Source organism: Macaca mulatta, chromosome 11 (assembly GCF_049350105.2).
Source record: "Macaca mulatta isolate MMU2019108-1 chromosome 11, T2T-MMU8v2.0, whole genome shotgun sequence".
In the NCBI taxonomy this organism is placed as follows: Eukaryota; Metazoa; Chordata; class Mammalia; order Primates; family Cercopithecidae; genus Macaca; species Macaca mulatta.
This window is the reverse complement of record NC_133416.1, coordinates 10,332,001-10,447,804: the sequence shown is the minus strand read 5'-3', so window position 1 is coordinate 10,447,804 and position 115,804 is coordinate 10,332,001. Positions and strand designations below refer to the sequence as shown.

The following is a 115,804-nucleotide window of genomic DNA, read 5'->3' as shown; positions in this document are numbered from 1 at the left end:
TAAGCTGATAAGCAACTTCAGCAAGTCTCAGGAAACAAAATTAACGTTCAAAAATCACAAGCATTCCCATACACCAATAACAGACAAACAGAGAACCAAATCATGAGTGAACTCCCATTCACAATTGCTACAAAGAGAATAAAATACCTAGGAATACAACTTACAAGGGATGTGAGGACCTCTTCAAGGAAAACTACAAACCACTGCTCAACGAAATAAAAGAGGACACAAGCAAACGGAAGAACATGCCGTGTCCATGGATAGGAAGAATCAAAATCATGAAAATGGCCATGCTGCCCAAGGCAATTTATAGATTCAATGCCATCCCCATTAAGCTACCAATGACTTTCTCCACAGAATTGAAAAAACTGCTTTAAAGTTCATACAGAACCAAAAATGAGCCCGCATTGCCAAGACAATCCTAAGCAAAAAGAACAAAGCTGGAGGCATCATGCTACCTGACTTCAAACTATACTACAAGGCTACAGCAACCAAAATAGCATGGTACTGGTACCAAAACAGAGATATAGACCAACAGAACAGAACAGAGGCCTCAGAAATAATACCACACATCTACAACCATTTGATCTTTGACAAAGCTGACAAAAACAAGAAATGGGGAAAGGATTCCATATTTAATAAATGATGTTGGGAAAACTGGCTAGTCATACGTAGAAAGCTGAAACTGGATCCCTTCCTTACACCTCATACAAAAATTAATTCAAGATGGATTAAAGACTTAAATGTTAGCCCTAAAATCATAAAAACCCTAGAAGAAAACTAGGCAATACCATTCAGGACATAGGCCTGGGTAAGGACTTCATGACTAAAACACCAAAAGCAATAGCAACAAAAGCCAAAATAGACAAATGGGATAATTAAAGAGCTTTTACACAGCAAAAGAAACTACCATCACAGTGAGAAGTCAACCTACAGAATGGGAGAAAATTTTCACAATCTACCCATCTCATAAAGGGCTAATATCCAGAATCTACAAAGAACTTAAATTTACAAGAAAAAAAAACAAACAACCCCATCAAATAGTGGACAAAGGATATGAACAGACACTTCTCAAAAGAAGACATTTATGCAGCCAACAGACACATGAAAAAATGCTCATCATCACTGGTCATCAGAGAAATGCAAATCAAAACCACAATGAGATACCATCTCACACCAGTTAGAATGGAAATCATTAAAAAGTCAGGAAACAACAGATGCTGGAGAGAATATGGAGAAATAGGAACGCTTTTACACTGTTGGTGGGAATGTAAACTAGTTCAGCCATTGTGCAAGACAGTGTGGCGATTCCTCAAGGATCTAGAGCTAGAAATACCATTTGACCCAGCGATTTCATTACTAGGTATATACCCAAAGGATGATAAATCATGCTGCTATAAAGACACATGCACACGTATGTTTATTGCAGCACTATTCACAATAGCAAAGACTTGGAACCATTCCAAATGTCCATCAATGATAAACTGGATTAAGAAAATGTGGCACATATACACCATGGAATACTAGGCAGCCATAAGAAAGGATGAGTTCATGTCCTTTGCAGGGACATGGATTCAGCTGGAAACTATCATTCTGAGCAAACTATCATAAGGACAGAAAACCAAACACCACATGTTCTCACTCGTAGGTGGGAATTTAACAATGAGAACGCTTGGACACAGAGTGGGGAACATCACACACTGGGGCCTGTCATGGGGTGGGGGGCGGGAGGATTGGGAGAAATACCTAATGTAAATGATGGGTTGATGGATACAGTGGGCCAGCATGGCACACGTATATCTGTGTAATGAGCCTGCATGTTGTGCACATGTACCCTAGAACTTAAAGTATAATAATTAAAAAAAAGAGAGAATAATATGATCTATGGAAATAATGTTAACTGTTTTTTCTAGTTTTGTGTCTTTTGCAAATTTGACATTGTTGATATAGAAATATAGCTTCCCAAGCTGTTTATAAGGCAACCGTCATACATTTGTATCTGTCAAATTCTGAATTTCTAGGTTTTTGTTTGGTTTGGGTTTGATTGCTTTTTGAAGCAGTCAATATGTTATATAGTAACAAATAAAATATAAATAGTTTATCCTCCGGGGAAAAAAAAGAAATGAGAATGGAAACATTACAATAGATACCACAGAAATACACAAAATCATTTGAGACTACTATGAACACCTCTAAGTACACAAACTAGAAAACCTAGAGGAAATGGATAATTCATAGAAAATACAACCCTCCTAGATTAAATCAAGAAGAAATAGAAACCCTAAACAGACCAATAAAAAGCAGCAAAACTGAATCTGTAATAAAAAAAAAAAAAAAAGCCAACCAAAAAAAGCCTAGGACCAGATGAATTTACAGCTGAATTCTATCACTCATTCAAAGAACTGAAACTAATCCTACTGAAACTATTCAAAAACTGAAAAACAGGGAATCCTCCCTAAATGATTCTATGAAGCCAATATCACCCTGATACCCAAACCAGGAAAGAATATAATTTTTAAAAGACCAGTACTACAGACCAATATCCCTGATGAATATAGACATAAAAATCCTTAACAAAATACTAGTTAACTGAATCCAACAGCCAATCAAAAAGATAGTACAATGCTGGGCGCAGTGGCTCATGCCTGTAATCCCAGCACTTTGGGAGGCCGAGGCAGGCGGATCACTTGAGGTCAGGAGTTGGAGACCAGCCTAGTCTACATGGCAAAACCCCATCTCTACTAAAAATACAGTAATTAGCCAGGTGTGGTGGCACGTGCCTGTCATCCCAGCTACTCTGGAGGCTGAGGCAGGAGAATCGCTTGAACCCGGGAGGTGGAGGTTGTGGTGAGCTGAGATCATGTCACTGCACTCCAGCCTGGGTGACAGAATGAGACTCTGTCTCAAAAAGAAAAAAAAAAAGAAATATATAAAAAGATAATACATCATGATCAAGTGTGTTTCATCCCGGGGATGCAGGGATGGTTTAACATAAGCAAGCCAATAAATGTGAAACATCACATAATTAGAATTAAAAACAAAAACCGTACGATCATCTCAAAAGATGCAGAAAAAGCATTCAATAAAATCCTGCATTCCTTTATGATAAAAACCCTTAACAAACTAAGCATAGAAAAGGCTTAACCTCAAAATAATAAAAGCCACATAGGACAAAGCCACAGCCAACATCATACCGAAGGGGAAAAGCTGAAAGCATTCCTCTTGAGAACTATAACAAGACAAGGATACGCACTTTCATTATTTCTATTCAACATGGTACTAGAAGTCCTAGCCAGAGCAATCAGGCTAGAGAAAGAAATAAAAGGCCTCCAAATTGATAATGAGGATGTCAAACTATCACTGTTTGCCACCAATATGACTGTATACCTAGAAAACTCTGAAGACCCCTCTGAAAGACTCCTAGACTTGATAAACAAATTCAGTACTCTTAGATTACAAAATCAATGTACACAATTCAGTAGCACTGCTATACACTAATAACAACCAAGCTGACAGTCAAATCAGTAACTCAACCCTTTTACAACCGCTGCAAAAATAAATACCTAGGAATAAACTTAACCAAGGAGGTGAAAGAGCTCCACAAGGAGAACTACAAAACACTGCTGAAAGAAATCATAGATGACACAAACAAATTGAAACACATCCAATGCTCATGGATTGGAATAAACAATATTGTGAAAATGACCATGCTGCCCAAAGTGATCCACAGATTCAATGCAATTTCTATCAAAATACCATCATCATTTTTTCACAGAACTAGAAAAAACAATCCTAAAATTCATATGGAACCAAAAAAGAGCTTGGATAGAAAACACAATCCTAAGCACGAAGAGCAAATCTCGAGGCATCACATAATTAGACTTAAAATTTTACTCTAAGTCTATAGTTACCAAAACAGCATGGTACTGCTATAAAAGTAGACACATGAACCAGTGGAATAGAAAAAAGAGAACTCAGAAGTAAAGCCTAATTAATGTCCAGGCAACGTGCCTCACACTTGTAATCCCAACACTTTGAGAGGCCCAGGCGGGCGGACCACTTGAAGACAGGAGTTCGAGACCAGCAGAGCCAAGATGGTGAAACGCCTTCTCTACTAAGAATACAAAAATTAGCTGCATGTGGTGGCCAACACCGGTAATCCTAGCTACTCGGGAGGCTGAGGCAGAAGAATCACCTGAACCTGGGAGGCAGAGGCAGCAGTGAGCTGAGATTACGAGTCACTGCACTCCAGCCTGGGCAACACAGCGAGACCCCATCTCAAAAAACAAAAACAGAAAACAAAAAAGAGGCGGCGGCAAGGCGCCAGCGGGAACTGGTTTGTGGGTAAGTGGGTTCTCTGCGGAGGCAGCTGGGAAGGAGGGGTTGCAGTTGAAGCGGCTCAGTCAGCTGACGAGGCCAGACCTCAGCAGTCCGAGCTGGAGCACAGCAGAGCCCAAGGCGCTTTCCCCGGAGGGTGGGGACAAGTGGGTGAGTAGCCGCCACGACTCGGCCTATCATGTCCTCAGAGACGACTGGAGCCACCGAGAACCGAGGCCTCCCCGAAGGCAAGTCGTCGGTGCCGCCGCAGCGCCCTCGAGCGGGAATCAAAATCAAAACTCGCCGAGGACCGCGCCTGTAGTCCCAGCTACTCGGGAGGCTGAGGCAGGAGAATGGCGGGAACCCGGGAGGCGGAGCTTGCAGTGAGCCGAGCTCTTGCCACTGCACTCCAGCCTGGGCGACAGAACGAGACTCCGTCTCAAAAAAAATAAAAATAAAAAAATAAAAAAATATATCACTGAGGACGAACAGATCAACGCCAGCAAAAACGAGGAGGATGCAGGAAAAATACTCGTTGGTGGCCTGAGCTGGGATACCAGCAAAAAAGATTTAAAAGACCATTTTACCAAATTTGGAGAGGTCATTGACTGTACAAAAACAATGGATCCCAACATTGGATGGGCAAGAGGGTTTGGGTTTATCCTGTTCAAAGATGCAACCAATGTGCAGAAGGTCCTAGACCAGGAGTACAGGCTGGATGGCCGTGTCATTGACCCTGAAAAGGCCATGGCTATGAATGAGAGGTGACAACGTGCCAGCAGCCCTCGCTCGCTCTCGGCACCTCCTCGGCCTTGGCGTCCGCTCTGGCCGCACTTGAGGAGCCCTTCAGCCTGCCGCTGCACTGTGGGGGCCCCTCTTGGGGGCTGGCCAAGGCAGGAGCCAGGTCCTTCTGCTCGCCAGGAGGTGTGGAGGGAGAGGCGCGGGCAGGAACCGGGGCCGCCCGCGGCAGTCGCGGGCAGGCGCGGGTTCTCTGGTGGGCGTGGGCTCTGTGGCCCCGCATTCGGCGAGGCAGGTAGGCGCTTGCTGGGCTTAATCAGGGTCGAGATCCCTCTGGGCTGCGGGGGTGTCCTGGCAGGGTGCCACGGAGTCCCATGGCGACTGCCAGTGAGAGGTGAAGCCCGCTGGGCTTCTGGGAGGGTGGGGACTTGGAGAACTTTTCTGTCTAGCGAAAGGTTTGTAAATGCACCAATCAGTGCTCTATGTCTAGGTAATCAAGTGGGGACTTGGAGAACTTTTGTGTCCAGCTAAAGGATTGTAAACACACCAATCAGCACTCTGTGTCTAGCTAAAGGTTTGTAAACACACCAATCAGCCCTTTGTGTCTAGCTAATCTAGTGGGGACTTGGAGAACTTTTGGGTCTAGCTAAAGGACTGTAAACGCACCAATCAGCACCCTGTCAAAACAGACCAATCAGCTCTCTGTAAAACAGTCCAATCAGCTCTCTGTAAAATGAACCAATCAGCAGGATGTGGGTGGGGCCAGATAAGGGAATAAAAGCAGGGCACCAGTGGCAGCAGCTGCAACCCGCTAGAGTGCTTTTCCGAGGGGTGGGGACTTTGATTTTTTGTTCTTTGTAGTAAATCTTGCTGTTGGTTACCCTTTGGGTTGGCAGCCTTTGTGAGCTGTAACACTCCCTGTGAAGGTCTGCAGCTTTACTCCTGAAGCCAGCGAGACCCGGAACCCACCAGGAGGGACAAACAGTTCCGGACGCGCCAACTTTATGAACTGTAACCCTCACTGCAAAAGGTCTGCAGCTTCACTCCTGAAGCCAGTGAGACTACGAGCCCCACCGGCAGGAACGAACAACCCCAGATACATTTAAACATCCGAAGAAACGAACAACTCCGGACGTGCCACCTTTATGAATTGTAGTCCTCACTGCCAAGGTCTGCAGCTTCACTTCTGAGGGCAGCGAGACCATGATCCCACGGGGAAGAATTAACAACTCCAGACGCGCCACCTTTATGAGCTGTAACACTCACCGCGAAGGTCTACAGCTTTACTCCTGAAGCCAGCGAGACTATGAACCCACCTGCGGGAACAAACAACTCCAGACACATCTGAAGGAATGAACAACTGCAGACGCGCCACCTTTCTGAACTGTAACGCTCAGGGGTAAGGTCTGCAGTTTCACTTCTGAGGCCAGCGAGACCACGAACCCTCCGGAAGGCATGAACAACTCCAGACGTGCCGCCTTTAAGAGCTGTAACACTCACCGGGAAGGTCTGCAGCTTCACTCCTGAAATGAGGAAGACCACGGACCTACCAGAAGGAAGAAACTCCAGACACACCATGTTTAAGAACTGTAACACTCACCAGGAGGGTCTGCAGCTTCATTCTTAAAGTCAGTGAGACCAAGAACCCACCAATTCCGGAAACATGACTTCATGGAGGGTCTGAATCCTGAAGCCACTGAGGAAAAGATCAGGGAGTACTTTGGCGAGTTTGAGGAGACTGAGGCCATTGAAATTCATTGGATCCAAAGTTTAACAAAAGACAAGGTTTTGTGTTTATTACCTTAAAAAAAAAAAAATCTGTGAAGAAGGTTCTGGAGAAAAAGTTCCATACTATCACTGGAAGCAAGTGTAAGATCAAGGTGGCCCAGCCCAAAGAAATTTACTGGCAGCAACGGTATGGTTCTCGGGGCTGTGGAAACCACAACTGAGGTAACAAGGCAGCGGAGGTGGTGGTGGTGGTGGTGGTGGTGGTGGTGGTGGTGGTCAGGGTAGTACAAACTACAGCAACAGGCAGTGACATGGTGGCCCTCAGAATACCTGCAAGCTATACTGAGACAGCAGCAGGAGAGACCAACCAATCACACACATGCTGTGTTTGGATATGGAGTGAACACAATTATGTACCAAATTTAACTTGACAGACTTTCTAGGCTTGTCCCACGTGCATCTTATTTAAAATTTCCCACACGGAAATCACTCTTGTTTACTATTTCCAGAGCTCTAGTTATTTAGGCAGCGTGTGGTGTCTGAGAGGCCGGAGGGGCATTACTGGCTGATTTTTAGTACCAGGTCCTCCAGAACAAAATGGCAGTCTTTGCTTCCTGTTGCCGCATGCTGCAGCCTGGACCTGTGGGCCCTGGTTGTACAGAGTATATTGTATCTCAGGAAACCAGTGTCACCTTTTAATTTTATATTATTTATGTCATACACTTCCAGTAATGGAAGGGTTAATTTTACTGTACTTTTTAGTACCTTTGGGGAATCTAATGTAACATATTTTACACGTGTCCTGATTTTGCCACAACCTGGGTATTGAAGCTATCCAAGCATTTAAAATAAAACATTAACCCCCCGCCATAAAAAAGCCAAATACTTAACATCCAACTGATCTTTGTTGAAGCATGCAAAAACATAAACCTATTTAATAAATGATGCTGAAAAGACTGGCAAGCCACATGTAGAAGAATAAAACTGGATCCCAATCTCTCGCCTTACACAAAAATCAACTCTAGATGGGTCAAAGACTTAAATCTAAGAACTGAAACCATAAAAATCACAGAAGATTACATTAGAAGAACTCTTCTGGACATTAGCCTATGCAAAGAATTTATAACTAATACTCCAAAAGCAAATGCAACAAAAATGAAAATAAATAAATGGGACTTCATGAAACTAAAAAGCTTCTGCACAGCAAAATAAATAATCAGAGTAGACAACCCACAGAATGAGACAAAATATTTGCAAACTATGCATCCAACAAAGGACTAATATCCAGAATCTACTAGGATCTCAAATCAGTAAGAAAAAAAAAAAATCCCATCAAAATGTGAGCAAGGGACATACGTAGACATTTCTCAAAAGAAGATATACAAACATGAAACAATGCTCAACATTACTAATTATCAGGGAAGTGCAAATTAAAACTACAGTGAGATACCATCTTACTCCTACAATAATGGCTGTTATTAAAAAGTCAAAAAAAAAACGATAGATGTTGGCATGGATATGGTGAAAAGCAAATGCTTATACACTGCTGGTGGGAATGTAAATTAGTACAACCTCCATGGAAAACAGTACGAAGATTCCTTAAAGAACTAAAAGTAGATGCACCATTCAATCCAGCAATCCTGCTACTGGGTATCTACCCCAAAATAAGTTGTTGTATATGAAAAAGACACTTGCACATGTATGATTATAGTAACAGAATTCACAATTGCAAAGATATGGGACAAACCTAAGTGCCCATTAACCAATGAGTAGATAAAGAAAATGTGGTATATATACACCATGGAATACCACTCAGCCATAAAAAGTAATGAAATAATGTCTTTTGCAGTACCTTGGTTAGAGCTGGAGGCCATTATTCTAAGTAAGTCAGGAGTGGAAAACCAAAAACTGTATGTTCTGACTTACAAGTGGAAGCTAAGCTATAAGTAGGCAAATCCATACAGAGTGATGTAATGACTCAGAAGCAGGAGGTGAAAAGGGAGGGGGAGGGATTAAAAAAACTACATATTGGGTACAATGTACACTACTCAGGTGACTGACAGGTGCATTACAAACAGAATTCACAACTATATAATTCATCCATGTAACCAAAAACCTCTTGTACCCCAAAAGCTATTGAAATAATACATAAATAAAAATAAAAATACCTTCCTGTTGCACAGTGCCTTGTAAGAAGTAGGAAATCAAAAATTGTTTGTTTGCATTGGGTTGGATATCAGAGAGCCATATAAAAGAGAAGGTAGTCAAAATTGCGAAGATGAAGTTATGTAAAGCCCATATGTGAATAAAACAGAGATAGAGGGTTAAAAATTACAACAGCTGGGATCAGAAAGAAAGGCACTTAGGAGGTGCCTGTAATTATGATTCTCATAAAATAGCAATTAGAACTATTTACGGAGCTTCGGTTATTCAAGTATGTTACTAATAATTTTTGATAATCAACCTATAGTAACATTTATACTACTTTTCCTTAAAAGTTTTTTTTCAAAAATAAGAATATTTTTGACTATCAACTGTATGGCAAGTACTATTCTCAGACTCTTGGATACATCCATGTACAGCAAAGCTGTCAACCCTTTTAGAGACTATATTCTATGGGGAAAAACAGATGATACATAAGAAAGATAAGAAGTATCAGTCTGGTGTAAAAGTAATTGCGGTTCTTGCCATTACTTTCAATGGCAAAAACCGCAATTTTGCACCAACCTAATAAGTAAATAGTACAGTATATTAGACTATAATAAATGCTATGGTAAATAAACAGAGGTAAGGGAGATGAAGAATGTAGGGAGAAAGGGTTGGTAACTTTAGAGTTATCTGAGTAAGTATCATTAAGAAGCTCATGTTTGTGCAGAGATGGGAAATAGGTGAGAGACCAGGTCCTGCAGCTTTGTCAGGTAAGAATCATTCAGGTAAAGGAGATAAGAATCACCAGTACCTTGAGGTGGAAGCATGCCTGACATGGTTGAGAAACAACAGAGAAGCCAGCGTCCTGAGTGCAATGAGTAAAGATAAAGGAAGTAGGAGTTTAGCTCAAAGTTAAGAGGACCAGAATATGTAGCTTCTTACAGGTAATTACAAAGGTATTTCATTTTTGGGTGGTTTTGTTTTTACTCTGAGATACATGAGAAGTTGATGAGAATTTTCAGTAGAGAACCGACATGATTTTATTTAAATGTAATGGCCTCACTCTGATTTGTTTGAAAATAGACTGTAGAGGACAAGGGTGAAGGCTCAGACACTACTACAAAAATTATTGCTGTAATCCAGACATGTGAACATGGTGGCCCCTCAGCATGTCTCCTGGTGTGATCATTACTCATCTCGAATTTAACTTTTCAACTGAGGTTCAGCTAGCAGCTATTTCACTTTTTCTGTCTCTTGGAAAAGTGTGTATGTTTTCTGTTTATTCACATATATTTCCATATAAGCTGTGATATAAACGTATCTCAACACGTCAGGTACTCTTTGTCTTGCACAACCTAGAGCAATCTTACTTTACACCCTCACTTTCATGATAACTCACGTCATGGGTTAGGTTGCCTGGCCTGTCCTAGATTAGTACAGCTGGATCTTCAGCATCCAGTTATTTACCTTGATTACCATAATTTCTTGACTCATTCACTATATCCTGAGGACCTGGGAGGAATGAATCAAAACAAAACCAAAATTAAAATACTAGGTATCTCTTCCAAACTCCATCCTAAGCCTTAACTACTTAAAACAGTTAACCATACTCATGTTCTCAGCCTGATCTATCTCTTCCTTTTCTTTTATGTTTATTATACATTACATCATTTATTTATTTATGTATTTATTTTTAATTATACTTTAAGTTCTGGGATACATGTGCAGAATGTGCAGGTTTGTTACATAGGTATAATTGTGCCATGGTGGTTTGCTGCATCTATCTCTTCCCTTTCTACATTTTTTTAAATAATGAAAACACAAATTTGCATATTAAACAACAATAGTAAACCTCACAAAAATCTTTACCTTCTCTTAGGTGTTTTAAATTTTTTAGATCTCAAATTAATGCTTTAATATCAAAATATCTACTGTAAATATCCACTCCACCCATACCAAATTCATCATCATTTTTGGGGAGAGGGCAAATTGTGATAGGGATTGTGACACACAGGCACATAATTTAGGGGCCAGGGGTTTTTTAATAAGAGTTTTTTTTATTGAAATGAAATGCACATAACATAAAAACAGCCATTTTAAAGTGAGTAATTTAGTGACATTGGTACAATTTCTTTTCACATATTAATCAACATTAGAGGACTATAAATGCCTCACCAGTAATATAGAAATATCCATTGGAAATAAAAATAGCACCAGTGGGAAAGTATGAAAAAAAATAAGACAAATCAGCACATGAGGAAATATAGTTTCATTCCAATAATACCATTTTACAGTAATTAATGAAAAAAGTCAAAATTATAAAACAGTACATCACAAAACTAATAAAACATGTTTCATATTCCAAAATGTTAACACTTGTTCCAATGAGACTGGTTACTTTTTTATATTCATCATCAGATTTTATGTATTTCTATGTATTTTTGTATTTAAAAAGCAGAAAACTTTCCTATGAGAGCAGTTTCCCTACAATTACATATTATACAAGATTCTATTAGAGATACAGCAGACGTACTCTCTGGGTTATTTAACTGATAAAGAAAAAGCAGGAGTTCCTGCTTTTTAAAGATGATAATCATAATTATGATCAGATCGATGAAAATAATAAAATTGCTCTGATTGTGGTGAAGATTTTTTCCCATTTCTTCATTTAGCTATTCAGAAATATATTTCACCCTCAGTTCATATCTGATATACTGCTAGAAGTTGAGGGTCAAATCATGGCAACACACCATGCGCGTCAATGGCATTGTTGAGCACAAAAACAACTCGGATGGAGCCAGAAATTAAGACTTGCTTATGGTTTACCCCAGGTAAATGCCAAGTCAATGGCAGAATGAAAATTCAAGCTTGGTGCCAGGTGTGGTGGCTCATGTCTGTAATCCCAGCACTTTGGAAGGCCAAGGTGGGCAGATCACTTGAGCCCAGGAGTTCAAGACCAGCTTGGTCAACATGGCAAAATCCAGTCTCTACAAAAACACACCAAAAATTAGCCTGGTATGGTGACATGCACCTGTAGTCCCAGCTACTTGGGGGGGCTGAGGCAAGAGATGGCTGCAGTGAGCCGAGATTGTGCCACCGCACTCCAGCCTGGGTGACAAAGTGAGACCCTATCTCAAAAAAAAAAAAAATTCAAGCTTAGCTCCCCTGATTCCATGTCTAGGGATTTAGCACGTAGAACAATAACACTGGCCTACCTGTAGGTCGACAAATACAGAAATCACAGCCTCTCCCTTCAATTTCTTGGTTAAGATTACAGTTTGCCAAGCTCACTAAACATTTTCTGCATTTATTTTGACCTCAGCTGTTACTCTTCTCTGTTCCTTTTTCTGTCCACCTTACTAGCTCACATATTTCTCTTTCCTCCTCCACCCTTCCCCTTACATTGAAAACTTCTTCTCACAAATACTATATGAAGGCACACTACACAGCTGGTCATAAATGACTGACACATGAATCCATACACAATTTGGAGATGGGTTTTCTTGGGTAGCTGTGGTTCTGATCTGAAATCTGTTAAAATAGAATACAGTGAGGTAATTAGAACAAATGTTAAAGAATACTGTCTACAGGACGCTCAAATAAATTAGTAAGGATATCGGTGAAAAGATTTTTGAAGTGTTTCTATTATTGGAAAAGGAAGCTTAAATCTAAATTGTTGTGAATCTCAAGTGGTTAAATGAATAGTCTACATTATTAAGGCAGAAAAATAACTTAATTTTTTCAAGAAATACTACTAGCTGCATAAACTTAAAAAAAGTTCCTGACAAAGAAGGAAAATTAATATTCTATAAAAAGTTCTTTATATATCTTTCAGCCTATTACTTAAATGTTTCTTTATCAAACAACAGTTTAATAAATTATTACTGGATATACTTAATGAATAGACCAAGCAGAAGCATTAATGCTGAAAGGGATCTAGAACTGAAAAAGAATCAGAGATGCCCAGGCCATTTAAAGGCAGCGCAAACAACTCTGCATATTTTAATGTATCCTGGAAGGAGAATTACATTACAATACAATGCTTGATAGTTATGGAAATCAACACTGGTAAATAGAAGTATGGTCCTGTTCAATTTAGTCTTCAGTCTCCTGAAGCAGCAGTGTTAATTAGTCAAGCTCAAAGGGCATCACTGAGCCTCAGTGCAAAAGCTATGACTTGGCACTCTTCGTCCTGGGTATCTATCTCTCCTTCTTGACCCTGAGGTTGGAAGATTGAGAAAACTTTGCTTTAGAGATGACTAAGACTAAGATTAACTACTTAGATTCAGACCTCAGGGAGAACTCTGACCAGCATTATTCCTTCAAAATTTTCCTTGATCTCTAAGTGTTTTGGGGGCATAGACACAGCTAGATTAAATAAATGCCACCCAGAAAATCAAAGACTAGTAACATAAACATATCAAAATGTTAACTTGGGCCTGCTTGTGATTACAGAAAGAGTCCTCTAGCCATACATTTAAAATAGCAAAAGAAAATTCAAGACAAACAAGTGCTATAAAAAAGTAGAAAATACATTTGGCTGATTGTTAATAAATTCACTGTACATAGCCTAGTAGAAGTAAAACAGTTAAGTGATTATACTCAGCTGTTTGTACTGTTCACACTATTGGGTGAACAGACCTGGTGGTGAGAACAGAGGCAAATGAAAAAACACTTCAAATTAATTCTGCAAAGATTTTAAGATACAATGTTAACAACCCTATAAAAAGCAATCTGACATAAAAGAAAACTAATCAACACAAAACAAAAATAGGAAAAAAAAAACAGAAACAGATACATATAGGAAATTGGAATTATTAGACACAAGCTAAAACAACTATGGTTAGTGTATTCTGAAAGTTAAAAGATAATACTAAGAATGTTGGAAGAAAAAATAGAAGTATAAGTGTTGAAATAATAGATTTGAGAAAGAACCGAACTAAAATTATAAAACTGAAAATGTCACCAAACAAAATAAAAAACTTAATAGAGGCATTTAACAGTAGATTAGCCACAGATGAGAAAAAATAGATGAACTGGAAGATATGTGAAAGGTAATTACATAGATTGGAGCAAAAAGCTAAAACAGAATGAAAACACAGGAAAAAGCAAAAGAAACATATAGGATGGTGTCAACGGGTCTGTAATGAATGTAACTGAGATTCCAGGAGAAGGGAAAAAAGATGGGTCAAAGCAAAATATGAAGCAAGTATGGTTGAGAATTTTTCAGTAACATGTATTACCTTCAAACAGATGACCTCTCAAAAACAACAATAAAAAATAGAAAACAGTGGAATAATATATTTGAGTGGCTGAGAGAAGAAACAACCAACCTCTAATCCTATACTTATTGGAAATATCAGCCTTAAGAAAAAATACCTGAAATGTGCAGTTGGAAAGGAAGAAAGAAATAAATAAAATCATAAATATGTGGGCAAATTGAAATGAATACTAGTGCATAAATCTGCTGTGCACCACCATTTCTAATTTGTGTGTGTGTGTGTTTTTTTTTTTTTTTTTTTTTTTTTTTTTGTAGAGATGCTGTTTCACCATTTTGGTCAAGCTGGTATCGAACTCCTGACCTCAAGTGATCCGCCCACCTCGGCCTCCCAGAGTGCTGGGATTATAGGCGTGAATCACTGTGCCCGGCCCAAGGGCTATTTTTGTTTGTTTGTTTTAGACTGAGTCTGGCTCAGTCACCCAGGCTGGAGTGCAGTGGCGCGATCTCGGTTCACTGCAACCTCCCGGGTTGAAGCAATTCTGGTGCCTCAACCTCTGAGTAGCTGGGATTACACGCGCAGGCCACCACACCTAGCTGGAGGCGTAGCTGTAGTCCCAGCTACTCTGGAGGCTGAGGTGGGAGAATCACTTGAACCCAGGAGGCAGAGGTTGCAGAGAGCCAAGATTGCGCCACTGCACTCCAGCCTGGGAGATAAAATAAAAATAAATAAATAAAAATAAATACATTAATATAATAGCATATAAATGGAGGAGGGAGTCAACAGAGTAAAGGAATGCTCTATGATTTTTATATTGGTCAGGAAGTACATAAAAATGTCAGTTAATATTAGTCTTTGATGAGTGAAGTATACATGTGTAATTCCTAGGAAAACTACTAAAAGATTAGAAAAAGAGATGTAAAAGACACGAAAGAGCACATTACAAATGAAAAGAAAAAAAAATAAGAAAAAGTGTTAAATCAGTCCAAAAAGGAGGAAAGAAAGGGAAAAAAAGTAACAATTCTACATCTTTATGTGCCTGATAACACAGCTTCAACACATCGAATCAAATGTTTACAGAACTATAAGTAGAATCGCAGCGGAAGATTTCAACACAATTCTTTTCATATGGAAAGAGGAAGAAGCACATAAAAATCAGAGAACTGCAAGCACGTGGAGCATGTTCTCTGATCACAGTGGAACTAAGCCTGAAACCTAAAACAAAGAGATAACTAGAAACACATATGTTTGTAAATTAAGAAATACATTTCTAAATAACTCCGGGGTCAAAGAGCAACTCATAGTGGAAATCAGAAAGTATTTTGAACTGAATGACAATGAAAATACATTAAAATTATAGCCTTTAAATCTACATACTTGAGATAAAGGAAGGCTTAAATTCATGAGTCAAGCACCCAATACAAGAAGTTTGAGATGGAATAGCAAATTTAAAACAAATAAATTAGGTCAGGAGATTGACACCATCCTGGCTAACACGGTGAAACCCCGTCTCTACTAAAAATACAAAAAATTAGCCAGGCGTGGTGGTGGGAGCCTGTAGTCTCAGCTACTTGGGAGGCTGAGGCAGGAGAATGGCATGAATCCAGGAGGCAGAGCCGGCAGTTAGCTGAGATCGCCACTGCACTCCAGCCTGGGCAATAGAGCAAGACTCTGTCTCAAAAAAATAAAATAAAATAAAAATAAATTAGATGGAAGGAAGTAATACAGACTAGAATCAAAGTTAATGAAAGAAATAATAAAAAGAGGCAGAGTCAACAAAGTCAAAAGTTATTTTCTTTGAAAAACTAAATCAAACCATACTCCTACTGAGATGAAAAAACACACACAGGTGTGCACACACACATACTAATAATAAGAACTTAAAAGGGACATATTTCATATTCTGCAGATATTAAAAAGCAAATGAATGACAACTGCAGTGACAAAGACCAACACATAATAAGGAATAATGTATAATCGTGCGAATGTGAAATACGTTTAAAATATCTTTTTAAAATGCAAAATGTGAAAATGTGGTTGCTTTTTAACTTAATAATATCGCTCATTAACTATGTACAAGACACTGTGCTAAATTATTTTACTTTTATACCCATCTCACAATTCGAAGAGGAAAGTACTCTTTCTTTCTTTCTTTTTTTTTTTTGAGTTGGAGTCTCACTGGAGTCTCACTCTGTCATCCAGACTGGAGTGCAATGGTGCAATCTCAGCTCACTGCAACCTCCATCTCCCAGGTCAAAGCATTTCTCCTGCCTCGGCCTCCCGAGTAGCTGGGATTTCTGGCAAATGCCACCACACCTGGCTCATTTTTAGTGAAGATGGGGTTTCACCATGTTGGTCAGGCTGGTCTCAAACTCCTGACCTCAAGTGATCCACCCACCTGGGCCTCCCAAAGTGCTGGGATTACAGGTGTGAGCCACCGCACCTGGCCAAGAGTAACTTTCTATTCTTGTTTATGGAAAATGAAACTCATAGAGGAAAAGTGACTTATCCCCAATGTCACACGATCAGTGAGTGGGGTAATCATTAACCCAAACTGAGGTCTGGCTTCAAAGCCCATGTTCTTAACCAGGGGGTTACACTGACTGACAGTGACTGCTCCTTGCCTGGACAACTTCAAACATGTTGGATGCCTCCCTGGTAAGAAAACTAGAAAAACAGCTGTGTTGATGCTGCTAGATGGCCTCGCTCCTTTTCACTCTAAGGTTCTCCTCATCTTTCTCCTTTTGTTGTAGCTCACTCTTTCTCTTCTTGTATATCTTTCTCTCTCTCTTTCTCATATATGGTCAGCAAATCAGGTTCTTAGATGCTTGACAGAGGTTTTCATAGATGAGGTGGAAACTTCTCTGAGAAAGAGGATGAAGCATTGTCTCTCCAAACACTTACAGGTTAGAAGAGAATGTTGATCCATCCTCCCAGAGCCATGGTACCTCAGTCTGGGGCCGAGAAAGGCCTATCCAAAATGAATTATCAGGTTGGGAAGACACTTGTTTTACTATAAATCCCTGTAACAAAACATATACAAATATATAACAGAGAGAGAGAGAGAGAGACACCATTATCATGGACACTGAGAAAAAGACAACTGATCGAATCACTTTGGTAAAGAATGCATGCCTAACCTGGCATCAACCTGTCATTGAATGTCTCAAAAGGCCTACCTTATTTATTTAAAGTAATTATCATTTAATTTTCCGAAAGAATAGATTTATAATGTGAAGATTGTACTGCCTCCATTCAACCTATCTGACAAAATCCCAGATGACAGGCCCCCTAGGCAGTTTTCATGGGTGATTAGCCATTGTCTTCTCCAATTGAAGAAATAAATTGATGCTACTTTTGTTAAGAAATATTTCTCAGAGTTAGATAAAAACTTAAAAATGATTTAGTCCAACTGCATATTTTATTAATAAGTAATCTGAGATTCAGCGAAGATATCTGAATTGTTTACAAATCTATAACAATTTATTTTCAATTATAGGCTGGCCTAAAAGTCAGATAGACTTGTAACCCAATACTCTTTCTTTGCCATACATGTAGTTCCATTAACTTTAAAAAAATTATTACTACTGAGTAAGGCATTACAGAAACAAAAACAAAATTAGAATAGTGAGAGTAGATGTAGAAGTTAAAGACTGGTTTAGATTTATAATGTAGAATGTTTCCTATAAACCCCTTCTCGTACCTCATCTAAGCTCTACCCTTCATTCAAGTGCCACTTTTTCTGAAAACTTCTTAGGAACACGGGGATCTCTTTAAACTCCTATAGCATTTATTGCCAATGCCAGATATTTAACTTTTAATAGCTGCTGAGTTGCATTTTTTTTTACTTAGAAGATTATATGTGTCCTGTGATAGCAGGGTTATTTTTTAACCCTCTTTGCCTTTCCCAGTATCTTGCAAAGAGTAAATAATTTCTAAACATATATTATCATTGTTGCCATTTTCTTGATAATTATGATGACAAGGAGGAGAATTTTCTACTTTACTCCACCAAATTTAACAATTGAAATACAAACGCACAAAAACGGGTAATGGCCTGATTATTGCAGTCATGCATACATGGAGTGTGTTTGAAAGGATTTGTTTCAAGGTGAAATACAGTTTTTTTTTTAATTAGTTAAAAATAAATAAATAAAATTAGTTAAAAATAAAAGTATATATTATGCACTTTATGTGCTTAAGGCATGCTATGATTATAATTATAGAGATATTAAAAATGACTTTTGGCCAAGTGTGGTGGCCTCCACCTGTAATCCCAACACTTTGGGAGATCAAGATGGACAGATCGCTTGTGCCCAGGAGTTTGACACGAGCCTAGACAATATGGAGAAACTCCATCTCTACGAAAAATACCAAAAAAAAAAAAAAATTGGATGAGCATGGTGGTGCCCCCTCTAGTCCTAACTACTCAGGAGGCTGAGGTGGGAGGATCCCTTGAGCCTGGGATGTCGAGGCTTCATTGCACTCCAGCTTGGGCAACAGTGTGAGACTCTGCCTCAAAAAAAAAAAAAAAGACTTCATTTTAGGAAAAATTGTTATTACCTGGAATCTCCCTCTATTTTCCTTCTGGATACAGACCACAGATAATTACAACAGAAGTTTACACTTACCAATTCCTTTGAGCTGTCTATCTTTATGAGATTAGAGCCCAGTTGCGAGCATTGTCTTTTACTTCGATCCCAGGAATTTAGTGACGGGCTGAATAGGTAACAGCTCTTCTCATATATAATCCAATTAGGAGGACAAGGGCTGGAAAGAACCCCTGGAAATAAAAGATTAGTACCATGAGGTTCATAGCACACCAATTCACTCTTTTAGTATGAACAACATTCATCTTAAGGACACTTATGAAAAAACCAATGAGTTGCCATTATTATATTTCATTTTCAATTCAAACTACAGTGATATGATTTTACAGATGAGAATACATTCAAATCTTCCTATTCATTTAGAATTTAAAAATGAATTAGCTATAAATAGTATTTTAGGCAGCCAACTATCCTTTTTTTCTTGATTTGTCTTCTATTCCTTCTAATTTAGCTCAAAACTACCTTTCTCCTTAATAACTCCTTAAAATAATTCCACTCACAATCAATCATTGAGGTACACAGCAATTTCATTTGCTACTTAACTTATTTTATGATGTAAGATCTACTTCAGAATGTGACTTTCCAAATGAAAAAAGTATAGGTCAGTTATTCATATTACATACTCTCTCTCTTATATGTTATTAGCTACTTAATAAAAATAGTGAGGAGGTATGGGACCAGAGATGAAAAACTGAAGTGAAAACATTAAGTCATAGTCAATTATGATGCAATTAGAAGTAAAGGTCAAGTGTATATAGAATTGTAATTAAGTAAATGAAATTGTATGATTAAACAAATTTGATGAGTTTTCAGGAACATGTGTATTAGGTCTACCTCTTTTGTATATTTTTAATATAGCTTCTTTATTCTTGGCAACATTTTCCCTTCTTTCCTTTCTCCCTGTCATTCTTCCTTTCTAATGTCATATTTTCTATTCTAACTGTATCGCATTAAAAATCTCAATTCTGTAAGGGGAGAGAACACTTTTCTTTTATTTGTATCAAATTATATGATCTCCTGTAGATCTAAGCACATAGCCAGTGATAAATCGGTTACTGATTTTAAAAATTAATAAAGTCCAATTTAGAACCGTTCAGCCAAGTGCATAGAGTACTTATAATTTCACCTTATTGTATATATGACAGGGATATATTACACTAAGTTAATACTAATATGTGTGCTTGCCTTAAATGTACAATCATTGAATCTAAGCATATTTTCCTTATACCCCTGCCCCAGGCCTCAGCACCAACAATTAACCCTCTTGAATCAAGATTCCATCCTTTAACTATGCCCTTGCCTGTGGTTTTGACAGCTTTGGTAGGAGTCACACTCTCTTCTAAAGGTGATTGTGTGGGTTGACTGTGGTTCTCTTTATTTCTTGATGGAAAGTAGCCATTCTCCAATGAGTTTCTTCCTGAATTGGGTCTCCAAATAGCTTCATATCCCAACAATAACAGTGACAGAAAAAAAGTCATTCTTCTGTGTTTGAAAATGAAAATCCCGAAACCCATATGTTATTGGAATAAAAGAATACATTATTGATTAATGATAAATAGATGATATATTGCTGTGGAGAAGTAAAGATGATTGATAGGATAGATGAAAAGAAATAAATAACTTTCATAACGGAGGTATAGTTAAAAAGAAATAAGAATGTAGAGAAGAAGAAATAGAACGAGGGAGGCAGCAAGAGGCAAATGTCATAGAGTTAACTGGACCCATGGCAGATTTGAAATAGCAACATCTTTCACCTTTCTTCTATTACTTAAAAATGAGAGGTCCTTGAGAAACTGCCCAGTACCTATAACATAGAATGCACTTGACTAAGTGCATCTGACTAATTAAGGAATGTCATGAAGACTCTCTGAAGGTGTTTAACAACAGATTGCATGTGATATAAAATCTAAAAAACAATTCATCCATTACAAAATACCGACTTAAGACCAAGTGCCTCAGGAAATTTCTGGTCTATGCAAAGGTGTTTATATTAAAGATCAGAAATAAGTTCCCTAAATAGTATGACTCATAAAAACAGCTTAATGTCTATTTAGTGAATTTATTTCATTAGGAAGACAGCACCATATTGTACTTTCTTCTTCAGCTCCATGTGTTTCCTTCCATTAATTTATTATCCTTTGGATTCTACAGCTTTGAAACCAGCTATGCAAGGGAGGTAGGAGAGCAATGTAGTTAAGAGTATGAGTTTTTTAGACAGATCGCCTAAATTTCTAATCATGGTCCCACCACTAACTAGTTTATAACCCTGGAAAGGAAAAATAACCTCTCAGTCTCTCACACCCTTTATAAGTGAAATGGGCATTAACAGCTCCAACCCAATACAGACAAAACCAGATTACATACAAATTAAAGTAGATTATGCATGTCAAGCCCTTAAAAGAGTGCCTGGCACATAATAATTGCTTACTAAATTGTCTGTTGTTGTTATTGTTGTTGTTGATCTTCTCCACCAAATACTCACCCATGGTACCCAGGACCACAGCTATCACCAGTATCACCAAGCATAGGATTCCCAAAATCACAGCAATGAGGCGCCAAGGAGGAGATGCAACACAAGATCCTGAGGAGCCAGAGGGGGCAGAAATGGAATAAAGAAAGAGAATGACAGAAGGTGGGGCACTTCAGTTCTACAGTTCATCAAAAATCTGGCCTTGCACAGTGGCTCACACCTGTAATCCCAGAAGGGAGACAGAGGTAGGAGGATTGCTTGAGGCCAGAAGCTCAAGACCAGCCTGGGCAACACAGGGAGACTCTGTCCCCACCAAAGGAAAAAAAAGAAGAAAGAAAAAATTTAACTAGCTGGGCATGGTGGTGAGCTCCTGTAGTCCCAACTACTCTGGAGGCTGTGGCAGGAGGATCGCTTGAGCCCAGGAATTCCAGAGCAGCATGGGCAACAGAGTGATACCCTGTTAAAAAAAAAAAAACAGAACACAAAACAACAATAACAAAAAATACTGGCAAATTTTAAAGTGAATTATTAATCACTGCCTAGGTTACCTAGTCATCAAGGATTCGCTGTGTTTTTCTCCACTAGTAAGAATACCTCTTCTTCAATTATAATTTCAGCACATTGCCTTGATATCTGTATGCTCCTAATTTCAGCTCCACATTGATATCTACAGGTCACGACATTAGTAGGATCCCTGAAATCCCACTGATTCTTAGAGGAAATAGCTTAATGTTGGGAAGAGAGCAATGATTACTAAGGGTAATTTTCCCTTTTCATATGTTTGTTGCATGACCCAGGGCAAATTACTCCCTTTGTTGTTTTTTATTCCTCTTTATGAAACTGGGGTAATAATATCTCAAAGGATTATTGTGGGAATTAAATGAGCTAACACGTATAAAAGCACCTCGTTTAGCCACTGCTAGCACATTATAGGTGTGTTGTTACAGGATACCGTTTGCCTATACATATGCATAAACATGCACATGTCTCCCTACCTCTTGCCTCACCCACTTTTTCCACCCTTCCTCAATAGGTTGCCCAAGAAAAGAATTACATCAGTACTGAGAGGAAAATATTTGTGCAATGTGAAGAATCAGAAAGCAGAAGAAAGCAAACTCTGGTGTCAAAACCAACAAATGATCTATCTCTCTCTCAAAGAAAATAGGGAACTAATTTTGTATTAACATTGCCATAACCAGAATGTATTTCTGCTTTCCAGTGAGACTAAGCTGTCAGGACATTTCATAGAAGTGTCACATAGAGTAGGCGAAATCACCCACTCTGTGAATACAGAGATCCTCCAAAGCCCTTCTATTTCATTTCGTTTACTTTTTGTTTAAGACTCATGTCCTGCCAATGGGATGTTTTTATCCACCATATATTAATATATTTTCCTTCACTGGTATACCAATAATTGTTTTTTGTTTAAAAACAATTTAATCTCTTACCACAAAAAAACATGTTGTTCATATATATACTTCTTTAAGTTTCCTGGCCTCCATTCAATAATCTAGCCTTTCTATCAAACAAGCAACAAGTCACTCATATGGAAATCCTTTATCTTTGTGTATTATCCCACTTATTACCGATTCCTCACTGATGAAATGTCTATATCTATATAAAATAGAAATTGTATTTTCTGCCATCAGACATAATTAATTTAAATACTAATAATTAGTCACTGAATAATTTTCATGAAAAAAAGTTTAGGGTGCATTCAAATTATCTTCATTGACATCTGAAGCCCTTTAAAAGTATATCCATAAAAATGTACACATCACAAGCCTCTCAAATTTTCTCCCCTTATATCTTTTTGTTTTGTTTTGTTGTTTGTTTGTTTGTTTTTATTTTTTTCAGAGATGGAGTCTTGCTCTGTTACCCAGGCTGGAGTGCAGGGGCGTGATCTCGGCTCACTGCAACCTCCACCTCCTGAGTCCAGATGATTCTCCTGCCTCAACCTCCCAAGTAGCTGGGACTGCAGGCGTGTGCCACCATGCCTGGGTAATTTTTGTGTTTTCAGTAGAGACGGGGTTTCACCACATTAGCCAAGCTGGCCTCAAACTCCTGACCTCAGTCAATCCACCCGTCTTGGCCTCCCAAAGTGCTGGGATTATAGGCGTGAGCCACTGTGCCCAGCCTCCCCTTGGATCTTTTCAAATGGGAGCGCTAAAGGCATACATTAGAAAAAATATATATATATACCTTTCTCTGAAACAACAGCTATCCTGGTATTGCTTCGAGAGTCGAAGTGTAATTGAGTATATCCATCTTCATCCAAATTTTCTAAATCAGGATGATAGTCCATTGTTCTTGAGAGCCCATGAATAGACATAGCATTTGGGAGCTCTGTTCTTTCTGCTCCTGAGATGACTGCCTGTGGAGGAAAGAGAATCTCTGAGTCAAATCATGTGGGATAGGTACTTACTGGGGTTTAACAAATTAAGCTTAAGTAGTTCAGCCAGATATTCAAGAGCAGGAAATGAAACTATGCTGTGGTAATTTTCCATTTGTACCTTTAGATCCTGTTTCTGAGACTGCTGACTCAGGAAAACTGAAAGGTAGCATAGCAGATAAGTCTTTGTTTCAGACCAAATGTAAGAAAAAATGCATAAATTAATGTCTTATGCTGCCTTCATTACTCTCACAACTAAATCTGACATTAATTAATTTAACCTATGCAAACTATTACAGTTTTGGTGCTCTAAGTTTACCATAACTTTGTTGTAACTTTGTTCATGTATGTATTCATGTATTTTTTAAATTACATAAACAGGTACTGAATATCCACCTTTTCAATTGGCGGGAGCTTAGAATACAAGGAAAAATGATACCTAAGAAGAAAGACATCGCCTAATAGAGGAAATATATAGACAGGTAAATGAGGGATGGCATGAGGAGGTGCATTGTTGTAACAACAGACAGAGAGACAGAGAAAACAAATCTCTTTGAGAATTATCAGATATTAATAACACAAAATAACAATTATTTATTGAACAATTACTATGAGTTAGGAACCACATGTTGCATATGTTTTCTTGTTCAATCTCACTTTTCCAAGTCTGTATAGTAGGCATTATTATTTCTATTTTCAAACGAAAAAATGAGACAGAAAATTTAGTCTCTTTCTCAGGTTTAAGAAGCTAATTTTAAAAATTTAGAGCAAGGAATCAAATCAAAGCTGACTCTTGCTGCAAAACTCATGATCTTTTCTGTTATGCTACACTGCCTCTTTCATCATTCCATACACTTATATTGCAAGGAACAGCTTATGGAAGGTGTTGGGACTGAAATATTATGCCAGATATTTGATTATTTTTCCCTCTCTTCCAGTTTCCATAGTAATGATCAAATCAAAGAAATATAGAAAACACCTAACATTGCTGGAAACTGAAGAGGTGTTCAACTCATTTACCAGATCTTGAAGCCAGTAGAGTGCAGGAGACATCTGTGTGTTGTCAAAGATCAACAAATCTGGATACTAGTTAATGTGGTGAGGACAGGTTTTATTCGGTAATACTATTGCAATAGGCAACAGCTGCACTGTTTCCTGTTGAACTGAACTCAACTTCCCCAAAAGTAAAGCCGATGACATTTTAAAGTGGAGTGTGCTAAGGAAAAGATACCGAGTGATGTTAAGGAAGGTTAATGTGACTAGACCCTCTGGATTTGTTAATTGGCCCTTATCCAGAGGGAAGAGAAACTTCGCCTCTCTATATGACAGAAGGACATGGTGATATAGTTGAAGTGAAGCACCCAGCTCAGTTGGTCCTTATGCTCCATATGAAAGAAAGAGCAAGATTTATCTCCCTGAATGTTTGCATTTCAAAGAAACAGCTCCCAAGTCCTTGAAGAAAGAGTTCTGTGTGGTAGATTTGCTTCTCAAAGGGCAGAGAAAGAATTTAACGGTAAGATTTCTTTTTCTTTTTCTTTTTTAGATGAAGTTTTGCTGTTGTTGCCCAGGCTGGTGTGCAAATGGCATGATCTTGGCTCACCGCAACCTCCGCCTCCTGGGTTCAAGCGATTCTCCTGCCTCAGCCTCCTGAGTAGCTGGGATTACATGCACCAACACGTCTGGCTAATTTTGTATTTTTAGTAGAGATGGTATTTCTCCATGTTGATCAGGCTACTCTTGAACTCCCGACCTCAGGTGATCCTCCCGCCTTGGCCTCCCAAAGTGCTGGGATTACAGGCGTGAGCCACCGCACCTGGTCTAACTGTAAGATTTCTAAAGTAACTGCTCTAAAAGGAATTCGGGAGCCTATCTGTTACCAAGTTTTGACTGGAACAAAAAGTAAATTCTCCTAGCAGCATTGGGCTTCCTTAGCTGGCATTTTAAGTAGAGCTGAGTCATCGTATGGACCTTGCCGTAAGCTGCTAGAAGGCATGCTAGAGTTTGCCAAGTCTCTAGTGCAGAGATTTGGGAGGAGTTGTTATATGATGAGGGTTCTGCAGTTCTCACGGTCTAACACCTATCAAAATGGAAGAGAGCTCAAGGAGAGTACATAAATGAGCTTCCCGCCTTACTTAAGCTGCCACGAAAGTTTTACTAAGTTTTTGTAGACATGTTGCAAAGTGGTAATGTGGATCTTAACCTCAACATTCATCAGTCTTTCAGTTCTATAATGCAGTGGTTGGAAGGCAACGTAGGAGTTTCAGGACACGCAGCCCCAAAATATGGATTCTTGGCATTTGAGAAAACAGCAGGATCAGGAAGTTCACTCTCACACCTTTCTGCATCTTTCTGCCCTGAAGCAGATCATAAGACCCTTATTCTAGAAGTATCCTTTCCCAGAGGAAAGAAACATCCTTATCTTTGAAGACACAGAGATGCCAAGAAGAATCTGAACAAATTAGCCTTGCTAAGTTCCCTCCGGTTTATTACCATTAGATCACACTCCCCTTGTCCAATGTAGGGGAGAAAAAGTAATATCTTTTCCTTGCCCATCACCAGGTTCATGACTGAGACGCCTACAGCAAAAGACAGATGAACAAAACAAAAGCATATAAATGTTTTATGACAAGAAAACCTTCTGAAATGAAGACACAGGACAAACTGAATATTTCTATGGACAGTTATGCAGAAGTATGATTGGAGAACAAAAGGGTATAATCTAATGGTAATAAGCTGAGTAGAATTTAACAAGGTCTGTTTGTTCAGGTAACTTCTATTAAATAAATTTGGATGCTATTCTCTTGTTAATCTATGTTTTATTATAGGTGCCATGAACCTAGCAATAAGTGAGGAAAAGGAATCTTTCACCTCTACAAAGGGATACCATGGAATTTCTCAAACAGTGAATAAATTGTCTCCAGGAAGAAGGGTCAGCCTCCTAAATAGAAATAGAGAAATAGAGAAATGGAGAAATGGAGAACAATAACAAGGGGAGTACCTTGCAGTCAGTAATAAGAAGCTGTCTTGGCCGGGCGCGGTGGCTCAAGCCTGTAATCCCAGCACTTTGGGAGGCCGAGACGGGCGGATCACGAGGTCAGGAGATCGAGACCATCCTGGCTAACACAATGAAACCCCGTCTCTACTAAAAATACAAAAAAATTAGCCGGGCGAGGTGGCGGGCGCCTGTAGTCCCAGCTACTCGGGAGGCTGAGGCAGGAGAATGGTGTAAACCTGGGAGGCGGAGCTTGCAGTGAGCCGAGATAGCGCCACTGCACTCCAGCCTGGGCGACAGAGCGAGACTCCGTCTCAAAAAAAAAAAAAAAAAAAAAAAAAAAAAGAAGCTGTCTTTACTATCAAATCAGGCCTCCAATGGGAGTCTTTCCCTGTAGTGACTTTAACTGTCTCCCCCTATTTAATCACAATCCTATGAAAACAGTTAACTCTCTAAGTGGTCAAAGAAATTTTTCAATAACATAAACTTTAGTCTAATTCTCATTTTTCTCCTTTTTTGTCTCTTTGTCTAAAACAAAGCAATTAAACGTTAATTACACAAATCATTGACAAACTAGAAAAACGATGCCCTTCATATGTCAAGACAGTGGGAGAGATAGTCTGTGTATTCAGAGAAAAATACCCCTCATTAAATGTTAATGCAAGAAACAGGTAGAAGGCCGAGCATGGTGACTCAGGCCTGTAATTCCTGCACTCTGGGAGGCTGAGGTGGGTGGATGACCTGAGGTCAGGAGTTCGAAACCAGCCTGGCAAATATGATGGAACCCCATCCCTACTAAAAATACAAAAAATTAGCTCGGTGTGGTGGCGGGCGCCTGTAATCCCAGCTAGTCAGGAGGCTGATGCAGGAGAATTGCTTGAACCCGGGAGGTGGAGGTTGCAGTGAGCCGACATCACGCCACTGCACTCCAACCTGGGTAACAAGAGTGAAACTCTGTCTCAAAAAAAAAAAAGAAAAGAAAAGAAAGAAAGAAACAGGTGGAAACAAACCAACCTAATAACAACAACAAAAAAAGACAAACAAACAACGATTATCTAATTTACATTTTCAGGGAGATTTGTTGAAAACTTGCATCCGTAAAACAAGTGGGTCTTCCGAGAAAAAAGAGCAATAGGGCTGGGTGCGGTGGCTCACACCTGTAATCCTAATACTTTGAGAGGCTGAGGTGGGTGGATCACCTGAGGTCGAGAGTTTGAGAACAGCCTGAGCCACATGGAGAAACCTGATCTCTACTAAAAATACAAAATCAGCCGGAAATGGAGGCGCTTGACTGTAATCCGAGCTACTCAGGAGGCTGAGGCAGAAGAATCGCTTGAACCCGGGAGGCAGAGGTTACAGTGAGCCAAGATCATGCCACTGCATTCCAGCCTGGGCAACGAGAGCAAAAACTCTGTCAAAAAAAAAAAAAAAAAAGAAAGAAAGAAAAGAAAGAGGCCTGGCGCGGTAGCTCACGCCTGTAATCCCAGTACTTTGGAGGCCGAGGCGGGCGGATCACGAAGTCAGGAGATCGAGACTATCCTGGCTAACACGGTGAAACCCCGTCTCTACTAAAAATACAAAAAATTAGCCGGGCGAGGTGTGGGGCGCCTGTAGTCCCAGCTACTCGGGGGGCTGAGGCAGGAGAAGGGTGTAAACCCGGGAGGCGGAGCTTGTAGTGAGCTGAGATCGCACCACTGCACTCCAGCCTGGGCCACAGAGCAAGACTCCGTCTCAAAAAAAAAAAAAAAGAAAGAAAGAAAAAAGAAAAATGAGCAATCTGAGAAGAGTTATTAGAAGTGAAAAACACATTAAAATTATAATTAATGGAACCCAGAGGTAGATTGAATACTACATCAATAAAATAACTGAAAGAACCGAATTCATAATAGCTGAGTCTCAGGAATGGAAAACAAAACATTGTATGTTCTCACTTATAAGTGAGAGCCGGCCGGGCGCGGTGGCTCAAGCCTGTAATCCCAGCACTTTGGGAGGCTGAGACGGGCGGATCACGAGGTCAGGAGATCCAGACCATCCTGGCTAACACGGTGAAACCCCGTCTCTACTAAAAAATACAAAAAAACTAGCCGGGCGTGGTGTCGGGCGCCTGTAGTCCCAACTACTCGGGAGGCTGAGCAGGAGAATGGCGTAAACCCAGGAGGCGGAGCTTGCAGTGAGCTGAGATCCGGCCACTGCACTCCAGCCCGGGCGACAGAGCGAGACTCTGTCTCAAAAAAAAAAAAAAAAAAAAAAGTGAGAGCTAAGCTATGAAAACACAAAGGCATAAGAATGATACAGTGGATTTTGGGGACTTGGAGGGAAGGCGGGAGGCAGGTGAGAGATGAAAGATTACACATTGGGTACAGTGGACACTGCTCAGGTGATGGGTGCAACAAAAATCTAAGAAATCACCACTGAAAACCTTATCCATGTAACCAACCCCACCTGCTCCCCAAAACCTACTGAAATAAAAAATAAAAGAATAGCTGAGTCGGTCTGCTCATTCACTGCTAAATGCATTAAGTAGTAGTGTTTATTCTCAGAATTAAACCTCAAAAAGTAGCATTCTTTACAAACAAATATCTATTTTGTACATGTCTAATGTGCCTTTCTTGAAAACTCATACAAATAAATGAAGAGAAATAAGTAAACATGTAAATATATAGAAATAAATGGATACATGAATTAAATAGAAAAGATTATGGCTCACGATGGCTCATGACTGTAATCTCAGCATTTTGGGAGGCCAAGGCAGGTGGATGACTTGAGTCCAGGAGTTCGAGACCAGTCTGGCAACATGGCAAAACTACATCTCTACAAAAAAAATACAAAAAATTAGCCAGCTATGGTGGTATGTGCATGTGGTTCAAAGTATTTGGGAGACTGAGGTGAGAGGATTTCTTTGAGCCCCAGAGGCAGAGGTTGCAGTGAGCCAAGATGGTGCCACTGCACTCCAGCCTGGGTAACAGAGCAAGACTCTGTCTCAAAAAAATAATAAAAATAAAGAAAACAAGATTATTAAAACCAAGTTAAGCATTAAACTCAAGAACCACTGCAGAAAAATATGTTAAGTCCTCAGAAGATAGCAACATTTCAAAGTACCTTCCCAATTAAAAAAAAAAAATTAAACTTCTCTTCCAATTTGAATGCTAAATCAAACCGGGAGGCGGAGGTTGCAGTGAGCCGAGATTACGCCATTGCACTCCAGCCTGGGAGGCAAGAGCGAGACTTCGTCTCAAAAACAAAACAAAAACACAAAAATTAGCTGGGTGTAGTGGCAGGTGCCTGTAATCCCATTTGCACCCATAACAGGGACGGTCTATTTCGAGGGTAGATTGTGCCCCCATGCCATTGCTCAAGGGTCCCCTGAAACTGTCTCGGGCAGTCAAAATGAAAAATGGTCAGTTTGGAACTCAATGTCCTTGGTCAACTACCTTGTTCCTGCTTCTTCCAGTTTATCTCACTGAACCCCAGGACTCCTCTTCCTTGAAAAGGTGGACGTAGAAAACTCATAAATCGACTATTTATAAGTTTATAAGTAAATTTCATATACAATAAATAAACAGCCTATTTGTAAGTTTTCTGTGTCCACCTCTTTTTTTAAAAAGTGTTATTTCTTCTCCTCCCTCCTTTGCTTCTGACCATTTCAATAGTAGATATTACACTTACTTCTTTTTCAAGAGTACAATTAGAGAAAAATTCAATTAAATGAATTTTAGAATTAATCCTGAAACCAAGTTTGGGTACTTTTAAACTTATCATTTACTTGAATTTTGAATTGTCTTTTTTTCAGGGGGATGGAGTCTCACTCTTCTGCCCGGGCTGGAGTGCAGGGGTGCCATCTCGGCTCACCACAACCTCCGCTTCCCGGGTTCAAGCGATTCTCCTGCCTCAGCCTCCCGAGTAGCTGGGAAAAGGAGTCCTGGGGTCTAGTGAGAGAAACTGGAAGAAGCAGGAACAGGGCAGTTGACCAAGGACACTGAGTCCCAAACTGCCCGTTTTCATTTTGAATGCAGGAGGTAGTTTCAGAAGACTCTTAAGCAATGGCATGGGGGCAAAATCTACCCTCTAAATAGACCGTTCCTATGTGGGTACAAATGGAGAAACTTTGGAAGAAAAAAAAAAAAACCATCTCCAAATGTGGGAGTCAAGAAAAAAATGGCATAGGAAGCAAAATTCAGCTGTGTATGTTTATTTGTTTGCTTTAGGTTACCTGCGGGTCACCCTTCTTTATTTTACCCATAGCACCTTTGTGTTCCATTGCATTCACTTTTGTTACTTTATTGGCCATCCATGTTTCAGTGAAATATGTTAACTCTATTGTTTTTTTTCTCCTGTATCCTATAACGCAGCATTATCTTTAGTAGAAAAGCATGGCAGAATGTGATGCAAGACAGGCCAAACAGGAAGGTCTCTGGACTGTCCCAATATTGATTCAACCAGAGTATCTCTGATGTTGCTTTTTTGATAGGTGGAAATTTTATATACAATTTCATTTAGAAAAAAAGCAATTGAGCTATGAAAATATTGGGAAGCTATTCACCTGACAAATTCCATTCATTTTTAAAAAGAGAGACAACAGGCCAGGCACAGTGGCTCACACCTATAATCCCAGCACTTTGGGAGGCCGAGGCGGTGGGCAGATCACCTGAGGCCAAGAGTTCGAGACCAGCCTGGCCAACATGGCAAAACCCCATCTCTATTAAAAATACAAAAATTAGCAGGGCGTGGTGGTACAGGCCTGTAATCTCAGCTGCTTGGGAGGTTGAGGCATGAATCCTTTGAATCCAGTAGGTGGAGGAGGTTGCAGTGAGCTGAGATCCTGACACTGCACTCCAGCCTGGCACCAGAGTGAGACTCTGTCTTAAAAAAAAAAAAACACAACACAGGTGGGCGCAGTGGCTCACGCCTATAATCCGAGCACTTTGGGAGGTCTAGGTGGGTGGATCACCTGAGGTCAGGAGTTTGAGACCAGCCTCGCCAACATGGTGAGACCCCATCTCTACTGAAAATACAAAAATTAGCCAGGCATGGTAGCACACCCCCGTGATCCCAGCTACTCGGGAGGCTGAGGTGAGAGAATTGCTTGAACACGGGAGGCAGAGATTGCACCACTGTATTCCAGCCTGGGCAGCAGAGCGAGACCTCACCTCAAAACTAACCAAGGCTAAATAAATAAATAAATAAATAAATAATTTTTAAGAAAAGAAACAACTCAATATAGGTGAATTAAATTACATAAGAAAGAAAAAGCTTCAAGTCACTGGTAGAGCTTCGAATTTCAGAGTCTACATGCTATCCAATAAATGCCGCATGTGGCATTGCTGCTTCTGACTCTGTCACTGATGGACTGTGTGACTTTAGATATATTGTTTAATTTTCTGTGCTTGCTTCTTGACCAGTAAAATGATAATGGGTCTTAAATCTCTGTTGGGATCCTTGTGTGGCAAATAAGATAAGTACAGAAAAACTGATAAAAAAAGATTCCCTGTGGTGTTTGAGCTGAGCTAAGCCAGCATGAGTTAACCAAAATGATGTAGCAAAATCCGCAGGCGTGAATGACGTGATGGTGCCATCTGCTGCTTCGTTTTAGGAATTTCAAGGTAAGTTAGAGGAAGTTAATCTATTTTATTCATTTGCAAGTAAAACTGAAAATTTTCTGCAGGCTAGACCTGTCTCATAATAAAAATGGCACTTTCATTCTGCTAACAGGCATCTATGGTTCTTCATTTCTTCATTCCTAAGGAATTATCATCATTAGGAGTTAGCTTCTATTAAGATCACCTGTGAGAGTTCAATAATTACCATGTACATTTATTTTTAATTTTAAATTTCTGCCACCATCAGTTCCCAGAAAGAAGGGAACATTTCTTGCTCAGTACCAATTCCCAGTGCCTACAGTGATGCATTAACAACATTAAATGAATGAATACGATCATATACCTAGCTTTCTCTCTTTTTTTTTTTGAGACTGAGTCTCATTCTGTCGCCCAGGCTGAAGTGCAGAGGCTCGATCCTGACTCACTGCAAGCTCCGCTTCCTGGGTTCATGACATTCTCCTGCCTCAGCTTCCCGAGTAGCTGGCCCTACAGGCGCCCACCATCACACGCAGCTAATTTTTTGTATTTTTAGTAGAAACGGGGTTTAACCGCGTTAGCCAGGATGGTCTCGATCTCCTGACCTCGTCATCCACCCGCCTCGGCCTCCCAAAGTGTTGGGATTATAGGCATGAGCCACTGTGCCCGACTATAGCTATTTTTAATTTGTTTATTTTATTCCTCTATACCACACTGTAGGCACCACAAGAACAGGTTCTATGTATATTCATTACTGTCAACCCTATTAGCACTAAAGAAAGAAGGTATTCACTAGAGCGTTGATAAATAAATGAATTAATTAATGAATAAACCAAAAAATGAGAAAAAATATTTCTAATCCATATATCTTTGTCAAAATAAATTAAAGGGAAATCAAAATATCTGAAATTGTTATTTTTGTATCTAGCTTACTGAAGTATATGTTCAGCCTTTTAAAAATTACATAGTTGGCCAGGCGCAGTGCCTAACACCTCTAATCCCACCACTTTGGGTGGCCCATGTGGGTTGATTGCTTGAGGTCAGGAGTTCGAGACCAGCCTGGCCAACATGGTGAAACCCCATCTCTACTAAAAATACAGAAATTAGCTGGCATGGTGGTACATGCCTGTAGACCCAGCTACTCGGGAAGCTGAGGCACAAAAATTGCTGGAACCCAGGAGGCAGAGGTTGCAGTGAACCAAGATGGTGCCACTGCATTCCAGCCTGGGCAACAGAGCAAGACCTTGTCTCACAAAAAAAAAAAAAAAAAAAAAATTACATAGTAGATATCCTATATCATTTTCAAAATATAGCAAAATAATAAGACAGGCATAAGTAATTATTTTAATTTGTAAAAGGTTTGGCATTTGTTGTAAATAAATAAGACAATGTTGTGTAAGCTTAGCAAAGGCAGACAATTTGATGTTTAATGAATATACTGAGATAGATTTTTGCTATCAGTACTATAGGATGCTTTATTGAATTTGAATTATGTATAATATTACTATTGGATTGTATGTTATCTGAGAGTTGAGATACAGATTATCTACCAGCTGTGCTGTTAAAGGAGTAAAAGAACTAGGGAAGATCTGAGACATGTGACTGTTTGCTGGAGTGTAACATGGACCATTAAGTTTAACTGTGTTGTCACTGAAGGTCAGTTTAATAATTATGAAAGCCCTCAGATTTCCTTATGGTCCACACACAAGTCAGATGGATGATATTCCTACTTAACTCTGTGCTTCCCAACTGTGTCAATGCTTAGTACTCCTCACTTCTTATATATATATATATATATGAATAACAATTAAACTATATGCATATGTAAAGAATAATAATGAAAAATATGTCCATATATTTTTAATTTGCTTCCAGGAAACGAGTACTCCAACAGTTTTATGGTTTATGGCACCGTTTTACAGGTGTTATCCATCATGGGATGAGGGGGGTCATGGAAAAGTGGAGATTAAGAGGATCTGGGAGATAAACACAGATGCAAAGGAAGAACATTTGAAGATATTAATATAAAGATGGAATGTCTTAAATTTGCTAATTTTACTTGTTACATTTTAAAAATATGAACAGGCCTGGCACAGTGACTCACACCTGTAATCCTAGCACTTTGGGAGGCTGAGGCGGATGGATCACCTGAGGTCAGGAGTTCCAGACCAGCCTGGTCAACATGGTGAAACCCTGTCTCTACTAAAATACAAAAATTAGCCGTGCATGATGGCGGGTGCCTGTAATCCCAGCTACTCAGGAGGCTGAGACGGGAGAATTGCTTGAACCCAGGAGATGGTGGTTGCAGTGAGCCAAGATCATGCCACTGCACTCCAGCCTGGATGGCTGAGTGAGACTCTGTCTCAAAAAAAAAAAAAAAAAAAAAATCCAACTAAACAAAAAAACCTTAAACAATAAATTCAGGAAAGTTTACGCATTCTGCTAAACCAGTATAGCCTAAAGTTGACTGTATGAAATACTCTAAGGTAATTGGATATTTGAAATTATATTCACTTATATACCTTCTAGTCCCATACCAACTCGTTTTCTTTCAGAGTCCCAGTGAACCTCAGCAAAATCTCCACAATTAAAAAACAAACAAACAAACAAAAAAACAAAAAAAAACCCTGCAGAAATGCTGGACGCTACTTTTTATGGTTAGTAAAAGAAGCGCCAAGTCAGGATATGTTCCACAGCATGCTATTTTAACAGCAGCAACAAAGAATCCAAAGTAATGTTCACCAGTGCAATTAAACCTAATTAACAGGTCCTTTAGATCATTTCTTAGATTATGCTCTAAGAACTTAAGAATCGACAATCAAAACCAGAAATATTTATAGGGCCTTTAGAAGATAAAAAAAATTAAACAAATATATGAATAGCTAACATTTCTTGGACTCTTAACCAAATTCTGGGCACATTGCGAAGGACTTTATAAACATCATTCCATTAAATCCTCAAATATCTCTGAGGTAGCTATTAGCGGTATTCTTCTTTTAACTGAGAACTTTGAGGCATTAAGAGGGTACATAACTTGCCTTAGACAACAGAAATGTTCAGTAATTAACTGGGATTTGAACTCAGTTCAACTTCAGAGCCCTTGTGCTAAACTATCATATTTATTTCTCGTTAAAGAAATACATGCACGAACAACAGTTTATTTACATCAGGAGTCAGTAAATATCTTCTGAAAAGGGAGCGAGGGAACTGTTTTAGATTTTGTCTTTCAGTCTTTGCCGCATATATTTGTAATAACCCTTTTAAAATGTAAAAATTAGTCTTAGATCACAGCATGCACGTAACAGGCTTCAGGCCCAGAGCTGAAGTGTTAGCCCTGATTTAAATGATACAGTTGGGATCAGCAGTATATGAACTAATAGAAAGAGTTATCCCCAGGATAGATCAGATCATGGCAATTGCCTCTGAATCTAAGGTTTAAGAAAATAATGCACCAGTGTCTATAAAGATTGAAGACAGAAATAGTAAGGGCGAATGGACAATGACTCACAGGCACTGTCAGCTTGGCTAAAGAAGATAGCCCTGTCATCAACTTTAAAATAGAAACTACCAGACACAAAGTCAAGAATCCGTCTTTCAGTCTTGAACTACAATGTTTTCCCCAGGGATACTCTCAGTTCAACATATCTTTGTTCAGTGATATCAGTAGCTCTAACAGAAAGAGAAACTTAAGTACCTAATTACAAAACACTTATCTTGAACTTTTTCTTATAGCCAAATAGAGTAACAAGGACTCAGTTCACCTTCCAAATTAAAACAAACCAAAGGATATACATATATAAAGCAACAGTTTTTAAAACACTGGCTATCAAGTAATCAAGGACAGTGATTCCCGAAAGATGGAAAACAAGCAAGGTGAGCTCTATAGTTGCCCCAGCTTACCATGTTTAGAATGTTTCAGGCCACACACACGGAAGGGGAACTGAGGATGAGGCTGGTAAATTCCATGGATTAAAGAAATGTGAAGTTGAATGTCAGAGAAGAAAAAGGTAAACAGAGTTCAGAGGATAGCACAAGAGAACAGTAGGCTACATCAAGAAAGAACCTCAGAGATCTACAGAGGATCTTGCTTGAGGACTCAGCAGAGTCCAGATCAAAGCACAAGTATGAGGAGCTACCAGAGGGTCCAAGAAAAGAAACATCCAAAGTGATTAGAGGAAGCACTTCCCAGTGGTGCTTCCCACACACACAGCAAGGAACAGTGCCCTTTCCCAACATTAAGGCTGGAAAAGATCATAGTTCAGTGAGGCTTTGAGTAGGATACTCAGAAAATCTTGCCTTCACAGTGGGAAATAATTAAGCCCCAGAATGACAAATTCTTTAATATTGCCCATCATAAAAGCAATAACAGAAACATCACACTGTTTCTGTGAAACTTAAACATATCTCACAATAAAACTCAAAGGAACACAAACCTATCTAGTATTGACCAAGGTAAAATGAACAATGTCTGGCTTTCAATCAAAGATCAGCAGACATGCAAAGAGTTAGAAAAATATGACCCATAAAGGAGAGAATAATAACCAAAATGAGCTCAGTGGTTAGAATTAGAAGATGCAGACATTAAGATAATTAACATGTTCAGAACACATTTATGTATTTTAAAAGTTACATAGAGATGTAGAAGACTAAAAAAAAAAAAAAAACCAAAGTGCACTTTTAGAAATGTAAATTACAAAAGATAAAATTAAAAATACACTGTAAAGTATGGATGGCAGATTGGACACCCAGAAGGAAAGATTAGTGAACCTGGAGATATAACAAGAGACACTATTAAAAATGAAGCCCTGAGAGAATATAATTTTAAAAGGAAAGGAAAGAAAGGGAAGAAGAAAGAAAAGTAAAATAAAAGAAGAAGGCAAGCAAGAAAGAAGGAAAAGAGGCCAGGCGTGGTGGCTCACGCCTGTAATCCCAGCACTTTGGGAGGCCAAGGCGGGCAGATCACAAGGTCAGGAGATTGAGACCATCTTGGCTATCAAGGTGAAACTCATCTCTACTAAAAAACACAAAAATTTAGCCGGGCGTGGTGGCGGGGCCTGTAGTCCCAGGAGGCGCAGCTTGCAGTGAGCGGAGATCGCAGCACTGCACTCCAGCCTGGGCGACAGAGTGGGACTCCGTCTCAAAAAAAAAAAAAAAAGAAAGAAAGAAAGAGAAGGGGGAGAAAGAACAGAAAGGAATAGAAAGGAAAGAAGGCGGCTGAGGAAGGGAAGGGGAAAGCAAGAGAGGGGAGGGGAGGGGAGGGGAGGGAAAGGGCAGAGCAGAGAATTAGGTTACTGGGGGATAATTTTAGCACCTAATACATGTGTATTAAATCCCTTAATAGCGTGTGGGAGTCGGGTAGAGGTTGGAGCAGAAAAAATATTTGAAAAAATAATGCTTAAAATTTTCAAAGCTAATGAAAAATATTGAACAATAGATTCAAAAGCTAAAGAACACTGAATACAAGAAATAAACAAAAACAATTCACCAAGGCACTTCATAATAAAAAATGCATCAACTCTGTGACAAAACGAAAATAAAACATCTAACTAAAGCATAGATAATTATGTATAGAGAAAGAAAGAATGATAGAATATTTGTCATAAAAAATAATGTAAGTAAGAAGACTGTGGAGCAACATTTTTGAAGTATACAAAAAAAATCTGTCAGCCTAGGATTCTATACCCAGTGAAAACAGCATTTAAAAGTACAGATGAAATAATAATGTTTTCAGACATCTTAAATCAGAACTAATCACAAACAGACTTTCAGCACAGAAGACATTTTAAAAATTCTGCAGGAGGCTGGGCGCGGTGGCTCATGCCTGTAATCCCAGCACTTTGGGAGGCCGAGGCGGGCAGATCACAAGGTCAGGAGATCGAGACCATCCTGGCTAAAACGGTGAAACCCCGACTCTACTAAAAACACAAAAAAGTAGCGGGGCGTGGTGGCAGGCACCTGTAGTCCCAGCTACTCGGGAGGCTGAGGCAGGAGAATGGCGTGAACCCGGGAGGCGGAGCTTGTAGTGAGCAGAGATGACACCACTGCACTCCAGCTTGGGCGACAGAGACTCAGTCTCAAAAAAAAAAAAAAATTCTTCAGGAAAAATGACAACGTCAAATGATGATAAAGCAGGACTAGAAAAACAAATGATTATCTTTGGAAATAGTAACTACATAGGTAAATACATATGATTTTGTTCTTATTATTTAAATGCCTTTAAACAATTTACTACTTAAAAATAATAAAAAGAGTTTTGGTGTTTATAACACACATAAAAATAAATTATATAACAACATTAGCATGAAGACTGGAAGAAGAGAAATAGAAGTCTACCAATGTGAGATTCTTATCCTAAACATAAAGTTGTATGATAACACTTTAATGTAGAGTGCAGTAAGTTTGATATTTTATAAATCATAATGCAACGAAAAATAAAACAGAGTAATAGCTAGTAAGCCAACAGGGGATAAATAGGATAGTAAACAAAATTCAATTAATCTAAAAGAATGCGGGGGAAAAAAAAACAGGAAAAAGATCAAAGGAGAGTTGAGACAAATTGAAAACAAATATCAAGATGACAGACTTAAGTATAATTATATCAAAATTGCATTAAATGTAAATGTTTTACACACCCAAAAGAAATTGTTAAATGATGAAAATAACAAGCCCAAATGTATGTCAGCTAAAAGAAATATACTCTGTTTAAAGACAAAAAAATAGGTTAAAAGTAAAAGGATAAAAAAAATCATGCCAATATTAATCAAAGAAAAGCAGGAGTTGCTGTACTAATTTCAGACTAATAAATTTCAGAACAAACATTACTAACAGGAATAAAAAAGATTACTTGATTAGAGGTCAATTCATCAAGAGAGAATGAAAATCCATAGTATTTATGCCTTGATTATCAGAGCTTTAAAATATACAAAGCAAAAACTGATAGAACTACAGGAGAAGCAGACAAAATCATAATTATCATCAAAGGTTAGATACTCCTTTTTCAATCATTGATATGATAATAAACAAAAAATATCAGCAAGGATATAACAGACTTGAACCAGACCGGGGGTGGTGACTCACGTCTGTCATCCGAGCACTTTGGGAGGCGAGTCGGGTGGATCACCAGAGGTCTGGAGTTCATGGCCAGCTTGGCCAACTTGACGAAACCAAGAATACAAAAATTAGAGGGGTGTGGTGTTGCATGCCTGTACTGTAATCCCAGCTACTGGGGAGGCTGAGGCAGGAGAATCACTTGAACCCAGGAGGCGGAGGTTGCAGTGAACCAAGATCGTGCCATTGCACTCCAGCCTAGGGGACAAAAGCAAAACTCTGTCTCAAAAAACTATACACACACACATATACACACACACACACACACATATATATATACACATATATATATACACACACACACATATATGTAGCCAGGCATGGTGGCACACGCCTGTAATCCCAGCTTCGCAGGAGGCTGAGACAGGAGAATCGCTTGAACCCGGGAGGTGGAGGTTGCACCCCGGCCACTGTACTCCAGCCTGGCCGACAGACACCAAGACTCTTTCTCAAAAAAAAAAAAAAAAAGTAAAGAAAAGAAAAAAGACTTGGATCAAATTATTGTCTGCATTTATTTGATGTACATTTTAACAACATTCCATCCAACAACAACAGATTACATATTCTCCGTCAATGTACATGGAAAATTTGCCAAGATAGATCATATTTTTGGCCATAAAATGTCTCAATAAATTTAAGGATTTAAGTCATAAAAATATGTTTCTTCTCACATGGAAACTAATAGTATAATGATTTCTGGAAAATTGCCAAGTATTTGGAAATTAACACATTCTAAATAATCAATGAATCAAAGAGGAAATTTGAAGGGAAATTATAAAGTGTTTTGAAATGGATAAATATGAAAAATCACCATATCAGAATTTGTTGTATACCACCAAAGCAATATTTAAAGGAAAGTTTAAAGCACTGCATGACTATATGAAAAAGAAGAAATGCCTCAAATCAATGAACTCAGCTTCCATATTAAGAAACAAGAAAAAGAAGAGGAAATTAAAACCCAACTAAGTAGAAAAAAGAAACAATAGCAATCAAAGTAGAAATTAATGAAATAGGAAACAAAAATGTATAGACAAAGTCAATGAAACAAAGAGCTTTTTAAAAAAGCAATTTCAACTTTTATTCTAGATTCAGTGGGTACATGTGCAGGTTTGTTACATGGGTAAATTTCATGATGCTAAGGTTTGGAGTTCAGAGGATCCTGTCACCTAGGAAGTGAGCACAGTACCCAATAGGTAGTTTTTCAGCTGATGTTTCCCTTCCTCCCTCCTTCCCCCTTCTAGTAGTCCCCAGTATCTATTGTTCTCATTATTATGTCCATGCATACTCAATGCTTAGCTCCCACTTATAAGTGAATACATGCAGTATTTGGTTCACTGTTCCTATGATAATTCACTTGGGATAATGGCCACCAACTGCCTCCATGTTGTTACAAATGACATGATTTCATTCTTTTTTATGGCTGTGTAGTATTCCATTGTGTATATGTACCACATTTTCCTTATACAATCCACTGTCAATGGACACCTAGGTTGATTCCATGTCTTTGCTATTGTGAATAGTGGTGTGATGAGCATATGAGTGCATGTGCTTTTTGGTAGAATGATTTATTTTCCTTTGGATATATACCCAGTAATGAGATTGCTGGATTGAATCATAGTTCTAAGTTCTTTCAGAAATCTCCAAACTGCTTTTTATAGTGGCTGAACTAATTTACATTCCCACCAACAGGGTATAAGCATTCTCTTTTCTCTGCAGCCTTGCCACCATCTGTTGTTTTATGACTATTTAATAATACCCATTCTGACTGTTGAGAGATGGTGTCTCATTGTGGTTTTAATTTGCATTTCTCTAATGATTAGTGATGATGATCATTTTTTCATATGTTTAAAGGCCGCTTTGTATGCCCTCTTTCATGAAGTGTCTGTTCATGTCCTTTGCTTCTTTTTAATGGGATTATTTGTTTCTTGCTTGCTGATTTTTTTTTAACTTTTTTTTTTTTTTTTTTGAAATGGAGTTTCACTCTTGTTGCCCAGGCTGGAGTGCAATGGTGTATAATCTCGGCTCACTGCAGTCTCTACCTCCCAGGTTCAAGTGATTCTCCTGCCTCAGTCTCCTGAGTACTTGGGACTACAGGCACGTACCGCCACACCTGGCTAATTTTTGCATTTTTAGTAGAGATGGGGTGTCACCATGTTAGCCAGGTTGGTCTCGAACTCCTGACCTCAGGTGATCCATCCACCTTGGCCTCCCAAAGTGACGGGATTATAGGTGTGAGCCACCAAGCCCAGACTAAATTTCTTATAGATTCTGGATTATTACACCTTTGTCAGATGCATACTTTACTAACATTTTCTCCTATTCTGTAGATTGTCTAATTTCTCTGTTGATAGTTTCTTTTGCTATGCAAACCTTTTTAGTTTAATTAGGTACTAGTGTTGATTTTTGTTTTTGTTGCCATTGGTTTTAAGGATTTAGCCATAAATTATTTGCCATAGCTGATGTTGAGTAGGGTATTTTCTCGATTTATTTCTAGAATTTTATAGTTTGAGATCTTAAATCTTTAATCCATCTTGAATCAATTTTTATGTATGATGAAAGGTAGGGTTTCACCAGTTTCAGTCTTCTGCATATGGCTAGCCAGTATATTCCAGCAGCTTTTATTGAACAGAGAGTCCTTTCCTATTGGTCGTCTTTGTCAACTTTGTCCAAGATCAGATAACTGTAGATGTGCAACTTTATTTCTGGGTTCTCTATTCTGTTCCCTCAGTCTGTGTGTCTGTTTTTGTACTACTACCATGCTCTTTGGGTTATTGTAGCCTTATAATATAGTTTGAAGTTGGGTGACATGATGCCTCCAGTTTTGTTCTTTTTGCTTTGGATTGTTTTGACTATTCAGGCTCTTTTTTGGTTCTACATGAATCTTAGGATTTTTTTTTCTAATTCTGTGAAAAATGATGGTTGTAATTTGATGGTGATAGCATTGAATCTGTACATTGCTTTGGGCAGTGTGCCATTTTAACAATGTTGATTCTTCCAATCCATGGGCGTGGCATGTTTTTCCATTTATTTGTGTTGTCTCTGATTTCTTCCAGCAGTGTTTTATAGTTCTCCTTGCAGAGATCTTTCACCTCCTTGTTTAGTTGTACTCCCAAGTTGTACTCCCAATAATCATTTTATTTGTGGTTATTGTAAGCACGATTATGTTCTTAATTTGGCCATCAGCTAGAATGTTACTGGTGTTTAGAAATGCTACTAATTTGTGTACACTGATTTTGTATCCTGAAACTTTGCTAACATCATTTATCAGTTTTAGGAGCATGTTGGTGAAGTCTTTAGAGTTTTCTAGGTATAGAATCATGTTGTCAGTGAAGGGAGATAGTCTGACTTCTTTTCCTATTTGGATACCTTTTATGTCTTTCTCTTGCCTGATTGCTCTGGCTAGGATTTTTGGTACTACGCTGAATAGGAGTGGAGAAAGTGGACATCCTTGTCTTGTTCCAGTTTTCAAGGGAAATTTTTCCAGCTTTCGCCCATTCAATATAATGTTGTCTGTGGGTTTGTCATAGACGACGCTTATTATTTTGAGGTTATCTTTCTTTAATGTCTAGTTTTTTGAGGTTTTTCTTCTTTAACCATAAGAAGAGGTTGGATTTTATTGAAAGGTTTTTCCATGTCTATTGAGATGATCATATGATTTTTATTTTAAATTCTGTTTATGTGGTGAGTCACATATATTGATTTGCATATGTCAAACCAACCTTGAATCCTAGATATAGCCTACTTCATTGTGGTTAATTAACTTTTTTTTGGTATTATTAATTTTTATTCTTTTTAGAGACCTGTCTCGCTATGTTGCCCAGGCTGGTCTCGAGCTCCTGAGCTCAAGCAACACTCCTGCTTCAGACTCCCAGAGTGCTGGAATTACAGGCATGAGCCACTGCACCCAACTGATTGTGGTGAATTAACTTTTTGATGTGCCACTGGATTTGGTTTGCTGGTGTTTTGCTGAGAATTTTTGCATCTACGTTTATTGAGGATGTTGGCCTCAAGTTTTCTTTTTTTGTTGTGTCCAAATCTTCATAGAATGAGTTAGGGAGGAGCCCCTTCCTCAATTTTTTTGTAATAATTTCAGTAGAATTGGTACGACTTCTTCTTTGTCCATCTGCTATAATTCAGCTGTGAAGCCATCTGGTTCAGGAGTGTTATTGGTTGGTAGATTTTTTATTATTGTTTCAATTTTTGAATTTGTTAGTGGTCTGTTCAGGTTTTTGCTTTCTTTCTGGTTCAATCTTAGAAGGTACATGTTTCCAGGAATGTATCCATTTCCTCTAGATTTTTAATTTGCATGGAGGTTTTCATAATGGTCTCTTAGGATCCTTTGTATTTCTGAGGAATTGGTTGTAATGTCATCTTTGTAATTTCTGATTGTGCTTATTCAGATCTTCTCTTTTCTTTTTTTTTTTTATCAACCTACCTTATGGCCTATCAATCATGATTATTCGTTCAAAGACCAGCTCTTGGTTTCATTGATCTTTCATACGGTGTTTTGCAACTCAATTTCATTCAGTTCCTCTTTGATTATATTTTTATTTTTTATTTTATTTAATTTTTTGAGACAGAGTCCCACTGTGTCACCCAGGCTAGAGTGCAGTGGCACGATCTCAGCTTACTGCGAACTCCACCTCCTGGGTTCAAGAGATTCTAATGCCTCAGCCTCCCAAGTAGCTGGGATTACAGGCACGCATCACCAAACCAGAATAATTTTTTTTTTTTTTTTGAGACAGAGTCTAGTTCTGTTGCCCAGGCTGGAGTGCAGTGGCATGATCTCGGCTCACTGCAATCTCTACCTCCTGGGTTCAAGTGATTCTCCTGCCTCAGCCTCTTGTGTAGCTGGGACCACAGGCACACGCCACCACACTCAGCTAATTTTTGTATTTTTTAGTAGAGACAGGATTTCACCATGTTGGCTAGGCTGGTTGTAAACTCCTGACCTGAAGTGATCTGCCCACCTCGACCTCCCAAAGTGCCGTGATTGCAGGTGTAAGCCAGTGCGCCTGGCCTAGAGTTAGTATTGATATGTGACATTGATCCTGTCATCATGTTCTTAGCTGATGACTTTGTAGTTTCTATTGCATAGTTGCTTTATATTGTTGGTGGGCTATGTGGTTAAATGTATTTTTGTGATAGCAGGTGTCATTCTTTCATTTCCATCTTTAGCACTCCTATAAAGACGTCTTGTAAGGCTAGTCTAGTGGTAACAAATTCCCTTAACATTTACTTGTCTGAGAATTTTATTTCCCCTTCACCTGTCAAGCTTAGTTTATCAGGACATAAATTTTTTGGTTGGAATTCCTTTTCTTTAAGAGCACTGAAAATAGGCCCCAATCTCTCCTGGCTTGTAAGGTTTTTGCTTAGAGGTCTGCTACTAGCCTGATGGTTCTCCTTTCATAAGTGACCTGACCCTTCTCTCTAGATGCATTTACATTTTTTCTTTTGCATTGACCTTGATGAATCTGATAACTATGTGCCTTGGGAATGCCTGTTGCGTCTAGTATCTCATGGGGGTTATCTGCACTTCTTTTTTTTGAGATGGAGTTTCACTCTTGTTGCCTGGGCTGGAGTGCAATGGCGGGATCTTGGCTCACTGCAACCTCTGCTTCCCAGGTTCAAGCAATTCTCCTGCCTCAGCCTCCCAAGTAGCTGGGATTACAGGCATGCACCACCACGCCCAGCTAATTTTTGTATTTTTAGTAGAGACAGGGTTTGCCATGTTGGCCAGGCTGGTCTTGAGCTCCTAACCTCAAGTGATCCTCCCGCCTTGGCCTCCAAGGTGCTGGGATTCAGGCATGAGCCACCATGCCAGGCCCTGTGTTTCTTAAATGTTTGTGTTAACATCTCTAGTGAGAGTGGAGAAATTGTCATGGATCATATCCTCAAATACATTTTCCAGATAGCTTACTCTCTCTCCTCTCTTAAGAATACCAATGAGTTATAGGTTTGGTCTCTTTATATAATTCCATATTTCTATTGTCCATTTTAAAAAAATTCTTCTTTATTTTTGTCTGACTAAGTTAATTCAAAGAACTAGTCTTCGAATTTCTTCACGGCTTGGTCTATGCTGCTATTAATGCTTCCAAATGTATTATGAAATTCTTGTAGTAAATTTGTTAATTCCAGAAGTTCAGTATGGTTCTTTCTTAAAACTTTTTTTTTTTTTTTTCAGGCTGGGTGTAGTGGTTCACGCCTGTAATCCCAGCACTTTGGAAGGCCAAGGCAGGTGGATCACTTGAGGTCAGGAGTTCAAGACCAGCCTGGCCAACATGGCGAAACCCTGTCTCTGCCAAAAAATACAAACAATTAACCAGGCGTGGTGGCGTTCGCCTGTAATCCTAGCTACTTGGGAGGCTGAGGCAGGAGAATCTCTTTAACCTGGAAGGTGTAGGTCGCAGTGAGCTGAGATCGTGCCACTGTACTCTAGCCTGAGTGACAGAGCGAGATTCTAGCTCCAAAAAAAAAAAAAAAAAAAAATTTTTTTTTTTATCTTTCAGCTCTTGGATCGTTTTGCTGGATTCCTTGGATTGGGTTTCAACAGCTTCCTGAGTCTCAGTGAGCTTCCTTACCATCCAGATTCTAATTTCTGTGTCTGTGTCATTTCACTCTGGTTAAGAGCCATTGCTGGGGAGCTAATGTGCTCATTTGGAGGTAAGGGGACACTCTTACTTTTTAATTGGTAAAATTCTTTCTCATCTGAGAGGGCTGGTATTCCTTTAACTGTGGTGTAAGTTGAATCTAGTCCTTTACTTCATTTATGAGTGCTGTCAGAGGGCCAAGGCTCTGTACAAAATCTTTGTGGCTGGATTCTTGCCCTGGATTTCCCAGGCCAATATTTAATATATTGCCAGAATATTTTTGGTGTAATTTGGGCTATCATCCAGCAGATGGCGCATAAAGTAACGGCCAGCGTTGCGGGTCTTTTTTACGTTTCAGCGAGTTCGCAGCAATGTCCGGTGGTGTGGCCCAGCAAGGGGAGCTGACCCCACCAGGTCAGCTCTTAAGCCTTGGGAGAGTCCCCTCCAGTCACTATCGTCATGCCTGCATTTCCTTTGTTAGGTTGTCCGGGCTGGGCAGCTCCCTCAGGCAGAAACCCATGGCTGGCAGACCTTTCTTCCGCGCCTGTCCCTAACCTGGGCATGTCACTCCCTCGGTTTTCTGAGACTCGGGACTCCTCGCCCGCTGGAGTGCAGGCCATGAATCTGGGTTCTGCACTGCGGAGCTGCAGGCCGCAGCCCAGGGCTTTGGCCGCTGCCAGCACATCCGCCATCCTGCACCCCAGGTCCGAGCACGGGCTGCGACGGGGGATTAGAAGTGCTCCCAAGCGGCTGGGAAAGAACTCCGTTAGGCAGTCGGCCTGCAAAGCACCCAGGATGAGCAGTGGAGGCTGCACCATTAACACGCTCCTAGAGCGGCCAGGCAGAGGACTTGAGAGGGGCTGGAGGGCAGGAGGTCCTGGGGAACAGAAGTGCCCCACTCCCAAGGGAAAGTTGACCCTGCTTTTCTCTTTGGACAGCAGTCAGTGGGGTTAGAGTTATTCGGAAGAAGACCGGTAGCCTTGGGGGATGGGTGCGTATGGCCATGTTCCACTGGAACTGCCCCCAACGCAAAACAAACAACAAAAAACCGGGCTCTATGCAGGCTGGAGTTCTGCCTCTGCCTGCTTGTAGGGCATATCTCCACGCCAGTTCAAATGTTTACGGGGAGTTGTAGGATCTCCTGTGACTGGGATCCTAGAGGTCCACGGCGAGAGTGGGCTGCCTTGCCAAGGGTTGTTCAGGGCCAGGAACTGGTCCTGGTGTTCCAGAACCTGAACAGGGTTCCCAGTCTCCCTTTCTGTCAGCAGGAGTGGTGCTTCCTGGCTGCGTCTATTTGGCCATCTTGTCTCTGTTGACCAAATAGCTTTTTTGAGAAGAAAAATGAAACTGATAAATCTCTAGCATTAGTTGAAAACAAAAAACATACAATTAACACTGTCAGGAAGGAAGTGGCAATACTAAAGATTCTACAGCTATTAAAATAATTTTTTTAAAATGGTAACCCAATAAATTAAACAACTTAGATGAAGCTCATAAATTCCTTGAAAGTAATCACCAAAGCTCATCGAAGAAGGAATCCTTCGAACAGCTCAACATCTAAAGAAACTGAATCGGGCCGGGCGCGGTGGCTCAAGCCTGTAATCCCAGCACTTTGGGAGGCCGAGACGGGCAGATCACGAGGTCAGGAGATCGAGACCATCCTGGCTAACCCGGTGAAACCCCGTCTCTACTAAAAAATACAAAAAACTAGCCGGGCGCGGTGGCGGGCGCCTGTAGTCCCAACTACTCGGGAGGCTGAGGCAGGAGAATGGCGTGAACCCGGGAGGCGGAGCTTGCAGTGAGCTGAGATCCGGCCACTGCACTCCAGCCTTGGCGACAGAGCGAGACTCCGTCTCAAAAAAAAAAAAAAAAAAGAAAAAAGAAACTGAATCTGGCCAGGCGCAGTGGCTCACGCCTGTAATCCCTGCACTTCGGGAGGCTGAGGCGGGCGGATCACAAGGTCAGGAGTTCGAGACCAGCCTGGCCAGCATGGTGAAACCCCGTCTTTACTAAAATACAAAAATTAGACGGCCATGGTGGCTCACGCCTGTAATCCCAGCTAGTCCGGGGGCTGAGGCAGGAAAATCGCTTGAACTCAGGAGGCGGAGGTTGCAGTGAACTGAGATGGTGCCACTGCACTGCAGCCTGGGCGACAAAGCAAATCTTGGTCTCGAAAAAAAAAAGAAAAAAAGAAACTGAATCTGTAGTTAAAAACCTTACAACACAGAAAACCATATGCCCAGATGACTTCAGGGGTAAATTGTATCAAACATTTAATGAAGAAATAGTACTAACTGTAAACCAAATCTTCCAGAAAAATTGACATTGAGAAATATCTGATATTCAAACAAGGCAAAGCCATAAAAAGAAAAGAAAACTACGTTTAAAAATACTAGCCACAGCTGGGCACGGTGGCTCACACCTGTAATCCCAGCACTTTGGGGGCCTCAGCGGGCAGATCACCTGAGGTCAGGAGTTCGAGACCAGCCTGGCCAACATGGTGAAACCCCATCTCTACTAAAAATGCAAAAATGTGCTGGGTATAGTGGCAGGCACCTGTAATCCCAGCTACCCGGGAGGCGGAGGTAGGAGAATCGTCTGAACCTGGGAGGCAGAAGTTGCAATGAGCCAAGATTGTGCCATTGCACTCCAGCCTGGGCGACAGAGCAAGACTCCACCTCAAAAAAAAAAAAAAAAAAATTACTGGCCAGGCAAAGTGGGTCACACTTGTAATCCCAGCACTTTGAGAGGCTGAGGCAGGAGGATCACTTGAACCCAGGATTTCAAGGCCAGCCAGGGCAACATAGGAAGAGCCTGTCTCTCTCTCTGTGATTCAAATAATTAACTGGGGATGATGGTGCATGCCTGTGGTCACTGTTGTCCCAGCTACTTTGGAGGCTGAGGCAGGAGGATCACTTCAGCCTGGGAGGTCAAAGCTTCAGTAACCTGTGGTCATGCCACTGCAGTCCAGCCTGGGCAACAGAGTAAGACTCTACCTCTAAAAGACCAAAACAAAACGAACCAAACCAAAAAACCCATAAATATAGTTGCAAACATTCTAAGCCAAATTTTAAAAGAAATAACCGATAATATAATGCACATAACAGATATAATTCATTAATATAATGAAATCCTAAATTGTTTTAACCTTATATAATGAATGAGTGTAATTCACATTAAAAGACTAGAAATTTTTAACAAAAAAAACAAAAGACTAGAAATGTTTTTAATAAAAATGTATATATAATCCTCTCAATAGATGTAGAAAAATATTAGATAAAATTAACACCTATTCCTGATCAATCCTCTAAGAATGCGAGGAATAAAAGGGAACTTCCTAAAACTGATTAAGGACGTCTATGAAACATACAGTTTACACCATACTTAGTGGTGTAATACTGAATGATCTCTTCTCAGGATCAAGTTCCAAATAAGGATATGGTTCTCACTACTTTTATTTCGCATTGAACGGGAGGTTCAAGCAAGGAAAAGAAATAAAAGCATTGGAAGGGAAAAATAAAAGTGCTTCGGCTGGCACACAGCATGACTATTTACATAGAAAATCTGATGAAGTCTACAAAAAAAGTTACCAGAAGAAAGAAATAAGTTTATCAAGGTTTCGGAATATAAGGTTAATATATAAAAGTCTATTATATTTCTCCATACTAGCAATAAACATTTGGAAATTAAAATTACCAATGATAATTTCCATGTACAGTAGCATTGAAACTATGAAATATATATGGTAAACTAATAAAATATGTAAAAATATCTGTATGAGAAAACTGCAAAACATTGCTCAGAGAAATTTTAAAATACCTAAATAAATGGAGGGACATACTTTATTCAAGAGTCAGAAAAATCAGTATTTTTAAGGTTTCAATTCAGCCCAAATTGACTTGTAGATTCAATGTAATCACAATCAGAATTCCAAAAGAGTTTTTGTAGAAATTAATGAGCCAATTCAAAAATCAATACAGAAAAGATAGGGACATAGTTCAGCCAAAGTAACTTTGAAAAAGAAAATTAAATTTGAAGGACTGTCACTGCATGATTTTAAGATTTATTATAGGCCGGGCGCGGTGGCTCAAGCCTGTAATCCCAGCACTTTGGGAGGCCAAGACAGGCGGAACACCAGATCAAGAGATCGACACCATCCTGACTAACACGGTGAAACCCTGTCTCTACTAAAAAATACGAAAAATTAGCCGGGCGTGGTGGTGGGCGCCTGTAGTCCCAGCTACTCGTGAGGCTGAGGCAGGAGAATGGCGTGAACCCGGGAGGCGGAGCTTGCAGTGAGCCGAGATCGCACCACTGCACTCCAGCCTGGGTGACAGAGCGAGACTCAGTCTCAAAAAAAAAAAAAAAAAAATTATTATAAAACTACAGTGTTCAAAATAATGTGGTGGTGGTGTAAAAATACACAAATATAAAAATACAACAATCAATGGACTAAAATAGAGAGTTTAGAAATAATCCCACGCATATACAGACAACTGATTGGTGAGAAAGTGCAAAAGCAATTCAGTAAAGAAAAATAGTCTTTTCAACAAACGTAACTCACAATTAACCCCAAAGAAATCACAGACCTCAGTGTAAAACCTGAAACTATAAAATGTCTAGAAAAAAAAACACAGGAGAAAATTTTTGTGACCTTGAGTTGGGCAATGAGTTCTTACAAATGGCAGCAGAAATATAAAAATGGACTTCATTAAAATAAAAAAAAAACTTCTGTTTTATGAGTATATGGTTCAAAGAATGAAAAGACAGGTTGGGCAGTGGCTCACGCCTGTAATCCTAGCACTTTGGGAGGCCAAGGCGGGCAAATCACTTGAGGTCAGGAGTTCAAAACCAGCCTGGCCAACATGGTGAAACCCCATCTCTACTAAAAATACAAAAAAATTAGCCAGGCATGGTGGCGGGCACCTGTAATCCCAGCTATTTGGGAGGCTGAGGCAGGAGACTCACTTGAACCTGGGAGGCTGAGGATGCAGTGAGCTGGGATCGTGCCACTCCAGCCTGGGCAACAGTGAGACTCCATCTCAAAAAAAAAAAAAAAGAAAAGAAAAGACAGGAAAAACATTTCAAGATGCATGTCTGATAAAAAGGTTTTTATCCCGAATATATAGAGTTCTCAAACTCAACAGTAAGAAAAATGAACTAAGTAAAAATTCTCAAAAGATTTGTAGAATTACTTTACCGAAGTTACCTAATACAGATGGTAAATAAATATATAAAAATTTGCCTGGGGTGGTGGCTCACACCTGTAATCCCAGCACTTTGAGAGGCTGAGGTAGGCAGATCACTTGAGGTCAGGAGTTTGAAACCAGCATGGCCAACGTGGTGAAACTCCGTCTCTGCTAAAAATACAAAAATTAGCTGGGAGTGATAGTGGGCACCTGTAATCCCAGCTACTTGGGAGGCTGAGGCAGGAGAACTGCTTGAACCCAGGAGGCGGAGGTTGCAATGAGCTGAGATTGCGCTACTGCCAACTCCAGCCTGGGCAACAAGATCGAAACTCTGTCTCAAAAACAAACAAACAAACAGAAATTTGTAGGATATACAAATTAAAACTATGCGGATATACCATTAAATATCTATTGGAATCATTAAAACTATAAGACGAACCATATCAAATTCTAGCATGGATGAAGTGGAACTGGAGCACTCATACACTGCTGGTAGGAATGTAAAATGGTACAACTTTGGAAAACAGTTTGGCAGTTTCCTAAATAGTTAATCATACACCTACTGTGTGATCCAAACATTATACTCCTAAGTATTTACCCAAGGCAAAAGAAATCCTATGTTCATACAGACTTGTACACAAATGTTCACAGCAGCTTTATTTGTAATATCCCAAAACTAAAACAACCCAAATGTCATCAACAAGTAAATGGGTAAACGAATTGTGGTATATCCATACAAGGGAATATTCAACAAATATTTAAAAGAATGAATTCATACGAGCAGCAAGATGGAGACATATGAATCTCAAAATAATTATGCAAAGTGAAAGAAGCCAGACCAAAAAAAGCATACTATATGATTCCATTCACATAAAACTACAAAATGCAGAATGAAAGCCCATTGGTGGTTTTCTGGGGAGGAGTCAGCGGGAGGGTCATTGTGACACTTTGAGGGATGACGGATATGTTAACTGTGGTATGCATGTTCTCCACAAGGTGTGAAACTTATCAAATTGTACACTTTAAATATGTTCAGTTTATTTTACGTTAATTATATCTGAATAAAGCTTTTGACAAAAGCAAACATCTCGTACCTTCGTAAGGCTGATACAGCTCTTAAAAAAAAAAAGATTCCTGCTAGATTATGTGCACCAAAATAAAAAGGTTTCCTTTAAAGTAGAATAGGCTGTGAAGAGTGGGTGTAAAGGAAATAGAAGCCTAAAAATAGAAGATCTATTTCTAATTCTATCTGTTTCTATTCAGCAATATTGGCATACCTGGCTCAGTTTGTTCTAGATTGAGTGTCTTCATTTTTTTTGTCTTACATGCTTCGGAATTACAGCATAGCAAAACAGAGTTGAGAAGAGGTCATCTACAAAAGGTGTGTTCTTTAGTGAAAGAAATTCTATTCTTACCTCTGGGCCACACATCCTATGATTCTAACAAGAACTGTTGTGAAGGGTTAAAGCTGTTAGTCTGTTCTCTGGTAGAAAAAAAGAGGAAGAAATAATAACTGATTCAGGAAGTGGTAATAGGTTGTGGATTAGCTCACAGAAAACACCACTCATTTACTAAGTACTTTCTTGGACTCCCCACTTGTCCCAAAATATGTGTGTGTGTGTGTCTGTCTGTCTGTCTGTAAATGGTAAGAGTCTGGAGATGGACCACAGTTTAAAAACCAAGGAGTGATATCTTTTACAGTTAGGAACATGAGTTTCTTCATTTCAGGATGGCTTCTGTCCTTCTTTGTTTCTTCATGTGCACTTTTTCCCAGACGTGTTTCCCCTTTTTGGTCTCTGCCTGCACTTGAGTAAGTTCTCCATGTTCTGTCTTTTATGCAGTTTTAGGAGGGTGAGGGGAAGGTGATAATGAGGTAAAAAAGACTCAGTGCAGAGGATTTTCAAGCTTCAAGAGGAGTCAAATTTTAAGATAAAAAGGGGGAAATGGACGTCAGGCTGGCAGGGAAGCTTGGGACAAGCTAGGTCAAATAATACAGATAGCTAGAATCAAACATGTTGACATAAAGGTGCCGGGCACCTGTAGCCCCACTTTCTGCGAAGGAGCCAGCTAAATGACAGTTCTCTGGGCTCTCATGCTTTGCACCCAAATGACAAAGAATAGCTTAAATTCCAGGATAAAACTCAAAGTCTTTTTTCTTTTCTTCCAGAGCCTTCAAATTCACTGTGCTCTTAGGTTTGCCTTCTTCTGACATATACTGAAGGCAGCTAAAATGCAGTTTTCCGCATAAACAGCTCCTCGCTGTATATATGCACAGGTACCTGAAGGGTATGTCTGGGAAACAGCACCTCGGATTCTAAATCTGCAGGCAGGAAAACAAAACAAAACAAAACAAAAACAAAACAAAAAGAACAACAACAACAAAAAACTTAGGTTTATTGCCACCTTGTTTCAGAAACTTAGCTTTTGAAACTTTTTATCTTAAAGCCTCCAATCAGTAATAAACGTGGGAAGGAAAACTCAAGAAAAGGTCTGAATGGTTAATGAGTAAATCTTTTTGGGAAAGAGGTAAGGAAGGAGACTTTGAGAAATTTCCCCCAAGCTTCTCTCTGGCAACAAGAGAACATTGGTGGAATGCAGGCAGTGACTTCACTAGCAGGTTCAGCAAAGAATAGGTAACTGACAAGAAGAGAGGCATCAAGAAGAATGGGAAACTTACAAGTGGGGCATCAAAGGAGAACCGTCCTCCCAGAGCCATGGATAGCTGGGGTTTCTCCGAGACAGCCCCATCCAGAATGGGAAACTGGAATAGGAAATTGCTTGCTGGATGAAGTCCTGTGGGGAGTAATGGTTCTGAGTTTGTGGAATCCACGTGGTGGTTTTAGAATCTGAAAGTCAGTTAGTGTTAGATCCACAAAACTAAAGAACCAAAAGGGATTTCTGACATCCCCTTGATTGTTTTATGCAAACAGTTACCGAAGCCTAGAGATACTACAGAGCCTGTCAGTCCAAGGTCATGCACAAAATTGGTGATCAGATTAAGCTAAAAAAACAGACATTTTGGCTCTCAAACAAGAATTCCTGCAGTGACAGTCTAAACCAGATTCATTTCCCTGTCAACCAATACTTCAGCCCAACAAACATCCATAAACACTCACCAGATCAGCTGTACTATTAATTTTCAGCAACTTGGCATCCAAAGACAAGCATTTCTCTTGGCTCTTTTCCCAGTTAAATGAGCCCGTGGAAAATAGGTAACAGTTTTCTTCATGCCAGATCCAGTCTTGCGGACAAGGAGCTGGGAAGGGTAGTATATCTACTCAGTCAGTTATGTTTGTGTAAAAGCAGTTCTGCAGTTCTTAAATCAATTATCCCCTTAGTCCTCTCAGGTGCATACTGTTTATTTTTGTTTTTGTTTTTGTTTTGTATATTTAGTAGAGATGGGGTTTCACCACGTAGGCCAGGCCTCCCAAAGTACTGGAATTACAGTCGTGAGACACCACGCCCTGCCCACACTACTTCTTAAGTAAAATTTTACCCATGTTCTTCAAATACCTAAATAGCCCCAGAGTCCTTATTTCTCCATTTTTTGAAAAAAAAGAAAAGAAAAGAAAGAAAGAAAGCGTACTGATTTTAGCAACCTAAATGTACTTCCCATTTAGCATTTTCACTTCCCCTGATGAAAAGCAAGTTAGGCTAGCATATAATTTTAGAAACTGTGTTTGAAACAAAGCAAGTGAGGGTTGGGGAAATAGATATTTAATAGCCATTCTGCTGTTTTTAAAAAGTAATGCTATGGATTTTAAAACTTCATATCTTTGAATAATGAATTTAGGCTTAAATACTATGTGCCTTGCTTTTAGGCATGTATGCTCTAATACAGTAGCCATATGTGATTTTTGAGTACTAGAAATATAGCTAGTTTGCATTTCTTAAAAAAATATATATTTTAATTGAAACAGGGTCTTGCTATGTTGCCCAGGCTGGTCTTGAACTCCTGGCCTCAAGCAATCCTCCTGCCTCAGTTTCCCAAAATCTGCAATTACAGGCATGACCCACCACACCTGGCTAGTTTGCATTAAGATGTACTATAAGTGTAAAACACACAAATGATTTTGAAAACTTAGTTTGAAAAAAAAAAAAGAATGTAAAATAGCCCATTAAAATTTTTATACTGATTAGTATTGAAATAATATTTCAAATATCTTGGGTTAAACAAAATGTGTTTCTAAAATTAATTTTATCTGCTTCTTTTTCATTTTTATGTGGCTACTAGAAATTGTAATGATAGATATGTAGCACATACTATATTTCTTTTGTACAGAGTTGTTGCATAGTATATTAATATAAAAGTGATTTAAATTTAATCAATTTAAATAAGATTTTAGAAAATAAGGAGATTTTCAGTAGCAAAATTCACAGGGAGTCCACCAAACCAAAAACAGAACTTAGACAATAGGTAAAATATACCAATGTCTACATGTTTATGGATGCTTTCAGGAACCCCCAAATCATCACTATCATCACCATCATCATCATCTCTTCCATCTCCTCAAGGGGAAACAAAGTACTCTGGTCTACACTACAACCAAAAGGTGAAAAATTAAAATCTTTGAGAAAGGCAGCATTTTAATTTCATTCTCACTGTGGCATAAAACCACTAAATAAGAGTAGGCTTTATCAGAGAGGAGGAAGTAGGAGGAACTGAAAAACCAAAGAAAAAAGTGAATGAGAAAGAGCATACAAAACACTAAGTTGGTTTTTCACCAAACTGATGCTTATAAAAAGAAAAAGAGACCAAGTTGAAAGCAGTCAATGCAAGCTTCTTACTTCTTAGTTTGCCTAATCCCATCATATTATGTAAATATAAAAATATGTACATTTTTGGCTGGGGGTGGTGGCTCATGCCTATAATCCCACCATTTTGGGAGGCTGAGATGGGTGGATCGCTTGAGGCCAGGAGTTCCAGACTAGCCTGTGCAACATGGTGAAACCCCATTTCTACAAAAAACACAAAAATTCACCGGGCATGGTGGTGTGCGCCTGTCGTCTCAGCTACTCGGGAGACTGAGGTGGAAGGATCACTTGAACCTAGGAAGCAGAGGTTGCAGCGAGCTGAGATCATGCCACTGCACTCTAACCTGGGTGACAGAGCAAGACTGTCTCAAAAAAATATATTTAGATATATATATAAGTTTTTGTGGACTAAAAACCCAGTCTGGGCAAGTTTTCCAAGTTATGACAAAGTAAGAAGGACACGTCACAAAATGTAGTATTTAAACTAACTGCGTGTATGTGTGTGTGTGCACAAAAATAAACATAGTAAGTGATGTTTGTATTTGTTCTATAATTTAACAAGCACAAATATCGCTCAATATGTGCCAGAAACTATTGGAAGTACTGTACAGATATTAATTCATTTAATCCTCATAGTATCTCTTTGAGATAGGTTCCAGTCATTTTCTTCATTTGACACATAGAGGAGAATCTGGACCCAGACAATGTAACGCTAGAGTCTGGGTGTTTCACCACTTCTAACATACTACCTTTCAAACTTCTAAGTTAAAACCATTTGAGGAAATGTTTCTCAGTGACATTCTCGAGACATTCTGATACAGAATCTTGAGGTAAATCTGTAATCTGCCACTTTTAACAATCTATTTACATACAGTAAAGTTTGAGAATCACCACACATTCCATTGCTAAATGTAGTCTATTCCTGCAAAGGCCCTGCATCTCACTAGCTTGTTGGCCTAAAGCAAACATGTAATAACCTCTCAGTATCTCTCCTCCCTCATATATACATTGAAGACCACAGACTTTTTAGTAAAAAAGATAAAACTTGCCTCAAACTGGAAAAACCTGGCTTTTTTTTTTCTTAATGTGGGATTTTAGTATTACTTTTTAAAGACTTCTCAAAGCTCTTTGATGGGCCAGGCGCGGTGGCTCACACCTGTAATCCCAGCACTTTGGGAGGCTGAGGTGGGTGGATCACGAGGTCAGGGGTTCGAGACCAGCCTGACCAACATGGTGAAACCCCATCTCTACTAAAAATACAAAAATTAGCTTGGCGTGGTGGCGGGCGCCTGTAATCCCAGCTACTCAGGAGGCTGAGGCAGGAGAATTGCTTGAACCCAGGAGGCGGAGGTTGCAGTGAGCCGAGATCGCGCCACTGCACTCCAGCCTGGGCAACAAGAGCGAGACTCCATCTAAAAAAAAAAAAAGCCTTTTTGATGAAAGGCAGAAGTTTATTTGGTATCTCTACTAACTAGCCTTTATCTGACACTGTCAAGGAATGGAACACGTTACTTGGTATATCTGCCAGCATCAGACGTATCACTTATTGTTTTTCATTAGTTGTTCATCCAGGGCATCTCTGGGAGATAGTTCTGATGGTCCTGTTATAGGTTTAATCTCATACAACTGATAAAGACAAAATTCTCTGAGGCCTTGCCTGTTATCTAAATCATTGGTTAGTATGTGGTTATGTCCACTTTTATAAACATTCCTATCCTTAATAGATAAACCTTCTCCCTTTAAGCCTTCTTGAAGGTGGTAATATTCATTTCCTTGCAAGCTCCAACTTTAAAGAGATTAAATATGTTTGACACTTGCTAAAAATTAGTTTGTCTAAAAATTTCTGTTAATTTTGAAAACGTAAATGACCTCTAAATAGTGAAGGGATTAATAAACTGCAAAACATTACACAAAATTACTTTTTATTATCATTTCACTTTATCCGGGTCTCAATGTTTCACCTATCAAGGAAAAGCTTAGGTACCTGTGAACTGTTATTATATACTCTTTTTTAATTTTTTTTATTTTTTTTATTTTTTTATTTTTTTATTTTTATTTTTGAGACGGAGTCTCGCTCTGTCGCCCAGGCTGGAGTGCAGTGGCCAGATCTCCGCTCACTGCAAGCTCCGCCTCCCGGGTTCACGCCATTCTCCTGCCTCAGCCTCCCGAGCAGCTGGGACTACAGGCGCCCGCCACCTCGCCCGGCTAGTTTTTTTTTTGTATTTTTAGTAGAGACGGGGTTTCACCGTGTTAGCCAGGATGGTCTCGATCTCCTGACCTCGTGATCCGCCCGTCTCGGCCTCCCAAAGTGCTGGGATTACAGGCTTGAGCCACCGCGCCCGGCCTATATACTCTTTATTCAAAGAAATTATGTGGTTGAGATTAAGTAAATTGTGCAAACAAGAAGCTAGAGAGATCTCTGTTTATTAGAGGAAGTTGTTTACTAATCCTGACAGCAGGGTACTAATTTATGCACCTCCAAGGAAATAAAGTACCTGTGAATGACTCTATCTCACACCTTTTCACTCTCCCTATGCCTAAAACCATATGTCTGGTTTAATGACATACTGCGCAGAAAGACCAAATAACACAGTAGCTTCTGTAACAATATCAGAGTTCACATCATAGTCTTCTTATAGATGCTACTATTTCTGCCTGCCTCTGGATTCTGAGTCCCTTTAGACAACTAAAATTAACTCATTTGTTCTTATATAAATAGACTGCTTGGACTCCTCAGATTTTCGTCTAATCTGAAGTATCTGCGTAAGGCTTGCAAGCCAGTCTGCCTCCATTGGCTCTATTGAAATTGATGGGCCCGGCACAGTGGCTTACACCTGTAATCCCAGCACTTTGGGAGGCCGAGGCAGGCGGATCACCTGAGGTCAGGAGTTCAAAACCAGCCTGGCCAACATGGTGAAATACCATCTGTACTAAAAGTACAAAAATCAGCCAAGGGTGGTTGCGGGTGCCTGTAATCCCAACTACTTGGGAAGCTGAGACAGGAGAATCACTTGAACCCAGGAGGTGGAGGTTGCAGTGAGCCGAGATTGTGCCACCGCCCTCCAGCCTGGGGGACAGAGCGAGACTCCCTCTAAAAAAAGAGAAAAAAAAAGGCCAGGCATGGTGATGGGTGCCGGTAATCCCAGCTGCTTAGGAGTCTGAGACACGAGAATTGCTTGAACCCCTGGAGGCAGAGGTGTCAGTGAGCTGAGATCAGACCACTGCACTCCAGCCTGGGCGACAGAACAAGACTCCATCTCCATAAACTGAAATAAAATAAAATAAGTTGATGTAGTACACTTTAAGAAATAATGCCATAGAATGAGCTAATGTCGAGTTTGGGGTAGACAGTTACAAGGACAAAAAGATCCCAAAGAAAAAGAAACACAATGACTAAAACGCATTGGAATGGAAAGAGATAAGGATCTATGGAAAGGGGTCGGGGTGGCAGAATTCTTCAAGAAAAATCTCGGCCGGGCACGGTGGCTCAAGCCTGTAATCCCAGCACTTTGGGAGGCCGAGACGGGCGGATCGCAAGGTCAGGAGATCGAGACCATCCTGGCTAACATGGTGAAACCCCGTCTCTACTAAAAACTACCAATAAATAGCCGGGCGAGGTGGCGGGCGCCTGTAGTCCCAGCTACTCGGGAGGCTGAGGCAGGAGAATGGCGTAAACCCGGAAGGCGGAGCTTGCAGTGAGCTGAGATCCGGCCACTGCACTACAGCCTGGGCGACAGAGCGAGACTCCGTCTCAAAAAAAAAAAAAAAGAAAAGAAAAAAAAAAAAAGAAAAATCTCAAAACTGCTACTCAGGAGGCTGAGGCAAGAGAATCGCTTGAACCTGGGAGGTGGAGGTTGCATTGAGCTGAGATCACACCACTGCATTCCAGCCTGGGTGTGACGAAGCAAGCCTGTCTCAAAAAATAAAAAAATAAAAAAGAAAGACAAATCTCAAAACTAAAATTTTAAAAAGAAGAGGCTCTTATAAAGAAGGAAAACTTAAATCCACCAAAAGCTATGCTTAATTAAATCAGATTTCTCAAGGATTTCACAGAGCATAGGGTTGTTATGATAAAAATATTTAGAACTTCTTGCCAGACACAGTGGCTCACACCCATAATCCCAGCACTTTGGGAGGCTGAGGCAGGCGGATGACTTGAGGCCAGGAGTTAGAGACCAGCCTGTTCAATATGGTAAAACCCTGTCTCTACTAAAAGTACAAAAATTAGTTGGGCGTGGTGGTTCATGTTTGTAATCCCAGCACTTCAGGAGGCTGAGGCAGGAGAATCGCTTGAACCCAAGATACAGAGGCTTCAGTGAGCTGAGATCATACCACTGCTTTCCAGCCTGAATGACAGAGCAAGACCCCATTTAAAATAAAAAAATAAAATAAAATTTAAAAAATAAAAAATTGACCGAGTGCAGTGGCTCATACCTGTAATCCTAGCATTTTGGGAGGCTGAGGTGGGTGAATCACCTGAGGTCGGGAGTTCGAGTCCAGCCTAGCCAACATGGTGAAACCCCGTCTCTACTAAAAATACAAAAATTAGCTGGGCGTGGTGGCGGGCCCCTGTAGTCCCAACTCTTGGGAGGCTGAGGCAGGAGAATCGCTTGAACCCAGGGGGTGGAGGTTGCAGTGAGCAGAGATTGCACCATTGCACTCCAGCCTGGCCAAAAGAGCAAAACTCCATCTAAAAGAAAAAGAAAGAAAGAAAAAAGAAAAAGAAAAAGAAATTGAGAACTTCTTATATAGAACATTACGAATGAATAATGATACGCATAACAATAGACCAATTTTGAGCCCAGAATTGTTTCCAAAAAATAGTTACGATTGGACAGAAAGCTTCCACTATGTCTCCTCACCCACTCTTCTCCCAATACCTGAACAATTTGCTACTCTCTTCAGTGTTTCTTGGAGATTCAGATTCTGGTGGTGAAGTTCCATTTGCTCTTTGGATTTCTCATTCAGCTTCCAAGCAAGGGTTTCTATCATTTCCTTGAGTTCGTTTTGTGATTCCTGTGAAGCTTCTTCTGCTTGTTGCCGGGCTGAGATCTGTCCCTCCAGTTTATTTTTCTGGTGAGTTAGGTTTGTTTGCTGTTGCTTTAGGAGGTTAGACACCTGGGACACTGAATCACAGTTGCGTTAAGACTCTAGTTCTAGTCCAGATAAAAATCCCTCCAGGGACTTTTTGAGGAAATCAAAACAGAATTAAATCTATTTTGACAATAAATAAGCTGCTGAAAAATGACCCAAATTTACTCAGAAATTACAGATTGGGAGGTTCTTGAATATTCCTGCAGTATTTTGTTTAATGTCAGGAACATTGCAACCACTTGTAATTTTTTTAAAAATTACCAAGATTTTGGCCAGGCACGGTGGCTCAGGTCTGTAATCCCAGCACTTAGGGAAGTCAAGGCAGGCAGATCATGAGGTCAAGAGATCGAGACCATCCTGGCCAACGTGGTGAAACCCCATCTCTACTAAAAATACCAAAGAAATTAGCTGGGGGTGGTGGCACGCGCCGGTAGTCCCAGCTACTCAGGAGGCTGAGGCAGGGGAATCACAGTGCCGCTGTACTCCACCCTGGTGACAGAGGGAGACTCTGTCTTAAAAAAAAAAAAAACAAGATTTTTTTGTATTGAGTTACAAATTAAAAGCAATCACAAGATAACCAGTACAGTGTTAGAATAAATGAAATAAGGAAAACCTAAAATAGACACCCACCAGACTCAGCGACTATTAGTAGGAATTGTCATTAGTGATTTACTCTATTTATGTCTTAATTCCTCTGCTATATCTCCTCCCATTCTGTCTAGTCTTCCAGACTTCCTAATTTTAAGAACTGTGACATACACCCCTTTTTTGAGACAGCCACACACACTGTGTCACAAGAGTCCCCAAAGCATTTTTTCTTTTCTTTTTTTTCCCCCTTGGCCACAGTACATTTTAGGAAGGGTGAAGATAAAGTGAAGGTTGTGAAATCAAGCAGGCAATAACATGTTAAGGGTCAAATGTCTCAGTTCCTGGATTTTGATGGTGCAATACAAAGTAGACCGCTTGGTTTGAAGGCAGCTTTGATCCTGTTATAAGGTGATCAAAGGCTCAGAAGATTTTTCTGACCACCACCACTGAGTCAAGGGCACTTCTCCTAGTCACTAGGAAAGGCCCTAAGTATTCACAAATTTAAAATAAAATAGTTTGTGAACTTGAACAGCAGTTAAGAAGCAAATAGTACTTCAATGGCCATAATAACCTGGATCCTGGGTAGCCTAAACAACTCAGATCTACAACCTAAATTCACTGGCAGGTCAGGTGAATGTTGGGCACCATTTTCTTTCCTTCTTGGCCACTCCGGACCTTCTTTTCACTTCTTTTTTTTCCTCAATATCTTCTCTTTTCTAAATGCTCTTATTATAAATGTGAAACATTTTTTATTTTAAATGTTTTATTTATTAAGATTGTGTTTCTGGTTCTTAACATTAAAATGGTATTTAATTATCTCTATCAAAACTCCGCAAGCTAAATAAAATTTATTTTACTTTTGGGCCTCTCAGATGATCTCGGAGATTAGTAACTTTAAGTTATTATCTTATCCATCATTCTAGAATTTAAATAGGCTCTATCCATGAGGTTGTTTTTTTGCTGTTGTTTGTTTGTTTGTTTGTTTTGAAATGGAGTCTCGCTCTGTTGCCCAGGCTGGAGTACAATGGTGTGATCTCAGCTCACTGCAATTTCCACCTCCCCAGTTCAAGCGATTCTCCTGCTTCAGCCTCCTAAGTAGCTGGGATTACAGGCATGTGCCACCACACCCAGCTAATTTTTGTATTTTTAGTAGAGATGGGGTTTTGCCATGTTGGCCAGGCTGGTCTTGAACTCCTGACCTCTGGTGATCTACCCATCTTGGCCTCCCAAAGTGCTGGGATTACAGCCGTGAGCCATTGTACCCGGCCTTTCCATGAAGTTATGAAAACAAAACAAAACAAAACAAACAAACAAAAAAATGCCTGCCAGTTGTAATTTTTATTTCATGGCTCTATCCATTTGAAGGTGAACAATATACCCATTTATTTTCATGGTCACTCTAAAAACATTTTGCCTAAAATGAATCTATATCAAGGCTGTTTGTAGTTGTTATGAAAGGAACTTATAAACCATATTTATTAACCTCATTTCCAACACCCCGACCCCAATAAACATCAGTTCCTTATTTTAGCACTTACGTTGCATGCCCAGCACCATAATGGTCACTACTAATCCCAGGCAGAGGACTGCCAGAGTCACAGCAACCAGGCACCACCATGGAGAATAAAGAAACTGAAGGCCTAGAGTGACAGAGGATAGAATCAGAAAGACAAAAAAGAGGCAACAAGTAAGTGAACCATTCTCTGGAACCTGTCTGTACTTGGTGATTTACTGTTTATGTTTTAGTAAATAGACATAAATAGTTTGCATTCCATACCACTAGTCCTCCAAATGGCTCTGCAAATAATTCATCATACACATTTAGGAATGGAAAATAGGGAGAGTTAAGGAATTTAAGTGATTTATCCATGGTCACACAGCCAATAAATTCAGAGCCAGGATTCAATACTAGATATTTGAATCTAAATATATGATTCTAAAGCTTATACTTTATCTACTTTCCCCACAATTACACCTCAAGAAACTCACAGTCCAGCTTGGCTGAATCAACTTCATCCACAGTGCAGAGAGCCTGACGTTTTTAATATAGAACACGTGTACACATGTGCGCACACACACACACAGTGTGTTTTGTAAGTAACATAAACAAATGTCAGACATAAAGCAAACAAGCTTTCTTCAGTTAATCAACTGAGATTACCTCAAATAACTTTATGAATAATTTTATGCTATTTAATTATGAGTCCAGCAAAATTACAACTTGGAACTGGGGTTATTAATCAAAGAAAAGTAGGGATGAAACCTTGATATTAATTTAGCTTATATTAACAGCATATCCTACACTCACACCAAGTGTAGACTTGATTTTACAAGAGAAATATTCACCATTTTGAAAAAAACATATCACATAGCTCACAGGTGTATGAATATCCAATTATGTGTTCCACCACTAAAAAAAAAAACAACACAGATATTACTGGTTTTGTAGGAACACATCCCATACAATGTATTTGGTTTCCTCACCTTGTGAGATAAACAAATAAGGTACTTATATCGTTATCCTCTGTATGCAAATAAGGAGACTGAAAGGTTTATTGACTTGCTTAAGAACACAAATGCTAAAACCCAAAAATAAGTCTTTAGTCTAATTGTCAGTAGCTATGTGACTTGAAATATTATAATAATATAATTTCCAGTGTGAATGTATAATGATCCAAGTCAAGCAGTAGTCAGACATATTCAAAGTTCTCATATGTCAAAGGTACTGTGTTAAACTCCACAAATGATAAAAAGAAGATAGAAACTTGACAGGGATAAATATGGTTCATCCTCTGATTCAATACTTATTGGCTTCTAGAGTGTGTGTGGCAAGCTAGCAGAGAAGCTGTAGCTTGTCTGTGTCTTTTGCAAATAATTGCCTAGTTCTAGCCTCAGGGGCAAATACCTCTATGTAAATCTTTCAACCAGTCTTTCAACTCTCTGGTCACTGTTCATTCCACACTGTAGGGCATCAGATACTTTTATCACTTTCTTTTTTTGGGGGGGCGGGTGGAGCCCTGCTGTGTTGCCCAGGCTGGAGTGCCATGGCATGATCTCGGCTCACTGCAACCTCCGCCTCCCGGGTTCAAGCGATTCTCCTGCTTCAGCCTCCTGAGTAGCTGGGATTGCAGTTGTGCACCACCACGCCAGGTTAATTTTTGTATTTTTAGTAGAGACGAGGTTTCACCATGCTGGTCTCGAACTCCTGACTTCATGACCGGCCACCTCAGCCTCCCAAAGTGTTGGGATTATAGGCGTGAGCCACTGTGCCTGGCCTCATCACTCTTAAATAATGAAAAACTGAATTTTTAGAGGAAAAAGAAAATCACAGGACCCTGTGAAGGAAGGTACGTGTTCCGTTTTTCTATAGATTCCCTTTTGACCTGTGTCCTTGGTAGGCAGAGATCATTAATCCAACTGCTGCCCCTACTAGTGATTTTCTAATCAGAAACCAATCCGATTATTTGAAGAAGGTACCTGATCTAACCAAGATTCTGAAAGAAGAATCAATCTCATGATTATTGTAAATTCAGGCCCTCGATATTTACTACACAAATAATGAGTGAGTAAAGAAACAAATGACTATTGTTCACTTCTGGTTTTACCTATAAATGCCAGCACTATTTTTATAGCAATTTAGTTCGTTAGCTCAAATGTTAAATCACTCCGTGCTCACACTTACGTTCTCTATTGAGAGAAATTTCTGTTTTGTTTTTGGAAATATAATTTGGAATTTCTTTATTCAAATTTCTGACAATACGTTTCTGTCTTTCTCTCCTTATATTCTGTTCATTTCCCTCAGAATGGATATAGAATAAAAGGCAATTTACCCAGATTGTCTGTGGAACTGGGATTATGAATTAATTTATACCTATGCAATTTAATTTACTGTATGTGTCAAACAGAACTTATAGTTTTTCAAAGCAGTAGTACACACCAAAATGTAACTTAATGCTAAACTACACTGAATATCATTTACTTTGCCTGCATAATTCCTGAGGTACTTCAGGTTTTTGTAGTGCCTGAAAGACACTTACAGAAATTATCATTATATACACCAGATAAATTTGGTTCCCGAGCCCTCCGATGTATTGACTTCTGGATAAATGGGAGTTTGTGGTACAGTCCTAGCTCTACCACTTATTAGCTCCATAAAACTCATGTTGTCAGTCCTCCTGATGCCCAGCTAGCGCTCTGTAAAAGGGAGATAGTAATAGTGACAATCTCAAAATGTTGTGAAGATTCCGAGAAATAATACACTTAAAGTGAATAGCATATAGAACAACCTGTAGTAAATACTCAGTATAAATTGTTATAAATAAGTTGTCATCATCATCATCATTACAGCCTTCTTATTTCTCTTTTAAGTAAATGGTATTAATTCTCTTTTCCCATACTTGGGTGTTTAGCTTTCTAATCCCATATTTCGGTGAATTTACATTTTGGGGCTAACACTGGGATTCTTTCCCTGTACACATTTTCCCATCCCTAGTACCTTTAGCTTTTTTTCCATTTGACTTCTCATCAGGCTGGTCCTTCATAGTCTGGATCTTTAGGTCATCAAAAGTCATTTCCAAATTCAAGCTAAGAATGAGAGAGTGAAGCAGTCACGAACTTCAACAAACTAAAAATATGTGAGCTTCTGCTGAAGTGTTTAAATAGCTACTGTTATCTAATAGAAGAATGACTCAATCATTGGTAGGAGGAAGGAGAGGCTTTGCTTCATATTGGGAAGTTCGCTGACGCAAATTCTTGAGTTATGTGTATTGCAGGTGGAGAAAGTGGCGATTCTGAAGGTGTTTCAGGATATTTCGCTAAGCAATTTATGAAAGGGAGAACTATTTTTCATGAGCATTAGAGGAGAAATATTGTACCCACTCTTCAGATACAGAAACTGAAATTCAAAGAGAGTAAGTCCCACCACATTTGTGAAAAATGTGTTAGAATTTTGGGCCAAAATATTTGATTGCAATGTTTGTTTGCTAATTTCACTTAGCAGACTGTTTCTATATGGTGTCTTTTAGAAATCACATATATTCTCTTTTAATTTTCACTGTTTTATTTGGCGATAGATCTGAGAATTTTGGGGCGAATCACATATGGTTCCCATTTCCAGCAATGGTGTCCTGGGTAATTTTAGAATTTATCTGGGGCTACTATTTCATATAGTGCCAGTGTAACATAGCAGCAGAGAGCGCTTTGAAACCAGAAAGAGCTAGTTTCAGTACTTTCCTTTAGTCTGCAGTCCTGGAAAATCTTAATACTTTGAATATATGTCTTTGTCTGGAAATTAGGGATAATGTCTACCTGATAACGATGCTATAGGAATTCAAATGACATGCTGGGTAAGAATGATAAGCTTTTTCACACTACATTTGTGAAAAATGTCACATTGCTATAGGAATTCAAATGACGAGCTGGGTAAAAATGACAAACTTTGTACTTGGAGCATAATAAGAACCCAATAGATAATAGTTATTTGTATAGTACTAATAGCACAGTTGAATTACCCATCAAATAATATATTTCAGTAAAATCCGTGATTGACTTATGTCACAAAGACTCTCACATGAGAGACCCGTAAGTATGTCTGTATGTATTTACTGATAGAATACTTAATCTATTTTCCCTTGACAACCTCCTAACCGGATATATATCTATTGGAGATGTCTTCTGAAGTATTTATAAGCAAAATGATATGATATCCAGCATTTACTTTAAATTGCTCCAGGAAAAAAAAAAAAAAGTGAAAAGAAAAGGATAGACAAAGGAAGAATGGAAATAAAATAAATAAATAAAACATATAAGAAACTGTTAGGAAAAATTACCAATATTGACAGCCTAATGAGGATTCCATTTCCCTCCTCCTCCCTGTTTCCTGTATTCCTTTTATTATGTGCAGAGTATTTGAGAACAAATTGAAAACGCTGGCCAGGCACAGTGGCTCATGCCTGTAATCCCAGCACTTTAAGAGGCCGAGGAGGGTGGATCACTTGAGGTCAGGATTTTGAGACCAGCCTGGCCAACATGGTAAAACCGTGTCACCACTAAAAATACAAAAGTTAGCTGGGCCTGGTTGCAAGCCTGTAATCCCAGCTACTTGGGAGGTGGAGGTTGCAGTGAGCTGAGACTGTGCCACTGTACTCCAGCCTGGGCAACAGAGCGAGACTCCATTAAAAAAAAAAAGAATTAAAAAACACTGAAACGATATCACACTGAAAAGGGCATATTATCATTTCTCTACTGACTCAGTTATTTTGGATGCCATGAATATTATAGAACATAAAGTGTTTACCATTTTAACCATTTTTAGGTGTACTGTTCAGTGGCATTAAGTACATTTACATTGTTGTGCAGCCATCACCACCATCCATCTCCAGAACTTTCCATCTTCCCCAATTGTAACTCTGTACCCAACAAGCAATAACTCCTGTGACGGTGAATTGAATTTTATGTGTCTTTTTTTCTTTTTGAGATGGAGTTTCGCCCTTGTTACCCAGGCTGGATTGCAAAGGCGTGATCTCGGCTCACTGCAACCTCCGCCTCCTGGGTTCAAGCAATTCTCCTGCCTCAGCCTCCTGAGTAGCTGGGATTACAGGCATCCGCCACCACTCCCGGCTAATTGTTTCGTGTTTTCAGTAGAGATAGTATTTCAACATGTTGGCCAGGCTGGTCTTGAACTCCTGTCCTGAAGTGATCCGCCCGCCTCAGTCTCCCAAAGTGCTGGGATTACAAGCATGAGCCACCATGTTGCCCTTATGTGTCTTCTTGACTGGGCCATGGGGTTCCCAGACAGGATGCTTTTAAATAAGGTTAACATATTAATCAGCAGAGGAAAGCAGATTTCACTGCATAATGTGGGTGGGCCTCATCCAAAAGTTGAAGGCCTAAACGACAAAATAACTTCTAACCTTCCCCCAAATAAGAAAGAATTCTCCAGCCGTCTATGGACTGGTACTAAGCCATCAACTCTCCCAGTTCTCACTTGCCAGCCAAGTCTGGCAGCCCACACTCCAGATTTTAACTTACCAGACTCTATAATCATAAAAGTCAATTCCTTATAATAAATCTATTTCTACGTATGTACACATCCTATTGATCCTCTTTCTCTGCACAGACCTAATACAAATCCCAATTCCTTTCTCCTTTCTTGGAAACCACCATTCCATTTTTTTGTTTCTGTAAATTGGTTTATTTTAGGCACCTCCTACTGGTGGAATCATACAATATTTGTCCTTCTGTATCTAACTTATTTTATTTAGCACTGTGTCTTCAATTATCAATGTGGTAGCATGTGCCAGAATTTTGTTCATTTTTAAGTCTGTATAATATTCCTTTGTATATATAAACCACATTCTACATTTTATTTATCCATTGATGGATGTTTGGGTTTATCCTCTTTTTAAAGATCAGTGGGATAGTTTCTACAGTCCTTGTGTGGCAGATAACTGGACAGATTTGAAATTTTTTTTTTTTTTGAGACAGAGTCTCCTTCTGTCGCCCAGGCTGGAGTGCAGTGGCGCGATCTTGGCTCACTGCAAGCTCCTCCTCCCGGATTCACGCCATTCTCCTGCCTCAGCCTCCCGAGTAGCTGGGACTACAGGCGCCCGCCACCATGCCCGGCCAATTTTGTTTTGTATTTTTCAGTAGAGACAGGGTTTCACAGTGTTGGCCAGGATGGCCTCGATCTCCTGACCTTGTGATCCGCCCACCTCGGCCTCCAAAGTGCTGAGATTACAGGCTTGAGCCACCGCGCCCGGCCAGATTTGAAAAATTTTAGGGGGCTCTCATTATCCCTGCCTCCTGGTGTTCATGATCTTGTGTAATCCTTCGCCTTGAGTGTGAGTGAGACCTATGACTTGGAGTGTAGCAGAAGTGCGGGAATGTGTGTGATCATCTACATAAGCTTATGTAAGGTATAGTGACTATTATGCTAAAGTCACTCTCCCTCTCCTATTTCCATCTTTATCTCTCTGTCTAGATTTTTAAAAGCAAGCTTAAATGGATCCTGCAGCCATGGAGAAATAAATTCTGCCTGAGAGAGCTTACAAGTGAATCTTCCCAGGGTCACCTGGGAATGCCTGATGAGAGCACAGCCCAGCAGCCACCATGATTGCAGCCTTGTGAGACATCAAGCAGAGGACCCAACTAAGTTGTGCCCACACTTCTGACGCACAGATACTTTGAAATAATAAAAGTATGTTGTTTTACCTTGCGGCTCACATAATTTGTGGTGATGTGTTACACAGCATATAAACCTAAAACATTCTACGATAAACTGAATCCTTCCATCTTGTTTAACTTTTTTAACTCTAATCTTTTTACTGATTTCAGTGCCTTTGAGGCTGTCGCTCAGTCCCTGTGCTGTGATCATGGCTCATTAGATGGAAACACTTCCCAAGGGGTCTCCCAAGGGTTGCAAAGATGAAACAACTTCTGCTGTATTATTTATTTTTGAAGTCAGGGCTGCGGCCCTGCCCACTGACTTAGAGTTTGAGGTTGATGCCTCAGAGTAATAATAGTCCTGGCCTCTATTTTATTGAGGCACAGAGAGGAAAGAAATCCATAGTTGGCCACCTGACTTACGCAAAGTCAAAAGGAGAATGATCAACGGAACCAGAGTAAGCAATTTTTTTGGCTACACTTGTTACACCAGTTGTATAACTATTCCCTGAGGCATAGGTGTAAAAGTCTATGTACATGCACCGTCTGCTGGTTCCACTCCAAGTCCTTAACTACCTGGTTATAAGCTAATGATTCACAAGCTTAATGGAACTGCACAAGATCGTATAGGATTGTAATGAGACCATTTCCCTCTACCCCAGCTACCTGCCCTTCTGTACCTGTCCAATGTGTGCTTTGTTCAGTCTTGTTGCCTGAATTCTCTTTCTTCTTTCATCATTCCCTATATGGAGGCTTGGTTAGGGATCGGATTCAGAGTTAAAGCTGCCCCAAGGCATAGTCTCATTCATTAGAATAAAAACAAACTTTTGTTTTTCCAGGGACTAATCTGGTGAGAAAAAAAAAAAAAAAAGAAAACGGTAATAATAATTCTAAGAAAGGAAAGTCACAAGGTCATTAACAGAACCCATTTTGTTCAAACCTGTTTGGAAGCTGGAGGGCAAAAAGATGATGGCAATCATGTGTTAGAAAAGTGCAATACGAGCAGGGAGTCATGTTAACCAGGAAACCTGTTTAGGCAGGTGAAGGCTGGCATGGTTGGGAGAAGAAGTGGCCAGGCTAGCAAGGAAAAATACCCAAGAATTAGAATCTCAGGAAACTAAAATGTGGTCTGGAGAGGGAATGGTATAGAAATATACAAGAGAAGCATAAAGGACAGTAATTATGCAGAATCTTGAAAGTAAAGGTCATTGGTAAAATTCAGTGAAAATCAAAATAATCTTAGTGAACACAAAAAATATCAGTTAGGACTATTATATTAATTTTACGCACATTAACTTATTTAATCTGTATAAGCCTATCAAATAAATATTACTGTTATTATCCCCGTTTTATATAAAATGAAAGTGAACCAACAGAGATCTAATAACCTGCTCCAAGATCACACAGCTCCTAAGTGACAAAACCAAGTATTTAAACCCAGGTATCCTGGCTAGGCTTTAGGCCTTGGTGCTCTACTGTCTTTCTGCCAAGAAAAAGACAAGGAAAAGGTTCATGATGCGTTCCCCATGTACATGGCACTCATGATAGAAACATCCTATTCAAAATGCTTTCCTGTCTTTTATTTTCATTTGCTCTAGGAAATAACATCTAAAGCAGGTCAAGTGGGTATTCCGCTCCTGTTGTATGAATGGGAACACTAAGGACTGGAGAAATCACATAACAATTTAGTGGAAGGCCACCTAAAGCTCTGCTCTCCTTGTCCTATAAAATACCGTCCACCTTTGCCAAGTCTTCAACTGAAATCTGGAAACTACTCTTCATCCTAACCCCAGTTGCCTAATTTAAAAAAGTAAAAAACAAAAGACTGTCAGTGCTCATTTTGTTTTGAAACTGACAGATTTTAAATCACCAGGATTGTACCAGGCCATTCTCTCATTATTTGTTTTCCTTAGCTGACAACAAAAACAGGTTATATCCTCCATTCTCCTATCCCATCATCAAGCTGTGTGTGAGGACCCTTAGAGTATGATCACCCACTCAAGAGTCTCCCTTCCACAATCACTCAGTAGAATTAGATTTACTGAGCGAGAAAGGCCCTGAAAGGAGGTTTTATTCAATTCTTATGAGATTGAGATAGATATATCACTGTAAACTGACATCTACTTTTCTTATCCCAGCCTGGCCAACATGGTAAAACTTTGTCTCTATTAAAAATAGAAAAGTTAGCTGGGTGTTGTGGTGGGTGTCTGTAATCCCAGCTACTCAGGAGGCTGAGGCAGGAGAACTGCTTGAACCCAGGAGGCAGAGGTTGCAGTGAGCCGAGATCACACCATTGCACTCCAGCTTGGCGACAGAGAGACTCTGTCTCCAATAATAATAATAATAATATTTTTATTAAATATTTGGTATTAAGTAAAAGATCACCTACTTAAGTATAAATCATTCATACAGCATTCGTTTGTTACTTTTATTATTTTGATTTTTTGAGTCAGATTCTCGCTCTGTCGCCCAGGCTGGAGTATAGTGGTGTGATCTCCATGCACTGCAACCTCTGCCTTCCGGGTTCAAGCGACCTCCTGCCTTAACCTCCCAAGTAGCTGGGATTACAGGTGCCTGCCATGACACACAGCTAATTTTTGTATGTTTAGTAGAGACAGCGTTTCATCATGCTGTCCAGGCTGATCTCAAACTGCTGGCCTGAAGTTATCAGCACCCCTTGGCCTCCCAAAGTGCTGGGATTACAGGCGTGAGCCATGGCACCCGGCCGCATTTGTTTCTGTAGATTTGTTTCATTATAACTATTCTATGCTCTTGCGTGTGTGCTTGTTTTTATTCTGACCTTAGGTTTTATTTTCCTGAGTGGCAAGACTTATTTGTCAATCACATCACTACTTTACCAAAGAGATAGATAGATAGAGAGAGAGAGAGAGAGAGAGAGAGAGAGAGAGAGAGAGAGAAGGCACAAAGAAAAAGATAAGAAAGAAAGCAAGCTATACATTTGCTTTTTTAAAATTTGGTTTTAAATGACATTTTAAAAAATGTCTTTCTCAGTTATCCATTTCAATGGGAAGTGAAGTCAGGGTGGAGGAAGATGTCACTGATAACACATGAAAATTCTAATCTTCCAACTTGATTTCTCATCTTCGAGTCTGTTTTCTCCAAAGATGAGATGGCTTTCCTGTTCATTTCCTGTTCATTTGGCAACCTCTCAGTCTTACCCCAGCGGTTAGGGATAAATGACCCAGAACCAGGAGAGTTGATTATCAACATAGTGAAGGGGAGGGTTTCAAAGAGCAAGAAAGGGTTGTTAATCACATGGAGAGAGAAGAAAGGAGAGTAGCAGGGTGACTTTCACCCTGCAACAGTCACTCCAGAGTACTCTGGTGAAGGATCAAGAATATAACCAGTTTTCTGATGAAGAAAAGAATATATTTGATCACCAGTAATCTGCCTTTGACCATCTTCTACGCCAAGTTTTTCATCACTGTCTAGAAAAATACTTCAGAGGACACATATGTCCTCTTTGCATGTCTCCTTTTTGGGAGCAGTAGGAGAAAGAAACTTAAAGATGTAGAAAGAATTAATAGTATAACGGAAAGAAAGAAGGCAAAAGGAAGTAAATGTGGAGGCCAGAGAAATAGTAATAAGAATAAAGAAGAAAACCAGGAAAAAAGAGGAGGGAAAGGCCATAGAAAATAATAACCAGAGACAGACAGAGGAGGAGACAGAGAGAAAGAGAGAGAGAAAAGCTGATAAATTCCTGAGAAAAGTTTCTCTCCTTAAGAATTCTAGGTCAAGAAGTCAAATATGGCACAGAGCATTGAAAGGAGGCAATGGATGCCCAGTGCAAGATTCTGAAGAAACAGGAATTCAGCCCGATGGGAGTCCGAATTCATGTCGCGACGGCCTCTGCCCTGGTGCATTGCATCCTGGTGAGTTCAGTGGTGAAAAAGCAGCGAGACAATATTTTTCCCCAGATTAATCAACTCAGAAGAATCTGAGACGAAATGAACTGCGGGGTGGGGAGACATATACAGAACCCAGGGAGTCGTAGGGAAATGAATACACTACAAAGTTTCCTTAGTATTACGAGATTGCATAGATGTATGTGTGACTGACGGCAACGACAATGAAAAGGGGGACAGAAATTAGAGTGAGCATGGAAACACGCAGGATTGCCGTGGCACTTTAAAAGTGTCACTGAAGTATATTTCTCTCTTTTAGCATCTTATCACCCATCCCTCAAAATTCCAAACAGATTATGAAAACTAGGTATGTGATTCCCCTAAATGGAATTTCCCATCCAGGAATTTCTAACCATCTTCTAGCAGTTTAGGTGTGTCTAGTCTAGAAATAAGAGAGGGAGGGCTCTTTTAAAATATTTTGGGCCTACAATGAATCAGAAGTCTCTGAGTAATCCATTAGTGGAGAAAAGGGTCACTGGACTGAGGGATTCTAAGCAATCGCCATGGGGAAATGTATAGAGCTATGCCATCTAGCAAGAAGGAGAGCAAATGAAGAAAACTGGATAGTTTCAGATTCCAGTATGGCCCCTGTACAAAGTGGGCTGAGGTTTTTTTTTGTTTGTTTGTTTTTTTGTTTTTTTTTTTTGTTTTTTTTTTTTGCTAATAGACCAGCTAAAGTGGTATCTGAAAATCCGTTTTTTCTTATATTTTCTTTTTGCTTCCTCTTCACTTCCTTTGCCTTCTCTTTCCTTCATTTTTCCTCTCTTTTCTCTTTGCAACAAGCCTGAAAAGTGGCATTTTCTCTGCTGAGCACTTTAGGCTTCTCTTACTTTTAGTGAAGAAAGTGAAAGAAAGTACCATGGTTGGGTGGAAGAAACACACGCTTTGTCATCCTCAGTGGCCATTTCTTTCAAATGAAAACACAAGCAGGAGTTTCTCAAATGTTATCTGCAAAGCCTGGCTATTCATCCTTTTACAAATCTTTTCAACTGATAGGTTTTGAGTATGTGTGTCTCCTTACCCCTTCACTGCCCACCATAAACTCCCAATAGTTACAAATCTCTGTTTCTTTTCTAAGGGACTTTGTGGTTGCTTTCCTGAAATATCAGAGCACTCAAGTTATTAGAAGACAGAAGCAGCTTCTAGAATTAAATTAATGGTGGTGGTGGTGGTGGTGGTGGTGGTGGTGGTGGTGGTGGTGGTGTTAAACGGAGTTTTGCTCTTGTTCCCCAGGCTAGAGTGCAATAGCACCATCTTGGCTCACTGCAACCTCCGCCTCCAGGGTCCAAGTGATTTTCTTGCCTCAGCCTCCCAAGTAGCTGAGATTACAGGCATGCACCACCATGCCTGGCTCATTTTGTATTTTTTTAGTACAGACAGGGTTTCACCATGTTGGTCAGGCTGATCTCAAACTCCTGACCTCAAGTGATCCACCCACCTCGGCCTTCTGAAGTGGCGGGATTACAGGTGTGAGCCACTGCACCCAGCCTTGAATGGGTTTTTGAAAGAGGAAGTCAACTTAAAAAATCAGGTAGAAGAAAGAGTGGACAATTTTGTTTTTTTGTTTTTGTTTTTTGTTTTCTGTAGAAGGAATAGAAGGGACTTGATAGCAATATCGAGGAATTGTTAGAGCAAACTTGTCCCCAGTGTTATTGATTCTTTCAACACATATCTATGATAGGGTTTGATTTGAGTTCTGTCTACATCAATAGGTGTGTACATTTGGTCACATTTCTTTCTTGCTTTTTTTTTTCCCCAAGACGGAGTCTTGCTCTCCCAGGCTGGAGTGCAGTGGCATGATCTTGGCTCACTGCAACCTCCACTTGCCAGGTTTAAGCAATTCTCCTGCCTCATCCTCCAGAGTAGCTGGGATTACAGGTGCACACCACCACACCTGGCTAATTTTTGTATTTTTAGTAGAGACGGGATTTCACCATGTTGGCCAGACTGGTCTCGAACTCCTGACCTTGTGATCCGCCCACTTTGGCCTCCCAAAGTGCTGGGATTATAGGCGTGAGCCACCATGCCTGGCCTGGTCACATTACTTAAAACCCTGTGCCTTAGTCCCTTAACCTTTCAAGATAAGGTTAAATATACCCACCAAGAGAGTTATTGTGATTAAATGCTATGAAATATTAAGAGTTCATGGCCGGTCATGGTGGCTCATGCCTGTAATCCCAGCAGCACTTTGGGAGGCAGAGGCGGGTGGATCACTTGAGGTCAGGCGTTCGAGACTAGCATGGCCAACATGGTGAAACCCCATCTCTACTAAAAATACAAAAATTAACCAGGCGTGGTGGCACGTGCCTGTAGTCCCAGCTACTCAGGAGGCTGAGGCAGGAGAATTGCTTGAACCCGGGAGGTGGAGGTTGCAGTGAGCCAAGATCATGCCACTGCACTCCAGCCTGGGTGACAGAGCAAGACTCAAAAAACAAACAAACAACAACAAACAAACAAACAAACAAAATAACAGAGTTGTTAGCAGTCTGACTGGTATCTAGTAGCTATTCAATAAAGAAGACCATCTGTCCCACTGGTCCCCTTGCTTTTCCCCTTCTTCCTTTGTATAGTCATTGTCACACTAAGAGGATGAAAATGAGCAGTGGTGTAGAATTCAACTGGGCAGGAGTTAGGAGGACAATAGCAATATCCCAAGGGACAGAGAGATCAGGAATTTTCTACTGCAGACAATTTAATGTAAATGGCTACCTCTCATTCACAAAGGGTGATGCTCACCCACCACCAAAACAACAGACAAGATATTCGTTCTTCACGGTTCCCTTACCTCAAGTACAAAAGCCAGCAAGTATGGGAGAGATGAAAATGGCAGTCCTAAATAGACTGCCCCTAAGACTGTGACTTTCTTACTGGTTGATCTAACACAGCACAACCATGAGAGATGATTGGTAGGCAGCTGAACACAGCAGACAAGACAATTTCCCTGTATAAGACAATTTCTCTTTCTACAGCTTTCTGGGACGAGATGCGAGGAAAACTGTGGTAATCCTGAACAGTAAGTATAGAGTTCAAGCTGGGAGGAAGGAGCAACAGACAAAAACATCACTACCCTAAAGACAGTCAAGATGTCATTAGACATCTATGACTTCCTTTTATTTATTTTTACTTACGTAATAGATCTCATAGATGAGTTATCACAAAATAAAGACAGTGTTTGTATCATCTTAAAGCACTCAAAAATAACACTGCTGACAGCATGTTTTTACCCCAAGCCTATCTTCCCATCAAAGCAGCACGATTAATCTCAACTTATACAGTCATAGAGACTTGCAAAAGGCTTCCTTAGCCCTGCTTCTCAGTGACTCACCAGGACAGACTGGGTTTGGTATCTAGTCACTGGCGTACATATTTGGGTGATTTCCAAAGTAACATTATCACTTTAAGTTTGAAAGTATTTTCTAGTTTTTAGGGCATGTTAACATTTATTGCAGACTTCATTTAGCTATCACTTTGACGTAGTTGTCAACTAATCCAAACTTGCCACACTTAGGTCTTATGTAGACACAGAGGATGTGAAGATAAATATGCAAGAGTCATTCCACTTAAAGAAACTACAAAATAAAAATTTTAAAAAGTAGGGGCACTTTGAATAAAAACTTGTTTAGGATGAAGAAAAATACATATTTAGCCATGGGAAGAGTTTCCCGATAGCCAGGTCTGTTAAACCCAGGGAAATGGTGATGGCCTTGATTACCTTCACATGCACATTGTGTGTTGACTACTTGATAACTGCTTTTTGAGGTTTTACACCTCTGCCACCATAGGAAGAGTCCTTTCCTATAAACCAGAATCTAATTAGAACCAGAGGAATTTTCAACAAGTAAGAAATGTGGGAAAACTAAGAGGAGTCATTGTTCAGTGAAAAAACCAAAAAAAACTATATTTTCTATAAATGCGTGACCAGAGAATAAAAATAGATTCACTAGATTTCAGTAGATTCATGTATCAGAAAGAATTATTAAATAACAAAATTTACTACTCTTCAAACATACACAGATACTTTGCCTCACCTCATTCTCCAGTTTCTGACCTTATCTTCTACTCCTTCTCCCATAAAATCCGTATTTTTTTTTTATTCTTACAGAGAAAATTTACAGTTGCCATAGTGAACACAGAACATTTATTTAGCTCTCATCATGGTAAAGTTGGCTTCTACTTTTTTCCCTCTTCCTGTTTGGTCTCAGTGGATATATATATTAGTTTTGATCTTGGATGTGAAAAATTAGGGTACTCTTTACGGTGGGTGTGATACTGTGAAATATATATTTGATTTTGTCCCCATCTCCTAGCATACAATTTCTAAAATCCCCAAAGTAAGTAGTATCATTTTGCATGCTAATGAGTTGACTGGTGGCTGGCAGCCCCTAGGTAGATTCAGGGTGGGGCTGGTCATTGGAAGGACCAAGGCAGAATGCTTAAAGCCACATCCCTCAACATCCAAGGAAAATGGAGGGGCTGAAGTTGATCATCAATGGCCAATGATTTAATCAATCATGCCTACATAATGAAGCTTTCATAAAAATCCCAAAGGATGGATTTGAAGAGTTTCTGTACAGCTGAACAGGTGGTGGTTTCTGAAGGGTGGTGCACTCGGAAGACATGCAAGCTCCGTGTCCCTTCCCACATGCTTTGCTCTATGCATCTCTTCATCCGCATCCTCGGTAATATTCTTTGTGATAAACTGTAGATGTAAGTGAGTGTTTCCCTGAGTTCTGTGAGCTGCTCTAACAAATTAATGCAACCCCAAGAGGGAGTCAGGGAACCCCCAATTTGTAACCAGTAGGTCAGAAGCACAGGCAAAACAACTTGTGATTGGCATCAGAATTCTGGGGAGCAGTCTAGGGGACTGAGCCCTTACCCTATGGGATCGGATCCTATCTCCAGGCAGGTAGTGTTGGAATTGAATTGAATTAGAGGACACTCAGCTGTTGTCTGTTGCTGGAAGATTGCTTGCTTGGTGTGTAGGGAAATCCCCACCCACACATCTGGTGTCAGAGGGCTGGGAGAGTATAGCAGGAAGAAACTCAGTTTTTTTTCCCCTACATTCTCAGTGGGAGTGTTGCAACAGCTTGCAAAAGATAAATTACAAATGTGATTGTATGACTTTCATACTCATAACTGAAATTTTCTTTATGTTTACATTTTATTAACCTCAAATTTACACGAGTCCTAACTTTTACATCCATTTTCAAAGTTACTCTTTGTAAACTTGCATTCCAAGTTATTTCTTGGTATTTTTTCTTTTTTTTCTTTTTGAGATGGAGTCACCACGGCTGGCTAATTTTTGTATTTTTAGTAGAGACGGGGTTTCACTGTGTTGGCCAGGCTGGTCTCCAACTGCTGACCTCGTGATCTGCCTGCCTCGGCCTCGCAAAGTGCTGGGATTACAAGCATGAGGCACCGAGCCTGGCCCTTTCTTGGTAATTTTTATCATAAATGTTTACAACAGGCACATACATGTTTTCTATGAACACTTCCAATAACCACTAGTTTGTTTTATAATGATTTACAAAATGACTTGGACAGTGCCATCTATAGTATAAAGTACTATTTAAAGCATATAATTTGGCAAAAGATTCAACTAGCTACATTGAATTTAAAAAACATAACCCATAGTGCTTTTATTATAACAAGGTATCACATCACATTGTAACTCATATTTCTGAGTCTGGAGTTATAACAGGGATTGACTATATTTTTAATATACAAAACTTTATTCTTTCTTTATAGTTGCCTGACCACAGACTGGGTACATCTCTGGTATATATGGTAAGTTTCACTTATAATACCGAAAAAGACACTGTATTTCTCAGGGTCATTAAAAATGACAGACTGCCTACTTACTTAGCATCTCATGGAGTAAGATTTCATTACTTCATCACTACCTATGTGACAATATGTCAGGATTTCCTTTTTCAATACCATCTCCTCCACAAACATCAAACCATTATTGTGTGCTTCCCTCAGAGTCTGTTCTAGAAATATCTCCACAAAGGAGATTACTTTAGTGAATCAAAAAGCAGAGCCTGGCCGGGTGCAGTGGCTCACACCTGTAATCCCGACACTTCGGGAGGCCGAGGCAGGCAGACCACTTTGAGGCCAGGAGTTTGAGACCAGCCTGAGCAATATAAAGAAACCCCATCTCTATTAAAAATACAAAAAAAGCTGGGCGCAGTGGCTCATGCCTGTAATCCCAGCACTTTGGGAGGCCGAGGGAGTGGATCACCTGAGGTCAGGAGTTTGAGACCCGCCTGACCAACCTGGAGAAACCCCGTCTCTACTAAAAATACAAAATTAGCCAGGCATGGTGGCACATGCCTGTAATCCCAGCTACTCAGGAGGCTAAGGCAGGAGAATCGCTTGAATCCAGGAGGAATACGTTGCGGTGAACTGAGATCGCACCATTACACACCAGCCTGGGCAATGAGAGCGAAACTCTGTCTCAAAAAAAAAAAAATTAGTCGAGTGTGGTGGCATGTGCCTATAGTACTGGCTACTCAGGAGGCTGAGATCATGCCACTTCACTCCAGCCTGGGCAGCAGAGCAAGACTCTGTCTCAGAAAAGAATAAGAAAGCAGCCCCCTCAAATTACCTTACATGTCTTATTATTTGTTCTAATGGATTGACTTACTCCAGCTGACAAAATAAGGTTATCTATAAAGCAAAAGCCTTGAAATTAAAATTATAAATTAAAATGTTTATAATTATTCTATAAAATATTTAAACAAGAATCAAAACTCAGACATTAAAGACTGGTTACAGCAGAGCTGGGAAAAAAGCCAGATCCCAGTCTCACTTGCCCCACGGGCTTTTGCAGGTTGCTGGTGGGAATTGGTGCGCTGCTTCTGCTGTGTGGCCTGTCTTCCCTGTGCTTCCGCTGCTGCTGTCTGAGCCGCCAGCAAAATGGGGAAGATGGGGGCCCACCGCCCTATGAAGTGACTGTCATTGCTTTCGATCACGACAGCACTCTCCAGAGCACTATCACATGTGAGTACATTGACCTTTTAACCTGGGAGAAGGACCCCATTTAAATGAATAACGAAAAGAGTGCAAAGGCGTAGAACCACTGATCGAGTAATATTAAAGATTCCACGACTCACAATTCCCAGAAGCCTGATGCTGCAGTGACCTGGGCTGTCATTGAAGCTGTGTTCTCAAGGGTCTGTCTGAATGACCATAAAGAAGGAAGTGAAATATTGGAGGCTGTTGGAAGTATTGAATAGGAAGAATTAGCCAGTTTATAACTAGTTACTTTGCTAAAAACTATTTTGAACTCCAAACAGATGCCTTTTTCAAAATGTCTTGGATTTTGTGAAATCTACTTTTTCTATTTTCTATACTATTTTATATTTTTAAAGAAATTAATGGCATGTACTTTCAGCTCTTTATTCTTCAAGTCTTGATACACTAAATTTTAGCCTTAACATTTTCTCAGTGATTACAAGACACTTTCCCTTTCTTCTGCGGTTCCATTCTTTCCATTTTTTTTTTTTTTTTTTTTTTTTTTTTGAGATGGAGTCTCGTTCTGTTACCCAGACCAGAGTGCACTGGCGCAATCTCAGGCTCACTGCAACCTCCGCCTTCCGGGTTCAAGCACTTCTCTCCCTTAGCCTCCAGAGTAGCTGAGATTACAGGCGCCCACCACTACGCCTGGCTAATTTTTGTATTTTTAGTAGACGCGGGATTTCACCATCTTGGCCAGGCTGGTCTCAAAATCCTGACCTTGTGAGCCACCCGTCTCCGCCTCACAAAGTGCTGGGATTACAGGCGTGAGTCACCACGCCCGGCCAAAATTGATTGCTTTCTTTTTTTGAGATGGAGTCCCCCTCTGTTGCCCAGGCTGGAGTGCCGTGATGGGATTTCAGCTCACTGCAAACTCCGCCTCCCAGGTTCAAGAGATTCTCATGCCTCAGCCTCCTGAGTAGCTGGAATTACAAGCAGCCACCACCACACCAGGCTAATTTTTTTTTATTTCTATTTATTTATTTATTTTTATTCTTGGTGTAAACAATTTACCATGTTGATCAGGCTGGTCTCAAACTCCTGACCTCATGATCCACCTGCCTCTGTCTCCCAAAATGCTGGGATTACAAGCATGAGCCACTGTGCCTGGACTATGTTCTTTCCTAAAATTGAAGAGCCAGTACCAGTCAGAACACCAGCTGGCAAAATGTGGATATTTATTTTGAAAAGAGAATGGCTGGGCGCAGTGGCTCCTGCCTGTAATTCCAGCACTTTGCGAGGCTGAGGCGGGTGGCTTACTTGAAGTCAGGAGTTCGAGACCAACCTGGCCAACATGATGAAACCTCATCTCTACTAAAAATACAAAAACTAGCCAGGCGTGGTGGCACGCACCGGCAATCCCAGCTACTCGGGAAGCTGAGGCGTGACATTCGCTTGAACCCGGGAGGCAAAGGTTGAAGTGAGCCAAGATCATGCCACTGCACTCCAGCCTGGGTGAGTGACAGAGCAAGATCCTGTCTCAAAACAACAGCAACAACAACATCAAAAATAGAATGATATGATGTGTTGCTGTTCACCTTTCCTACCTCCCCTTTCTCACTGTCGTCTTAGGAAAAAAAGATAACCAACGCTGGGCACCATGGCTCAGGCCAAGGTGGGCAGATCGCCTGAGCTTAGGCGTTTGAGACCACCCTGGGCAACATGGTGAAACTCCGTCCCTATTAAAATACAAAATTTAGCAGGGCGTGGTGGCACGGGCTTGTAGTCCCAGCTACTCGGGAGGCTGAGGCACAAGAATCATTTGAGCCCAGGAGGTGGAGGTTTCAGTGAGCCCAGATGGCGCCATTTCACTCCAGCTTGGGCTACAGAGTGAGACACCATCTAAGAAAGAAAGAGAAAAAAAAAGGAAAGGAAGAAGAAAAAGAAAAATTAAAAAAATAGCTGAGCATGGTGGCTCATGCTTGTAATCCCAGAACTTTGGGAGACCGAGGCAGGTGAATCATTTGAGGCCAGGAGATTGAGACCAGACTGGCCAACATGGTGAAACCCCACCTCTAATAAAAATACAAAATTAGCCAGGCATGTTGGCACATGCCTGTAATCCCAGCTACTCGGGAGACTGAGGAAGAAGAGAATCGTCTGAACCTGGGAGGCAGAGATTGCAGTGAGCTGAGATTGTGCCGCTGCACTCCAACCTGGGTGACAGATTCAGACCCTGTCTTAAAAAAAAAAAGAAAAGAGATGAGGTAAAAATAAATAATCCTAAGGAGTCTATAGTATCGGGGGCTGGGGGAAAGGGATCTAAGTCTGAAAGGGGAAAGGGCAGGGTTGAGATGCAGAAATATTCTTGGCCGGGCGCGGTGGCTCACTCCTATAATCCCAGCACTTTGGGAGGCCAAGGCAGGTGGATCACCTGAGGTCAGGAGTTCGAGACCATCCTGGCCAACATAGTGAAACCCCCTCTCCACTAAAAATACAAAAATTAACTGGGTGCCTGTAATCCCAGCTACTCGGGAGGCTGAGGGAGGAGAATCGCTTGAACCCAGGAGGCGGAGGTTGCAATGAGCCAAGATCCGCCGTTGCACTCCAGCCTGGGCAACAAGAGCGAAACTCTGTCTAAAAAAAAAAAAAAAAAAAAAAAAAAAAGAGAGAGAGATGCAGAAACATTCTTTAGATTATTTGAGGATACCAGAGAAAACAGGTCCTTCTAGCAGAGCAGGAAGCCGGGTTGTAAACATGCTTCAAAGGATATTCATAAAATATGGGGCAAGGAGTGACAATGAGTTTGGATGCTTGTTAAAAATGAAGCAACAGTTAAGTGTGAAGTAAGTCTGTGCTGTCTGAGGGTGTCCCATTTCCCTTAGTTCCTTAGCTCTGTTCCTTCTTTCTTCACAGCTCTGCAGTCGGTGTTTGGCCCTGCAGCTCGGAGGATCCTGGCTGTGGCGCACTCCCACAGCTCCCTGGGCCAACTGCCCTCCTCTTTGGACACCCTCCCAGGGTATGAAGAAGCTCTTCATATGAGTCGCTTCACAGTAGCCAGGTGTGGGCAGAAAGCACCTGATCTACCCCCAGTGCCTGAAGAAAAGCAGCTGCCTCCGATAGAGAAGGAGTCAACTTGAATAGTTGACTCTTGGAACTGATGAGAGCTGCCATTTTATAAATTGGGGTGGAGGTATGTCCAGAGTCTGTGGGAAAATGGAACACATTCTTTTCTAACCCTCAGAAGTTTTAGGATGGCATCTAACACCATCATTCCAGGGAAAGATGGTTCTTACTCTTCATTCGCAGGCCTTTATATCTTCTGATACAGAATGCTCTAATTGGGAACTCTTAATTTTTTATCCAATGGTCAAAATCTGCAAGTAATCTCTAGCCACGCTGATTACCACTAAACCGGGAAAACATGAAGGTGTCTTGAATTCCTTCAACTATTGAGTGCATATAAAATTCCTGTACCCACATGATACTGCCAGTTGCGTCTCTCTGTGTCAGCTAATCCATTGCGATAAAGTGGAAAAGAAAGACAACAGTGTTAGCACAGCCATCAACATTAATGCACTGAATGCATGCATCTTTCCTTCTGAGACAGCAATCAATTTTACACCAAATGACAATGATCATCTTAGACAGCACAACATACCCACCCGGATATCTAAAAGCTAGGGATGGGATTGCTGATACGGGCTAAAAGAACACAGTATAGTATTCAAGTGCAACTGATTCAAATATCAGTCTTTCTTTCCTCTGGTCCTGCCCCTCCGCAGTATGAAAAACCATACTCACAGAACCATACTGTGCAGTAACAGTTGGATTAATTCTTCAGTTCCTCTGCACTGTAAACACATACGTGTGCACACATGCATGTACACATGCTGTGTACACAGTGTACATACTGTGCAGTAACAGTTGGATTAATTCTTCAGTTCCTCTGCACTGCAGACACATACGTGTGCACACATGCATGTACACATGCACCCTGTTTTAACTCTAAAGGTTTAAATAGTGTTGCTTTGCTTCTTTCCTGTTTTGCCTGGACCACTTAAAGCCACAACACTCTGTAGTGACTCACGCTAGTCTCTAGTGGTGGCCCTCACTGCCACCTAGTGGAGCCATGGTAGAAAATACACTCTCCTTTAAGCCTATCGGCACATCTCTCCAGTTCTTGGAGCAAAAACTAAATGGTGAGCTAAGCCTGGATGGAATGCTTCCTAGGAACCATGCGGCAGTGTAGTGCTAATCTATCCACATATCATACCACCTCCCAAAGTATTATCGGAAAATCGAGGAAGTGATGCATATTTGGGGAAAAACTACTCACCTTAGATAAGTCACTGAAATCCTTTTTCTTTTCTTTTCTTTTTTTTTTTTTTGAGATGGAGTTTTGCTCTTGTAGCTCAGGCTGGGATGCAATGGCATGATCTCGGCTCACTGCAACCTCCTCCACCTCTTGGATTCAAGCGATTCTTCTGCCTCAGCTTCCCGAGTAGCTGGGATTACAGGTGCTCGCCACCATGCCCAGTTAATTTTTGTATTTTTAGTGGAGAGGGGGTTTCACCATGTTGGCCAGACTGGTCTAGAACTCCTGACATCAGGTGATCCACCCCCGTTGGCCTCCCGAAGTGCTGGAATTACAGGCCTGACCCACCGCTCCTGGCCTGAAATCTTTAAAGCAGTTTTCTCACCTAGAAAACAGGGAATAATAACACCTCAGAAGGTTGTTGTGAAGATCAAAGAAGCTAAATGTATGCGGCATAATTTGTAAAGTGTTATGCATATGTATGCTATTCTTCCTACTGTCATCTAACCTTCCCTTGTCTACTATGATTTTTCCGCGAGCTATGTTCCCATTTTTGCCAGCCATGTTACTGTTGTCACACCTGAAGTGGCTTTATGTTTATCAATAAATACTTGTTGATTGAGGTAAACAACAACAGATATAAGTGATTCCTCTTAATATGTTCTGGGTAGAGGTAAGGAATACTTGAGAAATCTAACTGTTTATTAGCCAATTAATTAGCTCCAGTACTCAGAGAGGCAACACAGAGCCAGGGATTGGCTAATTAGTGCAGCTCCTTGTTAACTACATTCTTGGAACGCTCACTTAGCCCAGAGGGGAAAATGTTCTGAGTATAACCTGCTGTTGATCTGAAACTATCCTGAGTCATTTAACAAATTGGCTCTGGGAATTACTGAAATGCATGCATTGCTAATAGTGCCTGAAGTGACTTTGTTTTACTGCTGCCAGATGAGTCATTCAGTCCTCAAAGACACATTCCAGAAGACATTCTAGGCTCTTCTATTCAGGCACCAGGACACCACAGACTTGACAAAGGTAAAACGTTCATTGGCATTAGAAAATCTTGGGGAAATCTTGCCTATAAGGTCTTATTCTAAAGGAATCTCTCTGCCCCACAGCCACTTCCTAGCCCCTACCCCCTTATTTGAAATATAGAATCATTTCCAACCGTGACATGCTACTCTGTCCCCTGTCTCCATCTCATAGTGTGCCTTTTCCTAATCTGCTTCACATGTGCTGCTCCTCAGTCACGTGGAGTCGCTCACTCCCGTAACCCTCCCATTTGGTCACGAGTTATTTGCACCCCTTTGGCCTCAATTATTTCTATACTGAATCTAATGCATCTGTTAATCACCTCCATCGCCATCATTATTGTTCTCAATTTTTTAAAATCCTTTTTAACTTTCTTCACATCTACTGTTCAAACACTGGCTCGGCTGGGCACGGTGGCTCACGCCTGTAATCCCAGCACTTTGGGAGGCCGAGGTGGGTGGATCACTTGAAGTCAGGAGTTCCAGACTATCCTGGTGTAACCCCGTCTCTACTAAAAACACAAAAATTAGCCAGGTGTGGTGGCGCGGGCCTGCAGTCCCAGCTACTCAGGCGGCTGAGGCAGGAGAATCGCTTGAACCTGGGAGGTGGAGGTTGCAATGAGCCGAGATCATGCCACTGCACTCCAGCCTGGGCAATAAGAGCAAAACTCCGTCTCAAAAAACATAAAATAAATAAATAAATAAATAAATAAATAAATAAATAAATAATCTTAGTTGTGCTTGCATTACAATCATTTAACAGGTTGTATGTGTGTTCTGCAAATATGATTTAAGAAATTATGTACCAGCTGGGGGCGCGGTGGCTCACGACTGTAATCCCAGCACTTTGGGAGGCCGAAGAGGGCAGATTACAGTGTCAGGAGTTCGAGACCAGCCTGACCAATATGGTGAAACCCTGTCTCTACTAAAAATACAAAAAGTAGTGGGCGTGGTGGCACATGCCTGTAATCCCAGCGACTCAGGAGACTGAGGCAGAAGAATCGCTTGAACCTGGGAGGCGAAGGTTGCAGTGAGCTGAGATTGTGCCACTGCACTCCAGCCTGGGCAACAGAGCGAGACTTTGTCTCTTAAAAAAAAAAAGAAAGAAAGAAATTATGTACCAATAATAGTGTAGAGCATACAGAACAAACAAACAGGTCCTCTGCCTTTCGGTCTTCACAGAGTTTACATCTTCACAAAGTTACATTTTCAGGAATATTAAGAAAAAGCAAGATAAAATAATAGCAGATTTATAAATACAAAGAGCTAAACAAAGACTGAGAGGGGACAACAAATAGGAGAGGGTAGAGGATACTTGGGAGAAGCAAAATAAGGGAAAAGCATCTTCGAAGATAGGAAAAGCATTTTCGAAGATAAGAAAAGCCTTGGTAAACCTGAGAAACTTAAAAAAAAATAGACAGAAAAACAGTAGAGACTGGGTGCGGTGGCCCACGCCTATAATCTCATCACTTTGGGAGGCTGAGGAGCGTGGATTACTTGAGGTCAGGCATTCATGACCAGCCTGGCCAATATGGTAAAACCCCATATCTACTAAAAATACAAAAATTAGCGGGGCGTGGTGGCTCGTGCCTGTAGTCCCAGCTGCCCTGGAGGTAAGGCAGGAGAATTGCTTGAACTCAGGAGGCAGAGGTTGCAGTGAACCAAGATAGTGCCACTGCATTCCAGCCTGGGCAACTAAGCGAGACTCTGTCAACAACAACAACAACAAATGTATTGAGAAGCGGTGGAAGGATTTTTTTTTTTTTTTTTTTTTTTTAGACAGAGTTTCCCTCCTGTCGCTCAGGCTGGAGTGCAGTGGCGCGATCTCTGCTCACTGCAACCTCTGCCTCCTGGGTTCAAGTGGTTCTCCTGCCTCAGCCTCCCAAGTAGCTGGAGCTACAGGCATGAGCCACCACACCCGCCTAATTTTTGTATTTTTTGTAGAGACGGGGTTTCACTATGTTGGCCAGACTGGTCGCCAACTCCTGAACTCAGGTGATTCATCTGCCTCGACCTCCCAAACTGCTGGGATTACAGGCATGAGCCACCGCGCCTGGCCTTTGGAAGGATTTTAAATAAGTCACTTGATGCAATTTGAATTTTAAGACAATGACTCTCAGTGCTACAGGAGAATGGAGTGGAGTGGGAAAGTCAGAAGGTCAGAAGTCAAAGGTCAGATCAGGGAAAGTCTTCAGAGGTACTGAAGAATAGTGGATAAAAGATGATTGTGGATAGGATGAGTGTGGTGAGAATAAAGGGAGAGAGAGAGATAAATGTAGGAATTTGAGAGAGATATTGGAGATAGGATCATCAGGACTTGCTGCTGAATTGGAGAGGAAAATGTGTTAAGGAAAGGAAGTGAAGAACGACTTCTAGATCATTTACCTGAGCTGATGCATGGAAAGTACAGGTATTTATTAGTATGGAGAAGACTGGAGAAAGACCAGATTCAAGAGAAAATGTAAACAATGCTTTCTAAAAGTGAGAAATAAGGCATTCACTGGTGAAATATGTACCAAGTTAATCTAAGACAAGTCCTACTGCACTAAACAGTAAAAGAAACTCAAACATGCTAATGGATTAAGTCAAAGTTTTCTTTGGAAATGAATGAGAAAAGCCTCAATTCGTGAAAAACAAAAGAAAAATGAATTTTACATTAGTCATTTAGCTTTGTAATGTTTTTAAGATAATTCACGGGAGACTGCATGGAAACTGTTGGTTATGCCTCTCTGAGACTCTGGGGTTTGGACAGGAGGATATAAGTTTGGAAACTATCAAGTTAAAATATATATTCATATATATGGACATAAATGAGATCATCTCTCCCCATCCTCACCCTCTTGATTTTTTTTCCCTCTCACTCCTTTAATTTTTCTCTTTCCACCAATTTCTTCCCTTTAGCATACAGTAGTTTAGTATGAATTGTATACTATAAAGGGAGGGCAGTGCATGAAGTTGAAGTGGCACACTGCTCAGCCTTGCACCAAGCAATTCGGTAACTGAACTTGAAGACAATGATGGGTGACTTAACGTTTTATTTGCAGGAAAGCTCCATTATGTAAAGAAAGATACCCTGATGAAAGTTTGAGGTCTTAGCTGAAATGTGAGGAAGGCAGATCTTAATCCTGACTAGGAGAATATTGTAAAAAATCCTAGTTAAAAATGGGGAGCTTGCTGGGTGCAGTAGCTCATGCCTGTAATCCCAGCACTTTGGGATGCCGAGGCGGGCGGATCACCTGAGGTCAGGAGTTCGAGACCAGAGTGGCCAACATAGTGAAACCCTGTCTCTAGTAAAAATACAAAAATTAGCCAGGCATGGTGGCACATGCCTGTAATCCCAGATACTCAGAAGGCTGAGGCAGGAGAATCCCTTGAATCCAGTAGATAGAGGTTGATGTGATCCGAGCTCACACCACTGCACTCCAGCCTGGGTGGCAGAGCAAGACTCTGTCTCAAAAAAAAAAAAAAAAAAAAAAAAAAGATGATGATGGGCATGAAAAGGAACATTGAGGTGGTGGTAAAATGATGTTTTTTTTTTTTTAACAGAATTCTAAGCTGTGCTCAATTGAAAAAACAAAAGTAACAAAGTGGTTAAAAACATGATTTTTAACACAATTGTTCTCTAGGTCTCTCCTATAATTTTAAGCAGAGGAAATGCACTGGCCCCTCTTTCTCAGTTCAAATAACATAAATATGCACAAACCCTCTGAGCCAGGCAGCTCCAATCTGCGGTCTTTTCAACTTACTGTCAAGGGTGATTACACTGGACAAAAAAACCACATCCTCTATCATTTTTTTTTTTTTTTTTTTTTTTGAGACAGAGTCTCGCCGTGTCACCCAGGCTGAAGTACAGTGGCATGATCTTCGCTCACTGCAGCCTCCGCCTACTGGGTTCAAGTGATTCTCCTGCCTCAACCTCCCAAGTAGCTGGGACTACAGGCGTGCACCACCACACCCTGCTAATTTTTTTTTTTTGTATTTTCAGTAGAGATGGGTTTTGTCATGTTGGCCAGGCTGCTATCAAACTCCTGGCCTCAAGCAATCCACCCGCCTCAGCCTCCCAAAGTGCTGGGATTAGAGGCATGAGCCACCATGCCCAGCCTTCCTATCACTTTTTACTTGTGAGGACTAAGCTCTGATTTTTTAATCTTACCCTAATTCCTATCTAAGGGGTCTGGGGAGTCATGCCCTAGTAACCATAAATTCTCATCAGATGGATTTTATTTAACCCTGTATATCATGACTTACTTTCCCATCTGACTCTGGCATGACATGTGACAAAGAAGAAAGTCAAAATATTTTACCCCAAAACATGGTTCTTTGCCACATTTTGAAATGGCCCTGCAAAGCTGTCCTTTGTGGGGGGAATATTTGCATCCATAAAGAATCTCAGCTGGCTGCAGTGGCTCATGCTTGTAATCTCAGCACTTTGGGAGGCTGAGGCAGGCAGATCAACTGAGGTCAGGAGTTCGAGACCAGCCTGGCCTACATGGTTAAATCTGTCTCTACCAAAAATACAAAAATTAGCCCGGAGTGGTAGCATGCACCTGTAATCCCAGCTACTTGGGAGGCTGAGGCAGGAGAATTGCTTGAACCCAGGAGGCAGAGGTTACAGTGCACCAAGATTGTGCCATTGCACTCCAGCTTGGGCAAAAAGATAGAAATTCCGTCTCAAAAATCATCATCATCATCATCATCATCATCATCTCTATTAACATAGCTAGATCTTTTCTTCCTGGCCCTCCCAATCCTAAAGAGATTAACTAAGAGTCTGGCACTTTTTTTTTTTTTTTTTTTTTTTTTGAGACGGAGTCTCGCTCTGTCACCCAGGCTGGAGTGCAGTGGCCGGATTTCAGCTCACTGCAAGCTCCGCCTCCCGGGTTCACGCCATTCTCCTGCCTCAGCCTCCCGAGTAGCTGGGACTACAGGCGCCCGCCACCTCGCCCGGCTAGTTTTTTGTATTTTTTAGTAGAGACGGGGTTTCACCGGGTTAGCCAGGATGGTCTCGATCTCCTGACCTTGTGATCCGCCCGTCTCGGCCTCCCAAAGTGCTGGGATTACAGGCTTGAGCCACCGCGCCCGGCCTAGCACCTTTTAAATATCTGAATAGGAAATCCTTGTCATCTATTGTCTCTAAGGACAGCCACTATAAGACTTCAAAAGAACCTTGGTCTCTACAATCTTTTATTTTAACCTGAACACTTCCTTTCTATGGATCCCAGGTCTTTAGACAAACTCAACAAATTGTCAACCAGAAAAAATGTTTAAATGTAAAATGTTTAAATTTGCCTGGAAGCCCACCCCCCCCGCCCCGGCCTGGAAGCCTGCACCCCGCCCGCTTTAAGTTGCCCCACCTTTCTGGACCAAACCAAGATATTACTTAAATGTATTTGATGGATGTCTCATGCCTCCCTAAAATCTATAAAACCAAGCTGTACTCCGACCACCTTGGGCACATGTTCTCAGGACCTCCTGAGGGCTGTGTCATGGGCCATGGTCACTCATATTTGTCTCAGCATAAACATCTTCAAATATTTTAGAGTTTGACTCTTTTCGTCAACTCTTGCTAAAACCAAAACTCTTGGAGTCAGGGCTGTGTCCAGTGTGTTGTCAATTTCTGAAAGAAGGTGTTGATACGTGCATAGCAGGAGGAAGTGACCCTGACAACACAAAACTCCTAATCTGTGCGGGAAACCTGAAAGATGAACCTATATTAAATTTACACAAGGACAAACAAACTGTTCTTCAGTGGGGAGGCTGGGTCTGACACATTCTATGGCTGTGATGACTAGTTGTCGGTGGTTTACAGGCAAATACAACAGTATAGAGTGCTTTGCAGTAGCCTGTTTTCCCTCCAAGTCTAGCTCAGGAACTGCAGCATCAGTTCTAATTGAGTTGGCCTTGTAGGTATGGCTATAAGATCTTTATTTTATTTTATTTATTTTTTATTTTTATTTTTTTGAGACAGAGTTTCGCTCTTGTTGCCTAGGCTGGAGTGCAATGGCGCAATATTGGTTCACTGCAACCTCTGCCTCCCAGGTTCAAGCGATTCTCTTGTCTCAGCCTCCCAAGTAGCTGGGATTACGGGCATGTGCCACCACGCCCGGCTAATTTTGTATTTTTAGTAGAGATGGGGTTTCTCCACGTTGGTCAGGCTGGTCTCAAACTCCCGACCTCAGGTAATCTGCCTGCCTCGGCCTCCCAAAGTGCTGGGATTATAGGAGTGAGCCACCGTGCCGGCCCAGCTTTGCGATCTTTATCAGTCTTTATCAGTTAATTAGCATTTACTTGCATTTACTTGCATATGAGAGTACGGAAATAAAGCAGAAACAGGAATTGTTTAACAAATTTAAGTGGCAGGAGATTGAAATGGCAAACTCTGGGGAAGGTAGGTTTTGTTTTCTTTTCCTTGGGTAAAGTAGCTTGGCTGGAAGGTAACAAAGAGGTCAGGGCAGGATATCTGCCCTTGAGCAAGCCAACTGGGAAAATGATTTCAGTGATTTATGGATTGTCTAAGATACATGGAGAGTTCAACTGTGGAAAATATGTGACATGCTGTCACTGAGTAGTGGTGGCCAATGTCCTTCCACTGGCATCTCCACCTTGGTTAACCCAGAATTGTGCTATTTCTCGCCCCAGGGTGCCTCACAACTTTAGAAGTCTGGGAAGGGTACTATGAAAGTAAGCAGTGTAGGGCCGGGCGTGGTGGCTCATGCCTGTAATCCCAGCACTTTGGGAGGCTGAGGCAGGAGGATCACAAGGTCAGGAGATCGAGACCATCCTGGCCAAGATGGTGAAACCCCATCTCTACTAAAAATACAAAAACTAGCTGGGCCTAGTAGCATGTGCCTGTAGTACCGGCTACTCGGGAGGCTGAGGCAGGAGAATCGCTTGAACCCGGGAGGCGGAGGTTGCAGTGAGCCGAGATCGCGCCACTGTACTCCAGCCTGGGCGACAGAACAAGACTCCGTCTCAAAAAAAAAAAAGTAAACAGTGTTGAAATTTAAAGGATATTTGAATTTTAAACATTAATTACATGGTATAATGGCATTTTCTGTTTATAAGAAAAGATATAAAAAATTACAATGTGAATCATGGAGACTGGTGAAAATTCCAGGAGTGATGTGACAGGAATTAATCTGGAAGACAGGTTGGTTTCTTTTTATGGAAGGCATTAAATGTGAGCTTGAGCAGTTTGGACTTTATCCTGCAGTCGATGAAAGCCATCACAAGTTCTTGAAGAGGAAAAAGGGATAATGTAACTTTTAAGATGCTTTGGTTGTCACTAAAAAATGAAAAAGAGAAGTAAAATACAGGAGACAGGGTGACCATTACGGCTAAGGAGCTACCCTAAAGGCAATCTCTTTAATTTCTATGATAAAATCTTACTTATGGACAAAGTTATGAAATAAGGCAGACTCAGTTAACGCCTCTTCTCTCTCAGCCTCCGAGTACCAAACCTTAAATTGTTTCTGTTACCCTTTGGTTCTTGCTATTCCTGTTTGATAAATGATACCAGTGCTACAAGTATCTAGACTTTTCTTTAATTCCGACTTTGTGTATCAAACTTGCCTATACAGGATCTCTCTTGTGTGCTCTTCTCTTACACTATAGTTAGGACCTGCTCTCCCCTCCAATATTAATACTAATTACCATAAATGATAAAGTTGAGTACTATCCTCTCTCTCCCAAAGAGTTGTAACTTCAAACTCAGTAAATACCTAAGTTGATAAATGCAAATCCAATTCAGTGAGAACAAAAGTTGATTAAGAGGATGGGTATGGTGGCTCACATCTGTAATCCTAGCACTTTGGGAGGCCAAGGCGGGTGGATCACCTGAGGTCAGGCTTTCAAGACCAGCCTGGCCAACATGGTGAAACTCCCATCTCTACTAAAAATATAAAATTAGCCAGGCGTGGAGGCGCTTGCCTGTAATTCCAGCTACTTGCTCGCCTGTAATCCCAGCTACTTGGGAGGCTGAGGCAGGAGAATCACTTGAATCTGGGAGGTGGAAGTTGCAATGAGCTGAGATTGCACCACTGCACTCCAGCCTGGGCAAAAAGAGCAAAAGTGTATCTCAAAAAAAAAAAAACAAAAAAAAAACTCCTGACCTCAGGTGATCTGCCTGCCTCAGCCTCCCAAAATGCTGGGATTACAGGCATGAGCCACTGTGCCTAGATCCTTTTATTTTTTAATTTATGTTTTATTTTTTTAAATTAAATCTATGTATCCTTACAGATTGAAAATTCAAACAGCCCCGCAAGGCTTGTGAAGAAAAATAGCACCTTCCCACCACACACATATTTTCTACTCCCTACTTTTTAGCTGGTATTTTTAGGCCTACAGTTCTTCAAATACTATACATATGTTGCTATTCTTGATTTTTATTTTTGGTTTGGAAACCATCTATTGACTTGCCATTATAAAAGATGAAAATGAGGCTCTTTTTTTACCACCACCTCCACCTTTGCTAGCATCACACATCTGAATATTTCTCACACCCTCCTATCATCCAAATATGATGATATCTTAATTTTGATTAGATCAGTATAATTAGAAACAAGAAAGGGAGCATTAATGGTTAAGAGCCTGATACTGGGCTTTAAGGGTAAAAATTGTAGCTCTGCTCTTTACTCCCTGTCCAATCTTGCTGTAGTCACCTAATCTTTCTAGCTTCAATTTCCTCAACTGTAAAATGATGAAAAATGAGTACACCTACATTATATTATATGAGGACTATGGGAGTTGATATATATATTCATATATAATAACATATTTAAAACATGCACATTAATATACTAATATGTATTAATCACTTTCATTATCTTATAGATTATCTTTCATCTCTCATCATCTCTTTCTAAAAGGAAAATTATGCTTCCTTAATCCCACATCCTTTTCTTTCTTGGTTTATTTTCTCATTGTGGGGGTTCTTACTGAAAACAAGAACATTAAAAGTAAATTTTGGGGACTGGGCAAGGTGGCTCACGCCTGTAATCCTAACACTTTGGGAGGCAGAGGCGGGTGGATCACCTGAGGTCAGGAGTTTGAAACCAACCTGGCCAACATGGTGAAACCCCGTCTCTATTAAAAATACAAAAAAATTAGCCAGTGTGGTGGCACATGCCTGTAATTCCTGCTACTTGGGAGGCTGAGGCAGGAGAATTGCTTGAACTCAGGAGGTGGAGGTTGCAGTGAGCCAAAATCGTGCCATTGCTCTCCAGCCTGGGCGACAGAGCGAGACCCAGTCTCAAAAAAAAGGTGAATTTTGGGAAAGTTTCCATGTCTAAGAATGTCTTGAGCTTCCCCCACACTTAAACAATACTATAGCTTGTTATAAAATTCTCGGAAGAAAATAATTTCCCTTAAAAATTAAAGGCATAGGTCTTTAAATAAAAGCTGATCTCCTCTTCTGTCATCTCTCTGAGACTCCTATTATTTGAATGGCGAATTTCTAACATTTCACCTCTTTAAACAAATCTGACCTCCCTCCCCTGTTGCTTCTCTGTGATTCCTCGTATTTGAATGTGGGACTTCTAATTTACCTTCCCTGCCCCCTTTTCTTTTTTTTTCTTTGGTCTTACTGCTTTACTTTCTAGGACATTTCCTTTAACTTTCTTCTAATATTTCTCCTGAATTTTTTCTTCTCATACTTTCAATTTTTAAGATTTTTTTTCTCTAAATGTTATTTGGCTGCAGCTGTTTTTGTTTCATGGAAGCAATCTTTCCTCTTCTTTTTCCGAGGATGTTAATGATACAATTTTTTGGTGTTTCTATCTCCCTGAGTAATCTTTAATTTTCTTCAAATTGTTTTTCTCTTACTGAGTCATATTGGACCTTTCCTTCAAATCCCTGGAGATTTTTGACTACTTGCTGTCTTCTTATATTTGAAAGCAGGATGCTACAAAAGCTCATTTGAAATTCTGCATGCACAGCCCGGTGCGGTGGCTCACGCCTGTAATCCCAGCACTTTGGGAGGCCGAGGCAGGCAGATCACTTGAGGTCAGGAGTTGGAGACCACCCTGGTCAACATGGTGAGACCCTGTCTCTACTAAAAATACAAAAATTAGCTCGGTGTGGTGGTGAGCTCCTGTAATCCCAGCTACTCGGGAGGCTGGGGCACAAGAATCGCTTGAACTGGGGAGGCAGAGGTTGCAGTGAGCCGAGATCGCGCCACTGCACTCCAGCCTGGGCAACAGAGCGATACTCTGTCTCAAAAAAAAAAAAAAAAGAAAGAAAGAAAGAAAGAAACTCTACATGCATGCAAACAACCTTGTAGAATTCTACATGCATCCAACCATGGTCTTCTACTGGGCAGGTTGTCGGCTGGGTTGAGTAACTGGAACAGACTCGAAGGAAGAAGGTTGGGGATTTAGGAGTCAGTATGGAAGTTCTCACTTAATATTCCTGTTTTCAGTACGCTGTCTTCTACGGAGCCCTTTTCCTCTAGCTTTTCCAATTCATAGACTCTTTGTTTCTTCTCTATAAAGAATAAATCTCAAGACTATATGGGGATGGGAGAGAAGAAATTACATGGCTATATAGGGCTAAGGAGATAACTTGGTAGTAAAAATGCCTGTGCCTTTCTAAATCATCTAATGAGTAGGCTACTTTAGACTTTTCTTACTGCCAACTTCAGATTCCGTTCCTTAAGTCTACTTTGTAAGTTATTTATCATTTGTTAGCCTTCTTTCTAGAGTTTAAAATTGATTCCTACTTCCCCCTTTTCTCTGATGTAGTGAGGTAGTTTGTTTTGAAATGGAGTCTCACTCTGTCACCCAGGTTGGAGTGCAGTGGCGTGATCTCAGCTCACTGCAACCTCTGCCTCCTGGGTTCAAGCGATTCTCCTGCCTCAGCCTCCCTAATAGCTGGGACTACAAGCACACGCCACCATGCCTGGGTAATTTTCGTATTTTTAGTAGAGGTGGGGTTTCACTATGTTGGCCAGGCTGGTCTTGAACTTCTGACCTCAGGTGATCTGCCAGCCTCAGCCTCTCAGAGTGCCAGGAGTACAGGCATGAGCCACCGCACCTGGCCTGATTTTGTGAGTTTTTTACTTCTTTTTTTCTTTATAGTCTATCTTTATTTCCTAGAGCTGCTGTAACATAGCACCACAAACTAGATGGCTCAAACAACAGAAATGTATTGTCTCACTGTTCCAGAGGCTGAAAGGCTGATATTAAAGTGTCAGCAGAGTGAGGTTCTTCTGAGGACTGGGAGGAAGAATCTGTTCCATGCCTGTCTCCCAGCTTCTAGTATCCTCAGGTGTTCTTTGGGCTGTGGATGACGTTCTTCCTGTGTCTTCACATCCTCTTTCCTTTATTCATGCCTGTTTTTGTGTCCAAATTTCCCCCCTTTTATAAGAACACCAGTCATATTGACTACAATCCACTCGAAAGATCTAATCTTAATTTAATCATCTGTAAATACCTTGTTTCCAAATGAGGACGCAGTCACTGATAATGGAAGTTAAAGCTTCAACATCTTTTTGGACGACACGATTCAACCCATTACACAGTTGTTTTAGCGCCGCCTCAGGAGACAGCAAAGCCAAAAATACCTTTTCATTCCACCGTCTTAAATTAGAAGTCTATCCTTTGCTCCTTTCATGATGCTATATATTGCGTATTTTGAGTCTTTGTGTCATGAGTTATCCAAGGCCCTGACAACATAAAAACAATATATGCTGTTTTTGCATTCTTTTATGAGGTAGTCAGTCAGGGAGGACACAAAAGGAGACAGAGGAGACTCAGGAAAACATTTTCTGACAAGTAATTTTTGTTTACTTGTGAGTAACAAAGCTTACTCACAAGTTGCAGAGACAGCAGTCACAGCATGCCATACAGGTCACACATCAGAAAGACACCAGGGAGGTCAGGGGAAAGAAGACAGGAGCGAGGGTAAGGTTTAGGTCAAAGCGTTCAATGGGGTTGCCATAGGAAAAACAGGAAAGGGACGGGTAAACAATTTAGTTTGAAATACTTCTATGGGCTCTAAACCACAAAGGTTGTCCCTGGTTGCCTGGTAACTGGTCCTCCTATGATTAAGGCAGAGAAATGTTGCCTCCTGGAATATACAGGTTGGATATAGGAGGTATAGCTCTAGATTGGTGAGTTTGTATATCAAAGGCATGTTCTCAGCTGAGCCCTTGCTATCTCTACGAACTGGTTAGCTCTGGTAAAGACAGTCTCTCCCCAGCCAGAATTTTTTTTTTTTTTTAAATGTCAAACACCATAATATACAGAAAATAAGAAAAACTATCTCTCTCTCGCTACTGGAAGAGACTATCTGAAACTAGGAACCTGGATGCCATTAGAACTCCCCCAAACTCTGTATGTATCTCTATCTCTCTCTATCCCTGTCATATACCTTGCCTCTCTGAGTGTTATCTTTATCTATCTCATTTATCTGGTGACTGCTTGAGACCAAAACAATAGCAGCCCCTGATCTCGTATCATCCACTATGGTCTGAATGTGTGTATCATCTCCAAATTTGTACATGGAAATCCTAACCCATAAGATGATATTATTAGGAGGTGAGGCCTTTGGTAGGTGATTAAGTCATGAGACTGGAACCCTCATAAATGGATTAGTGCCGTTATAAAAGAGGCCTGAGGCAGAACCCTCTTTCTTTCCTTCTGCTATGTGAGGTTGGAGTGAGAAGACAGCTGTCTATGAGGAAGCGGGCCCGTACCAGTTAATCAGCTGGCACCTTGATCTTGGACTTTCCAGTCTCCTGAACTGTGAGAAATGAATCTCTGTTGTTCATAAACCACCCAGTCTGTGTATTTTGTTATAGCAGCTGGAATGGACTAAGATATTATCTAAACTTCATCATCAAAGAAGAAGGGGCTTCTTTAGTTCATATGCAAGAAATTCTAAGGAAAAATTCGGATTAATCTTATGGTCAAGGCAGTGAGATTTTATGATTGGTGGGTTCCACTAGAACCATGTGGTGTCAATGTAAAAAGAGTAGTTACCTCTGAAACCATACATACATCCCACCCCCCGCCAAAAAAAAAAAACAAGGAGATGTCATGGGCGTCATGTTTTTTGTTTGTTTGTTTGTTTGTTTGAGACACAGTTTTGCTCTTGTTGCCCAAGCTGGAGTTCAATGGCACGATCTCAGCTCACTGCAACCTCCACCTCCCAGTTCAAGCGATTCTCCTATCTCAGCGTCTCGAGTAGCTGGGATTATAGGTGCGAGCCACCACGCCTGGCTAACTTTTTGTATTTTCAGTAGAAACAAGGTTTCACCATATTAGCTAGACTGGTCTCGAACTCCTGACCTCAGGTGATCTGCCCACCTCAGCCTCCTAAAGTGTTGGGAGATTACAGGTGTGAGCCACCACACCCAGCTGGCATCACGTTATCTAATGAACAATGCATCATTATACGTGCTATGACAAAGATAAGCACACAATGCTTTGCAAGTGCCTAGAAGGAATTCAGAACTCAGGTAAAGAAGATCAAAAGTATCCTAGAGAAGACGATGTCTGAACTAAACCCTGAACGTTTTATAGAAACTAATCAGAAAAAAAAAGGAAGAAAATATTTTCACAGGAAGGAGGCTTTGAATATCCAGTGGTCTGAAACAATAGCAATACAGGGAAAATAATTTAGTATGCCTGAAACATAGAGTGCAATAATAGGAAATGGCTATATATGAGGCTCAAGAGAGAAACAATAGCCTGATTGTGAGTACTCTATTTCCCTTGTAAAGAATTTGAACTATCTCCCAAAGATTGCAGAGAACGCTGACCACTGAATGATATCAACAAGAGAAATGACACAATGAAATATAGTTTTATTACATTTAGTCTGGCATCAATGAGCTCTCTTTTTCCTAGAAGTGGGAAGGACAGGACTGAACACTATTTACTAATGTGTTTGAGTAATAGTGCTGTTTTTTCTTTCTTTTTTTTTTTTTTTGAGATGGAGTTTCGCTCTTGTTGCCCAGGCTGGAACGCAATGCTGCGATCTTGGCTGACTACAGCCTCTGACTCCCAGGTTCAAGTGATTCTCCTGCCTCAGCCTCCCAAGTAGCTTGGATGACAGGTGTGTGCCACCACGCCTGACTAATTTTGTATTTTTAGTAGAGATGGGGTTTCTCCGCGTTGGTCAGGCTGGTCTCGAACTCCTGACCTCAGGTGATCTGCTGGCCTTGGCCTCTCAAAGTGCTGGGGTTACAGGCGTGAGCCACCACGCCTGGCCCAATAGTGGTGATTTTGAAGCATATTCTCAGATTCTCCAATACTTCCTCCAGGTAGAAGTGGAGTCTGTAGCACCTTCCTTTGAATCTGAGCAGAACTTTGTGACTGCCTTGAGAAATAGAATGAGGCAGAAGTGTCCCTTTGAAACTAAAATGACTAGATTACAGGAGGCCATGTGCTTTCTGCTGACTTCTTTTGGCAAATTTGCCCAGAGAGCCCCTAGGCACCATGAAAGAAGTCTAGCTAGCTTGCAGACACTATGGGAAGAGACCCATGGTGAGATCCTACAGAGAAAGAGGCGGCTGAGGAACGCCAATTGTTTGAGTCTTCCCAGTCCAACTACCAAAACTGCTAGTGAAGAAGCTTTCCAAGAAGACGCTATCACCAGTCACTAACTAAAACCAAAGCTGAGCCCCATTACTTCAGATTTGTGAGCAAAATAGATGATGCTATTATTTTAAGCCATTCTTTTGAGGTGGTTTGCTATATAGTAACAGATAATCAGAGCTAAGCCAAAATGTTTAAAAAATGAAGATTAAACTAAGGTAGTGGCAGCTGCAATGAAGCAATGTGAGCACACAATTATTAAGGAGGAAGATCCACTCATGTATAGTTCAGGGGCAGGAAATATTTTCCTAGTCTTGGAGTCAGCCAGGCACATCCTGGTGGTGTTTGACACTTGATTTGTGGATGGCAGCTTACTAAAAAATTCAAATTAAGTAATAAAATTCCTTATTTAAATTCCAAGTTTAGCAAGCAAATTTTGAAAATGGCTGTGAATAACTAAACCTCTAGCTATTGTATTTCTCATTGGAGACCAATGCACTAAAATTCTGGTTTCATATATCAATTTAAAAGTGATAATATAAGAGACCCTGGGCCTGGTGCAGTGGCGCCTCCCAAAAGTGGAATCCCAGCACTTTGGGAGGCCGAGGCGGGTGGATCACCTGAGGTCGGGGGTTCGAGACCAGCCTGACCAACATGGCGAAACTTCATGTCTACTAAAAATACAAAATTAGCTGGTGTGGTGGCACATGTCTGCAATCCCAGCTGCTTGGGAGGCTGAGGCAGGAGAATCACTTGAACCTAGGAGGTGGAGGTTGCAATTAGCCAAAGGGCAAAACAGTGAAACCCCATGTCCACACACACACATACACACACACACACACACACACACACACAGAGACCCTAAATCAAATCAGACCTATCTTTATGGTAAATTCCACCTGTTTTCAGATTCAAATGCTTGATTGGGGGAGATAAAAAGCATGTTTGGGGCAATTGAGGAAATATAAATATAAGCTCTGTATTAGATAATGGAAAATATTAGTGGTTTTTAAGGTGTAATAACCATTGTGGTTATGGAGGAACATGTTCTTATTCTCAGGGGGGATATAATTTGTATATTGTGGTGGTGTTATGTTTCTAATTTACTTTTTTTTTGAGACGGAGTCTCGCTCTGTCACCCAGGCTAGAGTGCAGTGGCACAATCTCGACTCACTGCAAGCTCCGCCTCCCGGGTTCAAGTGATTATCTTGCCTCAGCTTCCTCAGTAGCTGGGACAACAGGCACCCACGGCCACACCCGGCTAATTTTTTGTATTTTTAATAGAGAAGGAGTTTCACAGCGTTAGCCAGGATGGTCTTGATCTCTTGACCTCGTGATCCGCCCGCCTTGGCCTCCCAAAGTACTGGGATTACAGGCGTGAGCCACCATGCCTGGCCTCTAATTTACTTTCAAATGGAAAAAAATCTAGGTGAAGGCTATATTGGTGTTTATCATACTATTTTTCAAAACTCTCTACATGTTTAAAAATGTTCATAAAAGACTGAAAAAACTTCTAACCCTTGAAATCATTTAAAAAAGTGCAAGAAACGTTGAAAAGATATTTGAGAAAATGTGAGCTTTTTAATGTAGTATTTTGGTTTTGGTTAAATAAGACATTTTGAAATATTTTACTTGATTGTGTTAATTTAAAATTTACTTCTTTAGGCTGGATTACACCTGTAATCCCAGCACTTTGGGAGGCTGAGGAGGGTGGATCACTTGAGGTCAGGAGTTCAAGACCAACCTGGCCAACATGGTGAAACCCCCATCTCTACCTAAAAATACAAAGATTAGCCTGGGGTGGTGGTGTGCGCCTGTAGTCCCAACTATTTGGGAGGCTGAGGCAGGAGAATCGCTTGAATCCGTGAGGAGGAGGTTTCAGTCCGGGGAGATCATGCCACTGCACTCCAGCCTGGCAACAGAGCGACATTCTGTCTCAAAAATAAATAAATAAAAATGTAAAAACACACCCACAAAATAAAAGCAACTAAGTTTCATTACTGGCACAAGAAAATGAATCATATAGTCCCACTTCTTCATGTTATTTTTCTCCATGGCATCTTTCAGTCTTTATGTATGAAAATCCATGAGGGCAGGGCGCGTTGGCTCGCGCCTGTAACCCTAGCACTTTAGGATGCCGAGATGGGCGAATCACCTGAGGTCAGGAGTTCGAGACCAGCCTGGCTAGCATGGCGAAAGCCCGTCTGTACTAAAAATACAAAAAAATTAGCTGGGCGTGATGGCGGGCGCCTTGTAATCCCAGCTACTCAGGAGGATGAGGCAGGAGAAAATTGCTTGAACCCGGGAGATGGAGGTTGCAGAGAGCCTAGATGGAGCCATTGCACTCCAGCCTGGGGGACAAGAGAGAAACTCTGTATCAAACAAATAAATAAAATAAATAAAGAAAATCCATGAGTTATTGTATCACATTATATGTTTATAATTTTTAGGTCTTATTTTCAAATTGAAAATAGTTTAATTTTCAGTTGCTCATTTTAGGTTTTTTTGTTTGTTTTGGTTTTTTTCTGAGATGGAGTCTCGCTCTGTCGCCCAGGATGGAGTGCAGTAGCGCGATCTTGACTCACTGCAAGCTCCACCTCCTGAGTTCACACCATTCTCCTGCCTCAGCCTCCCCAATAGCTGGGACTACAGGCGCCCGCCACCACGTCTGGCTAATTTTTTTGTATTTTTTAGTAGAGACGGGGTTTCACTGTGTTAGCCAGGATGATGTCGATCTCCTGACTTTGTGATCCACCCACCTCGGCCTCCCAAAGTGCTGGGATTGCCGGCTTGAGCCACCCCGCCTGGCCTCATTTTAGTTTTGATGCAAATATAGCTAAACCCTCCCTGGTTCTCCCTCCCGGGTTCAAGCGATTCTCCTGCCTCAGCCTCCGGAGTAGCTGGGACTACAGGCATGCGCCGCCACGCTCAGCTAATTTTCTTTCCTTTTTCTTTTTTTTTTTTTTTTTTTGTATATTAGTAGAGACGGGGTTTCACCATGTTGGCCAGGATGGTCTCTATCTCTTGACCTCGTGATCCATCCACCTCGGCCTCCCAAAGTGCTGGGATTACAGACTGAGTCAACGCGTCTGGCCTATTTTTATTTACTTACTCTTTTTGAGACAGAGTCTCGCTCTGTCTCCCAGGCTGGAGTGCAGTGGGCGATCTCAGCTCACTGCAGCCACTGCCTCCGGGGTTCAAGCGATTCTCCTGCCTCAGCCTCCACAGTAGCTGAGACTATAGGAGCGCACCACCATGACTGGTTAATTTTTGTATTTTTTGTAGAGACAGGGTTTTGCCCTGTTACCCAAGCTGGTCTTGAACTCCTTAACTCAAGCGATCCTCGGCCGGGGCCTCCCAAGGTGCTGGGAGAACAGACGTGAGCCACCGCGCCTGTCCCCTTGTGGGTGTTTTTAAAATTAGAGACACTGAGACCCCGACTGAAGAAGATAGGCCATGGGGCTGCTGTTGTCTAATATTTCTCAGAACTCACCCGGCTTGTATGGGCAACGCAGCCCGTTTTCACTCTTCTTTTTCTTTGCAATCTCCACGGTCCTCCGTGTCGCTGCCTACCGTACTGGTTGGAAGGTCTTTATTCTTTGACTCTAGGTGGGGAAAGCGAGAACGAGGCTTCGCCGCACCTGCCGCAATGCCCAATCTTCCACTGGCATTCCAGGCAGCGCTTTCCAGCCACGTGAGGGATACCTAACCACTGGAACTAAATAAGATGTGGGGGAAGAATTGAGGTCATCACCTAAATTGCTTGATACTCTCTTTTCCAGAAGACAAGCCTCCTTTCTGAGTTAATGGCAGAAAGTGAATCACTTCTTTCTTTCTTTTCTTTTTCTTTAAGACGGTGTTTCGCTCTTGTCGCCCAGGCTGTAGTGCGATGCCGCGATCTTGGCTCACCGCAACCTCCGCTTCCCGGGTTAGAGCGATTCTCCTGCCTCAGCCTCCAGAGTAGCTGGGATTACAGGCATGGGCCACCACGCCCAGCTAATTTTGTATTTTTAGTAGAGACGGGGTTTCTCCATGTTGGTCAGGCTGGTCTCGAACTCCTAACTTCAGGTGATCCCCCTGCCTCGGCCTCCCAAAGTGCTGGGATTACAGGCATGAGCCACCGCGTCCGGCTAGAAAGTGAATCATTTCTGTATTTGATTGTACGTGAAGCCCTCCGTAGTCCTGACTGACATCACGTCTCCTTTGGACCTTGATTACACTCCGCGTCCTTCATCTGACTCCTCTCTTCAGATTCCTGAGTCACGCTCTGTTTATGTTGCTGTTCAGGAGCGAACTGCGGCGCGGCCCAAACACTGTGACGCCAGCGCGGGAGGAGGGCCGCGGGAGGGGCAGCGGAAAGCGCAGAGGGCACGGTGCAAGCACGGGACAGCTCTGCATTGGCCAAAGGGATCCCAGGAGGCCTGGGCCTCTTTTCCCCTGAGGCTGGATCCCAACCAGCAGGAAAAGGATTTTCGCCTTTTGTATTTGTTTTGGGGCCAAACCAAGAAAAACAGTGGAGGGGGAATAAAACATGTTTAAAATTGTTTTTGTCTTAAAACCGTCTTTCACAGTCACAAAATAAAACACAACTAGAATGTTTTGATGTTTGCAATGACATCGATTTTGAAAAACGTTAGCCAGAAAGGAAACGCAGTTAAGACAGCACTCGGCCGCCCCCTGCCCTCGGCGCCTGGGGGGCGGGGCGGGGCGCGCAGGGTGACGTCACAGCCCGACGCGCCACCCAACTGTTTTTGTGCTCCCAGCTCCAGCGAAAAGCCGCCGGTGTTTCTCCACCTGGCTCTCCTCTATCTCCGGGCAGGCTCACCCGAGATCCCCCCCACACCGAACCCCCTCTGCACGCTCGGCCCAGCGCTGTTGCCCCGGGAGCGGACGTTTCTGTAGCTATTTGAGCACACCTTGACGTCGGCGGAGGGAGCTGGACAGGGCCAGCAGCGAAGGAGGCAGGCCCCGCGCGGGGAATCTCGGAAGCCCTGCGGTGCATCATGAAGTTCCAGTACAAGGAGGACCATCCCTTTGAGTATCGGAAAAAGGAAGGAGAAAAGATCCGGAAGAAATATCCGGACAGGGTCCCCGTGAGTGTAGAGGAGCGGGGGGATGGGAGGGGAAGGGCCCGCGGGGGCGGGGGCTGGGAGTCGAGATGGCTTCCCTGGGGCGCCCAGGCGACTCTGGGGAAGGGAGGTGCCGATAATTAGTTAATCCTGAACGCCCTTCAGTGCCCGAGCCAATGGACGTCCAGACTGCGGAGCTTTTAAAACCACATATGCCTGGGGCCTGAACCCCACTTCAGGGCTGACGGTGTTTTTGGGGCCGAGCTGCCATCTTCAGTGACTCAGCAACCCACACGGTCTCAGCAATACTGAGACCCTGTGTGGGTTGAGGTGCGCAAAATAGCGCCCCTGTGTGCGAGAGTGGTTAGATCAGGGCCGTGGATTGGCTCCCTTTAAGAACGCGGGGACACTGTGCTGTGCGGTGAGGTTTGCGCAAACCCGGTCGATTTCTGCCTTGGCTGGTTCTCCTTTAATGAAGTTGACTTTGGCTGTCATATCATTGGGCTTGGGAGGAAAAGGTTCAGAAGCTATTCGGTTCTTTTCTTGCATGACAGGGGGGTAGGGGAGCACAAGACAGTCCGGGCCTGAAAAACAAGGTCACGTTCTCTGCGCAACAGCCCTCTTGCCTCATCGTTCTAGGCTCCGGGAAATGTGTAGGGACAGCCAGCCTCCCCCGGTATTGATTTCTGATCACCTGGCACCTGCACGCGATAAGGCAGGACTGAGACGTTTTTTCTGTGTTTTGGACACCGGCTTAAGTAGTTAAAACTAGCGCAGGTAGTGAGTAGGAACAGAGAAGAAACATTAGGTGTCTTTCAGCATCCGGGCGTTTTCCCCATTACCCCCTCCCCCGTCCCTTGCCTGGTGTTTCTCTAATGTGGGCTGCGCAGCCGAATTGGAGGGCAGAGTATGACTTTTAAGTGGTAAAGGGACCAGCAGCTGTTGGATTTTGGAAATGGAGGAGCAGAGATTTTTAAAATTGTGCTCTTTATCTTCAGGTAGGAACATCAGGATTACATGTCACATCATGGTAAAATAATTGCTGTTATCTGATGTCTTATCTTGATTCGCAGCCACTCTGGGTTTCTTCTCTAATCCTTACCTAACGTTCGTGGTTTTATAGCTACCAGAAGCCAGCAGGGCCTTAGCCCAGCAGTAGAAACCTCTTGTACCCCTTTTCCTTTAAAAAAAAAAAAAAAGTCATTAGGGCTCTTCCATTCCTCAGGAATTACCAAAGGGTTTTCAGTTTATAGAGGGGTGAGCTAATCCCTTACTCGGTAAAGGATCCTTTACAAAATACTTTGCTGGTTTCTGGACCTTGGATACCTGAAAATTTTGCCGAGTTCTGGTGATACCAATCTTTAGAGCAATGATATTTAAAAAATACAGTCATATTTTACTAATAGTTTACAGTAGCAGTATAAGTACTCAGTCTGTAATCATTCGCTTAATCTTTACACGATTATAATCCCCGTTCTACAGACGGAGTATTCAAAGCACAAAGAAATGCGGTAACTTCCTAAAGGTTTCACATTGCTGATCTGTGTTTGAGCCGGAATTCTAACCCTGTCTGACGGACTGTGGAGCTCTCGGAGACCTTAACCTCCGTGTCATACTGTTTCTCAGTTTCTAATATAGTTGTTATTAACCAGAATTAATGACGTGCTGTGGACTTCACACTGTTAAGTATTGGAAATAGATAAATACTTATGTGTATTCTGAATATTTCAGTGCATTCTGTTCTTTTCATGCTCATAGTTTGGTGTTAAATGTTTTACTCCTGTGATAATTTTTAAGCCATTAAGACTGTCACTCAGATTTCAGCTTCCCTAGGGTTATGTTTTAACCAGCGCTGAGCTGCTCCCAAGGTGCTCAGTCTGTGACCTTCTTTCTAGTTATGACGCAGGTTCCTTGATTTGGTTCTAGTTCTGGGAATTCACTGCATCCTTGGGCAGAACTTTTAATCTTGCTGTGCTAGATAGAGTGCCTTGTTTACAGAAAAGAGGGTTAGAGTAGTGGTTCCTAAAGCCCATTCCAGCTTGACCATTGGTGTTATTCAAGCAGTGGTGTATCCTGACTGCTCGCATAACCAGAGTTTAGTCCCACCAATATTTCTTCAGAGCTAACAGTTGAAGAGGTATGCTTGTGCCTTCAGAGAGGAGGGGTTGGTGGGATCTTGAAATTATCTTCAAAGACACAACATATCAAAAAGACTGCTAGAAACAGATTGTCTATTTTAAAAATTCATAGCTCTATTGAGTATTAGTCACATTTTACAAATGAGGAAAACTGAGACCCAAAGAGGCAAAGCATCTAGCCCAGGGTCTACCATAGTGAGGAGTAGAGTTGGGATTCCTGGAAATTTAACCTTGGTTCTGGGAAACCAATCCTTTAATAATTACCCCTCCCCCTTTTCTTCCTCTCCAAACCCCTGCCTTCCCTCCAGGTATTGCGGTCTGCTTTATCACTTTCTTTTTCTGTCTTCCTTTGTGGTTTTTCTCTCTTACTGCTAGGTCTCAGAGTTCCTTTGGGGCACAGTGCTAGCCTCTTTCTGCCTTTTCCTTTTAATTCCTGGCTTACATTACCCTATTTCAGTTTTTATTTTTAAATTTAAAATGTGATCATGTCCCTCTGGTCTTCCTGATTCAGGATTTTTTCTACAAGAACATAAGTTTTTGTTTTTTTAAACTAATTTTAATCTGTTCCTTTTAATTTAAAAGGTTCAAACTCCCCCCCCAAGTTAATTATGTTAGATAATTCTTTATAATTTATGAAGCATTTTCATGTAAACTTTTATTTATTACTCACATTCACATGATATTAATAGCATGACTTTGTTAAAGATGTGTTAGAAAGTTTTCAGGCTGGGCACGGTGGCTGACACCTGTAATCCCTGTACTTAGGGAGGCTGAGGCAGGTGGAGCACTTGAGGTCAGGAGTGCGAAACCAGCCTGGCATCATGGTGAAACCCCATCACTACTAAAAAATACAAAAATTAGCCGGGCGTGGTAGTATGCGCCTGTAATCCCTGCTACTCCTGAGGCTGAGGCAGGAGAATCGCTTGAACCCGGGAGGTGGAGGTTGCACTGCACTCCAGCCTGGGGGACAAATGTGACTCTGGACCTCAAAAAAAAAAGTCACTGGAATACTGAAGCTGAGAGAGAGGTTACGTGACCTGTTGAAGATCACACAACCACTAGAAGTACTTGTACAGTGTTTTTTTTCCTGCAACTTCACTTTTTTTTCTGCATTTCCCCTATCTTCTAACTAAAATGACTATATTTTCTTTTCTTTTTTTTTTTGAAACCAAGTTTTGCTCTTGTTGCCCAGGCTGGAGTGTAGTGGCCCGATCTTGGCTCACCGCAACCTCCACCTCCCAGGTTCATGCGATTCTCCTGCCTCAGCCTTCCTGAGTAGCTGGGATTACAGACATGTGGCACCACACCCTGCTAATTTTGTATTTTTAGTAGAGATGGGGTTTCTCCATGTTGGTCAGGCTGGTCTCGAACTCCTGACCTCAGGTGATCTGCCTGCCTCAGACTCCCAGAGTGCTGGGATTGCAGGCGTGAGTCATTGTGCCCAGCAGTGATTATATTTTCTAAACTAAAAGTCTAAAGCTCATGATTTTACAATAGATATTTTCTATTTGGTAAGTTTTAGTGTATAAAAAAAACTTTTAAATTGGTATATATCTAGTACAGAAATACATGATTTTTATACAACTTGAACTATATATATGTAGTTCAATATAATGTAGACAGAAATCCCTTAAAAGCCTAACAATCTAAAGCCTAAAGCTTGTGATTTTACAATAGATACTTTCTGTTTGGGAAGTTTTAGTGTATAAATAAACTTTTATATTTTTATAGATCTAGTACAAAAATACATGATCTTTATACAACTTGAAGTATTATAGAAGTATATAATGTGGACATTGAAAATCCTTTAAAGTTCTAACATAATCAATATCTATTAATGGCTTGTACTGACATCGTATTATAGGATGTCATTGTCAGACTTGTTTTAACACTGTTTCTTTTCCATTTAATAGCGTTTGAACAATCTTTACAGTTCTTGGAAATTGTGACAAAGTATAAGATTCAAACCACATTATTGGTACCTTTAATAAATCGTATTTATAAGAAATAATAACTTATAGGTGATCAGGATCGTATGAGAAAACACAGTTTTCTTGATGCTCTAATTAAATACCAGAAGGTGGCCAGGCACGGTGGCTCACATCTGTAATCCCAGCACTTTGGGAGGCCAAGGCTGGCAGATCACTTGAAGTCAGGAGTTCGAGACCAGCCTGCCCAACATGGTGAAACCACATCTCTATTAAAAATACAAATACTTAGCCAGGTATGGTGGTGTGTGCCTGTAATCCCAGTTACTCAGGAGGCTGAGGCAGGAGAATTGCTTGAACCCGGGAGGTGGAGGTTGCAGTGAGCTGAGATGGAGCCACTGTACTCCAGCCTTGGCGACAGCGAGACTTCATCTCAAAGATAAATAATAAATAAATAAATACCAGTAGGTATATGTCCTATAGTAGATCTTACGGATAACCTGTAATTACTTAAAATCAAAGTTCTTTTTACTTTTCATCATGTACAATCTCTAGTTTATTTTTATTTTAGTAATGCAGCTATAACCTCACTAAGGAAGCCCATTTTTTTTCATATAATTTTATCAGGGGTGGGGGGATAAGAAATGCAACAGGTGTCCTGGACAGATTCATTTCCAGTAGTAACTAGGGAACTCTAGGGTGTGGAAGGAAAAATACTAGATTGCCTTCTGTAGTTTTCATTCCTACTCTCCTCCTCTCCTTCCAGGTGATTGTAGAGAAGGCTCCAAAAGCCAGGGTGCCTGATCTGGACAAGAGGAAGTACCTAGTGCCCTCTGACCTTACCGGTAATGCTCTTTGCCTCCCCTGACCCTTCCTCCCCTGACAGAGCTCTCCAGATCCTTATTATATGCATGAGATTGTGAGATTGAGAGGCAGTGCATACTTGAAAGAAGTAAGCGGGATGCCCCAGAGTTATCTGATTAAAAAATGACTCAGGCTGGGCACAGTGGCTCACACCTGTAATCCCAGCACTTTGGGAGGCTGAGGCGGGCGGATCATGAGGTCAGGAGATCGAGACCATCCTGGCTAATGGGGAAATCCGTCTCTCCTAAAAAAAATACAAAAAATAAACTGGGCTTGGTGGTGGGTGCCTTGTAGTCCCAGCTACTTGGGAGGCTGAGGCAGGAGAACGGTGTGAACCCAGGAGGTGGAGCTTGCAGTGAGCCGAGATCACGCCATTGCATTCCAGCCTGGGTGACAGAGTGAGACTCTGTCTCAAAAAAAAAAGAAGAAAGACTCAGTAGTTCTTTCCCATCACCATGTCTTGTTGGATTTTGACACAGCAAAGCATAAGACATTGAAAGAAAGGATCAGAAGCCCATTATTTAAACCCCTTTTATTTTTATTTTGTTTAATTAATTAATTTATTATTATTATTATTTTTGAGATGGAGTTTGGCTCTTGTAGCCCCGGCTGGAGTGCAGTGGTGTGATCTCAGTTCACTGCACCCTCCCATCTCCTGGGTTCAAGTGATTCTCCTGCCTCAGCCTGCCAAGTAGCTGGGATTGCAGGCACCTGCCACCACGCCTGGCTGATTTTTTTTGTATTTTTAGTAGAGACAGGGTTTCACCATGTTGGCCAGGCTGGTCTTGAACTGCTGACCTCAGGTGATCCACCTGCCTTGGCCTCCCAAAGTGCTGGGATTACAGGTGCGAGCCACCGTGCTGGGCCTAAACCAATTTTAAAATTCAGCTTTGGCTGGGTATGGTGGCTCACACCTGTAATCCCAGCCCTTTGGGAGGCCAAGGCCGGTGGATCATTTGAGGTCAGGAGTTCAAGACCAGCCTGGCCAACATGGTGAAAACCCATCCCTACTAAAAATACAAAAAAATTAGCCAGACCTGGTGGCAGGTGCCTCTAATCCCAGCTGCTTGGGAGGCTGAGGCAGGAGAATCACTTGAGCCTGGGAGGCAGAGGTTGCTATGAGCTGAGATCGTGCCACTGCACTCCAGTCTCAGTGACAGAGTGAGACCCTGTCTCAAAAAAATAAAATTTAGCTTTGTGGCCGGACATGGGGCTCATGCCTGTAATCCCAACACCTTGGGAGGCGGAAGTGGGCAGATCACCTGAGGTCAGGAGTTTGAGACCAGACTGGCAAACATGGTGAAACCCTGTCTTCATTAAAAATACAGAAATTAGCTGGATGTGGTGACGGGCGCCTGTAATCTCAGCTACTTAGGAGGCTGAGGCTGGAGAATTGCTTGAACCTTAGAGGCAGAGATTGCAGTGAGCCGATATTGTGCCACTGCGCTCCAGCCTGGGTGACACGGTGACGCTCCGCCTCAAAAAAAAAAAAAAAAAAAAATTCAGCTTTGTTAATTGTGATGTCAATTTGTTCCAAAAAGAAAACCAGTCTGGTTTCTTGAGAGGATTATGCTTTAGAGTTTCCTGATTACATCTTCTTAAGCTACATTTTTTAAAAAATAAGTTTTGTAGATTTTGTTTGGGATTATAAGACATATATTCAGTCTTCATCTTGAGCCTTAATGGAATACACACTGCATCCAGGAGACACTGGAAAGATTTTGTTGATTTGCTTCAGAGTTAACAGGTTTGAATATCAGCCATCTAGAAAGTTTTCAGTATTCTCAGGTAAAGGCAAAGCACTGAACCTTATTTAATGCCCCAACACTGAGTTGAGTGACTGTGCTAAGATGACCAGTGTCCAGTGGACCCCTTTCATTGCTAAGCTTTTCTTAGGGTGGGTCTGGGGATGGAAAGTGTTTCAAGTCGGGTTTAGACAATGATGGGAATGTTTTGGTCTGGATGCACGTGGTATTCCTTCAGCGTAGTCCTCAGGCTTTGAGTGGATATGCTAACATGAGGTCTGAGATTGAATAAGAGAGGAAAGGAGGAATAAAGTCCACTATGGCATATCAGGGACTGTACGGGCTTCTGAGTTTCCCTTTTTATTTTGAAAGCTCCAGGATAGTATTTGGCTCTTCTCAGGTGGTATATAAAACTGGTACTGACTCTAAGGGGAAAAAATGCAACTGAATTTTTTTCCAGGACTTACCATTCTACTAATTCCTTGTTTTCTTCCTTTCTTGTCTGCCTTTTTCTTCCATCATCCAGTTGGCCAGTTCTACTTCTTAATCCGGAAGAGAATCCACCTGAGACCTGAGGACGCCTTATTCTTCTTTGTCAACAACACTATCCCTCCCACCAGTGCTACCATGGGCCAACTGTATGAGGTAATGGTTCTAGCCGAACAATACTGGATGCCGTCCAGGGCAGTCTGGCATCCTCTAGCTCTTGTTCTAGTATATGTTGATAACACAACTGAGAAGTGGGGCAGAAGGTGTTATTTATCCGGATCCTCGTAAGGCTCTGAGAGATTAGATACCACTTGTTTTTCAGGGATTAGGCACTCTACTAGATTTAATCCTTTTGAAATCTCTTCTCAGTCTTGTCTGACTATAGTGTTTAATGTGGGATTGTTTATTGAAACAGCAGGAAGTGACTCCTGATAGCAAAAGTTCCAAAGCATCAGCCCATCGCAGTTCCTGCTCTTCTTGTTGGTAGTCTGTAATTTGTAATGCATTCAGAATCCAGTTCATTATTTTACTCCCATTTAGCAACAGATTGAGAAAGCACATAATAGTAAAGCCAGCTTCTAACTCTGAGGCCAGCCTCCGCTACAGTCAGCTTCCTCTGTGAACTCTGAAGTTTTGGCTTGAGACAAACACATTGATCTAAACAGAGGGAAACTTCTTCTTAGAACAAAACGAAAACTGTGAAACAGATTCCACATTATCTGGGCACAATGAATCAGATCAAATGAAATATAAAATTAAGGCAAAGTCTGTAAATGGATTCATTTGTCTTAACAGATAAACTGAGGAGGAATAATTTTTATGTGGTTTTGTTTAATTGGAAGTGTCAGAATTTGGAGAAACTATAGTAAAGGACTTTATTATTACTAAAAATATAACCTAGGATTGTAACTATTATTTTTTGCAGTATTTTGCATAAGATGCTTCCTTCTCATTATGCCCTATTAATGGATTACATAAATTTATAATAATCTTGAATCTAACTTTTATTGCATAGCATATATTCCCTGTTAGTATCTGCCCCTTATATATCCCATCTGTGGTATCTATGTTCCCCTTGCTAGGACTGAGCTCTTTAAGAGTGAGTACTGTGCCCCAGTCATCTTCATATCCCTGATACCTATGTGTAATATGTTTTCAGTGAAGGATTTTTGTTTGTGAACTCAGAGCTCAAAGTGTAATTCCAACCACATCTCCTGATTCTTTGCTCCCCTTTTAGATGGGGATGAACGATACCTTCCATACCTGCTTTACAAGCTTGTGTGAGGCTTAGCATCTTAGAGCTAATGAATGAATATGTTTTCTAAACTGTTGTCTTATCTCTTCCCCTAGGACAATCATGAGGAAGACTATTTTCTGTATGTGGCCTACAGTGATGAGAGTGTCTATGGGAAATGAGTGGTTGGAAGCCCAGCAGATGGGAGCACCTGGACTTGGGGGTAGGGGAGGGGTGTGCGTGCGACTTGGGGAAAGAGGGTGACTCCCACCGCGAGGAGACAGAAGGTGAAGACATCTAGAAACATTACACCGCACACACCGTCATCATATTTTCACATGCTCAATTGATATTTTTTGCTGCTTCCTCGGCCCAGGGAGAAAGCATGTCAGGACAGAGCTGTTGGATTGGCTTTGGTAGAGGGATACGGATGATGTAATTTCACAGCATTCCTGAGATTTAATTTTTGTGCAGTTTCATAGAAGGGTCAGGAGGTGGACAAGTTGGGGCCAGAGATGATGGTAGTCCAGCAGCAACTCCCTGTGCTCCCTTCTCTTTGGGCAGCGATTCTATTTTTGACATTTGCACAGGACAGGTAGGGAAAGGGGACTTGTGGTAGTGGACCATACCTGGGGACCAAAAGAGACCCACTGTAATTGATGCATTGTGGCCCCTGTTCTTTCCTGTCTCACACTTCTTTTCTCCCATCCCAGCTGCAGTCTCACTCAAACATCACAGTACCACCCCAGGGGTGGCAGTAGACCACAACCCAGAAATTTAGACAGCGATCTCTTACCTTTGGAAAATAGGGGTTAGACATAAAGGTGGTTATGATTAAGAAGATTGTTTTGTTATTAAATAGCATTAAACTGGAATTGACAAGACTATTGAGCATCTCTGTCTAACCTGTTCTTTCTCTCTGGTGCCCCTTATCTCACCCCTACCTTGGAATTTAAGTCTCAGGCATTTCCAGTTGTAGACTAAAACCACTCTTAGCATCTCCTCTAGTATTTTCCATGTATCAGGACAGAGATGTCTTATGTAGGGAGGGAGCAAGTGTGAAGTAAGGTAATTATATACACCTCTCATTCAGGATTCTTGCTCCCATGCTGCTGTCCCTTCAGGCTCACACGCACAGGAATGCTATGTGATGGCCAGCTGCTTCCCTCCTTGGTTATCATCCACTGCAGCTGCTAGTTAGAAAGGTTTGGAGGGATGACTTTTAGTAAATCATGGGGATTTTATTGATTTATTTTCACTTTTGGGGTTTTGTGGGGTGGGAGTGGGGAGCAGGAATTGCACTCAGACATGACATTTCAATTCATCTCTGCTAATGAAAAGGGTCCTTCCTCTTGGGGGAAATCTTTGTGTCAGTTCTGTCAGCTGCAAGTTCTTGTATAATGAAGTCAATGCCATCAGGCCAAGGAAATAAAATAATTGCTTACCTTAAAAATCCACTGAGTTCAGCAATGTTGTCTTTATTTTGTGTGTATTAGAATAGATGATATGTGGACTCTGAACAAAAGAACTAAGTGGGGAAAGCTGTTCATGACGAATGTTCACATATGGTCAGACCCATATATGTTTACTCAGGTCTTTAGTGAGCAGGAGTTGCTGTTCAAGGGTGAATGTTACGCTGGGGCAGTGTGCCTGCTGCGTTGGAGGGGTGTGTGTGTGTGTGTGTGTGTGTATGTGATTTTCTCCTCCAAAGATAAGTGCATTGTCACTGTTCTATGTGTTTCTGAAAGCTGAAGGTGGAAGACTGCCTACGTGGAGTGTAAGGGGTGGGCTGTGCTAATTACAAATGCAGATGTCTAGGCCATCGCCCAGATTTAGCTGACTCAGAATCTCAGCGTAGGTGTCTAATTTTTAACAAGCTCATATGACTG

General features: G+C 41.0%; 4 protein-coding genes and 1 long non-coding RNA gene across 10 annotated transcripts; 3 read left to right on the top strand and 2 right to left on the bottom strand.

Annotated features, from left to right (window-relative positions):
• Positions 1 to 10,328: 10,328 nt before the first annotated feature.
• CLEC7A (C-type lectin domain containing 7A) lies at positions 10,329 to 23,711 on the bottom strand. Of its 5 annotated transcripts, none has more exons than XM_077952286.1 (6): positions 23,433 to 23,711; positions 21,243 to 21,341; positions 20,061 to 20,198; positions 18,782 to 18,933; positions 17,055 to 17,173; positions 10,329 to 10,443 (listed from the first exon to the last, which is right to left on the bottom strand). In XM_077952286.1, the coding sequence occupies exons 1-6, from the start codon at positions 23,560 to 23,562 to the stop codon at positions 10,422 to 10,424; spliced, it is 660 nt and encodes a 219-aa protein (XP_077808412.1). In that variant the 5' UTR covers positions 23,563 to 23,711; the 3' UTR covers positions 10,329 to 10,421.
• A 28,259-nt stretch (positions 23,712 to 51,970) lies between these two features.
• OLR1 (oxidized low density lipoprotein receptor 1) lies at positions 51,971 to 66,207 on the bottom strand. The gene is given in 6 exon segments (NM_001194668.1): positions 51,971 to 53,393; positions 53,751 to 53,866; positions 54,190 to 54,329; positions 60,709 to 60,954; positions 63,049 to 63,150; positions 66,006 to 66,207. Coding segments are annotated over 6 exon segments (822 nt in total). The 5' UTR covers positions 66,082 to 66,207; the 3' UTR covers positions 51,971 to 53,251.
• On the top strand, positions 64,658 to 69,721 carry LOC107000757 (uncharacterized). Its single transcript, XR_001447901.3, has 2 exons — positions 64,658 to 64,857; positions 69,492 to 69,721. It is a non-coding gene; the product is annotated as an uncharacterized LOC107000757 (long non-coding RNA).
• A 3,156-nt stretch (positions 69,722 to 72,877) lies between these two features.
• TMEM52B (transmembrane protein 52B) lies at positions 72,878 to 85,513 on the top strand. 2 transcript variants are annotated; one of them, XM_015151062.3, is made up of 5 exons: positions 72,878 to 73,566; positions 76,569 to 76,612; positions 79,348 to 79,386; positions 80,435 to 80,604; positions 83,476 to 85,513. In XM_015151062.3, exons 1-5 carry the CDS (start codon positions 73,468 to 73,470, stop codon positions 83,697 to 83,699), a joined length of 576 nt encoding a protein of 191 aa, XP_015006548.1. In that variant the 5' UTR covers positions 72,878 to 73,467; the 3' UTR covers positions 83,700 to 85,513. The 2 variants fall into 2 exon arrangements, with proteins under 2 accessions (XP_015006548.1, XP_028685074.1); XM_028829241.2 differs by lacking the exon at positions 76,569 to 76,612 and having other exon boundaries at positions 72,933 to 73,566.
• Positions 85,514 to 105,257: 19,744 nt separating this feature from the next.
• Positions 105,258 to 115,372, top strand: GABARAPL1 (GABA type A receptor associated protein like 1). The gene is given in 4 exon segments (NM_001260686.1): positions 105,258 to 105,541; positions 110,350 to 110,428; positions 112,719 to 112,837; positions 114,032 to 115,372. Coding segments are annotated over 4 exon segments (354 nt in total). The 5' UTR covers positions 105,258 to 105,451; the 3' UTR covers positions 114,098 to 115,372.
• The last annotated feature ends 432 nt before the right edge of the window (positions 115,373 to 115,804 follow it).

Bases quoted from the DNA above. Each gene is read 5' to 3' on its own strand.
- CLEC7A (XM_077952286.1), bottom strand. From the start codon at position 23,562: ATGTCTATTCATGGGCTCTCAAGAACAATGGACTATCATCCTGATTTA. The intron at 17,174-18,781 runs GTAAGTGTAAAC...GTTTTGTTACAG, and splicing joins TAGACAGCTCAAAGGAATTG to GGATTTATAGTAAAACAAGT. The intron at 10,444-17,054 runs GTAAGTGTTTGG...CATTCCTCCCAG, and splicing joins TCAACATTCTCTTCTAACCT to GTCCTCAGGATATAGTGAAT.
- TMEM52B (XM_015151062.3), top strand. From the start codon at position 73,468: ATGGATGCCCAGTGCAAGATTCTGAAGAAACAGGAATTCAGCCCGATG. The intron at 73,567-76,568 runs GTGAGTTCAGTG...CTCTTTCTACAG, and splicing joins CCCTGGTGCATTGCATCCTG to CTTTCTGGGACGAGATGCGA. The intron at 76,613-79,347 runs GTAAGTATAGAG...CTTTCTTTATAG, and splicing joins AACTGTGGTAATCCTGAACA to TTGCCTGACCACAGACTGGG.